Raw genomic sequence first — 144,179 nt, 5'->3', positions numbered from 1 at the left:
GTGGCGCAGCAGGTTGGTGTCGCAGTTACACAGCTTCAGGGACCTGGAGGTTGTGGGTTTGATTCCCACTCCGGGTGACTGTCTGTGAGGAGTGTGGTGTGTTCTCCCTGTGTCTGCGTGGGTTTCCTCCGGGTGCTTTTGTTTCCTTCCAAACACATGTTGGTAGATGGATTGGCGACTCAAAAGTGACCGTAGGTGTGAGTGCGTGAGTGAATGTGTATCTGTGTGTCTGTGTTGCCCTGTGAAGGACTGGCGCCCCCTCCTAGGTGCATTCCCGCCTTGCGCCCAAGGTAGGCTCTGGACCCACCGCGACCCTGGACTGGATAAGCGCTTACAGATAATGAATGAATGAATGAATGAATGAATAAATAAAAAATCAAAAGAGGCAACGGCAAAAAGCAGGATTTCTTTGGGGTAAAAAGATGTAAGAGAGATTAATAATTAAGTTTATTTGGAAATGGCATCATAGGTTTGCTTCTATTTTTTATTTTTACTTCACTCACCTTCTGTAACCACTCTGATCTTGGTCATGATGGGTCTGGGGGTATCACACACTCACACACACAGAGGGAACCTGTGAGCCCAGGAACGTAGAGGTATAAGGCAGTGATACATGTTAGGCCACTGCACACATTATTATTTACGTATGCTAATTTTATAATATTACTAGATAAAACGTAGAAATGAACATATAATTCCAATACAAAATCATCAAAATATGTCATCTGACCAAGGCTCTTCTTTCATTTGCCCTGGGCTGTGTGTGTATGGGAGTGACCCTCCCAGTCTTCCGGTCATTCTAATGGATTCAGGATCAGCTCCACAGTGCAGACTCTGCTGTGTGTGGCTGTCATTTTTCTCCGTAATGGAATGTAATGGATCTGACTGAGTATTTCTCTGTCTCAGCAGGGGGCTGGAGGATTGTGCTATTCTCTCCCAGCATGTCAGTGTGTGAGAGAGAGAGAGACTTGCTACCTCTCTTCCAGTAAAGAAAAGCTGGAGTCCTCATACTGAAAAAAGGCGAAAAAAAAGAGAAAAAAGAAAAAAAAAATCCAGAAACCTGCCATTTGCAATTTTATTAGCACTTTAATAGCTTTCCACCAAATCTCTGGACTTGAGCCTCCATTTTTTTTTCTTTTTTATAATGCTCTTGTATTAAAAGGTCTGACACGCAGCCGTTCCAGCTCGTCAGTATTCATGTATTCAAATGAGTCGTCAGAGAGGAGGTGAAACCATCATTTCCAACATGCTCTTTATTTACGTCCAGAAACGGATGTTGCGTGAATTCTGCAAGGCTGGTGTTTTCAAGCACCACCTGGATGCTTTTGGGGAGGAGAATAAACAAATAAACAAACAAACAAACAAACACATCCATAAATACTTATTAAAATATTGCAGAACTGCATCCACTTTAATTTTATGTGGGTTTTTTTTTTTAAAAATGGTAGACGTTGGTAGCAAACGTCTACCATTTTCAGCTCGAGGCACTTTATTAGTGTTTAACAGTTTTTAGGTTCATATACTTAAACACTACTGAAGTGAGAAAATGACTTTAATAAGATTAATTTCATACATGAGCTTTGAATGTAGCCTTGCAGTATGACGCTACCTCCCCCATGTTTCACAGGGACAGCCTTGGCCAGTTATACACCAGATAAACTAAAGACCTTTGGATCTAAACAGGGTGTCTGTTCAAAATAGTGCCCTACTCCCTAGATAGTGCACTTAACAGGTTATAAAACTAATACTACTACAGCACTACATTGTGTACTACATAGGGTTAAGGTTCTCAGAAATAAAGGTACAGTAGCGGTACAGTGTCGGTCAGTAAAGGTACAAACTGTGTAAATGTACCTTTAAAGGTACAACAGTGTTTAAAAGTCCAGTTTTGTTCCTTAAAGGTACATTACATTCTCTTCTTCAGAAGGAGAGATACATGTTTGTAATCTTTCATTACAGAACTGTGTCATATAAAAAAAACATAATAAAAGTCCTGGGGATGAAACGAGGCGTATGAAATCAACACAATTTAAAAATCTATAATTAGAATAAAATAAGGTACAGTTATATTCCCTAATTAAAGGTAAATATATATATATATATATATATATATATATATATATATATATATATATATACTACACTGGCGGATGCTGGTCATTCAAGAAGGGGAAGCTCAATATCAGCCTACAGGATAATATGTGTCGGTTTATTTATAAGTAAGTTCTACCCTCCGTTCCTTTTTAAGAAAATGATCTGTGACCCTGTCGTACCAACAAGGCGTCTTTTCCAGGGACTTGACCTGTGTCCTCTCAATGGCCAGCAGAGCTAGGCTGCTTAAACGGCCTTGACCCATGTGAAGTGTGTCCGCCTGTGCTCCCACGGAGCTTTACACCAAAGGATCGCTGATTCGCTCATTTTGCTGTCAATCAAAAAGGGTTTCAGCCTCAGACAGATCATCCAATCATCATGCAGAAGCTGAGCGTCCGGGCCAGCCGAGGCCAGCCCGCTGCCCCATAGACCCCCAGAGACGCTGAGCGTCCAATGGGCGGGACAAAGCCCAGCATTTATCCAATGACTCATCTCGTTTCGCTGCACTTCGCTGCTTCGCTATTGAACTCTGCGGATGCTCAGCGTCCTCACTGTTTAAAGCACTGTGAAGTTGCGGGAATGATTGAGAGGAAAGCCGCATCTTTACCAGTGATAAGAAGCTGATTCTGAACAAAAGTTGAGCGCGTTGTAGTGCATATTTATTTAATGTCATTTACACACAACAGTATATATTTGATCACTTATTTTTTTACATTTTAAGGGAAGCTGAGCTTTCCTTACAGTCTTAGAGCAATACAAAAAACAGTTGGTTATAAATGGCAATTATATTTAGTAAAACATAATTTTGGGAACAGTGTTTTAATACTCAGTATTTGCATATTCACTCTGAGACAGAACTGGGGATTTGATACAACACTAGCCAATGTTTGGCACTGGGCATGATGAGGAGACTTGATCTCAGGTGTTTCTATGGAGATGATACTAGTTGGCTGCAAAATTTAATGCTATGTTGACAGCAGCTTATAGAATGTGTTTAGGAATGCTTGACATGTATGACATTAATTACACTGCTCTCCCACCTCTTCCCTTACACCCCCCAAAAATCTCTGCTCTGAGCCATCGCTTTTGTATAAAATAAGTCTGATACAGAACTTCGTCAGTATTCATGAATTCAAACGAGTCGTCAGGGGCTGAATGCATGATTATGTGAATATGCTTTTTATTTACATTGCTAACGGACGCCACATGAATTATGCAATTATGCAAGTTCACTTCTAACAGTCAATTAAGCGCAGTGGGTGCTACAACACCTGGGTGTTTAAGGAAAAGTTGTTAATATTTCCATTTTTAAAAAAAAAATGTGCATCAAACATTAAGCATCCTCTGTAATCTCAGGCACGGAATTCTGGAATATGGCACATTTGGAAGTGAGAGAAAACCATGTGTTCATCAATCCCGAGGACCACCAGCTAGAGCTGGAGCTACCTGCTGGATCCCTAAACTAAATGAATGAACTATGAATGTGCAGGACACACACACTAAACATGCCAGTAATGCTAAAACTACAAACTTATATGAACGTGTACTTGGGGCATTAATTGGCATGCGCACACACACACACACACACATGCATATGGAGTGTTGCATACTGAGGATTAAATTCAGGGAAGAAGAAAAAACAAATACCCACACCATATGCTATAGCTCTCCTCTCTGTTTCCCTGCTGCAAAAAGCTCCAGTGTTTGTACAGAGCCCTAGCTCAGAAATTGGGAAAAAAAAAACTAAATGTGTGCCACAGAGCATCTGGTGGCATTTGGAGTAAGACGTCCAAACACTGAAAAGCCCAAAAATAGATGAGGATATTGTTCTATCCCTGCTCTACAGGTGGGTCATTTTGACATATTTTTGCTGTTACAGTTATGGTCACATTACTTAAGGTGGAACTGACTCCAAATTCACAGGCCACTAAACAATGTGATGGGAAACTAACTAACAACATTAACACTAACACAAAACTAAACAACCCGAGTTATAAATAAGTTTCTGTGGTCTTTCAAACAGTAAATAAAGACTTAAAGACTTCAACCACAAAGAAGCTACAGTCGGATTTAAACTCAAATATATATTTCTCCCACCCCATATTCCCTGGAATTCAATTTGTTAAATAAAAAATAAAAAACAGCTAGAAAATAGTTAAACATTAATCAAAACTATATATTAAAAATGTACACTCAAATATCTATTTTTTTATTTAGCCTCAAAGAGTCAGAAGATTGCATTGATGAACATTTCGGTCACATGATGTTTAGACAACAATGCTGGAGGATTCTGGGAGTTGGAGTTCTTGGTTGGAAACTGCTGTAGAGCGTCCCTGCTGAATACCATTATACTGCCACTAACACTCTCTCTCCTCCTCTGTTTTTACCAGTCTCTCTCTCGCTCTATTTCTCTCTCAGCACTCAGCAACTGGAGGGAGGAAGAAAAGCTGGGATTTAAGTGGAGCGAGCACAGAAAGAAGAAGAAAAGTCAAGTGGGGATCAAATGGATCTGATCATAGCTCTCAGTAAAGGTCTAGTGACAGCGCACAAGGAGAGAGGGATGAAACGAAACCAGTCACAAAATAACAAGCCGGGCCTGTGGTGACTAAGAAAAGGACAGCTTCGGATCCAACAACGAGGGGACAGACGCAAGGTGGGGAGAGATTATAGAGCAGTGAGGAAATGATGAGCTGAGACCAGGGGTGGGCGATATAGCCCTAAAATATTATCACGATATTCCAGGGTAGTTTGGCGATAACGATATTCTTGGCGATATGAAAAATAAATGTTATATACATATTAATTATGTTCAGTTTGTCAGGAACACGAAGTCGGACGGACGGAGGTGGACGCACACACTAATAACACAGATTTTATTTACAACAAAATAACAAAACAAACACAAACGGACTTGAGGGCAAACAGGAAGCGAGGAACAGATGAGGCAGGCTTGAACAGGAAATGTGACAGCTGAGAAACGCAACAATACGAGGAACTGGAGCGAGAAACATGATTAGAACAAGAACATGAAACAACATGACTAGAGGAAACAAAATGACAGGAAATGACACAAGGGAACTTAAAAACCTGAACAGACGAGACGCACCTGAAACAGATAATGAAGAGTACGGACAAGGAGGTGGAACAAAGGCGGGACCAGGGCGGAGACATGGACAATAACAGACAGAGCCATGTGCTGAGAGAGCACATGGCAGGGAAAACAGACATGACAGGATGAGGGTGTGACACAGTTAATATATTTAATATCTTTTTTAGTAACTTACTTTTTATTTTAGCACAAATCTAACAATTTCAAACATTCAGAAGCAACAAAATATAAATTTGTAAACATTTGCTTATTTTGTAAACAACCGTAACTTTCCAAGATTCTGACATTGTGTTAAAAATATTTAGAATATTTCTATTTTAGGGCGGCACTGTGGCGCAGCAGGTAGTGTCACAGTCACACAGCTCCAGGGGCCTGGAGGTTGTGGGTTCAATTCCCGTTCCAGGTGTTTTCTCGGTTTCCTCCGGGTGCTCCGATTTCCTCCCACAGTCCAAAAACACACGTTGGTAGGTAGATTGGTGACTCAAAAGTGTCCGTAGGTGTGACTAAATGTGTATCTGTGTGTGTGTGTCGCCCTGTGAAGGACTGGCGCCCCCTCCAGGGTGTATTCCTGCCTTGCGCCCAATGATTCCAGGTAGGCTCTGGACCCACTGCGACCCTCAAATGGATAAGCGCTTAAAGATAATGAAAAGAATGAATGACGGAATATTGCTATTTTATATTCAAACCACCTCTTTTTCAACGTGTAACTGCATGACGTCATTACGTAAACAAGTCAGAATATCACGCTAATCAAGATGATATTATTGCACATGATACGATATAGCACAGCCCTAGCTGAGACATTCTGGAGCAGCTGTGCAGGAGCGTGAGGTCTCCATGCTCAGTGCCAGACTCAGATCCAGTCGTCCAGCATCAGTACGTGTCCACACTAATGTTTCAATGCCTTTGATTCCAGGAGAAATGTTGGATAAACAAACACCCAATACAGTCCATGCAGTGGTGTCCAGCTGTTAATTACAGCTTCACCACTCACTGACGTAAACCCCCCCTCAGACACGTTTAGGCTTTCACAGCAACAGCCCATTGAACTAATTAGGGATGACAGCAAGCATCACCAAATTAATGAATCAGTAATTAACGATCAATACCTACGACATTAATCAGTGCGCCGAAGGCCCCCCGGCTGTGAGACAGACCCCGGGAGAGTTGGTATTACTCAGTTTTACTCAGCATTACACAGTACACTGCTGTCCCTCAATCACAACACCCTGAGAGAGAGAGAGAGAGAGAGAGAGAGAGAGAGAGAGAGAGAAAGCAAATAAAACCTTATTGACTTTCAATGGAAGTCTATGTAAAATGCTTTTATTTCAAGCCGTTTTTAAGTATTTTATCCTGAAATTTTCACACATTGTGAAGCACAGCTGCTGTGTTTTTCTTTGGACAGCGAGGATATGTTCCTGTGGCTGAAAGCAAACAAGTCTTCACAGCAATGTTCTGAAATCTTGAGTTAATTCAGCAGAAATGTTGAATGAGCAGGTCTTCTTTGGAACACATCATTACAAATATGGCTTCTTCTTATTACTTAATTGATTATAATAAATTCTTTATTAGGCCTGTGAAGGACTGGCGCCCCCTCCAGGGTGTGTTCCTGCCTTGCGCCCAGTGATTCCGGGTAGCCTCCGGACCCACCGCGACCCTGAACTGGTTAAGAGCTTACAGACAATGAATGAAAGAAAATGGTTTATAACAGTGCTTCACTAAATCACATTCTGTTCTGTTACTATGTTACTACACAATTATTTTATGTAACAACACTGTCAATGTATGTAATAGAAGAGGAGGTGCTAATAGCAGGATTTGGGGGAATTGGGGTGTGAGAGAGTCTGTGAGAGTGTGTCTCTCTCACACACACACACACCAGCACACAACGGTGGTGAATATGAACAGAGCACGAAGCTGCCAAAGGCCGCAGGTTCCCACCATGCACCAGGCTAAGCGCTCGCAAATAACAAAAAAACACTGAACCTAACAGACAAGTCAGTAAGATGAAACCCTGCTATCTCTCTCTCCCCTCTTTCTCATTCTCTTCCCTCTCTTTCTGAGACAGATGCTGCAGAGTCACTGTGGTTTCCTGGTGTTCCAGGTGCAAGACATGGAGAAGAAACTGAAGAGAAGGAAAGGGTTAATCTATCTTCCTGATGACCAGCGTAATGTGAAGCAGCCCAGGCTCTTTCCGTGGGCTCTAATCCACAGCTAAGAGCTGCGCGCAAAAACAAGAGCGCTATGTAAATAAGCCGAATTTTTAATGGATGAAGCAGAGGTCAGTGTTCTGTATTAATGGCTTTCGCCTCCGGCTCAGATCAGCTGACCTCATTGGAACATTTAAATCCTAAACGCCACGAGTTATGAAGGGTCATGGCAAAGGCACTGGCATCCGAACACACACACGCACACACACACACACACACACATACCAACCTTCCAAATGTGTTCGCTTTGGTCAGGCTTGCTATTGTTATGATCTAATTTGAATATCATATTTATATTCTCTCACCCTCTGTTTCTACTCGTGTAACATGAGCTCCTCTGAAATATATCAAGGCTTTACCCTTCAGTTTGCACCATTTCTGTGAGGATTTGATTGCATTCAGCCAGGAGAGCTTTTAGTGAGCACATATACTGATGTTGGATGCTTAGTCCCACTCCAGCTCATCCCAGAGGAGTTCGGATTGGTTACGATTTGTAGTTATTGCACGTTTCAAAAGCAAGCTCCACTCCAGTGGTGGCGCTGTTTCACTAAATGTACCTGAAGAAGAACTGCTGTTTCTAATCTTTCGAAACATAAGAGTTGCAGAGTGTAATTCACTTTTAAATCACTGCACTCCTCCTGCCATTTGCCATCCTCCGATGGTTACATAGTGCAGTTACTGTAGTGCTGAACCCAGAACAACAACAACAACAACAACAGAGGCTCTATTCTCTTTATTACAGCTTACCCAGTAAACAAGGAACGTCCCTGGACGTTCAAAATAGGTCTAAAAGTAGTCTGTCCGTCAAGGACATATTTTAAACATCAATGGACGTCCAAATCCATCTTAATAAGTTAGTTAAGTGGTGACCAATTGATAACGTCAGTGGACGTCCAAAATGCGTTTTATACAAGTAATTTATTTTGGGACCAATTAATAACGTCAATGAATGTCCAAAATACGTCTAATAGTCGTCTTTTCATCGTCTGTGTTTGGACGTCTTTTCAACTTTCATTTTCAACCTTAAGAGAACGTTGATTAGACGGCAGTCATTACGTTATTTCAACGTTGAATCAACGGCTAAATGTTTACTTGGTAGTGGTGAATCAGAGATTTTGGAGCTGTCATTTTAAGGTATAAATACTGCCTAATGTTGCTTTAAGGTTTACAGTTTAAGATAAGGGTTAGGATTAGAGGTAGGGATAAGGTGAGGTATAGAATGAGGTTTAGGGGATGTTTTACGGCTGATTTTAAATGTTGGGTTGCCAAACATTCACATCATGATCCACGGATATTGCACCAATGATATTTAGTTCCCACATATGCATTTAAAATATTGCAAAAACTCATTTATTAATGGGAGGGCATGCCCATATTGTACATTTGAAACACATTAAATCTCTGGGTTTTTCATTTATGACATATTTGGTCCAGAACTCCAACCAAAACACGGATAAGACCCTGTGATTTTAAAGGATAGAGATTGAGCTTTATACCATATTTATTCTGAAACATTTCTGTTCTCAGTGCTAAGGAGAGCTGGTGTTTTATGTTTTCATATTCTCTCTCTCTCTCAGTGGTCAGCAGGGAGAGGATGCAGTAGCCTCTTGGTGCAGTGTGGGGGATGCCAGTCGCTCTGAGGCCTGTGCCAGGCTCCACGTGGGCACCGGGGGCAGGATGGAAAAAGGCACACAAAGCTGCTGGACGAATGAGCAGAGGAAAAAAAGACAGAGCTGTTGGATGAGAAGGAGAGAGAGCAGAGCCAATAGATACAAGTGCCAATCTCTCACACACACACACACACCTCTACTCCATCCATAGTATTCATTATAACCCAGGTATCAGAATCGCAATTGGTCTATGTATTCAGTCTATGTATAAATAAACAAATACATTTAACCTTGATCATTTTCTTTTAATACGAATGCACTGGACTTTGAGGCAATGGAACTGTGTTCTCTGGTGTGATGGCGTGAGTGGATCAGACACAACAGTTGCCGCTGGAGTTTTAAAAGCCCTGAGTGTCACTGCCGACAATAGTCCACCAACTGAAAATATCAAGCCAACAGCATCCGCTGATGAAGGACCAACCCAAACTGTGCAGCGACAGATGAGCTACTGTATCTGACTGGAGGACTGATGAGGTGGGTGTGTCTAACAGAGTGGACAGTGAGTGGACACATTAGTCAAACATTCAAGCAGCACTGCTGTGTCTGATCCACTCATACTAATGCAACACACACTAGCCCGCCACCACCACGTTAGTCTCATTGAAGTGCACTGTGGTGCTGTGATGCAGAGCAACAGACAGACTAGTCTGTAATGGTAGAACTACAAAGCGCTCCTGCGTGGTCATCAGGACAATGAGTGTAGAAACAAGGTGTTGTCTTTGGGAAAGTGCCATTGACGGGCTGTGTGTGTGTGTGTGTGTGTGTTACAGTACAGACATCATTGCAGAGAGAGACTGAAGGAGCAAACATTGCTCTAATGAGGACAGTAAGGGTGCTTCACTCACACATACATTCTCAACCCGTATTAAACAGACTGTACTGAAGTTTGTGAGACTGTCTGTGAGAAGTGTGATGTGTTCTCCCTGTGTCTGCGTGGGTTACCTCCAGGTGACTGTCTGTGAGGAGTGTGGTGTGTTCTCCCTGTGTCTGCGTGGGTTTCCTCCGGGTGAATGTCTGTGAGGAGTGTGGTGTGTTCTCCCTGTGTCTGCGTGGGTTTTCTCTGGGTGACTGTCTGTGAGGAGTGTGGTGTGTTCTCCCTGTGTCTGTGTGGGTTTCCTCCGGGTGTCTGTCTGTGAGGAGTGTGGTGTGTTCTCCCTGTGTCTGCGTGGGTTTTCTCTGGGTGACTGTCTGTGAGGAGTTTGGTGTGTTCTCCCTGTGTCTGCATGGGTTTCCTCCGGGTGACTGTCTGTGAGGAGTGTGGTGTGTTCTCCCTGTGTCTGCATGGGTTTCCTCCAGGTGACTGTCTGTGAGGAGTTTGGTGTGTTCTCCCTGTGTCTGCGTGGGTTTCCTCCGGGTGCTCCGGTTTCCTCCCACAGTCCAAAAACACACGTTGGTAGGTGGATTGGCGCCTCAAAAGTGTCCGTAGGTGTGTGTGTGTGTGAGTGAATGTGTGAGTGTGTCTGTGTTGACCTGTGAAGGACTGGCGCCCCCTCCAGGGTGTATTCCTGCCTTGCGCCCAATGATTTCAGGTAGGCTCTGGACCCACCACGACCCTGAACTGGATAAGTGTTACAGATAATGAATGAAATATATAAGGGACAAGCTGATAGCTAATCAAGGCCCCGACTTTCTTACTTTAGCACAACAGACAGGGTTTCTGTGGTTAGCCTTAGCTTCAGCTGAGCAACTAACTCATAAATTGCACAATATTAGTTCCGGAAGCATCCAGAGTCTCTCAGGAAGAAACCATTTTTTAAACAGTTCAGTAAAATGACATTACTAAGTTTAAATAAAATATCACAAATTAGATGAGTGTATACCAAGACTTAAAGCTAATATAATAATAATAATAATAATAATAATAATAATAATAATAATAACAATACCCAGGTTGGCAGTGCCGCAAGCTTAGAGTCCCTTAATCACCCTATTCATACGTCTGTAGCCATATCTCTCTGAGGTTTGATTTTGCAATAATATTACCTTAAAAAATAATATTACCTTATATGGTCATTAAAGCAATGTCTTGTACTAGCTGCTCACTGCCCACAGCAGCAGTACATTTCTGGACTTACTCAGCCTATGGAAGCCACACACACTCAAATATATTCAGGCCTCTACATTTGCTGGCTCACTCAGGGGGCAGTAATAGTGTGTGTGATTAACATGTATCTCGCCTAGCAGGACCAGCACTAGCCACACACACACACACACACACACACACACACACACACACCACGCTGCCACCCAGCTGACTTAATGACTCTTAATGACTTCTTAATGACTTTTTAATGACTTCATTACGATGATCCTGCCTTCACGGCACCACACACAGACACACACACACACACACACATTAGTAGGGACACCCCAGAGATGAGGGATATCACCACTACCTGCTCTATCTTCCCTGCGCTTGTTCCAGAATAAATCCCACCGCAGAAGCCTGTAGGTGCACATTATGAGACGAAACTAATCTGCGGCTCATTAGGGAATTCAGCACAGCCGTAAAAATATAAAATCATAGCGCAGAGAAGAAGTGGAGGAGTTAAACAGGCTCTGGACTGAGGTCTCAGATATGAAACATGGACGAAGGGAATTAAGTTATGGCTGGTATGATTCGGGCGGTGGATCATTCTCAGAGCTGCTTTGATACTGACGTGGTGGTGGTGTGTTAGTGTGTGTTGCTCTGGTACGAGTGGATCAGACACAGCAGTGCTGCTAGAGTTTTTAAACACTGTGTCCACTCACTGTCCCCTCTGGTAGACACTCCTACCTGGTCAGTCCATGGTGTAGATGCGTCCATGGTGTAAAGTCGGGGATAGTGCTGGGCGATATGAGCGCAAATCAATATCACGATTAACATTTTACCACGATTAGGATTATTTTGTTTTTGTATTTTTGACACTTGTAGTTCAGTTATGAGGCTTGTACTATAAATATGCTCCTATATTTAAAATAGTACAAAATACACCATCCTAAATTTTCAACACACTCCAAGTTGGTACAGGATCGTGTTTAGCACTGGGTTGCATCACCTTCTCCTTTAAACTTTTGGGAACTGAGGAGACCAGTCGCTGTAGTTTTAAATGTTAACTGTTCTCCCATTTTGTCCCCTCCAGGGTGTATTCCCGCCTTGCGCCCGATGATTCCAGGTAGGCTCTGGACACCCCGCGACCCTAAATTGGATAAGCGGTTACAGATAATGGATGGATGGATGTTCTCCCATTTTTGCTTGTCATAAGATTTGGTTACAGTGTTTTTTCCATTTATAATCCACCAGTTGTTTTCACTGTGTGACAGGTCCTGACTAGTTTAGCAACTGGACACCTTTACTAAAGAGCCATGATGTTACAAGCATGCTGAATTACTGAAATAAACAAGGCTGAAAAAGACGTTGTCTGGATGGCAGCATATTGCACCAAAACCCAAATATATCATTCAGCATTAACAGATGTGCAAGTCACCCATGCCATGTGCGATAATGCCCCCTACCTTCACAGACACTGGCTTTTGGACTGTGTGGTCATAACAAGCTGGATGGTCCCTCTTCTCATTAGCCTGAAGGACATAACATCAATGATTTCCAAAACAAATTTCAGACCACACAACACTTTTCCACTTCACCTCAGTCCATCTTAAATGAGCTTGGGTCAAAAACGTGGCAGTGATGGATGCAGTGATGAACTATGCTCACAGACTGGTTTGGGAAGTGTTTCTGCGTCCATGCAGTTGTTTCCTCTACAGAAACCTATCTGTTTCAGTGCCGTCTGAGGCCTTGAAGACCACAGCCTTCTGGGAGTTGTCCCCCTCATATAGAGATTTCTCTGGATTCTCTGAAACTTTTAATGATATCGTATGTTGCACATGATGAAGTCTCCATGTTGTTTACTGTTTTAAGTTGAGAAACATTATTCCTGAATGATTTCCTTGTTTGCCCTTGTTGTCCTTCAGAGTAGTGAACCCTCCCCATTTTACATGAATTGATCGTCTTTTTTTTTCTCCGTAGCATTATACAACAAAATCAATACAAATCCCACCATCGTTATTTGAAATATTATTTTTGTTCTATTTTCATTCAATTCATTACATTGCATTTTGATTTGCTAAACACATTTTGGGCGGCACGGTGGTGCAGCAGGTAGTGTCGCAGTCACACAGCTCCAGGGGCCTGGAGGTTGTGGGTTCGATTCCCGCTCCAGGTGACTGTCTGTGAGGAGTGTGGTGTGTTCTCCCTGTGTCCGTGTGGGTTTCCTCTGGGTGCTCCGGTTTCCTCCCACAGTCCAAAAACACACGTTGGTAGGTGGATTGGCGACTCAAAAGTGTCTGTAGGTGTGAATGTGTGAGTGTGTCTGTGTTGCCCTGTGAAGGACTGGCGCCCCCTCCAGGGTGTATTCCCACCTTGTGCCCAATGATTCCAGGTAGGCTCTGGACCCACTGTGACCCTGAATTGGATAAGGGTTACAGATAATGAATGAATGAATAAACACATTTTTCTGAGCAGTTTATGTAGTATAATATAACAATAGCATCAATGACTTTGATATTTATAATACAAGTTATAATGCAGATCTTTTGTTTTTATTTACCTTGAGAAATGGATGAAGGTTACTTGTGCTGGTGCGAGTGTGTGTGTGTGGCCCTTCGTCTCCTCTGAGTAAACGCAGCCATTCAGGTGGAAGTGTCCGGAAGAAGGGGACGGCGGCACTCTTAGAGTGGCTTTCACGCCGCAGAATTTTCCGGGTCACGCGCCAAAGTCACAGAACAGCCAACAGAGCGGAGCAGGAAATTCATCGGCTGCAGAGCCCAAGCACACACACACACACTTGTACCTTAGAAACACAGCATTTTGACACCCAAGAAGGACACGTTAAAAAATATATAGGATTCAGTAGTAGTCCATCTACATTTACACCAATTTTCAGCCGCCTAGACTCAACCGTTCTCCAGAAAAAAACAAACCTAGCCCACCCTGCTCTGTACTGACTGTTTACACCTGGAGCACTCCGCCCTTTTAAAACATAACAGTCATGTCAAATCACATTTGATTCTGTCTTAAGACCACTTACGGTCTCAGGGAAAATGCTGCACCGGTGAAACACTCCTCAAACATCGGTAAAGCTCCGCATTCACACACTCACCGCATCACAGTAAGCATCCGTTTATTTCTTGCGTTCCGTAACCCACAGCATCCAGGCAATGGAAGTGTTTACGTTAAGTCCAATGTACGTGAATTCAAACCTTAGGGGTTGAAACCTTCTTATTCTTTGGACCAATGAGCGCTGCGGGCTGTGAGTGGCACTATGTGGGTCCTATTACAAGGGTAGGGGGGCGTGCTGGTGGGATTTGCTGGTGGAACTTCAATGATGGAAACAAAAGCCTGTATGTGAATAAATATTTTGCTCCAATTATTTAATTTAAGCCCTGAATGACTAAAGCCTAAGACATCTATTGTTAAACTGGAGTAGCCCAAACCGCTTGAAAATGTATACAAAAAAATTAATATTCTGAGAATAAAGTGAGAATTATTCTGAGAGTAATGTCAGAATGATTTTGAGATTAAAGTCGGAAAATTCAGAGAAAAAAGTATAATTCGGAGAATATAAGCTGTGTTCAGGTTGTGAGAATGCACTCTAAACATGCATCAAGTTAAAGTTAGTCTATGGTTGTGTACCAAATTGCATACTGCTGCACTGAATGGTATGTAAAAAAAATAGCATAGCACCTTTAGCAGTGCTTTCTGTAGTGTAGTATGTAAAGTTCCATAGTGTGTTGTTTGGGACACAGCCTTTTCCCAAGCTCAAACTATGTCAGTGTAAACATAAATTGTTTTGTAAATGGATTTCAGCATAATGTCACCAACAAAAGGAAAGCATCACAGCACCTTTTTTTAAAGTAGTGTTAATGTAAGCAGACAAGTTTTACCCACAACGACAAGATCACATCATAATTAGTCATTAACCTAGCCTAGTTTTACATTATTTTAAATATGATGTGATGTGTTATTAGGAGAATGCTGGTGCAGACAGAGGAGTGGCAGGTGAAAGAATGAGAGATACATTTGTAGCACTTTCTGTTTGCGTTTGCTTTCATGCAATTAGTGCTCTCCCGATTTTAGTTTCAGTTCTATGGAGCAGGAATAGAGCAATGTCCTAATCTCAGCTCACGCTTTTTAATGTTTGGCGATTATTCATTGTCTCATAAACCTCCAGATGTTGTTTCTAAAGAGAGAGAAAGCCTAGCAAACCAGACCAAAATGCGTTGATATTTTTTTTTACCCATTTACAGATTACGAATTTTGTAAACACATTAGACTGATTTCAATCACACAACCAGACTGGAGAGTAGGAAATGGTGTCTTGGCTGACACAGATGATTCACTGCCTGCCTTAAACTTGAATTCCCATTGTTGGAGAGTGTATAAGACACTGGTAGCAGCAGGTGAGCGATGTTTCAGGCACTTAAATCAATAAATAAATCAGAAATGATACACAGTTTATCCAGGAAAATAAAATCAGACCTCATCTGCTCAGAATGGGAATGCATTTTAATGACAAGTGTAAACAGAATCCAAATACAAAAGGCATGTTAATACCATGTGTTACTAGGCCCATAGGTTTGATTTGTGTTTTCTGACATTGTTGGATACACTGATATCTGCAAACATAGATCATTTCATATAATATATATTTCACATTAAAAGAAGTGAGCTAAATGAGGATACTTTTCCCTGTGTTTAAGAAATATAAGTCTTTGCGGGGTGTGGGTGGGGAGGGGTGTTAAGGTGAGGGTCTACATTAGATATTCACACTTTCAAATATAACACATATATTACTACAGTGTGTCATCTTTCAGCTAAAATCAGGCCTCACACAATCAGTCCCTATGGCAACAGCTATTGCAAGAAACACACACACACACACACACAGTGGAGTGCAAGTTGTAAGTCTGTCTTCTTCCTGCTCTTATGTTCAGAATTCCAATGGTGCCGAAATGGGTTCAGTAGAGGTGTAGAAATGTACCTTGATGCCTCTCTCTGAAGATGGTAATTCAACTGCATTCAAATTTAGACTTTGCCATTCCAAGTAATTTCCAGACTTTTGCGTCAGCACCCCCCGCCCACCCCTCTCAGTCTGAGACACAGTCAATCTCAGACAACTCATTAAAGATTAGTGTAACATCTCAAAATCCTCAAAGAACTAATATTCTTATGATGTACTTGTAAAAACGTACTCTCCCATTTGTTGGAACAGTCTGTAAAAGGCAATAAAAACAAGAATTTGTGATGGGTTCATTCTTTTGAAACTTAAACATGGATCCTGACAACAGCACGAACTTGCACTGTCTTTCAGACCTTCTAAGAACAGCAAGGACCCGGAGAACAGACTTAGTCTGTGGCTCCCTATTCACTATTCCCTATTCCCTATTCAGGAGGTCCTCAGACTATGTCAGTCCCGAGTTACGATGTTTCGTGGTTACGACACATCTCCCATTTACTGTATAAAGCCTTGTTTCGACTTAAGCGGTTTTGCGTCGTAAACGTCGTAACGTGAACTTCGTGTGTGGTGTGCGTGGCGTGGCGGAAGAATACACGGTTACGCGGCTCGGGACCGAGGAGGATAGGTGTTAGGAGAGGATAAGTGCTTACAGTATGTTATTTACGTACAGTATGTACGTATGTTCTGACTTACACCGAAAATCGGTTTACGACGCGACGTAGGAACGGATCAACGTCGTAAGTCGAAGACCCCTTATCAAGCAGTGCAGTGTATTATGGGTATCCACTATTCACTAATATTAGCAAGTGTACATGTGTTCTACACTACTTTTTTGTGGTGCATTGTGGGATTGTTTGAGCACACTGAAAATTGTCCACTATGTTTTCGGACACTACTAATGGCAGAACCCCAAAATAGTGAACTAGTGTATAGGGCAGAGTTTCAGACTTCTGATATTATTGTGTAGTAGTAGCATTATGTGGAGTAGTGTCATAGAAAACATAAGACATAGCTTTTAAGTGTTCTCCTCCGAGTGTGTTGATTCCAGAGATGCTGCAACGGCAGTGAGTAGAAAAGAAAAGGTGATTTGAAAAGACTAGTAGGAGTAATTAGCTTACATTAAATTGAGAAAATATTGAGGTGTTAAAGGTGACATTTATGATTTTAATATAAAATATAGGGCTGTTAAACCATTTAAAAATAAATCCGTGATTGATCTCAAAATGTATTATATTTAATTTTTTTTAAATCTGTGTAAATGTTATAGAAAATAAGGACTTTTAACTGACATCTTGCAATTAAAATAGCGAACATATTTTATGCTAAATGTATTAATGTTTAAAACTGCTGGGACACTGGGAGAAAACTGTAAAGGAGTTTGATTCACTCACAAATACTAGGCAATAATACTGAACCTACAACACAAAAATTTGGATCTGTAAAAGATTAGGGAGCTGTAGTCTCAAATATAAGATATGTAGTCACATACGCCTGTGTCTCAGTTCAGAAAGTGCTAACTGCATGAAAGTAAACACAGATGAAAAGCTACTGAACTACACCACACAAGTAACTACTCATTAAAACATACAAACAAGTTCCATTTCAGTTACGTACAAACAATGTTCCTCGTTTTTTTTTTTTTTTTTTTTTTTTTCCTCTCTGCCATACTGTTCCACTTTAAATGACACAAAGAACTGAACTGAACTAAACTGAACGTAAACAAACCAGACAGAACCATGTTTCCCCATAATGCCCCTAAGTGTCACACAGCTCCAGGGACCTGGAGGTTGTGGGTTTGAGTCCCGCTCCGGGTGAATGTCTGTGAGGAGTGTGGTGTGTTCTCCCTGTGTCTGCGTGGGTTTCCTCCAGGTGACTGTCTGTGAGGAGTGTTGTGTGTTCTCCCTGTGTCTGTGTGGGTTTCCTCCAGGTGACTGTCTGTGAGGAGTGTGGTGTGTTCTCCCTGTGTCTGCGTGGGTTTCCTCCAGGTGACTGTCTGTGAGGAGTGTTGTGTGTTCTCTCTGTGTCTGCGTGGGTTTCCTCCGGGTGAATGTCTGTGAGGAGTGTGGTGTGTTCTCCCTGTGTCTGCGTGGGTTTCCTCCGGGTGAATGTCTGTGAGGAGTGTGGTGTGTTCTCCCTGTGTCTGCATGGGTTTCCTCCGGGTGACTGTCTGTGAGGAGTGTGGTGTGTTCTCCCTGTGTCCGTGTGGGTTTCCTCCAGGTGACTGTCTGTGAGGAGCGTGGTGTGTTCTCCCTGTGTATGCGTGGGTTTCCTCCGGGTGACTGTCTGTGAGGAGTGTGGTGTGTTCTCCCTGTGTCTGCGTGGGTTTCCTCCGGATGACTGTCTGTGAGGAGCGTGATGTGTTCTCCCTGTGTCTGTGTGGGTTTCCTCTGGGTGACTGTCTGTGAGGAGTGTGGTGTGTTCTCCCTGTGTCTGCGTGGGTTTCCTCCGGGTGACTGTCTGTGAGGAGCGTGGTGTCTTCTCCCTGTGTCTGTGTAGGTTTCCTCCAGGTGACTGTCTGTGAGGAGTGTGGTGTGTTCTCCCTGTATCCGTGTGGGTTTCCTCCGGGTGACTGTCTGCGAGGAGTTTGGTGTGTTCTCCCAGTGTCCGCGTGGGTTTCCTCCCACGGTCCAAAAACACACTTTGATAAGTGAAGGACAGGTGCCCCCTCCGACATGTGTTCCTGCCTTGCATCCAGTGATTCCAGGTAGGCTCCAGACCCTCCGCGACCGTGAATTGGATAAGCAGCTACAGACAATGAATGAGTTCAGAGGTCTATACTCCTAGTGGTCACTTTTAAAACTGCCCATCTTTACCCACATACTGTATATGCCAACTAGGATATAACAGCTATTTATAATAACAGACCATATTGTACTTGTTCATCATAATCAATGTCCATCCTATTTATAATGTGAGCACAAATTCTGTTCACTGTACATCTGCTACAATTATCTGTGCTGTGATACTCTCTGGTGTATTTTTAGTATGTACTTTATCCTGACACCTGGTGACATTCAGTCTAGTCTTTTATTTCTTACATTGGACAATCAGGAACCACTATATAGAATCTGTCTTGATTATACTATGTACATAGTATCAATTCTGCAGGCTACTAGACCTTTCTAATTAACAGGAAGTGATGGACTGGTACAAAACACGTCATGCCAAGCTTTGACTCCAAAGACTGTTTTGACACAAATGAATTAAAAATGGCCAATAACTGTGACCCATCAATGGCCCATAAAGTGAACTCTGGTCCATGTCCTTTCAGACCCACAATGCCGAGTCATTTTCTCATAGAGGAAAAGTGTTATATCCAGGTGCACGGATATAAAAGCAGCCCTCGGGCCATTTTGGCCATAGTCTAAAGTTCAGAAAACACACGAATGAATGAATTCATTAATTAATCAATCATTAAATCTTGTTTTCATTAACAGAAACCCATCCTTCCTCTCGGTGCCCCTCTACGGCTATCAGCTGCGATGCCTGAGGACCTGGGGAGCAGGGATTTTAATCCTCCTTCCAATTCACAGAGGGATTTATCATTTTTTCCATTACCTCTTTATTTGTTTGTTTGCTTGTTTATTTATTTATTTGCCATGCGCCGGCAGAGGAAACAACAATCAAGGCTGAGGCACAGACGCTGTCGGAGGGAAGCGAGAGAGAGGATAAAGAGCCTCGTTCTTTTTAGAGGAACGCGACTCTGACAATCACAGCACGTATAATCCCAAGCTCAGATTGAATTATGCCACAGGTTAAAAGGTGGGCTTCGGATGTACAGGCTGAAGATGGGGGGAGAGGGAGATGGCGGGGGGGTGGGATTGAGGATGAGGAATAGCTGCAGGCTCGATGCGTGTGCTGTTGCACGCTCTGCTAAATCAAGAGGACAAGGGGCCGAGGAGCGGGGTGGTGTTGAGGGTGTAATAAAACCCAGAACAACATTCTATGCAGTTGTTCAAATCCTTTCACAGAGAGAGTGCTCCTGGATCCGTGTTGACAGGTATTCCTTCGGCTAATCCGCAGGTTCTCCAGGCAGAGCGGCCTGTTCTGTGTCTGGAGTGTGTACTCCACTCAATGGTAGATGATACTAAGACTGGTTTGGCTTTTTTCCCTCCATTTCCTTCTCTCTGCTTTATTTTCACATCTCTCTCTCTCTCTCTCTCTCTCTCTCTCTCTCTCTCTCTCTCTCTCTCTCTCTCTCTCTCATTCCTTGTAAAAGTTGGCTGAGAACATGTGGATGTGTGCCGAACCAGGGCCAGAATTATTTCACTAGTGTTAGGGTCCCTGAGCAGCCGCAGGTGTGAGTCATTGTCAATAGAATGAGCCGAAACAGGAACGTACCAGTCCCCATTGCCTCAGTCCAAGGGAAATTATGTTTTTTGGCATCACCAGCATACTAATAGTTAACTACTGTTATATATTTTATATCTCTTCTATCTGAGTGTGTATGTGTGTGTGTGGGGGTACTTATGCAGATGTGCCCTTGGGAGTAATGGGGCTCAAACAAACACACACACACAAACACCTCAGCCCATCCATTCACACACAGCTCAGAGTAAATGAACCGAGATTTTTCAATTTGGCCAGCGCCTGTCCAGCCTCACCACCAGTAACCAGCATCGCTATGGCGACCCAGAGTCAGCTATGGGCTGGAGAGGATTGGAATCCCTAATGAGAGCCATGAAAAAACAGATCAATCAGATTCATACCGCAGCATCAGATAAACAATTCATACTGGAAGAAGAAAAAAGGCCTCCTACAGAGCTATGGAGTATTTATACAGTGATCAGGCATTGATCAAAACATTAAAACCACACTGACTATATATGCTTTGTGCTGTATGCGTTGTACATATATGTGTTGTGCTGGTATGAGTGGATCAGACACAGCAGTACTGCCCGAGTTTTTAAAGGTCTCAGTGACCACCAAGTGCAAGGGGACCGACAAGGTACGTGTGTCTAAAAGAGTGGACAGTGAGTGGACACACTGTTAAAAAACTCGAGCAGCACTGCTGTCTCTGATCCATTCGTATACTGGTGCAACACAAACTAACACACCACCAGCACTATTTCAGCACTGAGAATGATTCATTCATCCAGTTCAGGGTCGCGGTGGGTCCAGAGGCTTCCTGGAATCATTGGGTACAAGGCGGGAATACACCCTGGAGGTCCTTCACAGGGCAACACACACACTCATACACTCACACTTAAGGACACATTTGAGTCACCAATCCACCTACCAATGTGTGTGTTTTGGACCGTGGGAGGAAACTGGAGCACCTGGAGGAAACCCACGCAGACACAGTGAGAACACATGAAACTCCTCACAGACAGTCACCCGGAGAAAACCCACGCAGACACAGGGAGAACACACCACACTCCTCACAGACAGCCACCCGGAGGAAACCCACGCAGACACAGGGAGAACACACCACTCTCCTCACAGACAGTCACCCGGAGGAAACCCATGCAGACACGGGGAGAACACACCATACTCCTCACAGACAGTCACCCGGAGGAAACCCACGCAGACACAGGGAGAACACATCACACTCCTCACAGACAGTCACCCGGAGGAAACCCACGCAGACACAGGGAGAACCCACCACACTTCTCACAGACAGTCACCCGGAGGAAACCCACGCAGACACAGGGAGAACACACCACACTCCTCACAGACAGTCACCCGGAGGAAACCCACGCAGACACAGGGAGAACACACCACACTCCTCACAGACAGTCACCCGGAGGAAACCCACGCAGACACAGGGAGAACACACCACACTTCTCACAGACAGTCACCCGGAGGAAACCCACGCAGACACAGGGAGAACACACCACACTCCTCACAGACAGTCACCCGGAGAAAACCCACGCAGACACAGGGAGAACACACCACACTCCTCACAGACAGTCACCCAGAGCAGGAATCGAACCCACAACCTCAAGGTCCCTGGAGCTGTGTGACTGTGACACTACCTGCTGCACCACCATGCCGCCCACTGAGAATGATTCACCACCAAAATCATACCTGTTTTGTGGTGGTCCTGGTGAGGGTCCTGAGGGCAATGCCTATGTACCTATGGATAGTACAGATGTTGAGTGTAAACCTAAAGATTTGACAGTATAAAGTGGAAAAAGCAGGTGTGTGTGTGTGTGTGTGTGTGTGTGTGCTTGTTGATCCAGCAGAAGGTGATGCAGAGTCAGAGTGTGTTTGTAAATGGAGTGTTTGGTGATCTGTGCGAAAGAGACGGACAATTTAACACAGCACTTCCGAGACAAGCACTCAGCGACCTCAGGAGGTTTTAAAGGCCATGTGGCTGTTGTTATCCTCCTGCGCACTGTTAGTGTGTGTGTGTGTGATAGAGAGAGAGAGAGAGAGAGAGAGAGAGAGAGAGAGAGAGAGAGAGAGAGAGAGAGAAAGACTGAGTGAGAGCGAGAGCGAGAGAGAGAGAGAGAGAGAGAGAAAGACTGAGTGAGAGCGAGAGCGAGAGAGAGAGAGAGAGAGAGAGAAAGAGAGAGGCTGGGGCTAAATGGGTACCTGCTGAATCCACCTCCTTCATAATACAGCGCTCACTGAGCCTTATAATCCTCCACGAGGAAGCTTTCCAGCACACACACACACACACACACACTAACAGAACAGCAGTGTATTTTGTATAAAAAATAACCAGCCAGTTCACTCTGAATGATGTAGTGTCACAAAAGCAGAGAGAGAGAGAGAGAGAGAGAGAGAGAGAGACAGAGAGAAAGAGACAGAGAGAGAAAGAAGGAGAGAAATAGGAAAGGGAAAAAAAGTGTGAGAAAAACAAAGGACATACAAAGGAAAAGAGGGATGCAGACATACAAAGAAGCAGAGGAGGAGAGAAAAAAGAAAGAGGCAGAAGACAGGAAGATATATGGAGAGTAAGGGACTGACAGACAGTCAGACACAGAGAGAGACAGAGCGAGAGAGAGAGAGAGAGAGAGAGAGAGAGAGAGAGAGAGAGAGAGAGAGAGAATTGTTTATGTCTTGTAATGAATCTTATGGCAGTGGAGGTTAGCTGGAATAAAACTAGACACATGACCCAATACATCCCACGCTACAGCACCGTCTGTCCCCCCTACACACCAGCAGCACATCAACACACACACACACACACACACACAAATTAAAACTTTCCCTTCCACACGCTCCCTTCCATGCTTTTCATCTTCTTGAAAACATCACAGCGTGCATTTTGTTCAGTTCGTCAAAACAAAGGCCTCTTAACGCAGCAGGCTCCAGCGTCCAAACAATACTTTCCTCCTCACCATTTAAATCAATGCAACATAATTAGAGATCAGCAGGCAGTGAAGACTAGTAAAATATGATATGACTCCGGCTAGTGTTCTTATTAACTATTGTCAGAGCCTGTGAACATAACACACTATACGTCCACAAACGTGTTTTTGATCACAGCTTGTATGAACCCCACAGCAATCCTTGCAATTATTTAGATACTGCACCCAATGCCAAGAGTCAGCTAGAGGGGTCTAAATCAGTGCAACTGTGTTCTCTGGATTGGATCAGACACAGCAGTGTGACTGGAGATTCTAAAAACTCTATGTCCACTCACTGTCCACTCTGTGAGACACCCCTATCTCGTGTGTCCACCTTGTAGACGTGAAGTCAGAGACAGTAGCTCATCTGTTGCTGCACAGAGTGTGCTAGTTGTATTTTATTATCCCATTAGTTGGTGGACTATACTCAGTCCAGCAGTGACACTGAAACCTTTAAAAACTCCAGCAGCCAGTGCTGTGTCTGATCCACTCAAATCAGCACGACACACTCTAACACACCAGCACAACATCAGTGGCACTGCAACACTGAGAATCCACCACCAAAATCATATACCCGCTCTGTGGTGGTCCTGTTTATTGAAGTACAGGGTGAATACGGGGCAATGAAGTATGCGGAGCAACAGATAGGCTACAGTGTGTAATTGTATAACAGTAAAGTGCTGCTGTATGGTCAGTGGAGCCGAGAGAACGGACAGAGTGTGTAGAAACAAGGAGTTTGATTGAAAGATGTGGCTGATCGGTCGGTGTGTGTTTTCTTATTCTGTCATGGCTTCTCTCTCTCATTAGTATTCATCGTAAGTTGTTCATGTAGTAAAACACTGCTAGGGTCAAAGGGGAGTGTGAGAACATGAAAGAGGGACACACACACACGCACACACACCAATGTCTTGACATAGCAGCTGCTATAAGAAAACTAGAGGTCACAGTCACACACACACACGTAAAATCAGAGTACCTCTCACACCATGAATCAGTGGGATAAGCCATGTTTGCTATAAAAACCATCCCCACATGGCTGCAATGCTATAGCTTGTGCTAAATCTCTCAGTGGCAGTTTAACTAAGTGAATCACATTCAGGACAGGTACAGCAAATGATAGTAGAGCTACAGAGATGTGGCCCAAACACACACACACACACACATATGTCCACCACACACTGGTGGTTGAGGAGGAAGTGATGGGGACATCAGTGTAAAAGAATAAAGAGGGGTTTACGGTGCTGTGCAGTTCTACAGTTCTCTGTTGCTGAATGAGTAGAACCTGCTTGTCACTCTAGCATTAGGTGCACACAAAATAGTATGTGGCGACTCAAAAGTGTCCGTAGGTGGGAGTGTGTGAGTGAATGTGTGAGTGTGTGTTGCCCTGTGAAGGGTTGGCGCCCCCTCCAGGGTGTATTCCTGCCTTGCGCCCAATGATTCCAGGTAGGCTCTGGACCCACCGCGACCCTGAACTGGATAAGCGCTTACAGATAATGAATGAATGAATTTACTATTTAATGAAGTTCTTTTGAACTTTACATGACCCCCAGTTTCATTCATATTCCTCCCGAGCTACAGTACAAGCATGGACATCGTAAAGGGTTCCTGCAGCTGCTCCTCACTTTTTACGTTGTGCTGCTTGAGTGATGAGAATCTTACGCTGGGGTTTTGTTTTAGGAGAGATCTTGTGAGTACACGATACTCTGTACTCTTTTGTGAGCCCCACATACTTTCAATCCAGCACCACATACTATTTTCATTCATTCTTTCATTCTTTATCTGTAACCCTTATCCAGTTCAGGGTCACGGTGGGTCCAGAGCCTACCTGGAATCATTGGGCACAAAGCGGGAATACACCCTGGAGGGGGCGCCAGTCCAGACACACACAAACATTCACACCTACGGACACTTTTGAGTCGCCAATCCACCTACCAACGTGTGTTTTTGGACTGTGGGAGGAAACCAGAGCACCCGGAGGAAACCCACGCAGACACAGGGAGAACACACCAAATCCTCACAGACAGTCACCCGGAGGAAACCCACGCAGACACAGGGAGAACACACCACACTCCTCACAGACAGTCACCCGGAGCGGGAAACGAAGCCACAACCTCCAGGTCCCTAGAGCTGTGTGACTGCGACACCTACCTGCTGTGCCACCGTGCCGGCCCTAAATAGTAAATTAAATATTATAAATAATAATAACAATAATAATAATGTATTCAAAATCATTATTAATTTGAAGTTTCTTGTCATAAGGGGGCTACATTAATAATAATTGTTATTATATGCAAAATACATATTGGGTAAATATTATTATAATTAAAAAATACAAAAACTTTAATTAACTTTATTTTAAAAAATGTATTAATAATTAAATTATATTATTTATTAAGGAGGCAAAATGACTATTTTTAGTCATAATATTTGAATTATATGAAAAATAATATGTAACAATACTAATGAGAAAAATAATTTTATTTTTTTAATAGTAAATTTTATTTCTTTACTTATTTATTATTTAAAGGGAGCTCAATTAAATAAAAATTTAACTAAATGTAAAATTATTTCAGTAATATTTATGAAAAAAAACAACCCAAAAATAATTATTTAATTAATTGTATTTAAAATGAAAACACATATATTTATTAATGGGACAAACATTAATATTCATAATAATTGTATAATATAAAATGAAATGTATTAATAATAATAATAACAATAATACCTAAATTAATATATATATTTATACACAATATTATACACAATATATGCATGTTGTGTGATGTGACCCTTATCACTGTCTCTCCCTCTTTAACATTCTCTGACTGATGTGTTAAAGATGACCAAATATGGTCCGGACTGTGAACAGTAGATGCTCGTTTCAATCAAAACAACATCATGTTTATTTACAAACACCACAACAATAAACACGTGCCAGAAAAACCCATCGCCACGGCAACATGTAAACAAACTTCTGTGACATCCACAAAATTCCGAAGATTTGGCCATTCGCTGCTGACCACTCACACTGACCAGCTGCAAAAATGTTTCTCTGCTGTTTTCAACCACAAATCGAGGACGACGAGTCCGACCAAGAGCTCCACCTTAAACAGAAGAGCTCTAAGAAGGAGAAGAGAAAGAATAAGAAGAGGGGGAAGTGGAGAAATGTGGAGGAGAGGAAGAAGAGCATGGAGAAGGTGGAAGTTAAGGAGGTGAAGGTGGAGGAGGAGCAGAAAGTGAGAGCTGAGGAGAAGGACACGATGGAGGAGGAGAAAGTGTTGGAGGTGATGGAGGTGAAGGTGGAGCTCATAGAGAAGGAGGCAAAAAAGATGACGAAAGAGATCAAGCTTCTTCCCGAGATGAATGACAGACAGAAGGAGGAGGAGAAAGTGATGGAGGAGAAGAAAGCGGAAGTGTTAGAGGAGGTGAAGATGGTTGAAGACAAAATGGAGGACGAACAGGAGGCCTTCAGAGAGGACGAGAAGGAGGAGGAGTTTAAGGTGGAGGAGGAGGATGTGGTGGAGGTTATAAGAGAAGAGAAGGAAGAGCAGATGGTGCTGAAGGTGGAGGAGGAGGAGGTGAGATTTCCTTCACTGTTTTGTTAGTGTAATATCTTTGCCCTCATTCCACAATAATTTACTGGAGAATTTGTTTTACAGTTTGGAGAGAAGGAGGAGGAAAAGATGATGGGGGAGAAAGTGGAGGAGGTGATGGAGGTGAAACAGAAAATGGAGGATGAAGTGAACGATGAGGAAGTGAAGATGGAGATGAAGGTTGAGGAGGAGGACACAAACAATATTAAAGTGATGGAGGTAAAGGTGGAGGAGAAGCAGGAGGTGAGATGTTATTCACTGTTACATTAGGGTCGTTCTTCAGTAATTCACGTGTAAACACAGCTGCTCTAAACTTAAAGTGTGCTTTGGTGGAACCTTTTTATCTACAGTGTAGAGAGAGGGAGGTGAAGGTGATGGAGGAGGTGAAGGAGGAGGAGAGGAATGTGACAGAGGAGTGCAGAGAGGAGGTGGAGATGGTGGAGGAAGAGAAAGTGATGGAGGAGGTGAAGGAGAAGGATGTAGTGGAGGAGGTCAGAGAGAAGGAGGAGAAGAAAGTGATGGAGGAGATGAAGGAGGAAGAGAAGGAGGTGATGGAGGAGGTCACACCCACAAAACAGAATGGTATGTTATTAACGCTATTTCATTACTCACAGTAGATGAAAAGCTCCTAGTTGTTGAACCCTCTGCTGTTGTTGTGTTGTAGCTCCATCTCAGCCTCCGGCCCACCCTCTGTCCTCACACCTCCAGAGTGACCAGCAGGTGACCGTCCACCATGCTGACCGCGGAGACACAAGTGGTGAGTCCTTCAGAGTCTTGAGACTCAGTTTTAACACAGCTTCTAAACCGAGGACGCAGAATTCACAAAGTGGACACAGTGGTGTCTGACATGAAGAGTGTGTTCATGTGGGGTTTTCTTCTCCTAGACCTTCTGGTGACCACAGTTATGGTCAGCGTTAAGAGGGAATGGAGTCGCGATAGAAAAAGAAGGTGGGCCAGGACACTCTACGACAGGAACGGTACGTCATGAACATGCAGGAATGTTTCTTCATTCGTATAAAAATGTCATGTGATCAAAGTGAACTGACCACTGCTTGTGTTTGTGGTCAGTGTGTCATTTTTACTCTACTGTTGTTTTGTTGTTTAGCTCTGGTCCAGGCTCTCAAACACACAGCCTCCTCCTCCATGACGACCACCACTTCCCAGTGAAGGAAAAAGTACAGAGCTGATGGACAGAGAGATGAACATTAACATCAGCTTTAAAAGAAAAAAAATCCCTTTATACTTTACTCCCTAATTTTTGAATCTGTAAATATTGATTTCATTGATAATATTGTAGCTATATTGTTTAGTGTATTGCTCATTCAAAAAAAAAAAAAAAAAAAAACACAGACTCTTTACACTTTGTTTTTGATTTTTTTCTTAATTTTTGAATCTGTAAATATTGATTTCATTAATAATATTGTAGCTATATTGTTTAGTGTATTGCTCATTCAAAAAAAAACACCCTTTACCCTTTGTTTGTGAATTTTTTTCTTAATTTTTGAATCTGTAAATATTGATTTCATTGATAATATTGTAGCTATATTGTTTAGTGTACTGCTCATTCAAAAAAAAAAAAAAAAACACTGACTTTTCACACACCTTTGTTTTAGAATTCTTTTTCTTAATTTTTTGAATTTGTAAATATAGATTTCATTGATGTTATTGATTGATGTGTATTGTTTCTAAATTTTTTAATCTGTACATATTAATTTTATTGATGCTCTTGGTGTTATAGTTGTTATTGATTAATGTGTAATTAATAAATGCTTTAATCTATTAAAACCTAATCGCGTTGATGTGGTCTTTGTAATAAAGTCATGCCCTGTGTTAGGAACGCGGGACGGACTGACGGAGGCGGACGCGCTTGCTAAAACACATAATACTTTTATTTCTACAAAAGAGACTAGGATAATGAGACAGGATACTGAAACAAAGACCAAGACAGAGAGACTTGAAAAGAAGGACAATACATGGAGAGCTTAACAGGAGTCTAGACAAAGAAGCTAAACAGAATAAACTTGAACACAGAAAGCTAAACAGACAAACATAAACAGAGGGAACTAAACAGACAGAGGAAGCTAAACAGACTAAAGACACAAACAGACCTGAGACAAGAGAGATACAAAGACTGACTTAAAGGGAATGAGTAACAGACAAGACAAGACAGACTGGAGAAAGCAAACTGACGGTAGAAAGCAAATTAAAGGTGGCATGTCCAACAAAGAACCACAGAGACAAGGGAACTTAAATGAACACCACAGACAAGGGACACCTGGACTGATAACGAGGGGGCAGGATTACAAATGACACTGACAAGGAGGAGGAAGAAAGGCAGGACATGGGCGGAGACAGGGACAATAGCAAACAGAGCCATGTGCCAAGTGAGCACATGGCAGGGACAACAAACACGACAGGACAAGGGCGTGACACTCAGAACCTTCTCTTTTCTTCTTTTTAAGTTTCTTGTTTCTCTTTAAAAAGAAAGCCACAGCTTCTGCTCCTCGCTCCTCACTCCTGGGCTCTCGTGTTGAAGTGATCGGTGGCTCGTTCTCATTTAAAGGAACAGGGGCTGAAATCTATCGTTCTCAGTAGAGCTGATAAGACAGCACTGTTTCTTACAAACCAATCAGTTGAGGCAACTTGCTCTTCCATTATTTGACGTCCTGTAGCCTTTTGGTTCTGCGGTGGTGATCTAGTCCCAGCAAGGGTCAAATTTCCTGGCTCAGATTTATGTTTAAAAAATGAATTAAAATCACTGACCAGTAAAAAACTAAGAGTTGCTTTGGCTGCACACACATATGTGTATTCACATATGTACAGGCACACACACAGAGGAATGTGCACTCATCAGCTACCATCAAACAGCTAGAGGTCACACACACACACACACACACACACACACACTGCTGACAGAGAGAAAATATGAGGAGTTTTAAAGCTGCATGTCTTTGTATGAAGAAACAGATAAGGGTCGTTTTACAGAACAGTACAATTATCTCTGCTGTCCTTGTCTTTTCTGAAACTGTCTGAGCCCGTGAGTCACACACATACATGCACACACACACACACACACACACACACACACACACACACACACAAATACAGACACTTGCTTTTTTTGATCTCAGACAAATACTCTCTCTCTCTCTCTCAATCTCTCTCTCTCTCTCTCTCTCTCTCTCTCTTTCTCTCTCCTCTCTTTCTCTCTCTCTCCCTCTCTCACTCCCTTTCTCTCTCTTTAGACAGTGTTGAAATGGTTTCCACTCACCTTGACAGGCACCATAATGAACTTTTTCATTTAGGAGCTAAGCTTCACCTACCCAACAGACATCTCTCTCTCTCTCTCTCTCATCCTCTCCTCTCTCTCTTCTCTCTCTCTCTCTCTCTCTCTCTCTCTCTCTCTCTCTCTCTCAGTGGAATATATTTTTAATTTAAATCCACTTCATATTTCCCTGCACTTCAGTTTTCTTTCTTGTCTTATGTCCATTGTGTTACTCTCACTCTTCAGGCTCCACACACCAAATATTTAATGACGCTACATAGCGCCTTACTGTGTCTTTTAAGGCTAGGGCCCTAAGGTCAGGACAAATGACCAACCCAGTCAATAACAAAAAAATAATGGCTCTAAAATACTGCTAATTTCGTCTAGCACCCCTATGGGATTCTAGTGTTATGTTAGCCATAAGCTAATGCCAAGATTGGCTGCCATCACTTCATTCATTCATTCATTCATTCATTATCTGTAACCCTTATCCAGTTCAGGGTCACGGTGGGGTCCAGAGCCTACCTGGAATCATTGGGCGCAAGGCGGGAATACACCCTGGAGGGGGGTGCCAGTCCTTCACAGGGCAACACACACACTCACACATTCACTCACACACTCAGGGACACTTTGGAGTCACCAATCCACCTACCAACGTGTGTTTTTGGACCGTGAGCACCCGGAGGATACCCATGCAGACACATGGAGAACACACCAACTCCTCGCAGACAGTCACCTGGAGCAGGAATTGAACCCACAACCTCCAGGTCCCTGGAGCTGTGTGACTGTGACACTACCTGCTGCGCCACCGTGCCGCCCACCCATCACATCATCCATTAAGAAATGTTCCAAAAGAATATAAAAATATAAAGGGTTTTGGGTGTGTGCAAAGGTGCTATACACCAGCCACCTAAAGTGTGTTTCTACATTGTTCCCCATTAGACCCCCCCACACACACACACACACACACACACACACCTTTTATTGGTGTGGTGGATTATTCTCAGCACTGCAGTGGCACTGATGTGGTGGTGGTGTGTTAGTGCGTGTTGGGCTGGTGGATCAGAGTGGATCAGACGCAGCAGTTGCTGCTGGAGTTTTTCAACCCCTCAGTGCTGGACTGAGAATAATTCACAAACCATCATCCAGCCAACAGCTTCCTGTATCCAATGATGAAACAACACAAACTGTGCAGCAGCCACAGATGAGCAGGGTGAAAGGGGGAGGGTCTAACAAAGTATGCAGAGCAACGGACAGTGCACTTATGGTTAGTGGAGTCCGATGAACAGGACATGGATTTATTTTCTTATGTATTTATTTTTCCTGTGTACACCCCCCCACACCCCCCACCTCTCATTATTGTGAGGTTTTGGTCAATTATAAAGAAGCCTCGTATGAAGGCTGGCTCCATGTGGAAGATCAATTGTGATAAAAGCACTTTCTCAGGAAGAGATAAGCAGCGTGATCACAGAGAACCAGCCGTCGCTGAACCTTGTTTTCCTAATGTGTGTGTGTATGTGTGTGTGTGTGTGTGTAAATGATTGTAAATTGTGAGGGAAGATAATGAACCCTACAGTGCTCCATTATTCAGCCCAGCTGTATCCACACACACTCAACCACTGCTTTGTGTTGCTACCTTGATTTCTTCATTCAGACAGATTCACAATGTGTGTGTGTGTGTTTGTGTGTGTGTGTGTGTGTGTGTGTGTGTGTGTGTGTGTTTATTACTGTTAGCCGGATCCTTTTCGTCAGATCAATTGACCCACCTCAGCTGATCAAAGATGGGACATATTATGAAAACAATCACGTGTTCAGTTCACATTAATTCCACCGTGGAACGAGACCACCCACTCAGTTGGACCACACGCCTCCTACTCTGCATCTGTCCAATCACAGTGCTGGACCCGTGTTTACGTGGGAGCACAAAGATGAGGTTAAACAGAGCAAAGTCAACACAAAAAGTGTGTAGAATCTGCAGAATACACGAACGGAGAAGCGAGAGAATCAAGTGAGTATGTCGAATAATCACAGCCTCTGCTTCTCACTCCTGGGATCTCGCGCTGAACTGAGCTGTGGCTCACTCTCATTTAAAGAATCAGGCGCTGAAATGCTGCTGTGGTGTTTGATCCTTGTGGTATGTTGACCAAAGCATGTCACAGATGTTTCATAAAGATGCCCAAAGTATTAATCAGCCACAAAGGTGTATTTGAAAGCAAGGTTGAAGTTGAAGTGAAAAGCGTGAAGAAGATATCCACAGGTTAAGACAAGCCTGAGCTGGCAATGTTGCAGTTATTGCCATTTATTTTGCTTTGTCATAGAGTAAAGCAGACTTTGTAACATGGGTATGATGCTGACATGAGAATGAGAGCACGACTTCAGAGGTCTATGTGAGTCGCCTCCCAATGTTCACCTGAAAGAGCTGGCTTAGAGAATGACATTTCACTATTGTGTGTGTGTGTGTGTGTATTTGTGTGTGTGTGTGTGTGTGTGCGCGCGCCAGGCTCTTCAAGTGGTTCACAATTACCCAGTGATCCTCTCCACGCTAGCATTAGCATATTAAAAGGAAACTGCCGGTGGAGGAGGCTGGTAATGATGGAGCTGAACAAACACACAGACACACAGAGAGAGAGAGAGAGAGAGAGAGAGAGAGAGAGAGAGAGAGAGAGAGAGAGAGAGTGAGAGAGAGCACAGCAGCCTATAAATACTACCAAACCTTTAGTGTGTAAATAATCACAATTAAAGAGAGAAATAAAGAGCACACAGGCTTTGTGCAGAGCAGCTAATTAAACCTGAGAGAGAGAGAGAGAGAGAGAGAGAGATAAAGAAAGAAGAGAGAGTGGGAGAGGAAGAGTGATGAAAGATAAAAGATGAGAAGGGATTCAGCAACAGTGAGGAAGAGAGAGAGAGAGAGAGAGAGAGAGAGAGAGAGAGAGAGAGAGAGAGAGAGAGAGAGGTCTCAGAGGGAGGCTCAGGATGAAATTAAAAATGACCTAAATAGAGGAGAACAGAAGGAAAGAAAGAAATTGCGTTCTTTTTTAATCAACTGCAATTAACTCTCAGATCCTCTCTCTCTCTCTCTCTCTCTCTCTCTCTCTCTCTCTCTCTCTCTCTCTCTCTCTCTCTCTCTCTCTCATTCTGTGATTGAACACTCTTCAAGCTGATTATGTCCTGCTGGAATGACCGCTGACCCCTGTCTGTACAGTACATGGCATAGGGTCATCTTTCAAAACAGGCAACAGATGCATAGAAAATAATACGTGGCCAATGACTTGTAACAGTACTCTCTGTGTCCAAAAGTTTACAGACATATATATTTTTATTTTAATGCTATTGACGCCCCTGATGCCGTTATAATCATTGAACAGCACCCAATCAGCGTGGTGTCATCACTGGAGAAATGCCCTGACAATGAGAACAAGATGCTTTGAAGCAGACGCACATGAGCCTAAGATCACCATGCTCCATGTCAAGTGTCAGCTGGATGGGCACAAAGCCCTCAAGAGGTTGGGCTGTGGAGCCGTACACATGCAGCGATGGAGGAAGAGATGGAGAGTGAGAGAGAGAGATGAGGGATGAGTGGTGAAAGCTGCAAGAAATAAACATTTTTATTGGTTATAAAACTGTTTTTAATATCATACACTTTCTGATGTTTCACAGTGTTGTTTATTGATTTGGCTTTATTTTATGTTTATAACAATATACAGGAGGTCCTCGGGTTACGTCAGTCCCGAGTTACGATGTTCCGTGGTTACGACACATCTCCCATTTACTGTATAAAGCCTTGTTTCGACTTAAGTGGTTTTGCGTTGTTAACGTCGTAACGTGAACTTCGTGTTTGGTGTGCGTGGCGCGGCGGAAGAATACACGGTTACGCGGCTCGGGACCGAGGAGGATAGGTGTTAGGAGAGGATAAGTGCTTACAGTATGTTATTTACATACAGTATGTACGTATGTTCCAACTTACACCGAAAATCGGTTTACGACGCGACGTAGGAACGGATCAACGTCGTTGGAGGTTGTGGGCTCGATTCCCGCTCCGGGTGACTGTCTGTGAGGAGTTTCCATGTTCTCTCTGTGTCCGCGTGGGTTTCCTCCGGGTGCTCCGGTTTCCTCCCACAGTCCAAAAACACACGTTGGTAGGTGGATTGGTGACTCAAAAAGTGTCTGTAGGTGTGAGTGTGTGAGTGAATGTGTGTGTGTCTGTGTTGCCCTGTGAAGGACTGGCGCCCCCTCCAGAGTGTATTCCCGCCTTGCGCCCAATGATTCCAGGTAGGCTCTGAACCCACCGCAACCCTGAATTGGATAAGCGGTTACAGATAATGAATGAATGAATGTTTTGGTTGTGTGTGTGTGTGTGGGGGGGGGGGGGGTTGGGTGTGTAGGTTGATATCAAAGACCTCAATGACATGTATTTTTTATTTTTATTTTTTTTTATTACTTTCATTTGATTTGACCTTTTCTTATAGAAGGTCAAAGGTCATTTATAGAGCACTGCAGAGTACATAGACATTCATTTTACCAATCTTGGTGTACTACTCCCTAACCGCCATTTTGAAAAGACATGTCTTTTTTGTGTAGTCTCTGACATCAAAGGTCAGGCCGGTCTCAAGTTGTGGTGATGTTTCCCGAATGGTTGGAGGTGAGCTTATTTGAATAAGTGGTTTTAGATATCTATAGTAGGTGTGATTCCCCAGTGAGACTTTATTTTCAACAAAGATATTTACAAAACAGACAAACAAACAAAAGCTATTTGTAATGGATTAACCTGTTTACAGTGGCTTTGACACAATAAGTGGTCTATCACTCCCACTGTGCACTCTTTGCTTCCTAAAAGCTAATGAGCATGCAAATCGACAGTACCTCATGCAAGGTCTATCTCCCCACCCCCTCCCCTCTCTTAACACCGGAATCACCCTTAAATAGCCCTTAGTTCCACCAGCAGCTAAACCAATATGGCCGCCAGGGGACCATTACTAATTAATCAATCACTGAATCATAACAGACCAATCACAACCTGATCACTCCCCCAGGCCCCGCCCCTGCTCCCACAGTTCACCATAGTCCAGTCATGGATGGGTTAAATGCAGAGGTCAGCTTTCAATGATCATATAGAGCATCATTAATTCTCTTATATCTTCTAATATCCCTTTGTTAAACACATTGTTCATTTACTGTGTGCTAGAGCCAGTAGTTTAAAGGAGCATTATGTAATTTAATTTTGTTTTCTGCTCCTGGTCTTCCCCCAAATGTTACATAGTGCAGTTTCTACAGTGTGCAGCCCAGAGTAGCAACAGCAGAGGCACTGTTCTCCTAGTTACAGGTCAGTGAAACATCACAATGATTTTGAATCAGTATTTTTAAGGTAAAAATACTATGTAGTGTTCCTTTAAGTCTCAGTGTACTGCACTAGGGAGAGATGTGGGTTAAAAGCTATATGCAGTAATTAAAACACAGCCAATAAAAGTGAGAATCTTACCGTATATAATGCCACTGGGAAGCTGCGCTGTGTTGACTAACAGGGCATAAGTCCAACACGGAAGCTGTCACTCAATCTGGGTTCCACACCTACACTAAAGTATAGTAGCAAGAAACAAAGAGAATTGAACATGTTGTTGTTGGAGGAAAAATATATATATAGTTTTCACAGATTTGAAGAAACAACAAGCTGATGGCTAGGACTCTCAAACATGTGTGTATGTGTGTGTGTGTGTGTGTGTGTGTGTGTGTGTGAGTGTGTCTCTCCATGACATGACGCCTGTGCGCTCCATAGCTAATTATAACTAGAATAATTATTTCTGTCAGCTCCCCTGTCATTAAGGCACTCCGCAATCCACTGACCCTCACTGTCATTTCTGTTACTCCGCTACGTGTTGATTAGCCTGTTAGCTGCCACTTGCTAAATTTATTACAACTCGTCATACTCCATTACTGAACACCTCAGCAAACAAGAACTACCACACAGAGCGCGGTTACTATGGCGATGCGGTTATAAATGGTACTCGGTACGTGTGCATTCAAGGATTCAAGGCTAGAGTCAACACATCAGATATTAACAGATAAGTGTGTGTGTGTGTGTGTGTGTGTGTGGTTGGGGGGGGGGGGAGTGGTTGTGTGTGAATTTATCACTTTGTGGCGTCTAAATCATCCAAAGTTGATGTTAAATTAATAAATAAATAATAAATAAAAGAACAAACAAGAATAAGGAGAATACCTCTAAAAACAATGGAACACCTGGGAGACCATGAACACTATCAACGTTAAATAAACTGCACTTAAGAATCCACCTGTAGCTCTGAATACTTGTTAACCTGTTAATTCCAGCCGCCATTTTGGAACATGGTGAAAGAGGACTAACAAAGTATGCACAGCAACAGGTTCACTACAGGCTGTAATTGTAGAACTGCGAAGTGTATCTGAATGGTCAGTGGAGCGGATGAAGTGGATAGTGACTGTCAAAGCAAGGAGGTAATTGGAGTGTATGGAGTGTACACATTTAAATAACTTTAAGGAAGTGTGTGTTCACTGTGTGTGTGTTCATATTCATATGTATCAAAGTGTGTAGGCCTGAGCTGCACATTCAGCCATTCTTACACACACACACACACACACACATACTTATACTCACATATACACGCACTAAAGAAACACCCACTGTTGCTTACCAAAGGCATTGTGGGTAGTGAGAGCAGCCTCAAATCCAAAACACAAAACCCAGCTCTTCCTCCGCTCTATCGCAGCAAACACACAGGAAGCATGTGGTATCCGACAACTCAGAACCTCATAACACCTACTTCGCTTACACAACATCTCAACACTTTCGGACTGCACTTAAAGCCAGAGGAGCACACTCATGTGTAACTACACATGGATCAGACACAGCAGTGCTGCTAGAGTTTTTAAACAACGTGTCCAGTCTGTTAGACACACCTATCTTGTTGGTCCACCTTGTAGACTTAAAGTCACAGACAATAGCTCATCTGTCGCTACCCAGTTTGTGTTGGGGTCCTCTGGTTCGTCATCAGTGGACGCAGGACCCTGTCTGCCGGATATTTTTAGCTGGTGGACTATTCTCAGTCCAGAGGTGACACTGAGAGGTTTACAGACTTGAGCAACACTGCTGTGTCTGATCCACTCATGCCAGCACCATATAGGTGTCACTACACTAACCAAATCATACCTGTGATGGTCCTGTGCAGGTCCTGACCGTTTAGTAACAGGGTGAGAGAGGGATAAGAAAGTATGCAGAGCAACAGATAGACTAAAGCTTGTATCGTAGAACTACAAAGTGCTCCTGTATGGTCAGTGGGCAATGAATGTAGAAATAACGCAGGTGATTTTAATGTTCTGGCTGGTAGGCGTTGGCATGTTTTGTGGAAAGTGGAAGTAATTTATACATTTCCACACTAATTACATTCAGTGACATTAAATATGCATAGGCCTGTGAATATTATTTTCTTTCCCTGAAGCACCCCCTGAAAGTCAGTTTAGGACCCCCAGAGGCAGCCCCTGGTTCATAGGCTTGTTCATATTTTATTCATTTTTCCACCATCACACAAAATACTGCACCTGCCTACACACACACACACACACACACACACACACACACATTTGTGATGTGTTCATTACTTTGAAATGTTCTGGGCTACGAAATTGCAGGTCATATCACTGCAGGGTCGCAGGGTCCTGGGTGCTGAGTCTGTGAGGAGTTTGCTGTGCTCTCCCTGTGTCTGTGTGGGTTTCCTCCAGGAGGTGTATCATTTTGAGCCATTGCGGTACAGGTTTAGACATCCAGGAAACTCACAAACCAATCGTATGCTTTGTACAGGTCACATGTGATGCTACTCAGCCAATCAGGTCTGTACGTTACGATGAGTGTCACGACTCGGGCGGCACGGTGGCTTAGTGGTGAGTACGTTCGCCTCTCAGCGCTGGGATCTTGGGTTCAAGTCCCATCGAGTGGAGTTTCCATGTTCTCCCTGTGTCTGCGTGGGTTTCCTCTCGGGGCTCCGGTTTCCTCCCACAGTCCAAAAACATGGAGGGTAGGTGAATTGGCTTCTGTAATAAAATGTCCTGGTGTGTGAGTGAATGAGTGTGTACGTGAATGAATGTCTGTATGTGTGTGCGCCCAGATATGGATTGGCGCTCTATTCTGGGTGAAATCCTAGTGCCCAGTCCTCCAGGTTGACAGTCGTTCCTGGTCGAGAGTACGCTGTGTGCGTTTGGCTGCTGCTTCTCGCCAGTGAGTGTGTGTACTGAGTGTTCTGAGCAGTGTGTATTGTAAAGCGTCCTTGGGTGTCTAGAAAGACGCTATATAAGTGTAAAGATAGATAGACTCAGTTGAATGACACCCACAGGGCAGGTCTCCAGACTCCACTGTCCTGGGGCCAGGGACATTATGGCACACAGGACGAGATCGATGCTCTTTTGGGACACTTCCGGGTCGAGTGTTGTGCACGGTAAAGCTATTAACATAAATGTTATAAATACGAAGACTGATCACAGGTTGAACTATGAATGGGAGTTCACATAAGGCAATATGGAGTCTGTTTACAGTTTAAGCCCCGCCCTCTGATAAAAAGGTGGTTACGCTGGGAGTGGAGGAAGGTGGATGATAATGTGAATCTAGTGGGGGAAAGCAGTAAACTACAAGACAAGTGATTCGGCTCTTTATTTTAATTTGCAATTTTTTTTAAAAGCATTATTCTACTTCAAAATTTTAGAGAAATGAGAAAACAACTTTTTTAATTATTTATGAGCGTTTGTTATATGCTGAAATATATTGAATTTTCACTGTAATTGTAATTGGATTACACACTCGGTTGTTATTGTCTACATTAACATACATGTTTTGTTCTCCCTGTGTCTGCATGGGTTTCCTCCGGGTGCTCCGGTTTCCTCCCACGCTCCAAAAACACATGTTGGTAGGTGGATTGGTGACTCAAAAGTGTCCGTAGGTGTGAGTGTGTGTGTGTGTGAGTGTGTGTGTTGCATGTGAAGGACTGGCGCCCCCTCCAGGGTGTGTTCCCACCTTGCGCCCAATGATTCCAGGTAGGCTCTGGACCCACCGTAACCCTGAACTGGATAAAGGTTACAGATAATGAATGAATGAATGAATGAACATGTTCATATATAAACTAAGCAACTGCAATATACAGGATAGTGAAGACTATAAGCATGTAATGATTGACATAAAAGGTATCTACGTTCTTTGGCTCGGTGAATATCTTTGCACGTAAACACGACTGGTGGTTTGAATGTGGCAATGACACGTTCCCACCAGAGGGGTCTCCAAATCCTTAAAATCTCCAAATCCCAAACCTTTAAACATTAGCCTACACAGTGCAACTCTAAGCTAGATAAACCTCACATCAATAAACAGTGGATTTGGCATTGATATGTCAATTATGACTGAGCTCAGTAATGATGGGGAAATGCGTGGGAACCGTTTCAGTGTTAGTCAGTCCCTCAGACTGCTCCGCGGTCGTTCACAACGCAGTCCAGTTCCCAGAAATGTGGCCTGGGACGCTTCACCCAGCTATCTGGTGTGTAAGCTTCGTTAATTTGAGTGACAGTGAATGTATGATGTGTGTATGCGAGAGACAGAGAGAGCGCAGAGGACGAGGACACACGTTCTGCCTGAGGTGTGCAGTGTAATTCCAACAGTTTTAATGCACTTGGCTGTTCTTCACGTAGCAGATTGGAGCTGTCACCTAGATATCTCCACACAGATGCTACCTCTCTCTCTCTCACTCGCGACAGCTTCTGTCCTGTTGTTCATCCACTCGTGCTCAATTAAGCTGTGTTCAGTTTGACAGCCGCCACGAGCAAAATAACAACCGTCACTGTCAGAGCTGGGAAATACTATGACCGCACACACACACTCACACACACTTGTGCTGTTTATGCTGATGAATTTTGGCTCCTGTGACAACGTAAAGCTGTTGGCTGTCTAAACTGAACGGCTGAATCCTCTCTGTCATGTTCAGCCGCGCTCGGCTTGTTTACAGAGGTTTCATAAACACGCAGCCGCAATATAGGCTTACAGTGATCGCTTGACAATCAAATCTATGCCGTTTTACCCATATCTCAAATGGCTAGCTGCGGAATCTGTTTGGAGCAGGTGGAATGGAAGCTTATACCAAAACGATCTCATACTACTGCAGTCAAACACATGCCCAAAGGAAGTCTTTGCCGAACGTAGTAAACAAACTCAGCCAAATATATATATATATATATATATATATATATATATATATATATATATATATATATATATATATATATATATATATGAGTGATTTTGTTTGGGGGCGGCATGGTGGCGCAGCAGGGACCTGGAGGTTGTGGGTTTGATTCCCGCTCTGGGTGACTGTCTGTGAGGAGTGTGGTGTGTTCTCCCTGTGTCTGTGTGGGTTTCCTCCGGGTGCTCCGGTTTCCTCCCACAGTCCAAAAACACACGTTGGTAGGTGGATTGGCGACTCAAAAGTGTCCATAGGTGTGAATGTGTGTGTGTGTCTGTGTTGTCCTGTGAAGGACAGGTGCCCCCTTCAGGGTGTATTCCCACCTTGTGCCCAATGATTCCAGGTAGGCTCTGGACCCACCGCGACCCTGAACTGGATAAGGGTTACAGATAATGAATGAATGATTTTGTTTGTTAATTAGGGGAACTTTTATGTCCCCAGGATATAAATTCCTTAAACTTTATTTAAAAAATACATACCTTCTGTTAATATATGATTTATTCCATCAAAAATTTAAAAGAATAATTACTTCCATTATTTTCATGTTGTAAACATTAATATGTTGCTAATCTGGCCTTGTCCCCAGCTCATATTTGAAAAGTTCTCTGCTATAAAAGAAATAAAAAGATATGAAGTGATAAACAAATCCAACAATAAAATCTATATATTTGCATTAATTTATACTAAAAAGGTATTATCACCATGTGTTATGTTTGTTTACATCTACACACCTTTTGCATATTATTGCCTCCATGTGATTTCTGTAAGGAAAGAGGTGTCTATGTTGTAACCATGGAAACAAAGACTGACAGGGAGCACATGTCAGTCCTGAGAGAAAAGTGACATGTTGATGTCTTGAAATACGAGTGATTTAATTATTCCTCTTGATCCTAGAGCAGGTTTATTCAGTGTCATGGAATGGTAACAGTTACTGAAGCATTTTACAAGAGTAAATTAAATATATATGCACTATTTCTATGTATTTAAAAGGCATCTTTCATTCGCTGTTGACCTGCATCAGCCATCAATGAACTAGCATCTGTGACTACCACAACATGTGAATACTAACCTATAACCTGTTGTGACAGTAAAGACTCTTGGTGTCCAAAGAAAAATCTCCATTTTTTTTTTCAGATGAATGGACCAATAGAAATGCTTCAAATTTATTTGGGATTTTTTTTTATTTTGTACATTGACTTCCATTGAACTTTAAGTTTTATTTCTTTTCCTATAAAGGTGCTATTTATTGAGATACATGTTCTTTTATTCTTAAGACAGTGTTGAATTATTGATGTTAGCTGGAGGAAACCAATGCAGACACTGTGAAAACACACCCAACTCCTTACAAACAGTGACCCAAAGCACGTATCAAAGCCAGTACCATAGACCCAGGAGTTTTACAGATATTTACAGTGCATTTTTAAAGATAAAATAAATAAATCCACAACATGATCTTAGTAGACTTTCTTAATGACATTAAATCTAAAGTAGGTCTTCATTTGTACACGAAAAAATTTAAAAATTAAAATAAAATAAATAAATTAAATAAATAAAATTTAATTTCAGTTTAAAAAAAATAATAAAATAAAACATATATATCTTTGTCCACACTGTAAAACAATGAAGATAAAAAACAGCAGAAATGAACCCGTCATAAGCACATGTGTGAAAACGAGTGTGTGTGAGAAGAGAGGAGAAGACGGGGTCTAGGAGCTGGAGAGTGGGGGCTCTTTGAACGTGTCGGAGCTGAATGAGGTGCTTTGATTAGGAGAGAGGCAGCGGTGTGACGGGACTGAGAACTCTGCAGAAACTAGTTATCAATTCACACACACACACACACACACACACACGCATGCACAATTTCAGATTGAAATACACACACAGTTAGCAGTTAGTCTCTCCTTCACACACACTTTCTCCACTTCTCTCATTCTGATGTAGTTTGTCTCTTTCTATAGCTCTCTCACTCTCTCTCTCTTTCTCACACAGACACACACACACACACACACAGACACACACACACACACACACACACAAATGTATCACTCTCCTACTGTACTCCCCTGTCTCAAATCCACACAGTGAGAATCATTAGACTCAGTACGCTCTGTGTGTGCCTGAAGACTGAAGGGTCTCATTAAAATGGCCCCTGCCAGTGTGTGTGTGTGTGTGTGTGTGTGTGTGTGTGTGTGTCTGTGTGTATTTGTCTTCATGTTTATGTTTATGTGTGTATGGATCAGTGGGCCCCACCGGGCACAAGGCAGCCCCTTTAATTAGCCTAGTAAGTCATCAATGAACACACACACATAAACACACTTAACACTTCTCCACTGTGACATTGTTGGATGTAAGAGAGAGAGGGGGGGGCGGGGCGGGAGTGGGGGGGGCTCTACTTACTTCACATCATCCATTTACTGAGAATATCTTTCTCTAAATACAACCCCAATTCCAATGAAGTTGGGATGTTGTGTAATTGTTATGGTTTGCAAATACTTTTCAACCTTTAGTCAATTGAATACACTACAAAGACAAGATATTTAATGTTCAAATGGATAAACTTTATTGTTTTTTGGCAAATATTCACTCATTGAGGCCTGAAACATGTTCCAAAAGAGATGGTACCGGGGCAGGTTTACCACTGTGTTACATCACCTTTCAACACTCAATAAGCCTTTGGGAACTGAGGACACTAATTGCTGAAGCATTGTAGGTGGAATTCTTTCCCATTCTTGGTTGATGTACAACTTCAGTTGCTCAACCGGGGTCTCCGTTGTCGTATTTTGTGCTTCATAATGCGCCACACATTTTCAATGGGAGACAGGTCTGGACTGCAGGCAAGCCAGTTTAGTACCTGCACTCTTTTACTACTGTCACGCCCTGGCCCTGCCCTGTGTCTGTTCCCACCATGTGCTCATGTAGCACATGGCTCTTTGTTGTTGTTGTTGTCTCCGCCCTAGTCCCGCCTTAGTTCCTCCTCCTCGTCAGTGTCTCCTTTGTAATCCTGCCTCCTCGTTATCTGTTCCAGGTGTTCCTTGACTGTGTTGTGTATTTAAGTTCCCTTGTATTAGTGCCTCTTTGTTGGACATTCCACCTTCGTTTCACTCTCTCTAGTATGTCTGTCTCGTCTGTTCGCTTCTCTTTCCTTTGTTTGTCAGTCTGGTATGTCTGTTCCTTCCTTGTGCTTCTCTCATTGTCTGTCAGTACCATTTAGTCTATTTAGCTGTGTTCTAGTTTAATCTGTGTAGCTCTCTCTGTTTAGGTCTATGTTTAGCTCTCTGTCCAAGTCTCTCTGTCTAGGTCTTTCTTTATCCAAGTTTCTTGTCAAGTTTCCCAAGTCTGTCTGTTTTGTTATCTTTTGTTATAAATAAGTCTTTTGGTGTTATTGCAAGTGCGTCCGCCTCCGTCAGTCCGCCCGGTCCTGACAACTACGAAGCCACACTGTTGTAACACGTGCAGAATGTGACTTGGCATTGTCTTGCTGAAATAAGCAGGGATGTCCCTGAAAAAGACGTTGTTTAGATGGCAGCATATGATGCTTCACAACCTGTATGTACATTTTTAGCATTAATGGTGCCTTCACAGATGTGCAAGTTACCCATGTCATGGGCACTAACACACACCCATACCATCGGAGATGCTGGCTTTTGAACTTTGTGCTGATAACAATCCAGACAGTCCTCTTCCTCTTTGGCCCGGAGGACACAACGTCCATGATTTCCAAAAACAATCTGAAATGTGGACTCGTCAGACAACAGGACACTTTTCCCACTTTGCGTCAGTCCACCTCCAGATTCCCTGAATCTTTTGATGATATTATGGACTGTTGATGACGAAATCCCTAAATTCCTTGCAATTGTACTTTGAGAAACGTTGTTCGATTCGACTGTTGAACGATTTGCTCACAAAGTGGTGAAACTAGCCCAATCTTTGATTGTGAACGACTGAGCCCTTCAGGGATTCTCCTTTTATACACAATCATAACACTCACCTCTTTCCAATTAACCTGTTCACCTGTGGAATGTTCCAAACAGGTGTTTTTTGAGTATTCCTTAACTTCCCCAGTCTTTTGTTGCCACTGTTCCAAATCTTTTGGAACATGTTGCAGGGCTCAAATTCAAAATGACTGAACATTTGCACCAAAAAAAACAATAAAGTTTATCTGTTAGAACATTACATATCTTGCCTTTGTAGTGCATTCAATTGAATATAGGTTGAAAATATTTGCAAATCATTGTATTCTGTTTTTATTTATGTTTTACACAATGTCCCAACTTCATTGGAACTGGAGTTGTACATACTGCTATAGCAATATCTACTGATATGAGAATAGCAATACAAACGGATCTATGTGTAATTCTATAGCACTCCATGCGGATCTGTGTACAGAACCCTCGTGCCCACATTTGGCATTGGACATGGTGACCTTAGACTCGTGTGCAGCTGCTTCGTCATTGATTTCATGATTTCCTTCTAAGATTATACAAACCATCCATGAACAAACATGGACAGCGGTCAAAACACAGCTCTTATTTAAATGGACGGTCATGTGGTACGGCTAAGGCCCTGGGCTGTGACCTGCTCTAACGCTTCCCTTTGCCTTGAGGTTGTTACTCATCAGTGCAGAGGTGGGTAAAATCGAGAAGCCGCCGGCCCCTGCTCGCTCCCCCGGCGAAGACAAGTCCATTTGTCATCTCTGGAAGAGGTGGACCCTTTAATTAAAGTGGAGTGCTGCCGTTGCTAAATGTCAGGCAATAAATAATAGCACATCAGAGACATGCAGACCTGGGCAGAGCTTGGGCACACCAGGACAAAGATGGCAATCGTTTAAAATCCACAGAGCACAAAATCACATGGGGGACAGGGGTATTCAAAAAGTCAAAGACCACCTTTTTAGTTAATGTAGACCTTGTAGACCACCAACGCTTTCAGCTTTAAAGCTGTCATCTTTGAGATTCTACCGTTTCTGTCTGTATTTCTACAGCAAAAAGACACCTCAAGAACATGGGCTTGAAAGAATTTGGAGCTGAATTTGGAAAACTAAACTTGCCGCTCCCAGAGCCCACACCTCAACATCATTGAATGCTTTTGGGATGGCAGAGATCATGAGAAGCGGAAAGTGCAACCGAGTTTTAAGGCCAAATTTTGCTGGACATTTGCATGTCTTTAATGGTCTGTCAAAACCAAATTGAGTCCTTGTGCTGTAAAAGTGAAAGAGTGAAAATTTGTACTGTTCTGGGGAGTGTTGGAACATTTCTGTGAGGATTTGATGACAGTCCTCCACCCTGAGAGCATGGCCGTGAGGTCAAGTACTGATGTTGTTGAACTGGTTTTGGACCACTAGCATAATTCCTAACTCATCTCAATGGGTTTGGTTAATAGACCTTAGGCCTATTCTACTGGGTATTGCTTTTCTATGGCAATGGTACTATATATACATGTCATGTGCGGCTGACTGGATTCACCTTAAAGCAGCGGAATCCATAAATGTTTGGACATAGAGCGGATGCGTACGCTAACACCCTCGACAGTGAGTCATAAATTTTTATCAGAGAGAATAAACAACCTAAATATTCCAAGCGAGATCATCTGACAAGATAATTGGTTCGAAACCAGACCAGAATCCTTCCTTCCACTCCTCCATGGAGATATCTAGCCGAATCTCAAAGAAACCATGTCTTGAGTATGCAGGGAGTGCGGAGGTGAAATTAGAAATGGAAATGGCAAGCGTCGATATGGACAACATCCCTGACCTCGGAGGAGTTATTTATTTATCTCCACCACCTCCCCCTGCTGTTTACGGCAAATGGTAATAATACATTATTCATGGCGCTATGATGAGAACATTTTCTTACCGAATTACATCTGGGCTCTGAAATTGTTCATTTAGAAGGTCACGGTTCGCATCTCGGAAAGAGCGCTCGCGCTTGTTTTCTGACACCACCGTCACCTTTCGCTTTCTCCTTGGAAACGCTGTGGGTGCCACTCGCTCTGTATTCCCACGCCTCGCTCTCGGGGAAAAAGAAAGCAGCTCATTTTAACTGCATTTATCTGAATGCTTAATCTTGACCTTTCAGAATCTAAAATTATCTCTCTCTCTCTTTCTCTCGCTCTCTCTTGCTCTCTCCCTGGCCCCCCATTTTCCAAAGCCTCTTGAATGTGTGTCGAGGATCCCACTGAAGTCCCCTCTAAGTGCTCTAAGTCCCCTCGTCCCCCTCTCTCTCTCTCTCTCTCTCTCACACACACACATTCTGCTTTCGTGTCAGTCACTCAAATGAAACGGCTTGTCTTTAGCTGTCTGATTATGCCAGCCCTCTTCCTCCCCTTCCTCCGCTTCCTTCTGCCTTGATCTCCTTAATCTCTTCCTTCTGTTTCTGGATCTGTGGGCTCGCCGGCGTGTTACTGATCTGAGAGCCTGCCATCTCGATGGCCGAGTCATTTCCTGGGATCTCTCTCATCTTATCAAATAAAAGAAGGAGTGGTGTGCCACAGGGCTCTGTGTCCGGCCCGCTCCACTTCTCCTCACTTCTGTCTTTAAAGTGAGATTCTGGTGTTCTAAACAGGCACATGAAAGCACAATACTTCACCCAAAGCCTTTTGCAACCAAATCTGTGAATGTGTAGCTAGCCATATTAGCATTTTAGCAAGCTTTGAAAATTAAACAACTTGTACTTTCTATTCTTGGTCTAATACATTTTTTTGGTGATGAAACTGCTGAGCACTCAGCAGGAGCACAGGTAGGACCCTGCTTTGATGTCAAAAGTTTGGGCACAGAGCAGGTACATATGGGCCCTTCAGATATATGTATATGTATGCGTCCTTCAAAGAGCACCTTTATTTTTAAGAGGACTAGTAGAGAGTTGCTGCTTCAAAGCTTTCCAAACCTCTAGCCAGCAAATGACACTGGGTATTTTATTTTTTTGGGTGTTTTAAATGGGTATACTGCTATCTATTCTCTTTCCTCATATTCTCTTGCCCCTTTTAGATAGGGTTCCAGGTGATTCGGTCACTAATCTCACATTAGCATGGTCAATCATCTCTGTGTTCTCTTGTGTGGACGTCTCAGAGAATTAGAACCCTGACTAAGTGTAATTAGGATGTATTGCTTTCCCTTAAACTACTGTTAGGTGTTAGGGAAATCATAATTCACCCCCTGGCAGCCTGTTCTATGTTACCACCCGTCTTTCCTTCAGTGGTCAGATGATGTATGGACCATTCTTTCTGTAATTATATTCTAAGGTTGCTTTGGCTTTAAGAATAACTTAATCCCCTGGTCGAACAGAGCTAATGTTTATGCCTCATTAATACCCTCAACTCACTTAACCCCTGCATTAAGTGATTCATTCATTCGCTCATTAAGTGCATCTCCACCATTTATTTCACTTAATATTCTGAGATAAGAATTGATGGAGGATGTTCGTGATTTTTCTTTTTTTTTTTTTTTTTTTTTCTCTTTTTTTAGGGCCGGATTTGGATTACGGACCCCCAAAAAGTAGCTGATTACATGCACTGTGAGCTTTCATGGAACCAACAGCCCGTTCTGGTGTTGTAACACCAAGTAATTACAGCTCAGTTCAGGTGCAACATGGTGATAACCACAACAACAACAACACCAAGAAAAAAAGTGAGCTTCTAAAGCACTAAGCAGCAAGCCGGAGCACTGAGGCATGGCCGGAGCTTCTCTTTTTCCGAGCCGGCTGTCCACTCATCCTCCTCATCCCCCTCGTCCTTCTCCCGCTCCATATGTGGCAGCCCAGACTAATTAGCCCACAGCAAACTGGCGGAGCGTCCAGTGCCCAGAGAAGCAGGAGCATAGGGAGCATTAAACTAACTCCAGGACCTCAGGCTTGGCTTGCCTTGCAGCCGGGCTAGGGCTAGCTCTAGCAGCAGCGCTAACGAAGCATGCATTCACACAGATCTGCCTTCATTACCGATCAAAGGGGAAGGTGCAATTAGCGGCAGCACCCCCTACCGCTCTGTAATTATCTTAAGACATCCACTTAACCACAGTCCAGCGTAAACCACGCTCTGCCAACAGATGTGGGCTACAGTTCTGGAACAGGGGAAGCTTTCAAAAGCTGCCAAGTGCGCTATGGGCAGCTCTAATGAATCCACACACAGTTCTGCTGGAGGGTTTTGACCTTCCCACTTGGGCTTTGTTCAGGGATTAAAGAAGACTATGACAAAATATGTAAAAACAGCTTTTCATAAACAATGAGCAAAACACAATTAGAAAAACCACCTTACTTCTTGATTTAAACCTTAAAAACCAAAATACGAGCCTTTATTCCTAACAATAAACAGTTACTAATTGCTACATCACACCGTTTGAATGCACCACACTCCTCACAGACAGTCACCCGGAGGAAACCCACGCAGACACAGGGAGAACACACCACACTCCTCACAGACAGTCACCCGGAGGAAACCCATGCAGACACAGGGAGAACACACCACACTCCTCACAGACAGTCACGCGGAGGAAACCCACGCAGACACAGGGAGAACACACCACACTCCTCACAGACAGTCACCCGGAGGAAACCCACGCAGACACAGGGAGAACACACCACACTCCTCACAGACAGTCACCCGGAGGAAACCCACGCAGACACAGGGAGAACACACCACACTCCTCACAGACAGTCACCCGGAGGAAACCCACGCAGACACAGGGAGAACACACCACACTCCTCACAGACAGTCACCCGGAGCAGGAATCGAACCCACAACCTCCAGGCCCCTGGAGTGTGACTGCGACACTACCTGCTGCCCCACCGTGCCGCCCACATATGTATTATTGTTTTTAGTATTAAATGAAGTGATTGATCCAATTTTCAATAGCTTCCAATGGTCAGAAAACTGAACTGATGAACATTACCCATGTATTCAAACTGCTCTGGAAAAAAATAAATAAATAAATAATGTGTACCCAAACTTTTGACAGAACGTGTAAACCCACTTTTTACATATTTTTTTTCTCCTTTCAAATTTAGTCTCATTTAGACCCTCATTTGCATCTCTGAGCTTATGCTGCCATCAGCCATCTTCTATCCCCAACAGTAGGTCTGCACGGACACCCACAACTTCCCTGTTACTCAAGCGCTTTCGGCATCTGAGAGACAAACAAACAAATATCAGCGTACTGGCAAAAAAAACCCAGCAACAACAACAACAACAACAAATCCCTCATAAACAAGTGGCCTTCCCATTGCTTGACTGCCTCACTTTTTCTTAATTCCCAGCCAACTGAGAATATCCTTCCGCAGCTGAAAAGTTGGCAGCCGCTGTTTTGCCTCTGCTTTTGTCTCCCTGCCTCTGCATTTTTTGACGGCGCTTTTATGAAAGCCGTGGCTGAATTTACCTTCTTTTTTAACCCTGCCGCGGCGCAGAGGAGGTCAAATATTATGTGAGCACCCATTAAATTTGAACACGGCTCATGGCCCAGTGAATTTTCCATTCTTTCTTTATTTATTTATCTATTCTTAAGGAAAGCGTGATGTTCGTTTAGAGTGCGGTGGAAAGGGAATTACGGCGGGGAATATAAAAGCTCGACCTTCGCGCACCTGAAGAAGCTCTGTCTGAAAAGACCCGTCGCTGAATGCCAAGAGTCCTATTAAAGACCCCCGGACAAAAGCCTGGCTGCGGTGGAGACAGTTTACCGCACCTTTACACTGTGGACATGCGTTTTATTCCCTGCAAAGCAGCCGAACAGCGCGAGAAAGAGTCGTGGGGTGGGGGGCTGGGTGGGGGTGGGAGTGAGGGACCATATCTGACACCGTGTCCTTGGCGAGTTCACAGCCAAGAGCTCTGTGGATGTAACGGCACATTTCTGACTGGAAAGAAACCTTGAGAATCTGCACACACACACACACACACACACACACACACACACAGCACAATGCCATACAACTGCAAGCCTTGACCTTAACCTCGGCATCCCAAAAATATACACTGAATATAGCCCAGACCCACAGTTCCATATACATTTATGAGTGTGTAGTAATACAGTTATTTTTTTTCATTTTATTCGCCCTAAACTGTAATCATTTGTATCAATATAAATTTGTCAAATGTAGATGTATCCTGAAGCTGATGCCACACATTCCAAGAAAAGTTAGACCATGTTAAGTGACAGTTGTTTTCTGAAGTAGTCCAAAGCTCATGTGGCTATATTCTTCTTGGTTTCTCATGCAATGCAGTCTGAGGGCTAAAAGGTCAAGCACATAAGTAGGGCATAAGGTGAAAGACCTTCATTCTTTGGAGTCATGAATTGAGAAATATTTCCTTTGAGTTGGAGTAGGAGTCAACAGCTCTATCAGTGAATTAAACACCAGCATGCAGTTTTGATGTGCAGAAGTGTTGCAGAATAATCTGACATGGAGCAAGCACATAGTGGAATGTGTTTTGTGGTTGTCCTTTATACGTTTTATTATGTATATTATGCCATGACATTTAAGAAGAGTGAATCCCTATGTGGAACCATTTCAAAACATAAAATAAAAATAAATAAATAAAATATAATAAATAAATAAAAAATAAAACCTAGTTTGTAAAAGGCATATCTTTCTGTGTGCATTTACATGAATAAATAAATAGGGGCGGCACGGTGGTGCTCTGGTAGTGTCGCAGTCACACAGCTCCAGGGACCTGGAGGTTGTGGGTTCGATTCCTGCTCCAGGTGACTGTCTGTGAGGAGTGTGGTGTGTTCTCCCTGTGTCTGCGTGGGTTTCCTCCAGGTGACTGTCTGTGAGCAGTGTGGTGTGTTCTCCCTGTGTCTGTGTGGGTTTCCGTGTGTATTCCCGCCTTGCACCCAATGATTCCAGGTAGGCTCTGGACCCACCGCGACCCTGAACTGGATAAGGGTTACAGATAATGAATGAATTGGTGAATGAATAAATAAAAATAAACAAAGAAAGGAAAGAAAAAAAGGAAGTTGTATTTGAATAATATTCTATGTTATTTTTTTCATTTTATTTTGTATGTAAAGGACACAAATGCTGTCTCTCTCTCTCTCTCTCTCTCTCTCTCTCTCTCTCTCTCACACACACACACACACACACACTAAAACATATTCAAACACACACACACACACACATGACTTGTAAACAGTCCTTCATTCTGAAATACAGCTATTGATCTCCAACAGGATTTTGTCCAGTATGCTAAAATAAACACACACACACACACACACACACAGGATTTCTAAAATTCACTCATTCAGGTAAATCACAGCTGAGCTCAGCAAGCCGGTCACTGACTGAGTGTTCAGTTTCAAAACCAGAGTGTGACTCTAATGTGGTTCTCTGGCTGTATGTTAATGATCGACTCCTCTTCTTGACCTTGTATTGGTCATTTATTGAGTCCAGATGTTTCCATCTGCTGGAAATGTAATATTTTAATGTAACTGGCAGGATGAATGTCTGAGGGAGCGAGAAGGATGTGTCTTCTTACTTTCAGTAACTCATGCGTGCAGTCCTGAGACATTAACCTCAGCAGTTTTCGGAACAGCCCTTTAGAGGAGTTCTTATAGCACACTGAAATACTAATGAACAAAACCTAGCTGTCGACTTCTACATACAGTTACAATAAAAATGCAAGCACAGATGAACCCTTGATATAGGGGTTGAATGATATAACAGGGCTCATTGTTGCGTTTATGTAGTCATAACCATCCAGAGACTTTAAAATATTGCAACATGATCAAAAAAGAGCACATTTTGGATGCTGTCAGCTGCCATTTAATCTAGTTAAACAGGCTAACATCTGAGGAAAGACGTAGAACTCATTTTTCCACTGCTTTACTTTTTACAAAGTATTTTTTTATGTTGTTTATGCACTGCTACAAGTCTTTACTCTTGTCACTTGTCTTTTCTGCCATTAACCCTTTAGTGTGTTAATGCATTATTAACATGGTACATTAACTTTGACACCCATGCATGTATATGTATTTCAATAAATGAATAAATATTCAGTTGAGAAAGAACTAGATACACATACAGATAGACATAGATATAACGGGGAAGAGACAAAGACAGAGGTTTGATTAATGGACTGGACAGTCTCAGGCTTCACTGGCCGAACACAAGCACATCATTCATCTCCCCACCATCCTCTGGGTTACATTCAATACTCTCAGAAAAATCATTTGATTCTCTCTCTCTCTCTCTCTCTCTCTCTCTCTCTCTCTCTCTCTCTCTCTCTCTCTCTCTATCTATCTATCTATCTATCTGTCTATCTATCTCTATATCTCTCTATCTCTATCTATCTGTCTACAGTACCAGTCAAAAGTTTGGACACATCTCCTCATTAGTCATTGGTGGAATAAGGCTAGTCACTGTATAGAAGTGTGGACCAGCCCTATACCTCTGCACAACCCAAGTTATGTTCTCAAACACATTAAGACGACAAGTAGTTCTACAAATAAACTCTTGACGAGGCCACGGCTGTTCACTGAAAACCATTCCAGGCAACGACCTCATGCAGCTTAAAAGATTGAGAGAATGCAGAGAGTGTGCAAAGCTCTCATCAAAGTAAAAAGTGACTGCTTTGAAGAATCTAAAGTATAAAACATGTTCTGGTTTGTTTAACACTTTTTTGTATCCTACATAATTCCATACATGTTCCTTCATAGTTTTAATGTCTTCCATACGTACAATGTCAAAAATAATAAAGAAACAACAAGAAATGTCCAAACGTCTGAGGAGAATTTAGGTGTATTTGGTTGATGGGATAGAGCAGGGCACAGATAAATCAATGCAGAGCAAATAAGAGCACGTTTTAGGGATTGGAGCAGTGGGCACTGAAGAGCACCCAAAGATGAGCTCATTGTTAGAATAATAGAGGAATAGATGGATTCATTTGTAAATGGCCACCGTTTTTTGACGTATTTGGTATGTATGTTTACATTAATAATAATAATAATAATAATAATAATAATAATAATAATAATAATAATAATGGGCAGCACAGTGGTGCAACTGGTGGTGTCCCTATCACACAGCTTCAGTGTCATATAATTGTGGGTTCAAGCTCATCTCATGTCACTGTCTGTGTTTCATCCAACAGAGGCAAAGTATGAAAGACTGAGAAATAGAGCTGAATAAAGGAGAAAAGAGAACAGGAAAGAGAGAGAGAGAGAGAGAGAGAGAGAGAGAGAGAGAGAGAGATAAGAGCTCTTGAGGTCATATGAGTGGATGAAGGGGTTTTCCAGGGCAACAGTGACTAATTAGTAGCAATTAGCAATTGGTGATGGCACACAGGGCAAGATTGTGGGGAGAGGGATTGGTTGAAAGACATAGACTGAGAGAGAGAGAGAGAGAGAGAGAGAGAGAGAGAGAGAGATGAAAAAGAGCAGACCTGAATCTTTCTAAACCAGTGCTCTGTATTATTCCCAGATTTCTAATCCAATTAATTCCAATTACAGACTTGTGTCTATGTAATTACACATTTATAGGCATTAATACATAGTTATAATTGATTAATTACATAGTCATATGCTAATGATTTGCATTTGTATTTGACTTATATTCTATGTTAACAAGTTGAAATGTATAGTGATTGTTGTTGTTGTAGTTCAAGTGACAAGTTCAGTTCTGACTCTTCACAGTAGAGCTACCCACCTCTGTATTGTGATTAGAATTGTAAGTCGCTGTCTAAATATATTTATGTAAATATGTACTATACTCATTTTTAAATAAAGCAGCCTATATTCTTTTTTTCTGGTTTAGGGTTTTATGGAGTAGAATAGGTGCTAACTGGCTAGCAGTGTAGTGATGTAGGTTTTTACTTCTTCCTGTCTGATCACCATGGATACCAGAGAACCACAGGGAAAATCAATGGAACCGGAGATAAAAGACATTCTCTTATGTCTCTCTCAATCTAAGATCTACAGTGTGGTTAGAGATCCTCTTTGGGTTTTTTTTTTTTCACAGCCCATGCTTTCACTGTGAAAAGACACCTGGGGTCCACACCGCATGTCCATTGTAAATCTGTGGATGATCCATATGTAGATCTTTGCCAGTAGAAAGGGATGCTTTGGAGCAGGTGCACATGAGCCCATGGTTACCATTCCCAGTGCCAAGTGTAGGTTAATGGAGTGACACAGCTCTGTCAGATAAAACTTGGATGAGCTGATGCGGTGTTTGTGACTTCACCAAAGCCCATGTGTCTTAATGCAATCAAATCCCCACACAATATTCCAACATCTCGTTGCTCTGCATGTGTAGAACATATTTGCTGTAAACTGTATGTAATCACGAGCGGCACGGTGGTGGCTCCAGGGACCTGGAGGTTTTGGGTTCAAGTGTGTTCTCCCTGTGTCCACATGGGTTTCCTCCAGGTGCTCTGGTTTCCTCCCACTGTCCAAAAACACACGTTGGTAGGTGGATTGGTGACTCAAAAGTGTCTATAGGTGTGAATGTGTGAGTGTTGCCCTGTGAAGGACTGGCCCAATGATTCCAGGTAGGCTCTGGACCCACCGTGACCCTGACCTGGATAAGCACTTACAGATAATGAATGAATGAAAAATGTATGTAATCACAGTAGAGTAAACAAGCATTAATTTAGCTATTTTTTTAAACAAAAACTATGACAAATGATGTTTCATCATTCCAAAAAGTGTTTCCAAATAGTGAACTGAATAAAAATAATCATTTAAAGACAAGAATGAAAATATTTATGTTTTTTATCAACACATAAAAACTAAACAACAGTATGAAAGACTAAAAAATGGACCTATTATTGGATTTCTAATTTGTAAATAGAAAATCACAAGGAAATACAAACAGGAAAATGCTCAGTTTATTTGCTGGTTTCAGGAAAAGTTCACTCTTCCCGCTGCTGTCTCTGGTCACGCAGAGCTGCTACTCAATTATTTTACACAATGAAAAAATAGGACACCTCATAATCTGCTGTTGTGTCACATGATTATGGGGAAGACAGTCGATTTTACTTTAGGAGTGTGATGAAAACCTGTTTTGATTGGTAAACCAGTACCAATTTACACATAGATAGAAAGGGCTACAGTGTTACCTGGTGTTTGCCAAATGAAGAACCCACATCCATGTACACTTAAACCTCAAATCTTACAAGAAGCTGCCCTTATTTTGTCGTTTCCATCAGTCGACATTAACCCTGTAGGCTTCAGCACATATTTATCGATCAATTTAAGCATTCAATGAGTTAAACACCAATAGAGTGTCTTTTTACACATCAGTGATAATGTGCTGTGTACATTAACGTGTGAAAAGACTAGCTTCACATTCTCAGGTCTGTAAATTAAATAAAATAAACGTATACACATTTTAGCAAAACGAAGGCAAAAGCAGCTGCCAAATGTAACGCTGGAGTAAACCTAGCCCACCTTCTATGCTACTTCCTTTCATCACAACCCAAAATCTGAGTTTCCTTTCAGTGCACAAGGCCCAGAAGCCCCTCTAAGCCCGCCCATGGCTATGAGTCACACAGCCTTTACTTTAGGCACTGGTTTTTAACCGTATAAATGAAAAGATTGGCTGGGATTCTGTTCTTACTCTCTGGCTTGATCTTCCATAACCATTGTAGTGTTTAGATCACCTTCAGCTGCTCAAAGCCAAGCTCTCAATACCATCCCACTGTGACCTTTCTGCAACAAAGCATTTAGGAGACCAACAACCTTGGTGTGTGTGTGTGTGTGTGTGTGTGTGTGTGTGTGTGTGTGTGTGTGTGTGTGTGTGTGTGTGTGTTTTCTGTTGCCTGGTCTCAATTTCCTCCATTCTGACAGGTCGTTTCAGTCCAAACTCTAGATAAAGAAAAGCTATAGCCTCACGCTCTCACAACTCTCACTACTGTCAAATCAATCCCTGACCAAACACACACACATACCAGCATGACACCATCACACCATGACACCATCACAGCTGTCATCGCTCTCCTAAATCGATCCCTGGCCAGATATACACACACACACACAAACATACAAATACACACACTTGTTGTAGAATCAGTGGCAAGAGACAAAGCAAGAGGCACACTATGATTTTGCAAATACACACACACACACACCACGATTCTAGGGGAGTGAATCTTTTAGTTGACAGTGAATTGATTCAATTTATGATTCACTTGTTTTCAATTCAATTCCAAATTAGGAGCAGATTAAAACATATATATATATATATATATATATATATATATATATATATATATATATATATATATATACTAATCACACCACCAATGTGTGTGTGTGTGTGTGTGTGAGAGAGAGAGAGCAAGAGAGGCAGACATGTTAATTCCAGGTACACCTCACACACACTGACAACATCACACACACTTTCAGCTCAGCAGTGAAGAATTCATGCGCAGATGAATTTGAGGGAAATAAATATGAGCAATAACAGCATTACGCCCTCAGCGATGTTGAGCCTAGCATCGCGCTAAGCCTCGCCCTCACTCCAGCTGAGCCATGAATAGGGATATTTGTTTCTCTGTGTTGTTTCATTGATTGATTGAATTAAACGTGAATGCATGAGGTTTCTACAACATCGCCCTCTTTCGTCTCGCTCAGATACACCTCGTTTGATTCCGGAGGCCCTAACCCAGGCCTGTTTCACACCCGCTAACTCTTCATAACATGAGCAAAGTGGCAGCATGACCGCCACAGCCCGCACACGTCCATTCATATAAACAGTGCTCGGTTTACCCAAGAACTTCTCACTGCCTCTAACCATGTTCAGCAGACATGCTTTTCACAGAGACTCGAAATACAGCTGCTGAATTCAAAGCTTTGGAATCACTGTGGGGAAGTATGGGCCGTGGAGGAGTGGAATTACGGTGTGTGGAGGTTGTTACCGGAGTAAAGTTAACACTAGAAAGGCTGACATTTTGAAGACCCCTCCCTCTTGAGTGAGAGAACGAGAGATTAATTAATCTATGTCTATTACTTTTTGGCTATGGTTTATTATTTTATTATTATTTAAAAATAAATAAACAGGTAAAACGTTTGCCTTTATCTTGGACTTGGTACAATATATCAATATTTATGAGGTAAACAATGTTGCATTTGTGCATGTTTTATTAGTGTTTGGGGTTTTAGCTTCTGATGAGAGCTGGAAATGTAGTATTTAGCATATTTAGCTTAGCTTGAAGCCGCAATGAATCAATAAATAAATAAAACAAATATGAAGAGAATGGGGTGGCACAGTGGCGCAGCAGGTAGTGTCGCAGTCACACAGCTCCAGGGACTTGGAAGTTGTGGGTTCGATTCTCGGGGTGACTGTCTGTGAGGAGTGTGGTGTGTTCTCCCTGTGTCTGCATGGGTTTCCTCCAGGTGACTGTCTGTGAGGCGTGTGGTGTGTTCTCTCTGTGTCTGCGTGGGTTTCCTCCGGGTGACTGTCTGTGAGGAGTGTGGTGTGTTCTCCCTGTGTCTGCGTGGGTTTCCTCCGGGTGACTGTCTGTGAGGAGTGTGGTGTGTTCTCCCTGTGTCTGCATGGGTTTCCTCCGGGTGACTGTCTGTGAGGAGTTTGGTGTGTTCTCCCTGTGTCTGCGTGGGTTTCCTCCGGGTGACTGTCTGTGAGGAGTGTGGTGTGTTCTCTCTGTGTTTGCGTGGGTTTGCTCCAGGTGCTCCGGTTTCCTCCCACGGTCCAAAAAAACACGTTGGTAGGTGGATTGGCAACTCAAAAATGTCCGTAGGTGTGAGTGAATGTGTGTGTCTGTGTTGCCCTGTGAAGGACTGGCACACCCTCCAGGTTGTATTCCCGCCTTGCGCCCAATGATTCCAGGTAGGCTTTGGACCCACCACGATTGAACTGGATAAGCGCTTACAGATAGTGAATGAATGAATGAATGAATGAATGAATGAAGAAAATGTGTCAGCAATAATGTGAAAAAAAACATAATCTAACGAATGACAGAATAACAACTTTGTGTAAGTGTTTAGAAAGTCTATTTACATCACATGTTATGGTCACACACCCCCAGTTGACAAAGCAAAACCACCACCAGCTCGCACCCTGGTCACCAAAAAATGTTGCCTACGATTAGCATTTCACACACTGCACCAACATTTTTGGAAGTGAGGTTTGTAAGAATCGATTAGTTTTCTCAACCCTAAAACACACACACACAGACACACCCTGCTGTGTGTGTATCCTTCATGGACTCAGCATGGACTGTGTGTATGTGTGGTCCTGATATATATCACGTTGTGGGGGACTGTTGTCTGTTTACCTGCTCACATTGTGGGGACTTGTCTTCCTAATGGGGAGAAAAATGTGTCCCTATGGCAGAAATCATTACATTAAAGTGAGTTTAAGTTTAGGATAAGGATTAGGGTTAGGTTTTCAAAATTCTCAACTGACTCACCGCAAACAGATGGATTGGGGGGGGGTAGTTTCTCATGCTTGGAGTGTTTATATGGGCAGTAGAGATGTCTACACAACGTCCCCTGAAACCATGAATACAAGACAGTGTGTGTGTGTGTGTGTGTGTGTGTGTGTGTGTGTGTGTTTGGAAAGGCTTGCTAGAAGTTCCGATGCTATCGACTAGCAGCAGGGCAGCAGGTTCCTGAGAGAGCACAAAGAGCGGATTATACGGAGGAGATAAGACTATCAACCTCTATTAAACTCTCTCTCTTTCTCTCTCTCTCTCTCTCTCTCTCTCTCTCTCTCTCTCTCTCTCTCTCTCTCCCATAAATCACCCCCACTCTTCACTGACGCACGCACACACACACACACACACCCCAGACACACGCTGTGTGAACAATTACTAAACGATAAATCCTAAGACACTCTGCTCCAAACACTAATAGGACGACAGAATTACACGCTGCTAATCTATTAAATCGAATGAATCCAGAAAGGCGAGCCATTAAACGTAATTCATCACCTTTTTAACCTTCTCTAATCACCGCAGTATAATGCTATTAGCGCTGTTGTCCCGGCTGTTTTTTTTTTTTTTGTTTTGTTTTTTACAGCTTTGCACTATGTTCTCTTTCAATTCTCATCTGCTTGTAATTGGCAATGGAAATATAGAGCTCTAGGGCAGGCTGGGGCTTTACTGGGGAAAATTAGCCACCACCTGGGAGACTAGGGAACACAGGCCTGGTGTGATGTTTATTGAAGTGACAGGTCACCTTGTCATTTCTAGCTCTAAGACGTGTGCACACACACCCATACACACACACACATATACATATAATGGCTTTTTAAATCTTTGGACATATGAGCCATGATCTGAAGCATGGGCGGTTCCTTCATTAGGCTGATGGGGATGTTTTTCTTATTCTAGCACGGTATTAACTCACGGCGCTGTATTAAAAGGGACGTCTGTGTTTGTGGGCAAACTCTGTTTTCTGGTATGTTTCCATTCAGAAGCTCCACATCTTTTCAGTTGGAACATTATGTTAGAGGGGAAAAAACTGCTGTTTATAGCAGAAATTTAACTTGTCTGTAAGTTTTTATTCACTGTTTATTTTACCACAGAAAGTTGTGTAACTCGTGTAAGTCGTGTAAGCTTATTTTTGGAACACTTTCCATCTAAGTTTACTTTCACACAGGTTGTATCCAGAGTTTAATTTTAGAGCTAAATTAAGTCAATATTAGCCTTATATACCAGTTATATAACAATAGCTGCATCTCGGTTCATGCTTTTAAACTTTTGGAGGTCTCTTCGTTGTCTAAAACCCTTCAAAATACAGTTTTCCTGCAGCGAGCATAGAGAGTAAGCCTAGCATACGAGACTGAGACACTTTTTGTTTTTTTACATGTTAGTATGGGTGTAAACATATTAGACTAGTATAAAGCAGCAAATGGTGAGGAAACATCGTAACAATTTTTTGATATGTGTTTTTTTTTATTGTGAACGTCACTTTTAGCCAAGTTCTGACAGATGTTTTGTCCAGCCTCTGAATATCACAAACCAATCAGCGTTAGGTTTTGTTCCGTAGAGTCCCACCTCTGTGTGATTTCACAGACTCTCATAGACTCCCACATTAAGGCTGCAGAGCCTTCAGTTCCTTCTCTTTTGTCATATATACAACGCAATGGATGTTCCCAATGGCCCCCAGCTCTAGTGTAGTAGTGAATAGGGCACTGATTAATTTTGAGCACAACCACTGTATGAATAAGTGGAGTAGCCAGGGTCATGTAGAAAGAACAGCTCGTGATTTGGTCAGTACAGTTATCACATACTTCACAATACTCTTCATTGTGGAGCTCCTGCACCTAAAATACAATATTACCTGAAGACTAAAAGGTGAAAAATGCATAGAATTGTAAACGAGTCATGAAAAAGCTGGTCTCTCTTCAAAATATATGTGAGGGCAACTAAAAAACAACTTATTTATTTTTGACCACAGCTGTAGAGGCAAACTAATTTTTATTAAAGGAAACCTTTAACAAATATATATCCAGCAATACTGTATAGTTTGTAGATAAAGAGAAAGCTTTGTTTTAAGCTTTATAAATCTAGTGGTTACTGCTGGTAGTTGTACATGAGGTGACCACAAAAATAAAATTCTACAATGATTGTAATGTGCCATTTATCTAGATGGCTAGCTCTAAATTTACGCAATGAACAAGCTGTCATCGCAACCTGAGTCTCCCCTGAGAGATTTGGCAGACGCTGCCACTAATCTGAAGACCGCTTTGTAAAAAACGAATAGATCTAGTCTAGGTCTGCTAGCAGAAATGGCACTTGGCTTGTCCAAGCAGTGATTAGTCTGGTGTGTTTGGCTGGTATTATATTGAAACATGCAAAACATGTAAAGACTTCTAAATAGCAGCACATTTTGAAGAATAATACATGTTTACCCCTCTGTTTCATCACCTTCCTTTTTAACAACGCTCAATAAAGAGTTTGGAGATGACTCTCAGTTGTTAGTCAAACAACTAGCATTGCCTTTTTGCACTTCAATAGCTGCCAAAGATGTTCCAGTGCTAGAGTTCAAAGTGCCTCTGTTGCTTATTGTTTATCCAAGAGAACATGAAAGTAACACTGAAATGGCTGAAAAAAATGCATTCTTTATTTTAGTGGGTTATTGACTAAAGCAATTGTGTAGAGCTTGTACTCTTTGTTCAGTCATTCATTTGTTCATTTGTTGGATCATCCATTTTCTGGAGCTGCTTCACCCTGATCAGGGTCACAGTGTCTGTAGAACTTACATGGAATCATTGGGGCAAGGCAAGAACATAACATCTGCAAGACGCCAGTTTAATTATCTACTAAAACAGTAGCAATCACCTGGAACACCACAGCAACCACTTATTACAATCCCTTGCAACCACCAGAAATACCATAACAACAATATTTGCTAAGAACTTGGTTTTGCTGTAAAATAATTTATAGTGTCAGGTAGCTTAGACGTGACATGACGTATTATAACTACTCGACTACTTTTCTTTAGGACTACACAACTGGTGATGACCTCTGTGTGAGATTAAGCAAGTGAAACACACACACAAACACACACACACACACACACACACACACATGCTCATTTTGGTATTGATTCCCTTATCTAACTCTAAGCAGATGTAGGTAGGCCTCTGAGGTCATCCAGATGAGACTGATGTGGATTAGAGTCATCCACAGTGGCATAAACACACACACACACACACACACACAAACATATACACACACACAAATGTGCTTTCCACTGTGCGAACTCTGGAATGCACTCACAACAGCTAACGTCCTTCAAAGTAGTGATAGAAAATTCGATTCGGTTTAATGAACTAATTCTTTGGAGCTGTCTGACTCAATGAATCAAATAACTGATTCAATGATTCACAGATTCACTAATCAAGTCGGCTTTATGCTCATGTCCTATCTACAGTCACTTGATTCAATGATTCAATGATGTGGTTACTTCTACTCACCAATGGAGTAAGTTACATAAAGTTACACAGTGTAGTTTCTGCAGTGCTGAGCCTAAAGTAGCCATGATAGACTCCCTATTCTCCCTATTACAGGTCAGTGAAGCATCACAATTATTCTGAAACTGTATGTTTATAGTAAAAATATTACCTAATGTTACATCAATTCTTAACCACTACAACCCATCACTGGGGGGCTGTAGACCCCTCTTGCTCACCCTCGACATTGGGCAGTGTGACCTTAGACTTGTTTATTTGCTGCTTTCAGCAATGCCTCCTTTTAAGGGGGTTATTAGTGGATGTGGTTAAGCTGTATTTAAATACGGCTATATCTCAGTCTCCATTCTCTCATTTGTCACACTATTTACATGTTAATTTTATGGCAAAACTATGTTTCTTTGTTATTTTTTATGAAAATACTTTGGGATTTTTTTACGGTGTATATCTGTTTTTTAACAGAAAAGTACTGTAAACAGTGCTTAAATGTAAAATTTACGATTGCCAGTAATAAAATGTTATATACATATTTACAGCAACCACAGTTGGCGGTTTTTACCGTAGATTTTACAGATTTTTATTTACAGTGTATTCTACGAAATCATCATTTGAGGCAGTAGTGGGTGCTTTAGGTGCCTAATAATGAGGCGTTCTAGACAGGTGTTTCCAGCTCTAAAAAGTTTTCTTCATAACTTTCTTCTATTTCTTTCCATCTCTCAGTTTAAAAAGGAGATCTTTTCAGTTTTGACGCATTTTATGCCACAGCTATTGATTTATGATGTATTTCAGAAGAAATTACAGGCTACAGAATCAAATCAGTGAACCTTCATATCTGCTGCCAAGTTGGTCTCGAGGAAGCAGGCGTGATTTTTTTTTTTTTTTTTTTTTTTTTCCCGAGGACTTCTCAAAAGAAACTTCACTGCTATTGCCTTTCAGAATTGTTTTAATGTGCTGCAGCCAAATGAGTTTTTTTTTCTCTCCAAATGAGATGGAGCTTGGTGGCTCTGTGAGGATGAAGCAGTTAAAGGGAAAAAAAAGAGCTAGGTTTAATAAGCCTTCTGACAAATACAAAAGGAAGCGTCTCACAGATAATTGGAGAAAATATATTTTTCAGTTTCAACCAGTAAAACACAGATGAAAATAAACACTATCTGTCTGGCTTCATGGTCTGCGATGGTGCACTGGCTTCACGGTTTAGTTTTAATGATGTATAAGGGGAATTTAACCTGAGCTTGGCTCAAAACCACAAGCTGACACATCAGCTATAACCCAGTGATCTACCACATGTCTTAAAGCCCCTCAGGGCAGACAGTATTACACTGGAGTCTAGGAGTTTGCCAATAGCTGAACAAATACACATTTGGAACCGCAAGTTGCATGAGTTTGACCCTGTGCTAGACACAATGTGGAGGCAGTAACAGCTGCTGCTCTTCTATTTGGGCATTTTTTAACATTGCTGTGAGAATTTGAGGACATTCGACCTGGAGAATACTGACCTGTATTTTGTACTTTGTTTACCTCTTTTTACTTATAATTTTTCATTATCCTTTCATTCATTCATTCATTATCTGTAACCCTTATCCAGTTCAGGGTCGCGGTGGGTCCAGAGCCTACCTGGAATCATTGGGTGCAAGGCGGGAATACACACTGGAGGGGGCGCCAGTCCTTCACAGGGCAACACACACTCACACATTCACTCACACACTAACACCTACGGACACTTTTGAGTTGCCAATCCACCTGCAATGTGTGTTTTTGGGCTGTGGGAGGAAACAGGAGCACCCGGAGGAAACCCACACAGACACAGGGAGAACGCACCACACTCCTCACAGACAGTCCCCCTGAGCAGGAATCAAACCCACAACCTCCATGCCCCTGGAGCTCTGTGACTTCATTATCCTTGTTAATGTTTAATATATTTGCCAATATTCATTCTTAAAGGGGAAGCTAAATAATTTGGTCACTGGATGTGCACATTTTATTAGGGTTTTGGAGCCTACTAACCCACCAAATTGGCTGCCTAAATATGAACACATGGGTAAAAATACACTTTTTCTGATTTTATGATGCAACTTAAAGTGCAAAGACTTTAGAACTATGCCGACTCCTTCTCGTCTGAGTCTCTCCAATCACAGCGCTGGAACCCCTGTTTATGTGAGAGTGCAAGACTGATTTCAGTACTGACTGAATAAGGAAAAAAAAAACAGAACAAATAAAGATAACAGAGTTAAAATGACTAAAAACCAGCGTTTCTGCTCCTTGTTTCTCACTCCTGAGCTCTCACGCTGAACCGAGCTGTGGCTCATTCTCATTTAAAGGCGCTGAAACCGCTTGTTCTTAACAGGGCTGTTTAGACAAGGGGAGAACGCTGTTGTATTGTTTGAGGAGGTATTGTCCTAGTAAACAATTAGCCGTTGATTCAACGTTGAAATAACGTAATGACTGCCGTCTAATCAACGTTCTCTTAAGGTTGAAAATGAAAGTTGAAAAGACGTCCAAACACAGACATTGAAAAGACGACTATTAGACGTATTTTGGACGTCCGTTGACGTTATTAATTGGTCCCGAAATAAATTACTTGTATAAAACGCGTTTTGGACGTCCACTGACGTTATCAATTGGTCACCACTTAACTAACTTATTAAGATGGATTTTGAACATCCACTGACGTTTAAAATATGTCCTTGACGGACAGACCTATTTTGAACGTCCAGGGACGTTCCTTGTTTACTGGGGTGTAAAATATGTGACTTTTAAAGGGTTAAACACATAAAGCCCAGCTAATGGTTTGCCTCTCACAGTTAAAAACATAAGCCTATTGCTGTGGGCCTCTTTCAGTTGATAACTCTAGTTTATACAGATCTGTAATTTTGAGATCTGGCCAAAATGTGAACCAATTTAACCCAACCAAGGCTCTCTGTGATCCAGGCCACAAAATGCCCAGCGTGGGGAATAATGAGGGGTGACACCATTTAAGGTCAAAACGATGTCATCACACCTGCAGGGAGAATTAGCGGCTCTTTAATCAACCTCTTCTGTGCTTGTCAGTGACCATCAGTGGCTCTTATAATGTCCTTCTGCAGGTGCCAGTCTCTCTCGGAGGATAAATGCGATGGGACGTCGTAAAATCTTTAACTATTATTACCATCCGTTAATAGACTCGTCTCAATTCAGCCCCAATTAAGGAAGCTTTTATTGGACCTCTTTCATCTGCTGTGACCCGCAAGACATCATTTCAGAGATTAGACACTAGATCAGACCTTTAGGACATGCAGACACGGCTTTTAAATATATCTGGAATGTTTTTCTATGGGTGGTGAACCAGAAGCACAGAGAGAGTGGGGGTGTGTGGGGGAGGGGGGGGGTGAATATATACCATCTGACTGAAGTGTCGGAACAAAATAGTTTGCAACACTTCATCCATTCATCTTCTGTACCTTTTTTTAGGATCGTGGTAGGCCTACAGTTAGTTTCACACACACATACACTCACACCTGGGGACAATTTCACACAGTCACTCATACACACACACACACACACCTGGCAAACATTGGCCAAAAATTTGGCTCAGGTCATAAAACACATCTTCTGGCAATGTTTGTGTGGAATGTGGCCCAAAAGTGGCCCAAAAGCCTACCTCTGTTCGCATGCCTGGCCTAATTCGGTGTTTACGTTGTGCTTATGTGGCAAGCAGCAGTCCTCTGGGGTGCTGTCATTCGATGTGGCAACTGAGTTTTGAAAAGGAGATGTGGCCCAGACCAGAGCCAGAAGAGTGTTGCTATCTGGGAAGTCACTCTGCATACGAGCGTCTGCCAAATGCCATAAACGTAAAAAGTAAATGTAGGTTCTGCCAGTGAAAACATGGACATTCTGCCAGTGACAACTCGACAGCCCTATCAATGCTTGAGATACGGATTGGTTTAAGGGTGAATTTTATTTGAATAAAAAAAAAACATTCCCAGGGAGGTACACTGTGTGCTAAATATAAATGTAAGTCATAAAATGTTTGCTAATTATGTTTGTGGATATTCAGGTGAATGTCTGGCAACCCCGGTAGCATGGTGGTGCAGCAGGTTAGTGTCGCAGTCACACAGCTCCAGGGACCTCGAGGTTGTGAGTTTGATTCCCGCTCCGGGTGACTGTCTGTGAGGAGTGTGGTGTGTTCTGCCTGTGTCTGCGTAGGTTTCCTCCAGGTGACTGTCTGTGAGGAGTGTGGTGTGTTCTCCCTGTGTCTGCGTGGGTTTCCTCCAGGTGACTGTCTGTGAGGAGTGTGGTGTGTTCTCCCTGTGTCTGCGTGGGTTTCCTCCGGGTGACTGTCTGTGAGGAGTGTGGTGTGTTCTCCCTGTGTCTGCGTGGGTTTCCTCCAGGTGACTGTCTGTGAGGAGTGTGGTGTGTTCTCCCTGTGTCTGCATGTCTGCACAGAAAGCATGGCTGGACACGAGAGCCACTGAGCCATGTAGTGGGTTGCCAGATTGACCAACCCTGCTTTAGAGTGAGGTTAAGAACGACCACTTAATTATAGATAAGTGGAAATATAGGAAAATTAAAAAAAAGTGCATAAATAATAAATGTAGAAAAATAATAGCACATAAATAAATAAAAGTAGAAAGTATAAAAAAATATAGAAATGTAAAAATACAAAAAAAAGTTGTAAAATTACGGAAAATACAGAAATCAGTTCAAGACATTTAATAAATTATTCACTTTTTCATTACAAATATGAATACATCTGTCATTTGTTTATATATTATATTAGTTATTTGTCCATTTATTCATGCCCTGTTGTTTTTTTGTCCTCCACATGGAGGTGGAATATGAATTTTGAAGAATCAAAACATACAAATGTTAGGAAATATCTGGAGTGCTGTTTTTTGCATTATTTTTGTAAATGTTGTTGTGACATCGCAATTAAATCCACGTTATAGCAAACGGCTCCATGGTCTGCTTCAAATGCTGCATTACCTGTGAGGACAGGGTTATTTGTAACGGCTATGCACTGTAATAATTCCCCAAAGCCTAAAATTACCTCCTTTCAAATTACGCACCATAACCTCAGGCCCCTGCCACTGGACCTATGACCCCTAATGCAGCGGTGAGGGTTTCTAACAGGAAGACTATTTCTTACCGGTCACTCATGGGATTTCTGCAGGGCTAGTGAGTGTGCTGGATTATCCTTAGTCCTCTGTGTCCACTGCCGGGCGAGCAAGAGAGAGAGAAAGAAGGTGGGGGCAGTGCCGGAGCCTTGGCTGACCTCCCCGCCGTGGCGTCTGGGTGTAATTATCCGGCGCACAGTGAGAATGACAGGGTGTAAATACACACGGGGAAAGCCCTCGATCCCTTTGGTCACTGTCCAACAAGAGCCAGCTGGGGACTCTTTGGCTCATCAGGGAGATAGCCGTGAAATGCCCTGACCACATACAGTGACCAGAGACTGTCCCTCGTTTGCTGAAGTATTTGTCCAAGTATCTTTTACACTTGCTTTCGGTGTGGGTTTTAGAAGCTGGTTTCATGTTCGTCCACTCTAGGGTCTGGACTCTGGGATGGTCAGTCCAGTCTGTTTCCTTCTCTCCAAATTGGCTTCTTTACATGCTTCGCCCATGCCTTCAGACCCATGGAGTTTGAGCCGTCCATGAGCCATATTTGAGAAATGAAACCTGGAGGACGAGGAGACGTGGAGGTTCTGGCTGCTGGAAACAGAGGTGCTTTTCTGGGATGTGATTACACAGTGAAAACCCTCTGACCCAGGGTGAGCAGAAGCACATGCCGGAGACCCAGCAGATGGCAGACGGAATGAGAACCTGTAACACACGCTGCTGATGGGCTCGGCATGTGGTGATCTGTCGGTACGCGCTGTGCTGAGCATTTGTTCTTTTTTTTATTTATTTCCTATCCATTTCATCATTTAGGGAATAAGCTGATCTCTAAACACACCACTGAGAGATGGAAATGAAGATGGAGAGAGAGAGAGAGAGAGAGAGAGAGAGAGAGAGAGAGAGAGAGAGAGAGAGAGAAAATGACAAGAAAGTAACCTAGAAAGGGAAAAACAAGGGAATAATAGAAAATTGACAGAAATAATAGAAAAAGACAGAAAAACAACAATAGCAAGTATAAGAGTGTGAGAGAGGATAAGACAGAAAGAGAGAGTGAGATTGTGAGAGTGAGAGAGAGAGAGAGAGAGAGAAAAAACGAGAGAATGAGAGAGAAAGAGAGAGAGAATGAGAAATAGAGAGAGAGAGAGGGAGAGAGAGAGAGGAGAGAAAGAGAGAGAACAAGAGCGAGAGAGAATGAGAGACAGAGAGAAAGAGAGACAAAGAGAGAAAGAGAGACAGAGAGAGAGAAAGAGAGACAGAGACAGAGAGAGCAAGAGCGAGAGAGAATTAGAGAATGAGAGACAGAGAGAGAGAAAGAGAGAGAGAGAGAGAGAGAGAGAGAGAGAGAGAGAGGGGTAGAAAATGCCTTTAAAAAATGAGTGTGAGAGGAAGAGAGAGGCCAAAAAAGAGAGAAATAGAGAGAAGGCTGTATCAGAAAAAGTGAAACTGAAAAGGAAAGTGAGAGAGAGAGAGAGAGAGAGAGAGAGAGAGAGAGAGAGCAGAAAAAGAGATGATGGTGAGACAGACTGAAGGGTCATAAAGAGATGCGGGATGCTATCATTGTTCGCGGTTTCCATGGAGACAGGCTCTCGGGGCGCCGCGCTTGGCAAGGAAGGAGAGTGGCATTTTGGGCTGAATAGGAGTTCCCACAGGGCAGGTAATAACGCACCTCAACAATACAGGCCAGAACAACACCATCAGCCGCTCAAAAGGACGACTTCACCTCCACAGAGAGAGACAATTCCCCACTTACCGAGCTTTATCATGCAAAAGAAAAAAAAAGAGGCGGAGAGGTGGAAGCAGGCCAGAGCTGCCACAAAGGACACGCTGCCAAATGTCGAACACCTGTTTGAAACCCTCACAATGAGCACGTGTAGGGGATGATGGAAAGCAGGCCCAGGACAGGCCCAAGCAAACATGCAAATGAGAAACAAAGCAGCACTTTTTGTAGGATCTAAATAGTTCAATGATGTTCTGGGGCCAAGGCCTTGGTATTCCTGTATAGTCAAACTGTTCTCAGCTTACATGTCCTACATGTTCTCATGCTTAGTACTGGACGTCGTCTCTATAGGAAAGTCAGCCAGGTGTTTTCATTTATTCATTATCTGTAACAGTCACCCGGAGGAAACCCACGCGGACACAGGGAGAACACACCACACTCCTCACAGACAGTCATCCGGAGGAAACCCACGCAGACACAGGGAGAACACACCTCACTCCTCACAGACAGTCACCCGAAGGAAACCCACGCAGACACAGGGAGAACACACCACACTCCTCACAGACAATCACCCGGAGGAAACCCACGCGGACACAGGGAGAACACACCAACTTTTAATACATTTTTACTTTTTAAATACTTTTATAAATATTTTAAATATTACTTAACTTTGTGCACATTACGTACTTAAAAATGAATTAAAATCAATGACCTGCAAAGATTCGTAAATGTTACCCAATTACACTGTGAGACCTGATGAGCTCATGGGGGAGATTCCAGCGTTGCTCTGCGGACCCCGTTTGGTTAGTTTGTTATTTAGAGGCTTTTGTGTTAGAGTTATGACGCAGGCATCCGCATTTATCACAACGGAGCACTTAGTATTTGGATTACCCAATGTTTTAAAAGTACTTTTGCAGTTAGTAGCAGGTGTAAAATTAACACACTTATTCGGTGGCCATTATAAAATACATTCTAAATTTAACTTGTTTAAAACTGGTTAAATTCTACTCAAACAAAGTGTTTTTTGAGTAAATTCTACACATAACAGCTGACCACATCACTTTTAAATGCCCTTCCTAATCAAGCACGAGTTAGAAAGTATGGCCACCACAGTGTGAACAACCAGTCTTCAAGGTGCAGGCAGGGCTCCAGATTAACCCTTTACAGAACAGTCCCAAAATTGTCCAGACATTATCCCAAACTGAACATTCCCACATTTCTTCTTTTAGTTTTTTAAGAATTGCTGTTGGAGTTATTTGTTTATTTTTACATTACCATAATATCACGAGCTGTTTGGATTGCGGTGGCACGGTGGTGCAGCAGGTTAGTGTCGCAGTCACACAGCTCCAGGGGCCTGGAGGTTGTGGGTTCGATTCCTGCTCCGGGTGACTGTCTGTGAGGAGTGTGGTGTGTTCTCCCTGTGTCTGCATGGGTTTCCTCCGGGTGACTGTCTGTGAGGAGTGTGGTGTGTTCTTCCCGTGTCCATGTGGGTTTCCTTCGGGTGACTGTCTGTGAGGAGTGTGGTGTGTTCTCCCTGTGTCTGCGTGGGTTTCCTTCGGGTGACTGTCTGTGAGGAGTGTGGTGTGTTCTCCCAGTGTCTGCGTGGGTTTCCTCCGGGTGACTGTCTGTGAGGAGTGTGATGTGTTCTCCCTGTACCTGCGTGGGTTTCCTCCGGGTGCTCCGGTTTCCTCCCACAGTCCAAAAACACACGTTGGTAGGTGGATTGGCCACTCAAAAGTGTCCTGTAGGTGTGAGTGTGTGAGTGAATGTGTGTGTGTCTGTGTTGCCCTGTGAAGGACTGGCGCCCCCTCCAGGGTGTATTCCCACCTTGCGCCCAATGATTCCAGGTAGGCTCTGGACCCACCGCGACCCTGAACTGGATAAGGGTTACAGATAATGAATGAATGAATGAATGTTTGGATTGCCTTGACTAGAGCATCACAGCTACACAGTTATACTGTATTGTTTATATTGTTAATTATAAAATGTATGTTCACCCATTGAGTTTAAAGTCATTAGAGCCTGTTAATTTTTTATTTATTTATTTATTTTTTGTGAGAAATACATCCTGGAAAGACTAAACATACACTCTCTGCTGTAATTGGAATAGAGGAACCTTTGATATATTATAATTTCTGAAAATATACTGCACAACTCCAAGATGATAAAAATAATTAGAATATTTAATACAAGAATACGGTTGTAATATTTCAAAATATGAAAGTAGTAATTATTTCAAGGTTAAGCAATATTTGGACCAAGTACCATGTTTTACTGCAAACACCATCTTTCTAAATGTCTAGTCTGTCCTAACACACAGATGGTGGACTGAACTTTCAATGTTTGTCCAAACTACCCAAGTCCCTCTGGGTCTTTAAACGTCAGCCGAACACCTACACCTTTGGGGACCATTTAAATGAACATTAATCCCTTCAGCCAGAAGCGCAGGCCAAATCGCAGCTCACATTTGCTGATAACAATAGTCACACTGCTGCCACAATTGCAGGTCTAATACTAGGATTGTCAGAACAAATATGGCAGAACAAAGCAGTAACTTAGTGTCAGAGCAGTTAGCTAATGGTAGTGTAGTTTCTCAACTTTGCATTGCACTTTGGATACACTAAGGTGTACTCATTATTGACAAAGGTGTCCAATTGCATACACAACTGGTGTAAGCATTGGCAATGGAATGGGATGTTCTGGAGTGAGCAAATGCTTTGGACTGTGGGGCAGGGTGTAGTATTGTAGTAGTAGTATAGTACAATATAACCATTGTTTTATAACAATGCTATTACAGCCATAATATAACAATGTTATAGTAACCATATACAATGTTAATGCAGGAGAACATATTTCTACTGCAGAAGTATTCACAGAAAAGAGGACAATTCAGCAAAGACAATAAAATAACATAAGTGAAGTGGGAAAGCGTCCTTTGTTACTTAGAAATAATAGACATTTTTCACAACAGTAAAAATGCCATGGGTTTCTGTTATTTAAAGTTTTCAAGTATTTGCAATCCAGAGCTAATCATCTAACACTCAAACCTGAGATGGGATTTCATCAAATCCTCACAGATGTGTTCAGATAGCTGTGGGCTACATAGAGTAGGATAAGCAAATAAATCAATTCAACCTAAGGCCAGGAAAGCAACCCTTACAGACTGGGGACAGTTCAATTCAGCGGTCACGACGAAACAGTAACTGGACAACAGCACCATGGACAGCGATAGTTTGGCAACAGGCCATCAGAGCTCTTCAGGACCCTGGACAGCAGCCTAACCTCAGAAGTCCATCCATCCATCCATCCATTATCTGTAACCGCTTATCCAATTTAGGGTCGCGGGGGGTCCAGAGCCTACCTGGAATCATCGGGCGCAAGGCAGGAATACACCCTGGAGGGGACGCCAGTCCTTCACAGGGCAACACAGACACACACACATTCACTCACACACTCACACCTACGGACACTTTCGAGTCGCCAATCCACCTGCAACGTGTGTTTTTGGACTGTGGGAGGAAACCGGAGCACCCGGAGGAAACCCACGCGGACACGGGGAGAACACACCAACTCCTCACAGACAGTCACGCGGAGCTGGAATCGAACCCACAACCTCCAGGCCCCTGGAGCTGTGTGACTGCGACACTACCTGCTGCGCCGTGCCGCCCACCTCAGAAGTCAACACAGATTACTGTCAAACCTATGCTATAGACCTTACGGAAAAACACCTTGTTTTGTGTGTCGAGCGTTGACCAGCTTGTACATAGTTTGTACATAGCGAATGGCCAAATGTTTGTGGACACTCCTATTACTTAGTGATTTCAGCTATTTTATAAATATATCCATATAAGAACATCGCAAACTAGAATAGAACGTGTGAAGCCACTATGCCCAATACCAAATGTCGGTGAGTGTAAAGCCCCAGCACTGTGCCATAAAGTACTGTAACTGTGCTCCTTTGTGTGATGGAGCACAAGTCAGTGGCCGTGAGTGTAACACTGAATCAGTGATGATATTACTAATACTCACATGGCAGTATGCCATCAAATTCTCATGATATAAGCTGTTCTGGCAAAGCTTTTTGGCATTGGAAGAAAACTTAGAACTGCAGATGGCGACTTGTATGATTAAACACTGACTAATTACATTTTATTACATTGTAATAACACTACAGAACAACAATTATACATGTTTAAGAGCTCAAATGGTCTTCACAGCAATTCATATTCTTTTAGATTACAAATTCCCAATCTGTTTCCTTTCCTTCTTTTCTTTTCTTTTTTCCTTTTCTGTTCTCTCTTATTCTTTTCTTTCTCCCAGAAGAACCTGGTGATCTCTTCCTTGAAACTCCTGCCAATTTAGCTTCGTCCATAGGGAAGCCCTAATCCATACACACACACACACACACACATACACACCTTCACAGCTAATCAATCCCTGATTAGTCCCAGTACCTGAGGGAAGAAGAGTGAGCAACAGCGAGAATGAGAGAAGAGAACGAGAAATAGAGCGATATAAAGCTGAATCATCTGCTCCCTCTCAGCTTCTTTTATTCTTCTTTTTTCGCCTCATTGTTTTCCTTACCCTTCCCTTCACTTTCCATTTCTCTCTGTCATCTCTCACTTTTCCTCTCTCATTCCCTTTGTCCGTCACTCTCTTTATTTTCCCTTCTCATTTCTTTCTCGTTTTCTCTTCTCCCCGCTATCTCTCTCTCTCTCTCTCTCTCTCTCCCTCCCTCCCTCATTCTCTCTCTCTCTCTCTCTCTCTCTCTCTCTCTCTCTCTCTCTCTCTCTCTCTCTCCCTAGAGGAAAGAGAGGGTAAAAAGAGAGAGAAAAACAGAGAGGATATGATTGGTGTATGGTTGGGTGTTTTGTTTGTTTGTTTGTTTGTTTTTCCGTGTCCTCTTCCCTCCATTAAGGCATTGTTTTACCTCAGGGTGTTGACCCCACCTCACCTCAGCGTTTTCCTCTCATTCTGTTTTCTGTCTGTTTATTTCTTTTTATTTATTTTTGGTGCTGATGCTGTTCTGAATGTCCTCTGGGGGCTGAGAGAGGATGTATTAAACATTAAGGAGGTAGAGAGAGAGAGAGAGAGAGAGAGAGGGAGAGGTGGGGGTGGGGGTGTATGTATAAGGTCAAATAGGTCAAACGCAGAGAGTGTGTGAGTGTGCATAAAGAAGTGAGAAGGGAGAAGGAGAGTAGGGGCACAAAGAAAACAATAAGAGGGGACAGGAGCGAAGAGAAGAAAGAGAGAGAGGGAAGAGAGAAAGAGTGAAGGTGAAAAAGCTGTGTGTGTATATATATGTGTGTGTGTGTGTGTGTGTGTGTCTGAGAGAGAGAGAGAGAGAGAGAGAGAGAGAGAGAGACTACTCTGTGTTGGAATCTCCTCTGAAGGGGAGAATAATTGGGTGTGTGTTGGGGTCAGGCCCCTGGGGTGAATCTGACCTCCACCATCTGCCCTGTCCTACACTTGCCTTTCACACATACCTGTCTCTCTCTCACACTCTCTCTTTGTCTCTCTCTGTCTCTTTCTCTGTCTCTCCTTCTCTCTCTTTACTCCTCAGTAAGGTCCAGAATCACCTGTCGTTCTGTCGTCCAGTCTCTGACCTTTCAATGATCTGCAGGGAAGATAAGTTAACTTCAGCGTACAGGACAAGTATAACCTATTTTTTGTCTCATGCCTAGCCGATATCGAACGGTAACGGTATCGAAGCTGGAATATGAACAGGTTTTATTGTTTGAGCTGTGAGCTACACGCAGTGATTTCCTCAATAAAAGCTTGTGTTTGAGCTTCACTGAGTTTGACGCTAACCCTCTCCCTAAAATATTTACTCAGCAAATTAAGAGTTTAAGAGCAAATATCAGAAAAACTACCCACAAATGTAATAATAAAGTCAACATAAAGGTTTCCTCTAACCTGTTTTTCATGCTTAGCACTTCACACGATTGTTTGCTTTATCTAGTGTGTTTCAGCTTTAGTTTGTGTTACTTCTATTGTGTGTTTCAGCTTTAGTTTGTGTTACTTCTATTGTGTGTTTCAGCTTTAGTTTGTGTTACTTCTATTGTGTGTTTCAGCTTTAGTTTGTGTTACTTCCATTGTGTGTTTCAGCTTTAGTTTGTGTTACTTCTATTGTGTGTTTCAGCTTTAGTTTGTGTTACTTCTATTGTGTGTTTCAGCTTTAGTTTGTGTTACTTCTATTGTGTGTTACAGCTTTAGTTTGTGTTACTTCCATTGTGTGTTTCAGCTCGTTTGTGTTACTTCTATTGTGTGTTTCAGCTCTAGTTTGTGTTACTTCTATTCTGTGTTTCAGCTTTAGTTTGTGTTACTTCTATTGTGTGTTTCAGCTCTAGTTTGTGTTACTTCTATTGTGTGTTTCAGCTTTAGTTTGTGTTACTTCTATTGTGTGTTTCAGCTTTAGTTTGTGTTACTTCCATTGTGTGTTTCAGCTTTAGTTTGTGTTACTTCTATTGTGTGTTTCAGCTTTAGTTTGTGTTACTTCCATTGTGTGTTTCAGCTTTAGTTTGTGTTACTTCTATTGTGTGTTTCAGCTTTAGTTTGTGTTACTTCTATTGTGTGTTTCAGCTTTAGTTTGTGTTACTTCTATTGTGTGTTACAGCTTTAGTTTGTGTTACTTCCATTGTGTGTTTCAGCTTTAGTTTGTGTTTCTTCTATTGTGTGTTTCAGCTTTAGTTTGTGTTACTTCCATTGTGTGTTTCAGCTTTAGTTTGTGTTACTTCTATTGTGTGTTTCAGCTTTAGTTTGTGTTACTTCTATTGTGTGTTTCAGCTTTAGTTTGTGTTACTTCTATTGTGTGTTACAGCTTTAGTTTGTGTTACTTCCATTGTGTGTTTCAGCTCGTTTGTGTTACTTCTATTGTGTGTTTCAGCTCTAGTTTGTGTTACTTCTATTGTGTGTTTCAGCTTTAGTTTGTGTTATTTCTATTGTGTGTTTCAGCTCTAGTTTGTGTTACTTCTATTGTGTGTTTCAGCTTTAGTTTGTGTTATTTCTATTGTGTGTTTCAGCTCTAGTTTGTGTTACTTCTATTGTGTGTTTCAGCTTTAGTTTGTGTTATTTCTATTGTGTGTTTCAGCTCTAGTTTGTGTTACTTCTATTGTGTGTTTCAGCTCTAGTTTGTGTTTCTTCTATTGTGTGTTTCAGCTTTAGTTTGTGTTACTTCTGTTGTGTGTTTAAGCTTTAGTTTGTGTTACTTCTGTTGTGTGTTTCAGCTCTAGTTTGTGTTACTTCTATTGTGTGTTTCAGCTCTAGTTTGTGTTACTTCTGTTGTGTGTTTCAGCTCTAGTTTGTGTTACTTCTGTTGTGTGTTTCAGCTCTAGTTTGTGTTACTTCTGTTGTGTGTTTCAGCTCTAGTTTGTGTTACTTCTATTGTGTGTTTCAGCACTAGTTTGTGTTACTTCTGTTGCGTGTTTCAGCTTTAGTTTGTGTTACTTCTGCTGTGTGTTTCAACTTTAGTTTGTGTTACTTCTGTTGTGTGTTTCAGCTCTAGTTTGTGTTACTTCTGTTGTGTGTTTCAGCTCTAGTTTGTGTTACTTCTATTGTGTATTTCAGCCTTAGTTTGTGTTACTTCTGTTGCGTGTTTCAGCACTAGTTTGTGTTACTTCTGTTGCGTGTTTCAGCTTTAGTTTGTGTTACTTCTGCTGTGTGTTTCAGCTCTAGTTTGTGTTACTTCTGTTGTGTGTTTCAGCTCTAGTTTGTGTTACTTCTATTGTGTGTTTCAGCCTTAGTTTGTGTTACTTCTGTTGTGTGTTTCAGCACTAGTTTGTGTTACTTCTGTTGTGTGTTTCAGCTCTAGTTTGTGTTACTTCTATTGTGTGTTTCAGCCTTAGTTTGTGTTACTTCTGCTGTGTGTTTCAGCTCTAGTTTGTGTTATTTCTGTTGCGTGTTTCAACTTTAGTTTGTGTTACTTCTGTTGCGTGTTTCAGCTTTAGTTTGTGTTACTTCTGTTGCGTGTTTCAGCTTTAGTTTGTGTTACTTCTGCTGTGTGTTTCAGCTTTAGTTTGTGTTATTTCTGTTGTGTGTTTCAGCACTAGTTTGTGTTACTTCTGTTGCGTGTTTCAGCTTTAGTTTGTGTAACTTCTGTTGCGTGTTTCAACTTTAGTTTGTGTTACTTCTGTTGCGTGTTTCAGCTTTAGTTTGTGTTACTTCTGTTGTGTGTTTCAGCTTTAGTTTGTGTTACTTCTGTTGCGTGTTTCAGCTTTAGTTTGTGTTACTTCTGTTGTGTGTTTCAGATTTAGTTTGTGTTATTTCTGTTGTGTGTTTCAGCACTAGTTTGTGTTACATCTGCTGTGTGTTTCAGCACTAGTTTGTGTTACATCTGCTGTGTGTTTCAGCACTAGTTTGTGTTATTTCTATTGTGTGTTTCAGCTTTAGTTTGTGTTATTTCTATTGTGTGTTTCAGCACTAGTTTGTGTTACTTCTATTGTGTGTTTCAGCTCTAGTTTGTGTTTCTTCTATTGTGTGTTTCAGCTTTAGTTTGTGTTATTTCTATTGTGTTTTTCAGCTCTAGTTTGTGTTACTTCTATTGTGTGTTTCAGCTTTAGTTTGTGTTACTTCTGTTGTGTGTTTCAGCTTTAGTTTGTGTTACTTCTGTTGTGTGTTTCAGCTCTAGTTTGTGTTACTTCTGTTGTGTGTTTCAGCTCTAGTTTGTGTTACTTCTATTGTGTGTTTCAGCCTTAGTTTGTGTTACTTCTGCTGTGTGTTTCAGCACTAGTTTGTGTTACTTCTGTTGCGTGTTTCAGCACTAGTTTGTGTTACTTCTGTTGCGTGATTCAGCACTAGTTTGTGTTACTTCTGTTGCGTGTTTCAGCTTTAGTTTGTGTTACTTCTGTTGCGTGTTTCAGCTTTAGTTTGTGTTACTTCCATTGTGTGTTTCAACTTTAGTTTGTGTTACTTCTGTTGCGTGTTTCAGCTTTAGTTTGTGTTACTTCTGTTGTGTGTTTCAGCTTTAGTTTGTGTTACTTCTGTTGCGTGTTTCAGCTTTAGTTTGTGTTACTTCTGTTGTGTGTTTCAGATTTAGTTTGTGTTATTTCTGTTGTGTGTTTCAGCACTAGTTTGTGTTACATCTGCTGTGTGTTTCAGCACTAGTTTGTGTTACATCTGCTGTGTGTTTCAGCACTAGTTTGTGTTATTTCTATTGTGTGTTTCAGCTTTAGTTTGTGTTATTTCTATTGTGTGTTTCAGCACTAGTTTGTGTTACTTCTATTGTGTGTTTCAGCTCTAGTTTGTGTTTCTTCTATTGTGTGTTTCAGCTTTAGTTTGTGTTATTTCTATTGTGTTTTTCAGCTCTAGTTTGTGTTACTTCTATTGTGTGTTTCAGCTTTAGTTTGTGTTACTTCTGTTGTGTGTTTCAGCTTTAGTTTGTGTTACTTCTGTTGTGTGTTTCAGCTCTAGTTTGTGTTACTTCTGTTGTGTGTTTCAGCTCTAGTTTGTGTTACTTCTATTGTGTGTTTCAGCCTTAGTTTGTGTTACTTCTGCTGTGTGTTTCAGCACTAGTTTGTGTTACTTCTGTTGCGTGTTTCAGCACTAGTTTGTGTTACTTCTGTTGCGTGATTCAGCACTAGTTTGTGTTACTTCTGTTGCGTGTTTCAGCTTTAGTTTGTGTTACTTCTGTTGCGTGTTTCAGCTTTAGTTTGTGTTACTTCCATTGTGTGTTTCAGCACTAGTTTGTGTTACTTCTGTTGCGTGTTTCAGCTTTAGTTTGTGTTACTTCTGTTGCGTGTTTCAGCTTTAGTTTGTGTTACTTCTATTGTGTGTTTCAGCTCTAGTTTGTGTTTCTTCTATTGTGTGTTTCAGCTTTAGTTTGTGTTATTTCTATTGTGTTTTTCAGCTCTATTTTGTGTTACTTTTATTGTGTGTTTCAGCTTTAGTTTGTGTTACTTCTGTTGTGTGTTTCAGCACTAGTTTCTGTTACTTCTGTTGTGTGTTTCAGCTCTAGTTTGTGTTACTTCTATTGTGTGTTTCAGCCTTAGTTTGTGTTACTTCTGCTGTGTGTTTCAGCTCTAGTTTGTGTTATTTCTGTTGCGTGTTTCAACTTTAGTTTGTGTTACTTCTGTTGCGTGTTTCAGCTTTAGTTTGTGTTACTTCTGTTGCGTGTTTCAGCTTTAGTTTGTGTTACTTCTGCTGTGTGTTTCAGCTTTAGTTTGTGTTATTTCTGTTGTGTGTTTCAGCACTAGTTTGTGTTACTTCTGTTGCGTGTTTCAGCTTTAGTTTGTGTAACTTCTGTTGCGTGTTTCAACTTTAGTTTGTGTTACTTCTGTTGCGTGTTTCAGCTTTAGTTTGTGTTACTTCTGTTGTGTGTTTCAGCTTTAGTTTGTGTTACTTCTGTTGCGTGTTTCAGCTTTAGTTTGTGTTACTTCTGTTGTGTGTTTCAGATTTAGTTTGTGTTATTTCTGTTGTGTGTTTCAGCACTAGTTTGTGTTACATCTGCTGTGTGTTTCAGCACTAGTTTGTGTTACATCTGCTGTGTGTTTCAGCACTAGTTTGTGTTATTTCTATTGTGTGTTTCAGCTTTAGTTTGTGTTATTTCTATTGTGTGTTTCAGCACTAGTTTGTGTTACTTCTATTGTGTGTTTCAGCTCTAGTTTGTGTTTCTTCTATTGTGTGTTTCAGCTTTAGTTTGTGTTATTTCTATTGTGTTTTTCAGCTCTAGTTTGTGTTACTTCTATTGTGTGTTTCAGCTTTAGTTTGTGTTACTTCTGTTGTGTGTTTCAGCTTTAGTTTGTGTTACTTCTGTTGTGTGTTTCAGCTCTAGTTTGTGTTACTTCTGTTGTGTGTTTCAGCTCTAGTTTGTGTTACTTCTATTGTGTGTTTCAGCCTTAGTTTGTGTTACTTCTGCTGTGTGTTTCAGCACTAGTTTGTGTTACTTCTGTTGCGTGTTTCAGCACTAGTTTGTGTTACTTCTGTTGCGTGATTCAGCACTAGTTTGTGTTACTTCTGTTGCGTGTTTCAGCTTTAGTTTGTGTTACTTCTGTTGTGTGTTTCAGCTTTAGTTTGTGTTACTTCCATTGTGTGTTTCAGCACTAGTTTGTGTTACTTCTGTTGCGTGTTTCAGCTTTAGTTTGTGTTACTTCTGTTGCGTGTTTCAGCTTTAGTTTGTGTTACTTCTATTGTGTGTTTCAGCTCTAGTTTGTGTTTCTTCTATTGTGTGTTTCAGCTTTAGTTTGTGTTATTTCTATTGTGTTTTTCAGCTCTATTTTGTGTTACTTTTATTGTGTGTTTCAGCTTTAGTTTGTGTTACTTCTGTTGTGTGTTTCAGCTTTAGTTTGTGTTACTTCTGTTGTGTATTTCAGCTCTAGTTTGTGTTACTTCTATTGTGTTTTTCAGCCTTAGTTTGTGTTACTTCTGCTGTGTGTTTCAGCACTAGTTTGTGTTACTTCTGTTGCGTGTTTCAGCTTTAGTTTGTGTTACTTCTGTTGCGTGTTTCAGCTTTAGTTTGTGTTACTTCTGTTGCGTGTTTCAGCTTTAGTTTGTGTTACTTCTGCTGTGTGTTTCAGCACTAGTTTGTGTTACTTCTGTCGCGTGTTTCAGCTTTAGTTTGTGTTACTTCTGTTGCGTGTTTCAGCATTAGTTTGTGTTACTTCTGTTGTGTGTTTCAGCATTAGTTTGTGTTACTTCCATTGTGTGTTTCAGCTCGTTTGTGTTACTTCTATTGTGTGTTTCAGCTCTAGTTTGTGTTTCTTCTATTGTGTGTTTCAGCCTTAGTTTGTGTTACTTCTGCTGTGTGTTTCAGCACTAGTTTGTGTTACTTCTGTTGCGTGTTTCAGCACTAGTTTGTGTTACTTCTGTTGCGTGTTTCAGCTTTAGTTTGTGTTACTTCTGCTGTGTGTTTCAACTTTAGTTTGTGTTACTTCTGTTGCGTGTTTCAGCTTTAGTTTGTGTTAGTTCTGTTGTGTGTTTCAGCTTTAGTTTGTGTTATTTCTGTTGCGTGTTTCAACTTTAGTTTGTGTTACTTCTGTTGCGTGTTTCAGCTTTAGTTTGTGTAACTTCTGTTGCGTGTTTCAACTTTAGTTTGTGCTACTTCTGTTACTTGTTTCAGCTTTAGTTTGTGTTACTTCTGTTGTGTGTTTCAGCTTTAGTTTGTCTTATTTCTGTTGTGTGTTTCAGCACTAGTTTGTGTTACTTCTGTTGCGTGTTTCAACTTTAGTTTGTGTTACTTCTGTTGCGTGTTTCAGCTTTAGTTTGTGTTACTTCTGTTGTGTGTTTCAGATTTAGTTTGTGTTACTTCTATTGTGTGTTTCAGCCTTAGTTTGTGTTACTTCTGCTGTGTGTTTCAGCACTAGTTTGTGTTACTTCTGTTGCGTGTTTCGGCACTAGTTTGTGTTACTTCTGTTGCGTGTTTCACCTTTAGTTTGTGTTACTTCTGCTGTGTGTTTCAGCACTAGTTTGTGTTACTTCTGTTGCGTGTTTCAACTTTAGTTTCTGTTACTTCTGTTTTGTGTTTCAGCTTTAGTTTGTGTTACTTCTGTTGTGTGTTTCAGCTTTAGTTTGTGTTATTTCTGTTGTGTGTTTCAGCACTAGTTTGTGTTACTTCTGTTGCGTGTTTCAACATTAGTTTGTGTTACTTCTGTTGCGTGTTTCAGCTTTAGTTTGTGTTACTTCTGTTGCGTGTTTCAGCTTTAGTTTGTGTTACTTCTGCTGTGTGTTTCAGCACTAGTTTGTGTTACTTCTGTTGCGTGTTTCAACTTTAGTTTGTGTTACTTCTGTTGCGTGTTTCAGCTTTAGTTTGTGTTACTTCTGTTGTGTGTTTCAGCACTAGTTTGTGTTTTTTTGTTGTGTGTTTCAGCTTTAGTTTGTGTTATTTCTATTGTGTTTTTAAGCTCTAGTTTGTGTTACTTCTATTGTGTGTTTCAGCTTTAGTTTGTGTTACTTCTGTTGTGTGTTTCAGCTTTAGTTTGTGTTACTTCTGTTGTGTGTTTCAGCTCTAGTTTGTGTTACTTCTGTTGTGTGTTTCAGCTCTAGTTTGTGTTACTTCTATTGTGTGTTTCAGCCTTAGTTTGTGTTACTTCTGCTGTGTGTTTCAGCACTAGTTTGTGTTACTTCTGTTGCGTGTTTCAGCACTAGTTTGTGTTACTTCTGTTGCGTGTTTCAGCTTTAGTTTGTGTTACTTCTGTTGCGTGTTTCAGCTTTAGTTTGTGTTACTTCTGCTGTGTGTTTCAGCACTAGTTTGTGTTACTTCTGTTTCGTGTTTCAGCTTTAGTTTGTGTTACTTCTGTTGCGTGTTTCAGCACTAGTTTGTGTTACTTCTGCTGTGTGTTTCAGCACTAGTTTGTGTTACTTCTGTTGCGTGTTTCAGCTCTAGTTTGTGTTACTTCTGTTGCGTGTTTCAGCTTTAGTTTGTGTTACTTCTGCTGTGTGTTTCAACTCTAGTTTGTGTTACTTCTGTTGCGTGTTTCAGCTTTAGTTTGTGTTACTTCTGCTGTGTGTTTCAACTCTAGTTTGTGTTACTTCTGTTGCGTGTTTCAGCTTTAGTTTGTGTTACTTCTGATGTGTGTTTCAGCACTAGTTTGTGTTACTTCTGTTGTGTGTTTCAGCTTTAGTTTGTGTTACTTCTGCTGTGTGTTTCAGCTCTAGTTTGTGTTACTTCTGCGGTGTGTTTCAGCACTAGTTTGTGTTACTTTTGTTGCGTGTTTCAGCTTTAGTTTGTGTTACTTCTGTTGCGTGTTTCAGCACTAGTTCGTGTTACTTCTGCTGTGTGTTTCAGCACTAGTTTGTGTTACTTCTGCTGTGTGTTTCAGCACTAGTTTGTGTTACTTCTGTTGCGTGTTTCAGCTTTAGTTTGTTTTACTTCTGCTGTGTGTTTCAGCACTAGTTTGTGTTACTTCTGTTGCGTGTTTCAGCTCTAGTTTGTGTTACTTCTGTTGCGTGTTTAAGCTTTAGTTTGTGTTACTTCTGCTGTGTGTTTCAACTCTAGTTTGTGTTACTTCTGTTGCGTGTTTCAGCTTTAGTTTGTGTTACTTCTGCTGTGTGTTTCAGCACTAGTTTGTGTTACTTCTGTTGTGTGTTTCAGCTTTAGTTTGTGTTACTTCTGCTGTGTGTTTCAGCTCTAGTTTGTGTTACTTCTGCGGGGTGTTTCAGCTTTAGTTTGTGTTACTTCTGCTGTATGTTTCAGCTCTAGTTTGTGTTACTTCTGTTGTGTGTTTCAGCTCCAGTTTGTGTTACTTCTATTGTGTGTTTCAGCCTTAGTTTGTGTTACTTCTGTTGTGTGTTTCAGCTTTAGTTTGTGTTATTTCTGTTGTGTGTTTCAGCTCTAGTTTGTGTTACTTCTGTTGCGTGTTTCAGCTTTAGTTTGTGTTACTTCTGTTGCGTGTTTCAGCACTTGTTTGTGTTATTTCTGTTGCGTGTTTCAGCTTTAGTTTATGTTACTTCTGCTGTGTGTTTCAGCACTAGTTTGTGTTACTTCTGCTGTGTGTTTCAGCTTTAGTTTGTGTTACTTCTGCTGTGTGTTTCAGCACTAGTTTGTGTTACTTCTGTTGTGTGTTTCAGCTTTAGTTTGTGTTACTTCTGCTGTGTGTTTCAGCTCTAGTTTGTGTTACTTCTGTTGCGTGTTTCAGCACTAGTTTGTGTTACTTCTGTTGCGTGTTTCAGCTCTAGTTTGTGTTACTTCTGTTGCGTGTTTCAGCTTTAGTTTGTGTTACTTCAGCTGTTTGTTTCAACTCTAGTTTGTGTTACTTCTGTTGTGTGTTTCAGCTTTAGTTTGTGTTACTTCTGCTGTGTGTTTCAACTCTAGTTTGTGTTACTTCTGTTGCGTGTTTCAGCTTTAGTTTGTGTTACTTCTGCTGTGTGTTTCAGCACTAGTTTGTGTTACTTCTGTTGCGTGTTTCAGCACTAGTTTGTGTTACTTCTGTTGCGTGTTTCAGCTTTAGTTTGTGTTACTTCTGTTGCGTGTTTCAGCACTTGTTTGTGTTACTTCTATTGTGTGTTTCAGCCTTAGTTTGTGTTACTTCTATTGCGTGTTTCAGCTTTAGTTTGTGTTATTTCTGTTGTGTGTTTCAGCACTAGTTTGTGTTACTTCTGTGTGTGTTTCAGCACTAGTTTGTGTTACTTCTATTGTGTGTTTCAGCACTAGTTTGTGTTACTTTTGTTGCGTGTTTCAGCTTTAGTTTGTGTTACTTCTGTTGCGTGTTTCAGCACTAGTTCGTGTTACTTCTGCTGTGTGTTTCAGCACTAGTTTGTGTTACTTCTGCTGTGTGTTTCAGCACTAGTTTGTGTTACTTCTGTTGCGTGTTTCAGCTTTAGTTTGTTTTACTTCTGCTGTGTGTTTCAGCACTAGTTTGTGTTACTTCTGTTGTGTGTTTCAGCTCTAGTTTGTGTTACTTCTGTTGCGTGTTTAAGCTTTAGTTTGTGTTACTTCTGCTGTGTGTTTCAACTCTAGTTTGTGTTACTTCTGTTGCGTGTTTCAGCTTTAGTTTGTGTTACTTCTGCTGTGTGTTTCAGCACTAGTTTGTGTTACTTCTGTTGTGTGTTTCAGCTTTAGTTTGTGTTACTTCTGTTGTGTGTTTCAGCTTTAGTTTGTGTTATTTCTGTTGTGTGTTTCAGCTCTAGTTTGTGTTACTTCTGTTGCGTGTTTCAGCTTTAGTTTGTGTTACTTCTGTTGCGTGTTTCACCTTTAGTTTGTGTTACTTCTGTTGTGTGTTTCAGCTTTAGTTTGTGTTATTTCTGTTGTGTGTTTCAGCACTAGTTTGTGTTACTTCTGCTGTGTGTTTCAGCTCTAGTTTGTGTTACTTCTGTTGCGTGTTTCAGCACTAGTTTGTGTTACTTCTGTTGCGTGTTTCAGCTTTAGTTTGTGTTACTTCTGTTGCGTGTTTCAGCACTTGTTTGTGTTATTTCTGTTGCGTGTTTCAGCTTTAGTTTGTGTTACTTCTGCTGTGTGTTTCAGCACTAGTTTGTGTTACTTCTGCTGTGTGTTTCAGCTTTAGTTTGTGTTACTTCTGCTGTGTGTTTCAGCACTAGTTTGTGTTACTTCTGTTGTGTGTTTCAGCTTTAGTTTGTGTTACTTCTGCTGTGTGTTTCAGCTCTAGTTTGTGTTACTTCTGTTGCGTGTTTCAGCTTTAGTTTGTGTTACTTCTGCTGTGTGTTTCAGCACTAGTTTGTGTTACTTCTGTTGTGTGTTTCAGCTTTAGTTTGTGTTACTTCTGTTGCGTGTTTCAGCACTTGTTTGTGTTATTTCTGTTGCGTGTTTCAGCTTTAGTTTGTGTTACTTCTGCTGTGTGTTTCAACTCTAGTTTGTGTTACTTCTGTTGCGTGTTTCAGCTTTAGTTTGTGTTACTTCTGCTGTGTGTTTCAGCACTAGTTTGTGTTACTTCTGTTGCGTGTTTCAGCACTAGTTTGTGTTACTTCTGTTGCGTGTTTCAGCTTTAGTTTGTGTTACTTCTGTTGCGTGTTTCAGCTTTAGTTTGTGTTACTTCTGCTGTGTGTTTCAGCACTAGTTTGTGTTACTTCTGTTGCGTGTTTCAGCTTTAGTTTGTGTTACTTCTGCTGTGTGTTTCAGCACTAGTTTGTGTTACTTCTGCTGTGTGTTTCAGCTCTAGTTTGTGTTACTTCTGCTGTGTGTTTCAGCTTTAGTTTGTGTTACTTCTGCTGTGTGTTTCAGCACTAGTTTGTGTTACTTCTGCTGTGTGTTTCAGCTCTAGTTTGTGTTACTTCTGCTGTGTGTTTCAGCTTTAGTTTGTGTTACTTCTGCTGTGTGTTTCAGCACTAGTTTGTGTTAGTTCTGTTGCGTGTTTCAGCTTTAGTTTGTGTTATTTCTATTCAATGGCTCTACTTTTGTCAGTTACTTCTATTGTGTGTTTCAGCTTTAGTTTGTGTTACTTCTGCTGTGTGTTTCAGCTTGTGCTGTGTTTTTTCTTCACATGCCACTGTCTCTGCAGTCGACCTGCTGAAATCCAGTGATACTGATACTTATTTGAGCAGCTCCACTGGCTAATAACCAGTGTCCAGTGCCAGAGGCTTGTGGGTAAATGCGTCACCCACTGCTAGATCCATATTTTATAAATGCAGAGTGCACGATTCATCCTTTTTCCCCCCTATATTGTCTTGGACGCATGTCATGATCGATAGGCTTTTCTGTTGAGCCATTTGAGCTATTGTGTGTGTGTGTGTGTGTGTGTGTGTGTGTGTGTGTGTGTGTGTGTGTGTGAGTGCGTGTCATATCTTGGAGAAAAATGGAAGAAAAAGACAATTACCTCAGCACCTGCTATAAAGGGATATTGGTTTAAATGAGCTAGTCAACCTTCATTTGACAGCCACATGCCCTGTGAGTGGCTAACACTCTTCTACATCACATCCCCTCCATCCCTCGCTCTTTCTCCACCCCTGTCCTACATAGCCCCTCTCTCCATTTCATTCCAACCACTCCATCCGTCTTCCTGGCTGACATAGTCAAGAGTGTGTATGAGGCGCATGATTCTTATCACTTTTGAGAGTTGACACTATGGTTTAGCAATGCTTTTTAACCATAGCTGCGTAACAACATAGAAAATAGTATATGTAATTACATAGTTATTTATAACTACATATAGATATTTGATACATTCTGTCTATTCTTCAAGATTCTGTACTTGCAACAATAAACAACAAGTACTTTTAAAAAGTCCATATATAAATCAAACAATTGTAATATATATATTCATTTATAATTTAAAAAGATATTATATATGAATTTTTTATGCATTGTTTCCAAAGGTGAAAATAAAAAGATGCCATATTTGTGGACATTAGTTTGTTGAATTTAGCATATTATATTCTCTCTCTCTCTCTCTCTCTCTCTCTCTCTCTCTCTCTCTCTCTCTCTCTCTCTCTCTCTCTGTCTGTGCCTTCAGGTTCACTCTTTTCTGTGTTGTAACAAGCCTGATGCTCGTCTACTAATTACTGATCACACAGCCCTTCGTCAGGTTAATGGGGTGTGTTAAAGGCAAAGTAAACATTCAAGTCACACACACACACACACACACAAAATCACTCACTCTCTCTCTCAAACACAAACACAAATGCACATGGATAGACATTTTCACACTTAGGTTTAATACGTTCTGAAGGACAAGAACTTCTTGCAATGTTCATTAAATCTAGAGGAACGAGTGTTACTCAATCTACCATACACTCACCCACACACACACACACACACACACACACACACTATCATTAACACACACTCAGCTGTCAAATAAAAACTTCTTGACTATTTCCACTCTACTCTCAGATAATAGAGGGCATCAGCAGTGAACGAGTGAGGAGAGAGAGAGAGAGAGAGAGAGAGAGAGAGCGAGAGAGAGAGAGAGAGAGAGAGAGAGTTGGAGAGAATTGGAGAGGGAGTGGAGGAGAGAGAAAAAGAGAAATGTGTGTGTGTGTGTGTGTGTGTGTGTGTGTGTGTGTGTGTGTGTGAAAGAGAGAGAGAGAGAGAGCTAAAACAGCTGTTGTTCAATCACACTTCTTTTGTAACATCTATCTATCTATCTATCTATCTATCTATCATGCTCATTGAAGACTTGCTATTCTCTCTCTCTCTCTCTCTCTCTCTCTCTCTCTCTCTGTCTCTTTCTCTCTCTTTCTCTCTCTCTCACTGTCCCTTTGCCCTGTCAAAGCTTACTTTATCATATTTCTGATGTCTATCATGGCATATCAGAGTTATGAAGAGGCAGAACTGATCTGTCTAGGCTCCGCCCATAAACATGGCCATTCACAATGGCTCTGGGGTCTGACCGATACTTCAGAGGTGTGTTATATGACCTGTTGTGACCTGCGCTTTGGGACAGAGAAGGGGATTATGGGTTAGAAAAACCTGGACTGGACCCCAAAATCAGCCTGAAATCCATTGCAACAGCTTCACGATCAGGATTCTGATACAGCCACAAGTTTACAGAACTGTTCGGAGAGACAAGGCTGACACAGAATGGCATGCTGTTGAGTAGTTATTCACCTTATTTCACTTCGCCCTCTTTTGACATTTGAATTTCTGGTTACTTGGTAACCTTTAGACACATATGTGTGGATTAAATAGGAAAATTGAGAATAAGAAGCAAACATCTGCCTCCTAAAATGACACTTAAGGTGAAAAGGAAAATATGGATAGGGAAAATAACATCAGCCTCAACTACTGACACGTTTAACACTAGAAGCGCTAAGAGCGGGTTTATTTGACCGCTGTGACTGTCTAGCATTATTTTGAGTGCTGTGTGGGTTTGGCGTCCAGGCCTCAGTGGGTCAAAATCCAGATATAAAGCCGGTAAACAAGTTAACCTTAGCGGTTCCTCCAGAGATAAAAACTGTGGCAGCCGGTTCACTTTTTGCTTCGCCATCTCCTCCATCTTCTTTTGTGTTTTCTCTCAATAAAGCAGAGCCAGTTCCACCTCACACTGTGTCAGCTATAATTTTCACTGAATTTAGAGTCCAGAGAAAGTGGGAAAGAGGAGTGTGGTGTGTTCTCCCTGTGTCTGCGTGGGTTTCCTCCGGGTGACTGTCTGTGAGGAGTGTGGTGTGTTCTCCCTGTGTCCGCGTGGGTTACCTCCGTGTGTCCAAAAACACACATTGGTAAGTGGATTGGTGACTCAAAAGTGTCCATAGGTTTGAGTGTGTGAGTGAATGTGTGAATGTGTGAGTGAATGTGTGAGTGTGTGTCGCCCTGTGAAGGACTGGTGCCCCCTTCAGTGTGTGTTTCCGGGTTGGGTCCTGATCCACCGTGGCCCTGAACTGGATAAGCTCTTACAGACAATGAATGAATGAATGAAAGTAGTCAACAGTACCTGAGCTCTCTGACATTGGCCGAATGCCACCAAACCTTCACAGCAATGTTCCAATGTCTAGTGTAAGGCTTTTAGACATGTAGAGCTCATTTTCATAGTCTGTCTAGCCCTCAGCCTTCCTGACACTTTAGCAAACACTCTAATAAAAGTATAAAGGGTAAAGAGGGTAATCAATTTATCACCAAGTGTTGGCCAAGTTTACAAGGCCTGTCAGAGTCTGTGTGTGTGTGTGTGTGTGTGTGTGTGTGTGTGTGTGTGTGTTTAGGTTGTGTAATATAAGGGGAGGGATTCAGGGACCTTGGCCTCGACTGGTTCGGTCTGTACCCTGCTCTCAGGCTCATAATGAGAATCTCCCATTCAAGGTCCAGCTCAGATTGACTTTAATGCCTAAGTAATCAGCTGCTCTGACTGACCCTGTCCCCAGACAGGATTTACACCAACCAATTACTGCCCACTGCGACCGCGTGGGTGTGTGTATGTGTGTCTGAACACCAGGACCTGGACTGATGGTCATCGCCTCACACTTCTCTCTCAGTGTGCCGCAACATCTCGGAATATTGCAATAAAGAGGACTTGAATAACTGAAGACTATTCCCAATCCATATCAAGAAGCATATAAAACACACATGTGCCAAGGATGACAACTTGTACTGAGCTTAGGGTTAAGGATTTTTTTTTAAACTTATTTTAAATAATGATATATATTTCCATCCTGGCCATCACCATTTTATATTCATTTAGAAGTGGTCATTGTGGATAAAGTGGCTCTGAGTTTGAGATTAAATAAAACACAGCATAGATTTTTAGAGATCTAAATGTTTTAGCGTGTCATTTACAACTTCTACTTTAAGAAATTATGGTAGAAATCAAGAGTCATGAAGAATAGCTTAAACAGAAGAGGCAGATCAATGGAAGAAGGAAAGCAGTGAAAGTTCTGAGCACTGCTTCATTACAAATAAAACATGGAAACCATGAGGTTTTACTGGATGAAAGCATTTATTAATTGAGAAAGAGTCAGGAATTTGTACTTAATTAATGAATTTTTTAAATAAGCTACACATTTAGCAGTAACTACAATGAAATCAATATTTACAGATTCAGAATTAAGAATAATTTCAAAAACGGAAGGAAAAGAGGGCGTTTTTTTTTTTTTTTTTTTTTTTTAATGACCTACACATCAAGCATTAACTACAACAAAATCAATTAAATCAATATTTACAGATTCAAAAATTAAGGGATATATGTGAAAGGGTCAGGGAATTTTGGGTTTTTTTTTCCTTGAAGCTGATGTTTATGTCCATCACTCTGTCCATCAGCTCTGTACTTTTTCCTTCACTGGGAAGTGGTGGTCGTCATGGAGGAGGAGGCTGTGCATTTGAGAGCCTGGACCAGAGCTAAACAACAAAACAACAGCAGAGTAAAAATGACACAAGCAGTGGTCAGTTCACTTTGATCACATGACATTTTTATACGAATGAAGAAACATTCCTGCATGTTCATGACGTACCGTTCCTGTCGTAGAGTGTCCTGGCCCACCTTCTTTTTCTATCGCGACTCCATTCCCTCTTAACGCTGACCATAACTGTGGTCACCAGAAGGTCTAGGAGAAGAAAGCCCCACATGAACACACTCTTCATGTCAGACACCACTGTGTCCACTTTGTGAATTCTGCGTCCTCGGTTTAGAAGCTGTGTTAAAGCTTCGGTCTCAAGACTCTGAAGGACTCACCACTTGTGTCTCCGCGGTCAGCATGGTGGACGGTCACCTGCTGGTCACTCTGGAGGTGTGAGTAATGAAATAGGGTTAATAACATACCATTCTGTTTTGTGGGTGTGACCTCCTCCATCACCTTCTTCTCTACCTCCTTCAGCTCCTCCATCACTTTCTTCTCCTCCTTCTCTCTGACCTCCTCCACTACATCCTCCTCCTTCACCTTCTCCATCACTTTCTCTTCCTCCACCATCTCCACCTCCTCTCTGCACTCCTCTGTCACATTCCTCTCCTCCTCCTTCACCTTCTCCATCACCTCCACCTCCCTCTCTCTACACTGTAAATAAAAAGGTTCCACCCAAGCACACTTTAAGTTTAGAGCAGTTGTGTTTACACATGAATTACTGAAGAATGACCCTAATGTAACAGTGAATAATAGCTCACCTCCTGCTCCTCCTCCACCTTCACCTCTTTCACCTCCTCCACTTTGTCCTCCACCATATTTTCCTCCTCCTTCTCTCCAAACTGTAAAGCAAATTTTCCAGTAAATTGTTGTGGAATGAGGGCAAAGATATTACAGTAAAGCAGCAATAAAGGAAACCCCACCTCCTCCTCCTCCGCCTTCACCTCCATCACCTCCTCTTTCCCCTTTTCACTGAGGTCGTCCATCACCTCCTCCTCCACCACCTTAACTTCCTCCTCTTTCTCTTCCTCTCTGAAGGCTTCCTGTTCCTCCTGAAGCTTTAACTCCATCTTGACCTCCTCTTTCTTCACCTCCTCCTCCACCACCTTGTCCTCCACCTTCTCTCCACACTGTAAAACAAAGTTTGCAGTGGATTGTCATGGAATGTGGGCAATGATATTAATGCATTATGATTAATTTAAGCTAATGTAATAATAAAGAAAATCTCACCTCCTCCTCCTCTACCTTCAGCACCATCTACTCTTCCTTCTCTCCTCCACCACATCCTCCTCCACCACCTTAAACTCCTCCTCCTTCTGTTCCAATCTGAAGGCCTCCTGTTCCTCCTCCATATTGTCTTCCACCACCTTCACTTCCTCTAACACTTCCTCTTTCTTCTCCTCCATCACTTTCTCCGCCTCCTTCTCTCTGTCCTTCATCTCTGGAAGAAGCTTGATCTCTTTCATCATCTTTTTTACCTCCTTCTCTATGAGCTCCACCTTAACCTCCTCCTCCTCCAACACTTACTCTTCGTGTCCTTCTCCTCAGCTCTCACTTCCTGCTCCTCCTCCACCTTTACCTCCTTCACTTCCACCATCTCCATGCTCTTCTCCCTCTCCTCCACATTCCTCCACTTCCTCCTCTTCTTATTCTTTCTCTTCTCCTTCTTAGAGCTCTTCTGTTTAAGGTGGAGCTTGTGGTTGGACTTTTCATCCTTGATTTCTGGTCGAAAACAGCAGAGCAACATTTTTGCAGCTGGTCAGTGTGAGTGGTCAGCAGCGAGTGGCCAAATCTTCACAATTTTGTCAATGTCCCAGCATTTTGTTTACATGTTACCATGACGATGGGCTTTTCTGGCACGTTTTTACTGTTGTGGTGTTTGTAAATAAACATGTTGTTATTTTGATTGAAACGTGCATCAACTGTCCAACAGACCTAACCATATATGGTCAAAATTTCAGTCTGCTATAATTTGATCAGTTTTTAAGATACGGCCATGAGCTCGAGCACACCGAGACCCATCACATCGAAAATCTGACCTCTCGTACTCATCCATCCCATTTAATCCCTCCTTAAATATTCCTCCATTCACTTGAATGGGGGATGGCTAGAGTGCGTGATGTCATCACACTATAGCTCCTCTACCCGGAAAGCCTTTTTTTACTTTTCAGCAGAACATTTCCCTATAACTTCCTTATACTTTTACCTAGAGACTTAATTTAAATTGTCAATGGTAGAGAAAGTTCCTCTTTCTAGCACCTGTACATATGAGACCCTTTGAAAATACAGTTTTTGAGTTATGAATTTTGTTCTACACTAGGGAGGGTTTCAGCTCCCATAGAGTTCAGTGTATTTCCAGAGCGGCTCAGCGTGAAGATTTTCAAAAATTTGTTCTGTGATTAACTCGTCATGACGCGATGAATTCTTGCTCAAACTGCAAAATTTTTACACCAGATCGATCCCCCGAGTGCCCTTGTGGCTACGGTATGTTTGGTTAAAAAATGAAAGGAAATTTTTTTGAGCTATAATCCTTTGTTTGGAGGGTGCCCCCCCTGTAGGAATTCATTGAATTGTGAATCTCTCTCAGTCCTTCAGCTGTGTGTGTGCGTGTGTGAGAGAGAGAAAGGGAGGGGGGAAGAGTGTGAGGAACACAGAAATATACAGGCGGTCCCTACCTTATAAAGGTCCTCTTTAAGGTGGAAATCCAAAAAATGTTGTTGTTTTTAAGGTGGACATCTTAATAAAATTGTGGGTTTCTTAATGTGGAATTTTTAAAAGGTGGCAATCAAAATGTATTGGCGGTCTTTTTAAAGTTTTAAAGGTTATTTGAAGTGGTCATTTACTTGAGGTGAGGTGTTGGACAGATTGTCTTATAAATTTAACACCATAGCCATTAAGCAGCATATAAGCTAATGTGGCAATGATGCTAGCAATACGTGACAAGCCAAATTCATGAAAGTTCATGAACTTTCACCCTCTAGCTATTATTATTATTATTATTATTATTATTATTACTACTACTTAATGTATTTCATATTTTATAAAATTATTTTAAACTAATTTTAGCCCCCTCAACCCTATACGCTTTGAGTACCGGTCATTTGACCACAGCAACAATTTCAACAAATAATTCTTTGTAATAGAGGGTCAAGATGAAATTGCATTTATTAAGAACCATGAGAAAAGCAGCTGATGCAGATTATAATAAATATATAGATAAATAAAATAAATAAATAAATAAATAAATAAATAATATATTATTTATTTGATCATTTTTTAAAATTATATTAACTTATATACGTCATATAGATAAATTATTATTATTATTATTATTATTATTATTATTAACCCGCTACTGATGTTGTATGTGAAATGATGAAATTATACATAATTTACTAAAAGCGAATCCACAGAAATTGTAAATTTTGTACAAATCATACATAAACATCACCCAGTGTGAACATCCAGCCGGAATGTAATTCTAAACTTAACCCTAAACCTTCACCTAACTCTACATTTTACCCTAAACCCATCCCTAAACCTAAACCCAACACTAAGTTTAAGCTTAAATCCCAAATGTAATCTTAATTGCACAGCTATACCTCGCCCTAATGCAGCCCATGACTCAACATATGTTTCATCTGAATGACACTTTGTCCAGCTGCCGTTTCTATAATGAAACTGGAAGTCCTTTCATTTTCAAGCTCTTGTCATGTCTGTGTTGTCTGTCATTTTGAAGAGGACAGAGCTTTAAGTTTGGACATGGTTTAAATGAAAGGAACTGGGGCTTCTTTACCGCAGTGTTTTGCAGTCTTCTCTCAGTGAGGTCTCAGACAAGCGAGACCATGCCTGTTACATTACCCGACAAATTCAAAGTGAAAAAGGATGGGAATTCTGGCAAGAAGGAGTCGCACTTCAAAAACAGGCCTCTTTTTTAACCTCTCATTATTGTCAGATATAGTTGATCAAAGCAAATATGAAAAGAAGCGTTTCAGAAGAATTCGGAGCAGTTGTAGTTGAGGATGGGTGAGTGTTTTCATCACTTGCTTTGACAGTCTGTTGTCTCTGATAATACAGTTGAGTTGGGAATTTGTACAGCATTTTTGTAGCACTGGGCCACCTTTAGAAGACTACTTTAAGACATAAAATGCAGCAGTGTTTGTTTATTGTTACTGTCAAAGCCATTTATGAGTGGATCAGACACAACTGTTGATGCTGGAGTTTTTAAACCCTACAGTGTCACTGCTGGATTGAGAATAGTCCACCAACCAAAAATAACCAGTCGACAGCGCCCTGTGGGCAGTGTCTACTGACCACTGATGAAGGACTTGAGGATGACCAACACTAACGGTGCAGCCAATTTACACCTACAAGGTGGACCAATGAGGACGGTGTGTCTAGAGTGGACAGTCGGTGGACAAAGGCCCAATGGAATGTTGGACCATTGTGGTGAAGACTTTATAGCATTAAGCCATATGCAAATTAGTTAGGTACTGCCCCTCCACCTCATCATAGAACACAGTTCCACTGCTCCACTAATCCACAGCCCAGGGGTTTTTTGGGGGGGGGGGGTAGTTTTCCATGCTTCATGCCTACATTTGGCTTTGAGCACAGTGACATTAGGCTGATGTGCTCCACAGTGACCCATTTCGTGACTCAACTGCGACAAGAGAGGAGTTGAGGTTAGAATTAATGACTGTGGGTTTCTCCGCATTGGTTTCATTGTTGCCTTCCTATTAAAAACCTCCCCGAGGTTCTGAGCCGCTCCCCGTCTAATCCTCCTCTCTCTCAGGGTCACGCAGAGTTGAGGCACTCCCTCCAAACTCAGACTCAGACAGAGACGAGCTGCGGAGGAGGAAGCCTCTTTAAAGCTGCGCACAAACACACTCCTCTTTCTCGGCGTGAGCTCAGAGCGTGGCACAGAAACAGTGCATATGTTCCCCCAGCTACGTGTCTGAATTCCTCTTCCTCATCCTCCTCCTCAGACAGAGAGAGAGAGACATACCAAAAAAATGAGTAGAGAGGGAAAAAGAAGTAAACAAAGACACAGAGAGAGAGAGAGAGAGGAGCAGAGAGAGAGAGAGAGAGAGAGAGAGGAGCAGAGAGAGAGAGAGAGAGAGAGAGAGAGAGAGAGAGAGAGAGAGAGAGCGAGAAGCAGGACCAATAAGAGAAGGAATAATACAGAAATATAGAAAGAGAATTAGAATACAAGATAAACACACTGAGAAAATGAGACACACACACATACACAGTGAGAGAGAGAGCTAGAGAGAGAGAGGAGCAGAGAGAGAGAAGCAGGACCAATAAGAGAAGGAATAATACAGAAATATAGAAAGAGAATTAGAAAACAAGATAAACAAACTGAGAAAATGAGACACACACACATGCACAGTGAGAGAGAGAGAGAGAGAGAGAGAGAGAGAGAGAGAGAGAAATGCTCTCACAAAAGGCTTAATAACCCAGTTCCTCTGCAGCATACTTTATCAAAACAGCAATGTCATCAGATAACACAGTACTGTCACTGTGGTGCCATTTAATGTCTCATATATACTGACACTACAGCTGAGAGAGAGAGAGAGAGAGAGAGAGAGAGAGAGAGAGAGAGAGAGAGAGAGAGAGAGAGAGAGAGGGGTTTAAATAATAGATGAAGGCTGGTTTAAAGTTAGTGCCAATGAGCACATATGCAGTCTGTAAAGTGGGCAGCTGAGTGTGAGACATGCTAAGGATCTGAGAAAACACAACTGTAAAAACCCTACTGCAAAAGTGGAGATGTAAATTGAACTGGATAACCCAAGACTTGACTCAGCACGGCTTGTTTGCTTTTCCACTGGCCAAATCTGGTCCCTGGAAGCGGGTAGGTTTTCAGTCCCAGCTCACTCTTTGTTCCATCCGTGCTGAGTAGGTACTAAATGGTGACGTGTAAACCCTGGAGAGCGCTGATTGGCCAGAGCCATGTTAATCACTACGAAATGCAGAGCTCATTCAAGTCCAGCACAAACCGCTGCGTGTAAAAGCTTTCACATTTATTTTTATCGGACTCACAACACCGGCTCCATTTCACAAGCGTCAAGCTTTAAGTGAGCCGAGTCGAGTTGATTCTTGTAGAGCCAGACCAATGTGATGGAAAAGCACCATTAGTTCAGTATCGCCAAAGCCACCACAGCTATATCTTTACCAGACATGGGCCAGATGTGTTTTGAAATATAATTCTTATGAGCATTTTTAATAGGTGGGCCATTTTACTTGACATGCTGTTTACTGGAACTGACATTGGGCCAGCAGTGCCTAAGCTTCACCAGAAGTGGCGCACATCTGTACACTACCTGGACTGCTGCAGCTGTCATGTCCTAAGCTTTTGTTCACCACAGAAAGGTTGTTCTGTTTTGACTCTCTGGGCTTCTGTAAAAATAGACTCCCCTTTTGTGGTTTCTGACACTGCGTGACATTGTTTTGCTTCACAGACATGGATTTCTGTTCATTACTTGGAGGACTACACTGTCTGACTGCATACGTCTCGACGAGAAAAAGAACAACAAGCCGAGACGGGACTCGGGGCCAGGAGCGTTTCAATTTAGCCAGATCACTTTAGTAATAAGAAATGTCGCTGAAAACATTTTCCAGCTAATTAAACCCATTTTCACGTGTAATTAGATTCCTGTGAATAGAGTTTGTCTCCGGAATCGCCTGGAATTAACCTGAACCCTGCTGGAGGGATGCAGCGGGAGAGAAACAAGGAGAGAATACAAAGAAAAACTCCGTGAATAACACTCCTTGGAAGTGACAGACATGTACAAACACATACATATGCACACACCCACACACAGAGCCTGCATAACCATAATCCAGATGTATTTAAAGGGAATGTCTTTCTATAAGCAGCTCTGTTGATATTGGGTGCGGCCCACACTGGTAGACCCCTGGCTCATTCGACACGAGTGGGCTCTCAGTGTGACGGGAGGGTGAGCATCACTGAGCATCTATTAGCTAGCCTGACAGATCAGTGTAGTTAGTGCTCTCCTCCAAGCGTGTAGAGCTGTTCACAAAGGACAAGAGGCTTGTTTCACATCTTGGATGAAAGGTGTTGTTATTTATTTGAAGAAACTGAGAGAAACAGAGAGAAGTAGAAGAGAAACAAAGAGATAAAGGGCGATAGGGAGTGCTATAGTGCTATAGTATATGGGGTTACTGAGAGGTTATATGGTGGTCTTGTGGGCTGATTAGAGCTCTGTCCTGTCCTGCCGTATCTCAGCTGTTTATATAAATGAAGCAGCCATGTGATCTGACCTGCATTAGATCAGCTCAGTGAGGAGGAGCAGAGATAGTGTCTGCTATTGATCCACAGCAGCAGCCCCATTCATCCACGCACACCCACCCTGACCCCTGCTGACCACACCACACACAGCCTTCAGCCACATATACAAAGATACTGGTATACAGGTATAAAGAGATGCAGTTATGCAATGAAACAACAAAAAAATTAGAACTTTCTGAACAACAAGAGATATTGAAAATCTGATTGCAGCAATTTCTGAGACTATTCTGGTCTTCTGGTATGTTACATGACCACCGTCCCATTGGAAACGCTTGCCCTTGATCCAATATGGCGGCTTTCAAGATTTCAAAAAAGATTTCATAAAAATAAAGTAAAGAACACCCTGAGATCTGAGAATGTGAATTCAGTAATTGCATATGTTAAGGTGCACCACATTATCATTAATGTCTGGAAAGGCAATCTGTTGGTAGATTATTGAGTAAACCTGGTGGAAACCTATTAAAACTATTAACAAATCTATACTGAAGCTGACAGGGTCAATGTTGGCTGATGGATAAGACAAATTAAGCTCAGTATCTTGCAAGATCGGAGGTTTATTTAACAGTGTAGACGGGTGTGGGTTCACTATTTGGCTAATTTATTAACAACTATTAATAAATTGATTTTTTCTACTACACACATTATACAGATACACACTTATACAATTATACGTATATAGAATGACAAATAAAGTGAGAGGCAAAGGACAAGTTGAGAGCAGTCATTTTTAGTGTTTCTGTGCTCGTAACCCAACAAAGTTAGCCTCAGCCCAGCAACTAACTCGTAAAATGCACCATGTTCGTTCCAGGAGTAGCCACAGTCCCTGAGGAAGAGAGAACAGACATCTCTTCATTTCCTGATGCGGAGAAATATATGAAACAAGGTCAAAGTAGGTGGTGTTTCAGCTCTCAAGAAATCATTTGTTGCACAGTTCAGTAAAATTTCAGTAAATATATTTAAATAAAATATAATGTCATTTAGATGGTCACAGTGTAATAGCAGGATTAATAGCTCATATTAATTGGTGAATTTATGCTCCCCACCACAACAACACACACACCTCCCTACACTGCTGTTGACTTTGCTGCAAACTTAGCTCTGCCCCCACCACCGGCCCATTCCAAAATCTCTAGTGATGTTTCTGTATAGACTTACTCGTCTCCGTCTTTAACACTCACACATATCGCTCAACATCCACGGTGATGAGACACCACAATATAATACACTGAGAGGTATAATCTAGAAAGAGAGAAAGAGAAATAGAGAGAGAGAAGTGTGGGGAGGGGAGAGAGTGAGAGAGTTGATAGCTGGTGTAGTCTCTCCAAGCAGATGAGTTTGGAGGAGTGTGTTTTGCAGATATAATTGTTTGTTTATGCAGCTGCTTAACACAAGCACATTGCTCTTCCATCACTGATGAGATTCAGACTCTCGTCGCCATGCCGACTCTTCCTTTACACGAGAAGGGAGCGAGATGAAGAGCGTGAGGTTGAATTTATTTGTCAAAAGATTTTAAGTAGCTACAGATATGTCAAAACTAATCTGGCCCTGGCCCCACGTGCCCAAGTTTTGCTCCCAATTTGCCGCATGGAAAGATGGCATTTGAGTGGACTGCTCCTGCTTGCCACAATACCATATGAACACCATATGGATGAACAACAAGTTAAGGTCATATGCAGCCAGAGATCACTCTTTAGGCCACTTTTGCTCACATTCCGTTTGCCACAGCCGGCCCCTGCCCCTGAATTGGACTGCCAACCTGTCCGGGATGTGCTGATCCACTTGGCCTTGTTGGTTTGGTTAAACAGAAACATAAAGAAAAACTGACAGTAGAAACAACCAATCATGGTGGCTGTAATTTATTAAGAAAATAAATACACTCTGAAAGTCCTAGATATGCGGTGCTTGAATTTTTGCACCAATTTGGCAAGCACCTTTGGTATGGGGTCTTCAGGAGCTGAACTGAAGGCCTAACGTGTCACAAACAGCCAGTGGAATCAATCAATATCTCCTTGATTTTAATAGGGTTGGGACCAATACTGAGACAAAGGTGAGAAAAATGTCATGCTAGGTCTTCTGAAATGCCTTGAAATATATTGAGGGTTGAGTATGAACTAGAACTGAAGTGATAGCACTTGGCGAAGGACATGAGTAGACTGTACTCATAAACCTCACCCTTTAGGGAAAATGGACATTGGGTCTTGAAGTGTTGCATGTCATTACTCGCTGCACTAAAATTCAAATCTGAGAGTATACATGCATAGTAAAACCAGCAGTGTTAAATTAACTCCTATATCACGGCAGCCCACTCCAGCTGTAGTGGGACTTCATTTAACACTGCTGCTTTTACAGGGGGGGCTGTCCTTGCCTGACCCTGCCACTGGGTTTCTTTTCTGTCTGCTGCACCATCACTAAAAATATTGGTGTTCACAGCATTACAATACAATACAAGTGTTTTGATAAGTGTAAAATATTGTATTTTCACAGTTTTTCTATCTAAAACTACCATCACTGGAAACCCCTTCTTTGTATCTCCAGTAATCTAGCACCTTATCAGTGGTCAGTTTATGATGCTAGGATATATGATTTTTGACAGAGCCTCTGTTGTCCCTACGTCAGTGAAGTATCAAAATTATTTTCAAGCTGTAATTATTTTTCAGTTCAGTGTAAAAAATAATGTAAAAAAAATATATATATACATATGTAAAATATGTAGTGTTTTTTTTAATGTTTCCATTATATTTATATTAGGAATTTTCCAATTCAGGGCAGCAGGTAGGTGTCGCAGTCACACAGCTCCAGGGGCCTGGAGGTTGTGGGTTTGATTCCCGCTCCGGGTGATTGTCTGTGAGGAGTGTGGTGTGTTCTCCCTGTACCTGCGTGGGTTTCCTCCGGTGCTCCGGTTTCCTCCCACAGTTTAAAAACACACGTTGGAAGGTGGATTGGCGACTCAAAAGTGTCCGCAGGTGTGAGTGTGTGAGTGAATGTGTGTGTGTGTGTCTGTGTTGCCCTGTGAAGGACTGGCGCCCCCTCCAGGGTGTATTCCCGCCTTGCGCCCAATGATTCCAGGTAGGCTCTGGACCCACCGCGACCCTGAACTGGAAAAGGGTTACAGATAATGAATGAATTAATTAATTTTCCAATTCAGTTCCTCTATCATATACAACTAAGCAACGTGGAAATAGAGAGTCGTAAGGCAGCTCAGCACACTTAGAGGAGAACACTAGCTGCCCAATTCAGATACTGAACTGAAGGCCTATATCTGATTAATCACTAACAAAAGCAAGGCAGGGGTATTACGGCAGAAGTAACCAACTCTTTTGGCTCTCAGATTGCTGGACCAATGCTGGTCTAGGTCTTCTAAAAGTTCAAAAAAACGGGTTCTTTGCTGAAGGACTCGCTGTAAAACTGCTGCAAGGTAAAACATATAATGTTATAATAATAATAAAAAAGGAATGATGTTTTTGGGATGAAAAAGGTAGGTTCACTAGTGTACAAATAATGTTTTGTGTAACCTATAAATGTAATTCACAATTCAGGTAACTGTTGCAAAGTATGAAAAACAATTGTCGTTTTAAAAAGATAAATAAATAAAATATAATTATTAATATGCTGCATTCATAGTCGTTTACATCAAAATCACCATCTTTAAAATCGTTTAAACCCAAACTCACATGTACTTTTGGATAAAATATTATCCCCATGAACAACATATCAATGCACATGCTTTTCTGCTTTTTCCTCTAAGGAACTTTCCAACTACTTTGAATGAGGCTAAGTTTGTATTTTGAATTACAATTATATTGTACATTTTGAAGCTTATTTGATCACCTAATAGCATAGGGATGCTTGCAGGATTTGACATCACCGCAGGCATATACTTCCTCCCATCAGCTCTGAGTTTTGACATTTGTGGCCCAGACTGAAGACCTACCCTTTCTCAAATAAGAGCTTTTGATATGACACAAACAATGTTTTTCTCGGAGCGTATTACGCTGTTCCAGATTCAGCACAGGAGTTAGGATTTTCTATTTGCCCAAAACCTTCCATACGGTATTTAGATTTACTGTTTACTATTACAGCACAAAGGCCTTTTGAATAGTCCCCCACCATATGTCAAAATGTCATGACGATTGTGTGTGTGTGTGTGTGTGTATGTGTGTGTGTGTGCTTTCAGCAAATTGTTTCCCAACTCTGCTTTCTTTGTGCAGTCAAGGCCCTCGGCTCTACAGCAGCGTGCGGCGGGGCTAAATACCAACAGCACCATGGTGCAATGTGGGGATCGCCATGGCAACAGAGATCAGGAAGCAAGGGTCAGGGTGAGGGAGGATGGTTAGAGAGAGAGAGTGAGCGAGGGAGAGATAGAGAGAGAGAGAGAAGGAGGGATGGATGAATGGATTGGATAGATGGAAAGACAAATAGAAAGACAGATGGAAAGATAGATGGAAGCATCACGACTGTAATATGCTATGGTTATTGTTATGAAAGATCAGTCAGATTTATTGGTTATAGGTCAGTGGGCTGGATGGATGGGTTGGTGGATGGACAGATAAATGGATGGATAGATGGTGGGAGGGAGGGTGAGCTTTTGGCTCATATTAACTCTCTCAGATTAAAATCTTGCTTGAGGATTATTTGATTCTATTTTATTTTATTTTATTTATTTATTTTTCTTTTTTTTGGGGGGGTGGGGCAAAAATCAAGCAGTTTCAATAGTACATTATCCACAGGAAAACACAGCTAAAAGAACTGAGGCTTAAGTTCAGTTTACTCAAAGCCAAAGGCCAACAATGTGGGAGAAATAAAGTAGAAAGTAGAGGCTGGGGGAGGGAGGGTGTTTGTCCTGGACTTTAATTTATTTTAGATAAATTACCTGAAAAACCTCTTAAGTGTTAACTTTTTTGCCTGGATTCCAAAGAAAAAAAAAAGGCAATAATGAAATAAATATATCACTGAGGACTAAGGGGAAGGGGGGTGGGGGGTAAGTTGGTGGGGAAAAGAAGTGTCTGGGGGAAAATGAGATGATGGTGTGGCAGTGTTTTGTGAAATTGTGCTGTCAGACGTTTGAGCGCGCTCATTTCCTGCAGCAGTGATGATGAGCGAGCCCCTGACAGCTGAACCAGATTAAAAACTCTCTCTCTTTTCCTCTGAGCCTGATTCCGACTGACATTTATGAATTTAATAATGGGACAATTATTTGGTGTCAAATGACAATTGACAGATGCTGCGACCCAGTGTCAGAGCAACGGGCAGAGGACATCTATTAGCATGTCAGAGGGTAGAGAGAGAGAGAGAGAGAGAGAGAGAGAGAGAGAGAGAGAGAGAGAGAGTAACACCATAGAGCAAATCGTTAACACTGGCCTTGTTGGGAGGATGTCCCAGACATTGGGCCACTGTTCAATCCACAGAATGTCCCCTTTTCAAGAAGTGAACACTATTCTGGTGTCTGTGACACACTTTGGTCAAAACACCACAAGGATCAAACACCACAGCAGAGCCCAGGAGTTAGGAGGTTTTCCGTTATTTTCACTTCAGATCTGATGTTTGTTTTGCTCCGTTTAACCTCGTCTCTGCACTTTCACACTTTCACAGAAACACATGTCCTTTGCTGTGATTGGAGAGACTCCAACAGGGAGGTAGGACAACCCGGAAGTCTCTGCGCTCCACGTAAGCAGCTCAAAATCAGAACGTTTCGTTTTTACACCAATATCGACCGACTTAAGCAGGCCACAGCAGACTGAGCGGTTGGTCTTATTTTACAGTCTGTGGGTTGGCAGGAGCTTCAGATCCACAAATCAATGTATAAATGCATTCACTCACACACTCACACTTATGGACACTTTTGAGTCACCAATCCACCTACCAACGTGTGTTTTTGGACTGTGGGAGGAAACCGGAGCACCCGGAGTAAACCCACGCAGACACAGGGAGAACACACCACACTCTTCACAAACAGTCACCCGGAGGAAACCCATGCAGACACAGGGAGAACACACCACACTCTTCACAAACAGTCACCCGGAGGAAACCCATGCAGACACAGGGAGAACACACCACACTCTTCACAAACAGTCACCCGGAGGAAACCCATGCAGACACAGGGAGAACACACTACACTCCTTACAGACAGTCACCCGGAGGAAACCCACGCAGACACAGGGAGAACACACCACACTCCTCACAGACAGTTACCCGGAGGAAACCAAAACGGACACAGGGAGAACACACCACACTCCTCACAGACAGTCATCCGGAGGAAACCCACACGGACACAGGGAGAACACACCACAATCCTCACAGACAGTCACCCGGAGCAGGGGAGTTGATTAGTGATATTATAATTAATTATGAATACCAAAGTTTTAAGCTTATATATAATATAAAGGCTATTTCGTACATGTGATTTGAGTGTATGGGTTGTATATTATATATGCAGAGGTCTCTTTTGCTCTCTCTCTCTCTCTCTCTCTCTCTCTCTCCCTACTCATTCAGGCATATTTATGTGTTTTACCTAAAGGCACTTATTAACACCATAAATAATACATGCTGCTTTCCATGACCCCTATTCGATGGTTGTTTGTGTGTGTGTGTGTGTGTGTGTGTGTGTGTGTGTGTGATATACAGGTTTAAAAGGCAGCGCTACATTAACTGTCTATAATATCAGGTCTGCCAAAGATCACACTGAACATTATAAAACAGCAATGGCATGCATTTAAAATTGCTATACACTGCACAACTATTATATATTCCTTCATTCAGTCACTCACACCTGTGGAGAATTTCACATGGCCAATCCACTTACCGTCTCGTGTTTCCGGGTTGTGGGAGGAAAGAGGAGCACTCAGAGGAAACCCACTCAAACACAGGGAGTACATCTCCATATTATGATGATAATGGGGGGGGGGGCGCTAATGAGATAATGGGCAGAATACGCAGTGACTAAATTAAAGAGAAAATTTGATAACAAAAGTACTTTAATACTTCAATGTGGTAATGCAAAAGTTAGAGTGACCCTGGGGCCAGAAACTGACCATCAGTGGACAGTTCGCACACGTCTGACACGTCATCAGATTCAGGTCTGTACAGGTTTCTGATGAAGTGACCAAGCAGTTTATCTTCACCCAGTCCAGGTTTTCTATTTTGTGACCGAGTGAGATGTTGCAGACGTTTATTCAGTGAATTACTTCTTGAGTGCTGTTCAGTGGTGTGTGTGTATGTGTGTGTGTGTGTGAGAGAGAGAGAGAGTGTTAGGGTGTAATCGCTCTGGTGACCGGGTGAAGCATGTCTTGCTCTTAAAGGCTGTGAAGGAACACTTATCCAGCCCCATCAACCCATTCCAGTCTCCACTGATGGAACACTTTAATAAACCTCTCTTAGAGGACAAATTTAATTTGACCTTGCCCCTCCCTTAAAGTATCACAGCAGAGAAATACAACCCGAGAGAGAGTGGGTGAGAGAGAGAGAGAGAGAGAGAGAGAGAGAGAGAGAGAGAGAGAGAGAGAGACAAACAGAGAGAGTGAAACATATAATGCAACAGTGACAAAGATGGAAGAAGAGAGAGGGGTGGGGGCTGGGGGGGCAGAGACAGAGAGAGAGAGAGCAAGAATAAGAGCATGATACAGAGAGACTGAAATGGAGAGAGCGAGAGAGAGTGAGAGAGAGAGAGTGAGAGAGAGCAAGTGAAAGAGATCTCTTTGGCCTTGTGTGCTAAGCGGAGCCTTCACTGGCTTGTGTTCATTTCCCCTCTGATGTAAATGAAGCTCTGACGTGTTTTGGTGGGAAATGTGAATGAAAACTGGATGAAGATCCATTGAATATGAAACAGCTCTCTTTTAAATTCAAAGGTGGCTATTTATGAGAGCGTAAATAGTTAAAGCTCATTAATAAATCAGTACGGATTGCTTCTTTGAGTGAAGTGAAGTGGAGACTCTGGGCTTATATGAAGGCGTTTGATGATGTAGTTTATTATTTATAAATAAACCGGGGAGATGCTGCTGCTGTGGGCTGTGAGGGACTGGGTTCAAAGCATGTCTTGGGTCACCGTCTGTATGGAACTTGGTGTGTTGTACCCACATCCATACTGGGGTTGCGCTGGTGAGTTCCAGCTGCTGTTTCCAAGCCCAGGTGAAATGGCAGGATGGTGTCAGGAAGGGCATCCGAGGCCCAACATGTTTCAACAGTGAAATACATGAAGAACATAAAACATTGCCTTAAAACACTGATGAGAGAGTAATGCAGGGCAAAGAACAGGCAAAAACAAGGGGTCACAAGTACACAGGAGGCAGAGCAAGGCAGATCTGGGAACTGTTGGAACCGGGAGGACTCCCATGTTCAGCACAGGACAAAGATTCCAATTATTTGTGCCATTTTTGGGGCTGTGAGTATATTTGTGAGGAGTGTGGTGTGTTCTCCCTGTGTCTGCGTGGGTTTCCTCCAGGTGACTGTCTGTGAGGAGTGTGGTGTGTTCTCTCTGTGTCTGCGTGGGTTTCCTCCGGGTGACTGTCTGTGAGGAGTGTGGTGTGTTCTCCCTGTGTCTGCGTGGGTTTCCTCCGGGTGACTGTCTGTGAGGAGTGTGGTGTGTTCTCCCTGTGTCCGCGTGGGTTTCCTCCGGGTGATTGTCTGTGAGGAGTGTGGTGTGTTCTCCCTGTGTCTGCGTGGGTTTCCTCCGGGTGACTGTCTGTGAGGAGTGTGGTGTGTCCTCCCTGTGTCTGTGTGGGTTTCCTCCGGGTGACTGTCTGTGAGGAGTGTGGCGTGTTCTCCCTGTGTCTGCGTGGGTTTCCTCCGGGTGACTGTCTGTGAGGAGTGTGGTGTGTCCTCCCTGTGTCTGCGTGGGTTTCCTCCGGGTGCTCCGGTTTCCTCCCACAGCCCAAAAAAACACACGTTGGTAGGTGGATTGGCGACTCAAAAGTTTCCGGGAATGGGGCCCCCTCCAGTGTGTGTTTCTGTCTTGCACCCAGTGATTCCGGGTAGGCTCCGGACCCACCGCGACCCTGAACTGGTTAAGCGCTTACAGACAATGAATGAATGTTAACTGGGTGACCATCCTAGCTATACTCTGAAGCAGGATTGTTCAGCTTGGAAGATCAGCAAGCACCTTTAACACACTTCCCCAGTTGATATCTAGAACCTAGTTAGCATTCCAACGTAATTCATTCATTCGTTATCTGTAAACGCTTTTCAAATTCATGGTTGCGGTGGGTCCGGAGCCTACCCGGAGTCACTGGGCGCAAGGCGGGAACACACCCTGGAGGGTGCGCCAGTACTTTATTCCAATGTAATTGTATTCTCAGAACTTACCCACATAGTTAAGCACCTCATGCTGCTCTGCTAAAGCTCATAAAGAGACTGGAAAAGAACACATTACCCAAATGTATTTGTAAATTTATGACTAATAAGAGATGAGAGTGACTGAGTGAGTGTGTGATTCCAGGTACGCTCCAGATGCACCACAACCCAGATCAGTATGAAGCAGTTACAGAAGGGGAACTAGTTGATTAACTGTTTAATAAAAGTAATCTCAGCAGATTTGTGATTTTTGGGTTGAAAGGTAGCGGAGGGACACGTAGGGAGAGAATGAGAGAAAGAGGAGAGGAGGGATAGAGAAAGACAGGAGAACTGATGGAGGGCTAATGGCTGCAGAGAGTTGCAGTGGAAGTTGTTGTACAAAATGAATGAATATTGCATGAAAAGCTGGAGGCGAGAGCAGGAGGGAGGCGGTAAAGGGGGATTAATTGGGAAAGCTTCAATTGGTTTTGGGTGAAGGGTTGCTCTCTCTCTCTCTCTCTCTCTCTCTCTCTCTCTCTCTCTCTCTCTCCATAACACACAGACACACACTACCTAAATTAGAGCAGCAGACAGGTCGTCCTTCTCACGTATTCAGTTTTAATAGAGGGTTTACTCAGTGTTAGAGAGAAGTGGACTTCTCCCTCTTTCTCTCCTTCTTTCACATTCACTGTCTTTCCCATTCTCACTCTATTTTCATCTTATTTTGCTCATCTTCTTTTGTACTTTTTACTTTCTTTCTATTTTTACAGACACCATCTCATTATGGTGTTTTAGGGTGTGCCAATGCTGTGCTGATGGAGAAGCAGATAAGTTGGCTATAACTGACCTGTAACTTTTCTGGCACTGCTGCTGGTGATGGCTGGAGACTGTGGCTAGCGACCGGTGGACTCTGCTGCTCTGCAGATAGTCGTCCATTTCCAGCTACTATTTACAATGACTGTCGATCTTGGGACCCACTGTAGCTCTGTAGCTCGGTGCTGCTTTCTGGCCTCTACTTGTTTCATTTATTGATATTCATTTATTTTTGTGTGTGATCTCTTTTGTCTTTTTGTGTTGCTTCGTCTCTGTTTGTTATTTGATGTTTATTTGGTCTGTGTCCTAATATTTTCGGCGCTCCTGTTGAACACTGAATTTTCTCAGTGTTTTAAGTCATTTTAAATATACTTGCCGCTAAATGAAAGACAGTTGAAACAGACTACCACTGCTATCCATCTGTTGCTAATTAGTGTGCAATGTTAATGATGTTTAAAGCTTCTCAATGTTTATATTTCTGTTTATGTTCCCTCTGACAATATCATTATTGCGTACTGCACTGAATTTCACTTGAATTACTCCCACTGTGAAATGTGACTGTGCAGTGAAAAAAAATACTTAAAGTACTTAACTGGCAGAAGTTTTGCCAGTATTGTTTTTTGTTTTTAACACGGCTCAGTCACAATTAACAAATAATGTAATTACAGCACATTGCTGTATTCCAAAAATGTCATTTAGTTATTTAAGATTTTTTGTTTTATTTTGTTTTGTTTTATATATACAATAGTTAACTGTTAATTGATTTATCGGCAAAATATTGCTTATATACAGTATTTTTACAAAACACAACTCAATACTGTAATAATACAATAATATGGTAGGTAACTGTTGACAAAATAGCAGTTCAATCAAATAAACCCAGACTAAAAAGAAATATGCATAGTCTTTATAATAATAATAACAATAATAATAATAATAATAATAATAACAATACACTGTAAAAAAAATTTTGTAAATTTTACAGTAAAATACTGACAGCAGAGTTCCCAGGCATTTACCGTATTTTTACAGGAACACTACTGTATTTCAAATTTACAGCATATTACTGTAATTGAATAATACAATAATTTACTGTTATTACTGTGATTTACAGTAAAATACTGTATCAGACTTGCTGTAAATTTACAGCAATTTTATAAAGTTTAATAATTATAATAATCATCATCATCATCATTTTTTATTTGAAAAAGCACCTTTCAAGAGACCCAAGGACACTGTACAATAGATAATAAAATAAAAAAATAAAAAAGGAAATACACATACATACATTCAGTACATACATAGACACAAACATAACCATAAACACATACACATAATATCATCCATATGCTAGTTTAAAAAGATGAGTTTTAAGTCTGGTTTTAACAACATCTACAGATGAACAAGCTCGCAGTTCATCAGGAAGACTATTCCACAACTTTGGACCCACCACACAAAATGCTCTATTACCAATGGTGCTTAGCATAAAATGTGGGGCAAATGGAGGCTTGAGGACCGAAGAGTACGCACTGGAGAGTATGATTGAAGTAAACTACTTAGATAAGAAGGGTCAAGGTCATGCAAGGATTTAAACACCAACACAAGCAATTTGTACTGTATATGGTACTTCACTGGAAGCCAATGAAGATGATTTAGGACTGGAGTAATATGCCCCCATGATCTTGTATGGATCAGCACACTAGCAGCAGAATTCTGCACATACTGCAGCCTGCTCAAAGCCCGAGCAGTGATTGCAGTAGTCGAGTCTGGAAGTTACAAATGCATTGTCTATGGTCTTTAATAGAAAAATGTGTTGTATTCTACAGAAAATTCTCAAGCAATCTTCACAAAGCAAAAAGCAAAGCTTCTTATCCTGTCGAGTGAACAAAGGCCAATGCTGTTCACCTATTTCTCAATCAAATGCCTTAATTGGCCATAAATGGTGTTGTTTTTCACCTCCACAAGTCTGCATTGTCCAAGCCATGTTGTTAATACATTAATAATCCTTTAACAATACACTCTTAACATAAACAAAGCAACTGCATTAAAAGGCTGCAAAGTCTGGGGTCAACTGACCAGCCATGAATTCAAGAGTGCTGTCAGGGTCAAAAGTTGCTCCCCAAAACGCCCTCTATACCTGCAAATTGATAAACAAACCATTAAATTCATGAGCCGTCTAATACACAGTGACCCCAACTCCTACTCTTTCAAAGCCTTGCACACTGAAACAAGTCCTCTCTTTCAGCTCCACCTGAAGCTCCACACACTCTCACAAGCTCACCGCATCGACACGGCAGACAGACAGTGAGAGTCAGGACAGCCAGACACTTTCTCTGAGAATACGGCCCCCGCTAATCAACACACAGAAAGGCAATTCCCTGAATCACTGGACTGAAACAACCAAAAGCCCGAGTAAGCTCCAGTGCTCTCTGTTCCCCCACTGAGAAGACAGAGAACGGCAGAATACCTGACCACACTGACCAGTACCAAACAGAGACGAACCCTGAGAAGATATAGACTGAGTGACCACAGCGCTTCGAGACACGTTCTGCCCCAAGACTTCAGACCATTCATGAAGAGTTTACAACACTGGAGAACAACCACACTTCAGACAGTGCTCTGGGAGAACAGTGTCTGCACATGTCGGGAAATATTAAGATGCCTCACACAGACATAGGGAAGGGTCAAGTCAGGAGGGAGGTGCACCCTCCCACCCCCGAAATACACACAGACAGTTTACCATAAATGCTATTACATGTTAATATGCAACAAAACATCCTTAAATCTAGCGCCAGACCCAACTGAAAACCAGATTAGACTGAAAAAACAGATCCATTTACTCTGCTGTGGTCAGATCATGTCACAGGAGGATGACACAATCAAACAACAGCTCTTAATTCAAGCAGGACATCAGCTCGTATTTCAGCCTTAATGCTGTCACTGAAACTAAATATGAAAATTTGTGGCGTGGTCTGTCTGCCATAAAAACGCAAACACAAAGTAAAAAACTAAAGTCTGAAATCAACACTGTAAAACACACCCTGTAACATTTACTGTAACTTACTGCCAGCTCAGATACCGCTTAAATACAGCAGAAAAACATTATTGTAGTTTGACGTTTTTCACTGTAATTCTACAACAGTAAAATCAGGTATGATATAATTCTGACAAAAACCCAGTTCCCCTGTCCCAACTTCACTCTACAAACACTGTAGCTATAGCTCCACCCATAACACAGTCTAATGATTCACTGGCTCCGCCTCTTATTTAAAAACCATCAGAGACATTTTAAGTGTGTGATGTCCTGTGATGGACTGGCATCCCGTCCAGGGGGTGTCCCTCATAACCTCCAGACCTCCCCTGATCTTTAAGAAGCAGTTCCAGAAGAATGAATGAATGATCCCAACACATAATTGCACAGGATCATACCCAGTGAGGCAAGGGATGTCTAAAAAAGGTTTAATTAAAACTGGTGTGTCCTGGAAGAGGCAAAAGCAGAGCAGAGTACCCCTCTTCCACCACCGTATAATGAAGGGAGTTGGACATTAACACGCTAAGCTTTCTTGAAAAGTCACTAAATGCCGCTAGATTATGAAATACCCGAAATTGGATATTTGTGACATCACGTCATATGATAAACCGTTTTTTAACCGTTTTTTTTTTTACAGGTTTGAAGGACTCGATTCTGTAACAACGAGTCGACTCACTTCTGTAAGTTTCTCATCATTTCAATCTCTAATTGTCATAGATTCATAAGACAACAGTTTGTTGACTGTTTGAATAAAGCAGAATGTCTTAAGGAATTCTCTGATCTCAGTTCAGAAAGAGGGATTAACTAAACGTAAAAAAAGTAGCAAAAGTTGGTCCTTGGCGGAGCTGATTCTGATCTCTGGGAGCTGCCTGGTCGGAGTGACTGTGCTGCTCTGTGTCTTTGAGCCGCAGTTAGCGAGTCTTTCCTCTCCCGGGGTTCTGAGGAATTGTGTAATGGGTGATTCTCTTCTATGAGACGTAGCTAAGGTTTGTACAGGAAGTTGCTAGCTTTGTCGCTAGTCGCTCTCTAGTGAAAAAAAGAGTCAATGTTTTGCATTTTTTTTACATTATTATTAATGAAATTCTTAAATGTCCATTAACAGCATTAACATTGAAAACAAAGGTGTAATAAAATAATCATAACAATGAAATTATTATCTTAAAAACACAATGAAGTGGTGATCAACTCTCAAGGTACAAGAATGTTGATATATTCTTGTTATTTCCAAGACAGTGTCATTAAAAAATTGATTGAATTTTCATGTGATGTCTTATTGCGGTATATAAAACCACTAAGAAGATTAACATGACTGGTGATACCAGGCCTGTAAATGGTAGCACACACACACACACTGCAGAGTTCCCAGCAATCCCATTCTCTGTCCTCTTCACTTCACCAAATTCAATTAAAAAGAGAAATTGGCAATTAGAGGAGTGTTATGATCCTGTAACAATGATCTAATCTGTGATTCATGGGCTGGAGCTACCGTGGGGGTCCCCACACACACTTATACACACCAGCATATACACATGCACGCACATGCACACACACACACACAAATTAATACACACTCCTTGGAATTCACCTCCTTGTCAGCTGTGCACTCTGGCCTGTGGCAAGAACACAGTGCACTGGAACACACACACACACTTTCTCATGCATGGGTGACTGCTAGTGAATATCAGTTAAAAGTCCCCTTATAAAACAGCCAGTCTCATACACACACACTCACACACACACACACACACACACACACAAACACCCTCATACCGCAGGGACAGCCAGGGGCCCAACCCCCACCCCTTCGTAATTAAATGAACAGAAATCCATCTCATTAAAGAAAGCAGGCTGGAGTGGGATCATATTTCAGCCTCAGGCAACAACTCACATTGATGAGGGACAGGGAGGTTAACCTGAGGGTTGGGAATAAAAATCAACACCAAAACACTCCAGGAGTCTTTCACACACACAAACACATACAGTCACACTCTAGCTGTGATGAGAGGAATAACAATAAAGCTGGACCTCCCGCACAAAACACTCATGCTGCGTACTTGCAGTTTAGGCCCTAATTTATGAGTTGTCAACAGATTTTTAGGGACCACATTGGCAACATCTCGGTGTGAATTCCTGGATTGACTGCAGGGAATCCAACTGTAATCAGTGATGATATTTTTTCCCAAACTGTAATCTCCCAGAGTTTCACGTATTCCATTGTTGCATGTTTTGAAGCATACTTGAAATTCCAGGTTAAAAGCACAACCACTGCCATGAGGCATTAACTAACTGAGCAGTTAGTATCCTCCAAGTGTGCTGAGCAGTAGTATATATCCTACACCTTCTGTCAAACACCTCTGTGAATGATTTATGACCCCTTGATTTATGACCCCTGATTTATGACCCGGGTGACAGGTCAGTACAGGATGTCCTTATATGGGCTTCCCCTCACACCTACACCCCACCCCCTGACACCCTCACACCCCCCAACATGTTGGGGTGGGTTGTGCTTGCATGTGGTATTTAAACTGACACTGGTGGATTTCTATGGCTAAACGCTTTTTAAAATGTCTACAGTGTGTGTAAATCAGTCTCTTTTTAGAGATTCTACAGTTACACCAACTATTAGTTCTGAAACCAACGTTGCTTTTGCGCCAAGGAAGAAACGGCATGGTAAAGCATTTGGTAGCAGTCCTCGCGAATATTTTAGGGGTGTTAAAATTAACCTGTTTGATTCTCGGGCTTATGACGTTTGTGGGATGGTCAAAAGTGGATCAACGCCTTCCAGTGATGTCTGTTAAAAGAAACATAAGCCGACACTGAAACCACACGAAGTCAAGACACGAACAACACGCAAGCCATCATGTTTGAGGATATACTTCCAGCAGACCATCCCGACACCCGCGGACCTATGTGGTGTGGAAATTATCGACTGTCGGACATTGAATATACGCCGATTGACACGGGTCGTGGGTTTGTAAACTACAGCTATGGTGAATCGACGGCGGTTGCCAAAGCGGTATCAGACAACAGTTTGTTGGGTCAATATGGTGATGATCTCAGTTGTGTGGACATTGCGAACCCGCATGTTTTTCGACAAGACCCGGTGGATGATTTGGCAACGTTGATGGCTAGACAACTGACAATCGCTGAAGCTCCTGAAGACAACGCTATATCTGCTCCGATTGATGTGGTGGACGGGCAAGTAAGCTCTACGGCGCTAAAACTGATAAAGTCCACTGTCGTTGTAATCCTACAACACATCATAAACAACAAGCTGAAGGAAACATGTCTTGGTTGTGAAGTGGATCACCCTAGTCAACTTCGACATTCGTGTCTGTTTGAACCTGATATCTTCTTTTTTGAAAAATACTATAAAGATATAACAAGGACATTGTTCACGCCCGCCTTAAAACATGCCATAGCTGGGCTTCTAAAGTGTTTTGGAATAGAACTACCCCTTCTAAAAATTCAAGGATGTGTTGAAACAGTCGTCTGTGAATTACAATGCGAGCCGTACATTGTGGAAAAGCTGCAGGAACTAAGAGAAAGTCTGATTGATCAAACCTCTGAACAGTTTGTCAGCGATGCCGTTGACTGTTGGGAAGGTGATTCAAAGACTTGCAGAGCTGTTTAAGTGAAAATGGGGATAGTTTGCGGACACCAAAGTCTGTCAAAGCGTGTGCTGAAACACCGTGTGAACTGCGAATTGACACGTTTGTTGTATAAATGTATTGACGATAGTGTGGATGATTTTACACTCATTAATAGTGTGTATGATGTCAATGTTAAACGTTTACAAAATTTCAAGAACCAAATGAATATTGTTAAATCAACATTGCATGATTGGTGTCATTTGACACAGTTATGTATAGATTCTGACGAAACAACCCTTGTGACTATTAGTAAATTACTGTCTCTCATGCCTAAGAGTGAAAATGTGGTAAAAATTGGTTATGTGCTTTGTCTATGTACATATATAATAGACATTTGTGTGATAAAACTTTCAACAAAGAAACCAATTGATGTTTGTAAAGTGATTGAAACATTTGTTGAATATCTAGTTGAGAAAAATGTAGATGTGTGTGCAAACTTTTTAGATTTCATCGATGCATTGTGAATAAAACAGTCAAACAAATCTGGGGTCATTATTTTCAACAATGTCATCTATCGACACATCAAATCTTATGAGAACGGTATATTACACGCCGTCTAATTCTGGTTCATTAGGCGGTAAAAATCGTTTGAAACGGGGTGTTTTAGAGAATACAGGATTGTGTCTGTCTGATCAACAGGTTTCAGACTGGTTATCTGGAGAGGATGCATACACACTCCACAAACCTATACGACATAATTACAAAAGAAACCGGGTTATAGTATATGGCATAGACGCTCAATTCCAAGCTGATCTTGTTGATATGAGTGCGTATTCTAGGGAAAATGACGGATATAAATATATGTTGACATGTATTGACGTGTTCAGCAAATATGCGTGGGCTCGACTGTTAAAAAATAAGTCTGGTATAGAAGTCTCAAAGGCATTTGCGAACATATTAGAAGAAGGCAGAGTTCCTCAAAAGTTACAGACTGACAGGGGTAAAGAGTTTTTCAACAAACATTTTCAAAATTTAGTATCAAAAAACAAAATCACACATTTTGCTACAGGTAGTGAGCTAAAAGCCAGTGTCATAGAGCGGTTTAATAGAACGCTAAAAAGTCGTATGTGGCGTTATCTAACAGCTGTAAACTCCAAAAGGTACATTGATGTTTTACAAGATATTATGAGCGGTTACAATAATAGTTACCACCGTAGTATCAAAACCAAGCCAGCTGATGTGACGAAAGAAAACGAATCTAGCGTGTTTAAAACGCTGTATGGTGTGAGAAACAAATTAGACAAGAAAACCATATTTAAGTACAAGACTGGTGACGTTGTGCGTATTTCTAAAGTCAGGGGTCCGTTTACAAAGGGGTATGAGGAGAACTATACACAGGAGTTTTTCACTATATCAGAATGTATCCGACGACAACCACCCGTTTATTTATTTATTTATTAAAATTTAACAGCTGGGTTCCTGAAAATGATGTTGTGGACATACAAAGGCCTTAAAAGGTGTTGTACTTTGTGAACTAGTTCATTTACATCAAAGGACAAATATGGGGGACAATGGTTTTTGCGTCACACTGCCGAGCAATTCGTCTATGTCGGTATACCCCGATAATCAAATTTCTAATTATAGAACAAAACTAGCAAAACCAATCGATCTAAAAGGTGACTGGGAAGTAGGGGTGATAGAGTTTCAATACCCACGAACGTGGACAACCTTTTGTGAGCTAGATGCCACATTTAGCGTAATTGATAAAAAATCTGGCAAAACAACACAAATAACACTACCTACAGGGTATTATAACCATATACCGGCATTAGTTGCTGAGATTAATATCCATCTAGCAGACCATTCAATAGGTCTTGTTTATGACCAAATAAGTCACAGGTTATTTATTAAGACGTTATCTGATATCGGTTTGATATTTAATGGTAAACTAGCCATCATCTTGGGTTTTAAACCGGGTGTGATACTAGAGTGTGTAGTTAAAACAAATGACCCGGATGTCGTACAAAAAGAGTACGCGCCACACCCTGTCGACATCTATGGTGGTTTCTACTCAATGTTTGTTTACACAGACATTGTTGATTACCAATTAATTGGTGACAGTTTTGTACCTCTGTTAAGATGTGTACATATATCAGGGAACAACCATGATATTGTCACAGTTAGATACAGTAAGCCACACTACGTGTCGACAACAAAATCACAGATAAACGATATCGCTATAGAAGTGAAAACCGATCAGAACCAGCACGTAAATTTTTCTTATGGAAAAGTGGTTGTAAAGCTACACTTTAGACCTGTAAAACAAGGAATTAGGTTTTGAAAATGGAATCTTTCAACAGACTGGCCATGGATCCTGAACGTTACGTTTCTTACTATCAAAGTCAGGCCGGAGGCCACATGCCCGGCTATACAGGTAGCCCAACAATGTATGGTGCGGGATTTGGTGGGATTTTTAGAAATTTATTCAGAATGGCTATACCGTTGTTCAAGAAGGGTTTTAATATAGCCAAACCACATCTAAAAACAGCTGCTAAAAACATTGTAAGCGATGTTGTCAGTAACGGTCTGACGCGTATGATGGCACACAATCAAGATGGGTCGGGTATGTTGGTGATGGCTCGAAAATCTGTGAAACGACCCCCTGGTAAGAGGCGTGGCCGTCCTGCTAAGAAAACCAAGCTTGAGATGAAAAAACACATAGTGTCAAAAAGAAAGAGTAAGGGGAAGCAGACAACAACCTCGACCTGTAGGAAACCTGTTAAAACCATTTTCTGATCATGGCTCTACTTCATCGCATGTCTGAGGAGTGTATTAAATCAGAACTGGACTTGTTTACAGTACCTTTAACACAAACCGCTATTGAGAAAAACACTTATGTCGAAATTCCGCCGCTGTCAGCAATATCCGACACTGCCCCACTGGAGTTTTTCATAGCCGGCCATGGTGAAGATTATATGGATCTAAATAACACACTATTATACCTTCGTCTTAAAATCACAAAACCTGACGGAAGCGACATTGATGACGGAGCCGCTGTGGGGTTGATAAACTATCCTGGAGCTACAATATTTTCACAGGTCGACGTGTCCCTAGGAGACAGGCTGGTATCACAGAGTTCAAGTACCTACCCATACCGTAGCATGATAGAATGTCTCGCCAACTATGGTCGGGACACCCTGGAAACTGTCTTCTCTGCAGGCCTCTTTTATCTGGACACTGCAGGGCATATGGATGAAACAAACCCCGCAAGGAACAATCGCGGTTTGGCAAAGAGGGCCGCATTTACAAACGCTAGTAATGTGGTAGAACTGCTGACCCCGATTCATAGCGACATATTTTTTCAGGAGAAATTGATGCTTAACGGTGTTGATATAAAAATTCGCATGACTCGTAATAAGGATGATTTCTGTCTAATGCGGCATGACGCGTTAGCATACAAAGTGAATATTCTCTCTGCATCGTTATTTGTCAAAAAAGTATCTGTGTCACCAGCTGTAAGGTTGGGTCATGCCCAGACATTGTTGTCAACAACGGCTAAATACCCCATTGACAGAGTGTGTCTAAAAAATTTTTCCATACCTGCTGGAACACGTGTTTCTAACCAAGAAAATTTGTTCTTGGGGACTCTACCTAAGTCTATGATAATAGCCATGGTTGATAATGATGCATTCACAGGCGCCTATAATAAAAACCCCTTCGCGTTTAAACATTACAACTTGGAGTTTCTTGCGGTCTATTTAGACGGCCAACAATTTCCAGCCAAACCACACCAACCCGATTTCCACACTGGTTCCGCCGTGCGCGAATTCTTCCAGTTAGCGCTTGCATCTGGAAGACATCTGAAAAACCAGGCATTGCCAATTGATAGGCAGGATTTCCTACAGGGTTACACTCTGTATGCTTTTAACCTCACACCTGATGAAGAATGCGGTCAACACGTGTCTTTGGTCAAATCAGGTAATATTAGACTGGAGGTTCGTTTCAGACAGCCGCTCCCGCATACTGTAAATTTGGTTGTGTATGCTGTTTTTGACAGCATCATTGAAATCTCTAACCGAAGACAAGTTTTAGTGGATTATTACTAATGAATACGTTGGAGCTGTCTGCTGTAATGGACAAAGTGGCTGTTAACACACATTTTCTCGGTGTGTTAGCATGTGACCAATTACCAACAAATGGTATATGGAAATTACCTGTGACGGCTATTGTCAATACACACTCATCTGATCTTCCTGGCGAACATTGGCTTGCTATCTACATAAGTGAAGACCGTGTCGGGTGTTTTTTTGACAGTTTTGGAAATGCACCTACCTATGACAAGTTCCCTAAAATTATTAGTGATTTCCTTAAAACAACATGCACGACTTTGAGGTATTCTACCAGACAAGTTCAAGATTTTACATCAACTACATGCGGTCAACATTGTGTGTTTTTTCTATACCACATGGTTAGACTGTGTAATTATGAAGAAGTGATGTCAAAATATGGTTTTAATTTAACTAAAAATGACAATATGGTTTCAGCCTTTGTGAAACATTTGTATCCGTGTGTTTGTAAGAACAGGTCGTTTATTTGTATACAACATGTTCAAAAAGGAGAGATGTTTATTGTATAACCCTGTGTAGTGTAAAGCTGACGAATAAAAACACTGATTTTCAAAAAAGATTTTCAACTCTGGTTCGTTTATTTACAAATATACATGTAACAATAATAAAACAACAAATGACAGTTTTCAAACAATGTGAAAAATATTCAAAACAATCAATTAAACAACACAATCACACACACATCAAATAAAATAAAAATAAAATATATAACAATTAGAAGTTTAACCAAACACTTCTGTCTAAAACGGGGGAGTGAAATCTGGGGTGTTCAACACTCTTAACAGGCGATTGCAAAGTGTCTTTCACTGGTGTAGCATAATCAGCAGACTTTTTATTTTTTAACAAATTAATTTTTTGTCTGACAAACTTATTTGGTATGGTAGAAAGAGGGATGTTTAAAACAGCAAAAGCCTCTAGAAACTCGCTCCACCCCTGAGGTCTACGATCATCGCTAACACGGTGTGCGGCGGTGATGCTTTTCACCAAGTCCAGAATATGTGACCCTGGGATCGTACGTCCATTTAAGACAAATTCTCCTAATTCATTCCAGGAAGACACATCTTTTGATTTAGACATTGTATCTAAAACATACTGAACATTCTGTCTGCTTCGCGAAGATACATTTCTAAGAACATCATCGGTTATGGAATGTTTGTTACCAGTCTGATCGACAACATTTATTTCCTTATTAACAGTATCCGCAGGCGGCAATGACAATGTTAAAGTATTGGTCTCCATATCACCATGTTTAGCGATGGTTAAATATCTCTGTAACACGGATGTATAAAGTTTGGCCTTCTCGTGGGGGTCGAGATCCCTCCTGGCCAAAATATCTCTGATCGACACGTCCAAATCATTTTCTACAATTTGTCGGACAGCGCCCCGACTGTTATCACTCTTTAACTTATCCAACTGGTGCTGAGGTACCAAAAATAATTTTTCAGCATACTCCATGTCTTCAGTTTATCTCCCCGCTATCAAGCTTGCTATAAATGGTAAAGCAACGCTTAACAATGGTAAAAGAAAGCCGCCTTTCTGATTAATTATTTTCTTTTTCCGTGAAACACCAACCTTTTTATCAGCGATAAATTTAATTTCAGACTTCTTCTTCTTTAACTCACGATATTGTGTTGATGTGAGAGGTACAGTGCCATTAAGAACATTAAGGGCAACCTCACACAGAGTTAAGATAAGTTCATTAGACGCCGTTTGTAAAATAACACGTCTCTGTGCTGGTGTGGCTTTAAATAAAAGTTTAAGAAGCGGCAGGTTTCTATATAGTCTGTCCGACATGCTGATCTATCTGCGTATTTTCGGAATGTAAACAACAGGCGTGTTTGAAAGCAGATCTGTTCTGAGACGAAAGTTTTCAGGAGTCTTAGCTTTATAATCAATTAAAAGGTGACCGAACGGCTTGCTAACAGCATTTTGAAAACATTCCATGAAAAATTTGGTGTTGCCGGGGTACATCTGTCTACCTAATACACAAACCTGATTGTTGTCTCTTGGATTTTTAAATAATATGAGATAGTTTGTATTCAAACTAATTGTCCTACTAGACTTTCCTTGAAAAAACAAATTTTGCATTAAGTAAATGGCGCTTAAATTTCTGTGATGTACATACTGTGTAAACACCTTTTCCACTTCGGCATTATTGCTGGCATCTTTCATAACATCATCAATTATTAACAAATTATTTCTGTTAAGCGGTAAAAGTGTGTCGTCACATAGCGACGTTGGTATCCCTTGAACAAAAATAATATTTCTTATCTTTAACATTTCATCATAAAGGGGTTGCCAGCAGTCATAAATGTATACTATATTTTCTATTTTATTTGAAATCAACTCATCAGAACGCTCAATCAACTGTTTTACAAAAAAAGTTTTTCCGGAATTTGATGGTCCGCTTATTACACACGAAAATGGGTGTTGTAATCTAAAATCAAACCCGTCAACATCTATCACACCTCGACCGTCTTTAGTACCCATAAGGAAGTGTTGAAAAATCAGGCAACAGGACACGTTTGTTGTACACAACTTTAAACCGCTTCACTACTGATTTGTTTTTCAGCGTGAGGTTCTTTTTATTTCTCACAATGCCGTCAGCGCGAGCAAGTATGTGTCGGCTAGTATCGCGATTCGTCACATAATTATCAACAAGGTCAATAAGTGTGTCGAGTCTAATAACTTTTGAGTTTTCAGAATTTAGTGTAATGCCCTTTGCTTTCATGCATGTTTTACCGCCAGCTGTAAGATAACCGTACGTCTTAGGACCTCCCGAGCAGAACTCTGTAATGTAATCACCACCACCAATCTCGTCTGTCAAATCGCCTAAATAAGGCCCCAGAGGGGGTTCCCAATCACCTTCACGAGAAACAAAAATAACACTGTCAGTGTCGCTATACAACAATCTGTCTCCCAATTTATCCATTAGATTATACAATTCTAAACGAGCGTGCGCTGTTGTAAATGCGCCGAGGAATACATTAATATCACGTGTTGGACAGCTGTCTCCAGCCGAATAGCACCACTGAATCAATGCTGCGGTGTCGGACACAAATGAAAAGTGTTTAAACTCATAGCCGTCACCAAAGATGTGTTGTGAAAACTGTTCAGGGTCCGTTAACACTTCAGACATGGGCAGGTTTTCCCTCATTGAAAAACGGCCCCACAAGCTGTTTAACAACAATTTGTTAATAGAGCGACGCGCCTGGTTAAGGCATATCTTGTCAGGATTCAGTTGGATATTTTCCTTTTCAAAATAATCCCTGATATATTCGGCCCTCTCTTCCTCTGTGACAGCATGTGCTGGATAACCACTGGCCTCCTGCTTGTACTGTAAAAACGTCTTTACATACTCGCAGAACAACGTCTCTGAACTGTCTGGGAAATGCCAAACTTCATGGATTTTTGCAACTACATACCCTTTCTCAACAGCCTTCACTAGTTCAATACTGACCCATGACCCCGTTATAGATCTCTCTTCATCACTATGCATACACGAACGCAACTGGTTTTCGTGCTCGGCACATGTGCGGCACAGCGGGAACATTAACTTTCCATTACAACGGTATGGTAAAACAGGGTGGAGGAGTTTTCTTGGCGGATATACTGTTGCCTTGACTAGACCATAGTAATCCTCAAGAGGTTGAAAGTCTTTGAAAAATATTTGGGGGTGCCCTACTGGGTATTTCTTCCGGGCCTGGCAGAATGGGTACAAGCTTGTGAAGTCCAAATATCTAATCTTCTCACCCTCCTTTGCTTTGTAATACAAATTATACGCATTTGTTCGACCACCAAAAAGTGCGTCTCTTGGTTTGAGCCTTTCAGGAGCTGTGTAATTAGAAATGAACGTGGCAACATCCAAATCATCCCTCTTAGCAGATGCCCACTGACATTCCCACATCACTTCAACTTCTAGACCATATGCACGAACAAGCGTCTCCACCTTGGTATCAAACCGCATTCGCAAATCTCCATACAAGACCTTTGACATAGGATGGCACTGGTTCGGGTTGTAACGACATTCATGACCATGATGCATGCAACCATTAAATTCTAAAGCTTTTCGCACACCATCTTTTTCATAATAACCATCCACATAATATGCGCCAAACTTCATTTCCCCGTGAGTTAAAGCGTGGTGCACATCAACATCTCTTACATGCTTAACATACTCAAGCCATTCAATAGAGACGTTAGAGAATGTCTTGTGCTGGTTAATGTATGCATTGTTGTGTGTCAGCGCCAGCGTGTCTTTTGGTAGAAAATGTGTTTTGTATACTGCCATACAACATGATGCTAATGTCGTATAATTAAACGGGTCTAGCTTTGTGCACTGAATGAATTCTTCGCGATACTTGATACATGCTTCGCGCAGTAAAACAACGTCGTTCCTGCCGTAAACATACAACTCCTTTTGGAAGTCAAAAACACCGTTTGAGACTGTGTCGTACCATTCGTCAAACTCTTTTTTGCCTTTGTCGTTCATAGTGTCATAACCATAAAAACCCTTTTCAGGGTATGGCCCCACATAGTTCTCATTTTGTTTTAAATTGAATTTGTGTGGGAAATGTCCTTTCTCGGAGCATGTTAGATTTAAGGCTGATGTTGTTTTAGCCAAACGCATTGGAATGAATGAATATGAGTCTATGTAACGTTGTTTGTATGTTTCATCATACATGGAGATCAGTCTACACCCCATCATGGTGATTTTGACAGCGACACCCACACTAGAAAAATATTCCAATAATAGAAAATTGTCAAAACCGGCCGCATTGTGTGCTAACCATGTGTACCCTTGATATTTGAGCTGTCTAAACTTTCTCATAAGCCTTTCTATGCAGTCAGACCCTTCTGCAGTGAATTCTGTACCATCATATGTAATAGCGCAGACAAAATTAGCTTCATGCTTTCCATTTTCAAAGCGTGTCTCAAAGTCGAAAAAGATGTAGGAATTACTGGGTTCTTTTATTTTGATCGGCTGTATGTAACATTCATGTGTGGTGTCCGATATTAAATCTTCACCACAATGAACACAACGACCCGACACACACTTGTGGGGTTTTGGTTTTATTAAACTTACGTGATAACGATGGCCACATTTTTTGCAATACTTAGTTAGATTGCATGAGGATGCTATCACCCCTGTAATAGACTGTTGTTTTTGTTTCTTATGCTGTTCATAGCAATAGACAGACTTGCAGTATCGCGAACAGTCATCACAATATTTCACACACCTGGGGTGTTTGTGACACATCGCATCTTGACACACATCGCAACTATATTTACAGCTATGATCTCTGGCGTTAGTGTAGCCCGTATAACAAAACGTGCAAACATGCGGCACCCCCATGAATGCTTTCAAATTTTTTACCAAATAATAATGACCGTCATGGAGGTACAGAAACGCAGTCTTAGTATGTGGTTTGTCTTTGGTTTGGTACTTTTCTAATTTACCCGAACGACTCTTGTGGAACACAACTATTTTAATACCATACTTATATTCAAAACGACCAATATCATTAAAACCTACTCTATGGTCACGTGTGTAGCCAATGTTTATCTGTATCTGTTCGGCTATAGGTTCTAATGTGTTATGTGGTACATGCGGATTCAGAAAAAGAGCAATGCAGATTGCAAAACACAGATTGTTTGAGATGTTTGTTGGGCAGAAAAGATTCAGTCTGTTCCTTTTGATCACCTGATCGTGTGCTAGGTCACGCACCTTACGACGAACACCACCATTTTTACCCACGACTATCGAGACAGTCAGAGCCAAACTCTCATCCGTTTTAATACTGTTATTGCTCTGCATAACCCTTTCAATAGCGTCTGAAAATCTGTCCACACTGTAACCGTCCCTTGAAGACAACACCGTGTTTACATCAGATGTTAAACTACTACCTCTTAGGGTGATGTCGATAACACCGCCATCACCAGCCAAGACCCTGGAGAATGACACAATTTCTGACTGGGGGGTGTGAGGGTGTCAGGGGGTGGGGTGTAGGTGTGAGGGGAAGCCCATATAAGGACATCCTGTACTGACCTGTCACCCGGGTCATAAATCAGGGGTCATAAATCAAGGGGTCATAAATCATTCACAGAGGTGTTTGACAGAAGGTGTAGGATATATACTACTCTGAGCTGACCAGGAGTGATGCATTGTGTTTTGGAAATATTTGCTAGCCTCATCCTCCCAGCACTGTTGCATTTTGTGACTTGGAGAGGTCGTGCTAGAGGGTAGAACAGGTAAGAAGTAAAATATAATTCAAACAAAGACGTAGAGTGTCACTGATGTCAGGTACAATGTCCAGACGGAATGTGTGAGTAATGTATTTGAAAATTCCTGTTAAGGTTTATTCTTATATTCTTGTAAAATCTCTTGAATTTTATATAACTGACAAAAACACAAAGATTTCCAATATTTTGACCGACCAATCTAATTGTATTTATCATATATGAACATATGTAGAATTTAATGCCTAAAACGCTGGACCAGAGTCATGTTTTGTACTGTGTCATATCACCTTTACTTTTAATTAAACTTTTAAATCATTTGGGAACTGAGGATATCAATTGTATTGCAGTTTTTTCAAGTGGATGTTTTGCCCATTTCCACTTGATGCAAAACTTGAGCTGCTCAACAGTTTTGGTCACCCCTGTCTGGTTTTCTTTATGATAGACACTAAACTGGAATAAAAGCATGCCAGTCAAGCACACACTTGTGACTTTATTGATGAAGCCATGGTGATAATGCATGTAGAGAATGAGGCTTCCCAGTAAACATTTAGCCATTGATTCAACATTGAAATAAAGTAATGACTGCCGTCTAATCAACGTTCTCTTAAGGTTGAAAATGAAAGTTGAAAAGACGTCCAAACACAGACATTGAAAGGACGACTATTAGACGTATTTTGGACGTCCATTGACGTTATTAATTGGTCCCGAAATAAATTAATTGTATAAAACGCATTTTGGACGTCCACTGACGTTATCGATTGGTCACCACTTAACGAACGTATTAAGATGGATTTTATTTTATGGATTTGGACATTCGTTGACGTTTAAAATATGTCCTTGATGGACAGACTACTTTTAGACCTATTTTGAACGGGATGTTCCTTGTTTACTGGGTTAGCACTAATTTGCTGAAATAACCATGGACTTCCCATGAAGGTCTCACATTACTGGAACCATATGTCCCTCTAAAATCCCCAAATATTACCAAATGTCATTGGTACCGATAAGAAAGTCACCCATTAGGTGGGCACTGATGCACCCCAAACCATGAGAGCTATTGGGTTCTGCACATTTTGCTAAAATTCACTGCATACCTGACAATGATTACAGAAAATTAGTGAATGGATTAACTGATAAATGAGTGGTCAATTTTGTCTTTGGCAAAATGTTAACATTTTCCTAAAAGAAAATTTTAAACGTGGGCCCAAATATCTCTGCAGTGATTCTTCATAAAGCTGATGTATGATTTCTCCTTGCGTAATAGAGAATCTCTTGATGCAGCATTAGACTGTTCAGTGACAACAATTTCCCAAAGTACTCCCAAGCAAGAATGGCTGAATTGATCCTTTTCATGCAGTGCCGTCTGAGGGCTCAAAGATCAAAATCATTCAACAGTGGTTTCTGGTTTTGCCTTCCATGGATTGGGATTTCTTTAAATTCCTAAATTTATCTTTACATTAATAATATTGTATACATTTGTGGTTAAAATATCTAAACTCTTTGACTCTTTGTCTTTCACTGTGAAATGTTAAGCACTATCACAATTTTAAGCACAAAGTGGGAAGCCATCTTTGCTAAAAAGAAGTAAACTGAACATTCTATAAACGGCCCCATCTTGTTTTTTGGATTTGTCCATTTGTTTTTACTTATAAAATACAGTCAAGTTGGTCAGTTAAAACATTAAAAACCATTTCTTCTTTTCAAAAAATCTTCAAACCCATTTAATTACTCACAAGCATGAAAATAGAAAGAGAAGAGAGAACTCTAATCTCACCTAAACTGACCAGACTGGATTTTTGTCCAGAAACGTATTTTGTTATTGAGTTCTTTAGGTGAAGGATCATGTCGTTTGAACTCCTCTGTGTCAGCAAACAACAGCAAGAGATAAATGTTGTGTTAGGTCCACAAGGCATTAAGTGTCCGATGACCTCTATACTACTGCTTGTACTCTGGTGGCTGCAGAGTCTGATGAAGGATGCACTCTGTTTGCCAAGAACAGTGTTCCTAAAGGCCTGACATGTTCTATCAGATAAAACCCTAGATTTAAGTCTCCAGTGCATCTTCACCCGGTCCTTTTAGTCCCTTTTTAGCCTCACTCTATCATGACCTGCACCAGCTGGTTTTGTCAGAGCTCCAGAGCTGTTGAACTTCCAGGGAGTCAAGGTCTGGTACATATCTCCTGAGAGAGATCTTCTGTTAGTCTTCAGCCACTGCAGCAACCTAGTCTCAACACTGATGTTGCAACATATTTTTTGGATAATCACTTGGCACATAGACTGCTGAATGTATATATTCTCTTTCAAATGTAAATAATCATAATCTAATCTAATCTGATCTAATCTTCTGTAACCACTTCAAACCTGGAATCACTGGGCACAAGGCACAAACACACCCTGCACAGAGCATGCGTCCTTTTCCACTGCAGAACAGCTCGATTCAACTCAACTCGACTCGACTCAGCTCAGCTTGCTTTGAGCTTGTCCCTTTTCCACTAGCACAGCTCCCCAATGGAATGGGGGACCCGTCTCTAATGGGAACAACAGCCTTTGAAAACAACAACAACGCTGGTGGTAAAGTTTAGCACTGTTTCTTCATTGTGTATTCGCATGTTGTTTTTGTTTTTTTGGACTGAACCTGGCTTCATGTCCCAGTTCTCACAGATTGGTTTTTCTTGTTGTTTTCAGCAGCCATCAGCAAAAGTAAAGTTTAAACCTCTTCAAACCTCCTCGTAGTAGTGTTTTGAGCTGCAGTTGTGAGTCGGATAAAAACAATTGTGAAAGCTGCCTTAACTTTAGAGACTTTACAAGCGTCGAGTTCATGCTGGAGCTCTGCATTATGTGGTGATTGGCACTCTGCAGAGTTTACAAGTCACAATTTACTCAGCTTGGTTGGAACCATAACCAGGCAGGGACTGAAAAAGTACCTGGTTCCAGGGACCAGTTACCAGATTTGGCCAATGGAACAGCAAAAAAGCCCAGCCGAGCTGTGTTGAGGAACGTCGTTTAGGTTCCATGCAGAGTGGCCAGTGACTGAGCACAGGGTTCAAAACCCTCGCTGAGAACACTTCATCACTCTGATCATCCCTGCTCTGTGGTGGTCTTGACCATTGAAGAACATGGTGAACAGGGGCAAACTAATGAGGTAGAGAAACAGACTGAAGAGAGACTGTAATTCTAGAACTTCAAAGTGCATGTCTATGGTCAGTGGAGATTCTGAAATGGACAATGAGTGTACATACAAAACAAAAGTGATATAATGGTGATTTTAATTTGTTGGATGTTCAATTTTAGGTGTCTACTTTGTTTAATACTATTAGCATATATTTATGTAAATAACTCATGTAAGATAAAGGTCTGGATATTATACCCTACTGAATCAAAACATTACAACCACTTACACAATGCTGGATATATGGGCAAACCTGAAGACCCCAGTAAACCAATCACAAGTGGTCAGATAATGAGCTGACCACTGATCATCAAAAGGCTGTTGACGTGTAAAGTGTGTAAGCTTTCATTAAAAATATCAATAAAAGAACACAACCTATAAGTGTACAATGAACACAAACTATGTTCCCTAATGTAACACTACAGTGACAATTTTTTTCTGAGAGTGGAGAGACACACACTCACACTGCTTCTTTCTGCACTTTAGTAAATTATTCTGATCTTCCGAAAGCATGATTTTAGCAAGTGTACAGAAGTGTCGCACTAATATTAGTCAAAGAAAACACTGCTAGACACTGGTTGCTAAGCAGTTGCTTAGTTACTGGCCTCTTTGGCAACTGCTTCAATCAGCTAATCAGCTGAGTGTCAGACTGGTCAGATGTTAACTCGGTCATTTATCAACACAAAGACTGGAGTATTTATTATTGCGCACACTCACACACACACACACACACATACACACATGACACAGGTGCCTCATTACACTCTCTCTCTCTAAACTCTTAATAAAGACAAACTTGTGGATGACTCTGAATGTCTGTCACTGACCTTTACAGCTGAACTCACTAAAGAAAAACTGAGCAAACTCTTAAACAAATAATGAGAGGAACAGACAAAGAAAAAGAAAGCGGTGGGAAAGACAGACAGAGAGAGAGAGAGAGAGAGAGAGAGAGAGACATAGAGAGATATATGTGTATGATGATGACTCACATTTGGAACAATGTTCTGAGTGATCCTCCCTTGTTATATATAGATGGTAGAGGAAGCATGCACCTGTGTCGTGGTGTGTGTGTGTGTGTGTGTGTGTGTGAGAGAGAGAGAGAGAGAGAGAGAGAGAGAGAGAGAGAGAGATTTTAAGTAAATTATTTGCATTGGTAAACACTGAGTAACTCTTTATATTGTCCTGCATTGTCTTGCCCTGTTCTCAGTCCGATTTCACTCATTCACTTTGTGTTGAGTGTTCCAGTTTCCTCCCACACTTCTAAAACACATGGTTGGTGGATTGAGTGTGTGAAATTGTACAGAGGTGTGAGCATGTGTGTGTGAAATTCTACCCAGGTGTGTGTGAGACTGGGTCAATGCGTGATGAACAGACGGCCAGTGATTATGGGTTGGCTTTGGACCCACTGCAACCCTTGATTAGGATGAAGCAGTTACAGAAGGTGAATAAATTAATGAACCGTGACAAATACAGCCAAAGGAAATGAAGCAGTTCCACTGAGTGAGATTCTGTTGGAATGGTTCAGGGATGGGTCCAAGGATGCAATGCAGGAGACACCCAGGACACATCAGAGGGCACCACATACTCACACCTAACATATTTGCAAAGCCAATTGACCTACCACGACTGTGGGAGGAAGCAGAAGCACCTACAGGAAACCCGTGCAGACATGGGGAAGACCACAAAGCCACCCAAGGCAGGTCCCGGGAGCTGTGTGACTGCGACACTTCCTGCTGTGCCACCGCGGTCCAAAACATACGTTGGTAGGTGGTTTGGTGACTCGAAAGTGTCCAAAGGTGTGAGTGAGTGTGTGTTGCCCTGTGAAGGACTGGCGCCCCCTCCAGTGTGTGCTCCCATCTTGCGCCCAGTGATTCTGGGTAGGCTCCGGACCCACAACGACCCTGAACTGGATAAGCGCTTACAGATAATGAATGAATAACTAGATGACTACTATCAAATTGGAATGAATCTGTATAAACCTGTTGTACTCATTTTATTCCATCTGTCGTGGATTAAATGTAGCCTGATCTGATGTGATGTGAGTTTTGCAGGCTGAACACAAACATGGCTCAGTTTGTGGCACATGGGATGTAATTATGAAGGAAAGCTGAACAAGGCCAAGAGCAAGACACCACAGTGTCACACACACACACTACATCACACTCACAACTAAAGCAAATTCACCCTCCAGTTGTTTGTGTCTACACTTTTGGGAAGGCTTAACATTGCTGTACGGATTTGTTTGCATTCAGCCACTTACGCCTTAATATAGTCAGGTACTGATTAGATCATGATTAGTTCTGGATCACAAACACTTGAAATGGAGCTTCATCACCCAAGAGAACAGTCCCGTTGTTCCACAGCGGAGTTCCAGTGTTCGGCGTTGGGTTTGTTGACCTTAGGTCTAAAGTGTGGCGGCTCCGGAGTGTGCCATTTTATTGGCAATAAATTTACAAACTGTGTCAGACAATCTGTTCTGATCAACACAAACCAAGAGGAGAGCAGACACCTGTTTATAAGTCGAGGAGTTTCTAAAGATGAGATGACTGTTGCTATGACAATGTCCTCTTCTTTAATTCTGACATAATCTGGCATTTCTCATGGGTATTTATTTATTTTTTAATATGAGAGTCTATTCATATTTTATGACCGGTCGTGACAGAGGCAGTGGCAAACATGGCTTTTTGTAACAGGAAGGATAAGTGACTAAAATGATCTTTCAAAGTTAAAAAAAAAAAGCAGGAAATGTGCCCAAGAAAACTCAGCATCTCTCTGAATGACTGAGCTCTCAACTGTACTTTCAGACCAGCACTGAATGGAACTTAATAACACAGGATTTCTCTCTCTCTCTATCTGTCACACTCTCAGAGCTGGAATGGTGCCCTATGGCATGTTTGTGATTTTGGAAGTAATGTCATTAATATACTGTGAGGAGTTGGTGTGTTCTCCCTGTGTCTGCGTGGGTTTCCTCTGGGTGCTCCGGTTTCCTCCCACAGTCCAAAAACACACGATGGTAGATGGATTGGCGACTCAAAAGTGTCCGTAGGTGTGAGTGTGTGAGTGAATGTGTGTGTCTGAGTTGCCCTGTGAAGGACTGGCGCCCCCTCCAGGGTGTATTCCCGCCTTGTGCCCAATGATTCCAGCTAGGCTCTGGACCCACCGCGACCCTGAATTGGATAAGGGTTACAGAAAATGAATGAATGAATGAATGAATGTCATTAATATATATATATATATATATATATATATATATATATATATATATATATATATATATATATATATATATATATAGCATTTCTTTCAGAGACATTTCTGAGACATCAGAGCAGGCAAACTTCAGAGATCTACCTGAAGTCTCGACCCGATGTGTGTTAACCAATGAGGTTGATCCCTGCCTGTTGATTGGTAACCAATTACATTGTTTCTGCCTCAAAGGCAGCGTAGTCTTCAGGACCATTTTGAGTAGTAATTTTGATCACAACCATCTTAGCTACAAGCACAACTGGGCCCCTATCTCTAACTAGAACTTTAGGCCTGAAAGAGAAAGAGGATTGGAAGTCCCTACAATGTGTGCAAATATGTTTTGGTCCCGAACACATTAAATATTCCTGGTTCTCTCTGTCTCTCTCTTTTCACACACACACACACACACACAGAGTAAAATCACTAGTGTGAAATGAACTCAGACGGAGGCAGCAAATCTGGAAAAGACCAAGTTTTATGCTGTAGGTGTTACTTTAACATTGCTGATTTTACCATGCATTCTCTCTCTCTCTCTTTCCCTCACACGCACACACACACACACACACACACACACACACACACACACACACACAAACATACACACACTCGCACACTAACACACACACACCCTGTAACAAAGTATTTACTTGACATTTAAAACCTGAAATTTTTTTTATTGAAGGTCCTTCACAATAGTTTCAAGTGAGTCCAAGTCGAGTCTTGAGTCACTGGGAATCACTGTGAGTCAACTCTCTGAGGAGTTATTATGGGCAACTGAAATATAAGGCCATATCTGAAATTTGAGTTGACTCATAATGCATGAGATCTGAGATGAGTCAATTTGTGAGTTAAATTATCTGAATTCTGAGTCGACTCATGAGTCATATCATATGAAAAGGCAAAAGATCTCAAGTCTGCATCGACTCACGAGTCATTAGCTCTAAAGTCTATATTATGAGGTGTATGTCGAAAGAACTGAGGTCTGAGTTGAGTTGAGTTGATCTGATCTTGTGAGTCATAAGAAATGACTTATGAGTCAATTCATTAGTCATAATGTCTGAAGTCAAAAGTCATATATGTGAGTCATAGGATCTGAAGTCCAAGTTGACTCACTAGTCATAACTTGTAACTTGTGAGTTGGTTCAAAATATAATATCTCAGCCTTATCTCAGTCCTATCTCTGGCGGTGTTTGTATTTGTTTGTGTGTGTGTGTGTGTGTGTGTGTGTGTGTGTGTGTGTGTGTGTGTTTGATGTAAACATAACATTAAGTGCTTGGAATTTTTTTTTTAATGTTGTCTTATATTAGAAAATAAAAGACGTGATATTTTGGTGTCTGAGGTAAAGGTGAGGTAAAGGTTAGTGCTGGGTTAGATTCTTCTGATGTGAAGTGTAAAGAGAGTGAGTGATTTGTACTGAATGTTTCTTGGGTTCAGGTTGTTTTGGTCACTGCAGTGATGGAGGACAAACAGGGACCCACACTTTTCTCTGTCCTTCACAAGGGTCAGTGGAGTTCAACAGAGAGATCAACGGCAGAACTTTTACTGCACACTCAGTGACTTTGTACAACCTATGAAAGATATTAATGACAGTATTACTGTTAACACAAACACACATTCAGTGTAACTAATCAACATAAAACACACACACACTAGTGTATTATATATACATATATATATATATATATATATATATATATATATATATATATATATATATATATATATATATATAGTTTGTAGAGGAGTGTGTGTTGACTGGAGATCTGTCTTTAGATTTGTCACACAGTATGGGTCTGTCGCAAAACCTAGTGAGCTGTGTAGGTAGGCACTGACTATGTAAACAGCTGTTTAAATAGACAGCAATCTAATGGTTGTCTGTCCCCATGAGGCAGATTATTTAGATGCTCTAGTTAGAGAGCGATTACGTCATGACTTGTTCCCGCCCACTGCACTCAAGGTTTATTTACCTCAGCTGGCCGCAGTTTCAGTGTGGTGGATTCTAATCTTCCTGCTTTTATCGTGATTTTTATTATTTGTGCACTATATATTTATATATATAGTGTGTTTGTTTGTGTGTGTGTGTGTGTGTGTGTGTGTGACAGATCTGGAATCCAGTCAACACACACTCCTCTACAAACCACACTGTTGTAAAACATACCCAATGAGGCCCAGAATTTTCTTGCTGAAATAACCATGGACTCCCCAGGAACAGATGGAGCCTTGATGGCAGCATAAATGTCTTTAAAATCCCAATATATGCTGCCACATCAATGCCACATTCTCACATTTTCAAAGTGCCCATGTCGTAGGCACTGATACACCTTCAAACCATGACTGATGCTGGTGCTTGTACTTTTTGCTGTGAACGCTCTGGATGGTCTCCCTTTCATCTGAAGTACTAGAAGGTCAAGCACATTTTGTCAATTCATCTGCTTGTGGTGAAATGTTTCAAAAAGGTGTAAACTGAGCAGACTTTAATGTTTCCTATAACTTTTTTCAATCTTTCTGAAGCACTTTCATCAGAAGATAAAAATTCAAGAGAAATAACGAATCACAGATTCCTGATTTGATTGCATTTTACGTAGTATTTCCAAAGATATGTTGATACCGTTGATAATTAAGATGTTCACTCGTTTTCCTAAAGTTAGAAAGTTATTTTAAACACACACACACAAACGTATAATCTGGTATCTGTGAATTGTGGGGACATTCATTCATTTCTTGGAAACTTATGGAATGGGTTATGGTCCCCAAGTGTGATATATTTCTGGTATGAACACACACACAGAGAGAGAGAGAGAGAGAGAGAGAGAGCGAGAGAGAGAGAGAGAGAGAAAGAGCGCAAAATGTCAATATGAAAAGCAGTACTTTCCAAGCCTCACTGAGAGCGACTTTTACACAAGGTCAAGTTCAATTTAAACAAGCTTCAGAAAACTTCAGCGAGAGGAGACAGAAACACACATAGTTTTTGCTTGTCTCTTAGAGACTAGTCTGAGTTATACACCGCCTTTGTGACTCCATAAATGATGGTGTCAGCTGGTTCAACTATGAGAGCATGCATAAATGCATGTGTAGCCTGTGTACATGAGTGTATGTCTGCTGAGTGTATGTGTGTAGCTGAAGGTCAGGGAAAGGAACAGGGTTAACAAGGTGTGAAGGGAAGAGTCTCCCTCAGCTTCTGAGGCAGCAGAAAGACTTCACAGCACACACAGACCAGGTCTGTTTTTAGACAGTGTTAGACTGGTCTCAGTGTGAATGTGGACTTATTTAACTAAAAGACCTTTCCCAGGACTCATACACTGTGTATTAAATGTAACTGCCACATTTTGTTTTAAACATCTTTTATCATAAAATAATAAAAGAGTGGAAGAATGTTTGAAAATGTAATTGCAATTTTGAATTCCACAAAAACACATTAAAAACTTATTTGAATGCTTAATATAAATCTGGACAATTCAATAGGCATACCCTTCTGTATATTTGTATACACTGTTTACCAGGCACATGCACAGACATTTTTGGGGGCAGCTGCTCAAGCCAAAAAAAAGGGGACCAATCACCAAAATTATTCATAAAATAAAAACAACAACAGTGGGATATTTAACTTATATATTTTTTTGTTGACACAAGCAATGTCAAGCAACTGGCGCCCCCTCCAGGGTGTATTCCTGCTTAATAAACTTCTTGAATTTGAACTTGAACTTGAACTGTCTTGCGCCCAATGATTCCAGGTAGGCTCTGGACCCACCGCGACCCTGAACTGGATAAGGCTTACAGATAATGAATGAATGAATGAATGAAATTTCATAAATAAATGAAAAACAGGCAAATACAAGGCCACATTGTGCACGCTTTTTAATGACCAAACAATGCATTAAATAATCAACAAAAAATCTAACTCCAAACTCTGCTCTGAATAAATGAAATAAAAATAAAGCATTTATATACTCTATACATCTGTAAACAGCTGGACACAGCTTTGAAATCACACATTTTATACTCATGACTACTAAACGTGTAGCCTATGCTTTATGCATTGATGCTATTTATATGAAAATGCAAGCGTTTTCAGTGGCTGTGGCACCTAAATTATTATTATTGTGTATTTTATATAAACACTTTTTTTGGGGAAATGTTGACAGAGAGGATAATTTTGATTTTTAATTATTGATGAATGAAGAGGGAAATTGGGCTCCAGCAGAAAGAGCACTTTTCTCATTCAAGGCAAAAGGGCGGGTACTTATCTGTGCACGTGCCTCCTGTTTACATTAGTTACCTGCACTACCTCCATCACACTGAGATTTTTCTGTTTCTATTTCTATTTTTTATATATTTTATATTCAATTTTATGAAATATATACTTTTACTTGTAATTTTATATTCTATATTCAGTTTCTATCATTTTAATTATTTATTTATTTATTTATTTATTTATTTAATATCTTACTCTTTTATGTGGAACTGCTACTGCCTTTAATTTCCCTCTGGGTTCAATAAAATATCTATCTATCTATCTATCTATCTATCATCCAACATGTGTGTCTGACCTCACTAATGTTCTAATGGCCAAATTTTGAATTACACAGAAAGTCACATTGTCCACAAAAAGCCTGGACAGGAAGCAGAGGTGATGTCAGTGTTTGGATGTGATGGAATGGAAAGCTAGAATAACGCACACCAGACCCTGTTAGCCAGAGTTAACAGTACTGTGAGACAACATACCCCATGGAATATATCCACCCCACCCCCCCCCCCCACCCCACCCATCACCCCCTGTACATGTGTGTCATCAGCGTTCTTTCTCAAACAGTTTCTCTTATAACTTAAAGAGCAAGAAAAGCAGAGAAGAAGAGATAGAGTGAGATAAAAGATTTGCAAAAATGTGAAGAAAGGACGGAGGGCTGAAAAGTATAAGAGAAGATAGACAGGGCACGTGAGAGAGGGAAGGAGAGAAAGAGAGGTTTACAGACTATGCTCCGCTGCCGGAGCTGATAAGTTTTCAGTGATAAGCTCGGGACTGTGAGGTAAAGCACGGTGCTCTGTAATGGTGCTGTAATGGAGGCCAGATCTGGAGCAGGAGGTGATAATACAACAGCAGCTTCAAGCGGAGTGATAGGAAACGAGGATAAAACCCTTTTCACAGCTTGTCTCTCAAAACTGCCTGGGGGTCTCAGGCTCTGATGCCATGTGGTGGTCTGTAATTGGTGTGAAAGGTTAATTTGTGAATCCTCTCCAAAGAAGATTCCCTTTTAGATTAAGAGTCTGCAAAATCTGCTACTGTACAGCATTAATATTCAGTCTCCACAATGTAAAAAAATGACAAAATTACTCAAGTGGCACACACTGAGCTGTGGGCTGGGGAGTTAGCTGTTGGTCTCTGTCTTATTTTAAGCATTTGTTACACCACTAGTTGAGATTTTGTAGTGGAGAACTTTCTAGATGAACTCTTAGAGCTCTTCCCTATAATTTTTCACGGTTACTAACATGCATTTGTCAAAACTCAAATTGTCAAAATTTTCACTGCTTTCCACAAATCATCCAAAAAAAACCTGAACTCTTTTTTCAACAGTTCTCAAAATTTTTAATAACACATTCAAAACAGAATGGTGCATTTCTACAGAAACCTTATTGAAACATATATATACATATGTCTTAATCAGAAATGTTCTTAATATTCTATAATATTAGTTTTTTTCTTTTTACTTTTGAAATTTTGTTACTTAATTAACTATTTGCAAAAAATATAAAGTGTAAAGTTATTGAGGCAAAATGCTGAGTTTTCGATACATTCTTTTTTACATATGCTTCAGTATGTTCAATAAAGTGAAAAGGTTTAAGTTTGATTGCACACTGGGCAAAGGTCCAGTGTTTGTATACAGCCCTGACGTGGTAAATGGGAAACAAACAATGTGTCTCCATCCAAACTGGCTCAGTAGCTCGGACTCTGCGTTACCTGCACTGGCACGTCCAAGAAACAGTATCTGGATGCATTTGAACAGTGGAGAGATCTGGAATGTTGAAAAGCATGGAAATAAATGAGGATGTTGCTCTATTCCTGCTACAAAGGTGGGTAATATTGACTTATTTTTGCTGTTACAGATTGCTGAGGTACTTCAAACAGTGAATAAAAACTTGCAGACAAGTCAAACCACGTACAAACAACAGTCGGCTTCTTACTCAAACTTAACATTCCACCTTAAAAGATGCGGGGCTTCTGAATGAACACAAATGGCGAGGGGAGATTGAGTAGATTTCCAGAGTTGTTTTATGTTGCCTTTAAGTGAACAATCACTGAATTTTCAAAATAAAAGTTCACAATTTATACAATTCTTTCTATAGGTGGTGTTTGTTAGGTCATTGTACTAAGAGTGAGAGTGTATGTGCTCTGTGATTAATAACTGAAGCCAGAATTATGGTGCAATGAGTTTATTGTGAGACATGTATGAAGTGTTTTGGTGGTTTGAGTGAGAAACATTATTAAATAACTAATAAAATGGAAATATGAAAATTAATTTAAAATATACACATTAAATTTGCAGTCAAATTCGAACTTACTCTTGTTTTTAATTATATTATGTTTCAAAATATTTAAAAATATTTGCCGTTTCTGTAAAAATGGTAAAAAAGTCATAAATATAACACATTACTGACCCATAAAAATGAACGTTTTACAGGGCAAAACCAAACTGCACAAAATCATTTCAGAAATCATGCAAAGACACAATCCTCGAGCCTCACTCTCCAGAAAACCAGCTGTCATGAGTTCTACAAAAAGAATGAATTTGGAACAATTTCCTGCAGAACTGAAGGGAGCAAATATTGTTTGGAGAAGATGAAAGGAGAAGACTCATCACATCGCTGCTGTTATTGGATTCGCTGGAAGAACACGACTCAATTCAATCTAATTTGTATGGCGCTTCATCCTAGGCTGACTTTGTCCCACAGCAACTTTCCTGAAATGGATGTGGAGGATCTATGATTGCACGCGACAGATGAGGTGTTTTTCCACTGCACAAGTACAGCATTTTTGAGACTCAGAAAACTGAATACTTTTTTCCATTGGAAGTTTGTTCTATGCACTGAAAAGTACAACTTTACAGCTTTGCCTACAGATTCACGGGGTCACGGTGGGTCCGGAGCCTAACTGGAATCACTGGGTGCAAGGCGGGAACACACCCTGGGGTATCGCAGGGCGACACACACTCACACATTCATTCACGCTCAGCAGCCAATCCACCTGCCAAAGTGTGTTTGTTTGTTTGTTTGATTTGGACGGACACAAAACTGGTCAGTGAAAGCTGAAGTGGCTGCCCTCTACTGCTTTTAGTCACACAGACACAGGGTGAACACATTAATCTACTCAAAGACTGTCACCCGAGCTGGGGATCAAACCCACAACCCCGTTTTCCATCCATCCATCCATTACCTCTAACCGCTTATCCAATTCAGGGTCACGGTGGGTCCAGAGCCTACCAGGAATCATTGGACACAAGGCCGGAATACACCCTGGAGGGGGCGCCAGTCCTTCACAGGGCACAACCCCATTTTGTTTTTTTAATTTTTAATCTTACTGAATTCGGAGGAAGCAGGAATCACCGATAACCATGAGGTCTTTATCCCACCATAAAGTAACTCTGTGTGGGGCAACAGACAAAGTGCCCTGAGGTGTCAGATTCGATGATGATGATTTGCTAAATGTGTCACTACATGCGTATTATCTGTCAGCAACAGTTTTTGATTGGCTGTGCTCCTGTATTTGGCCCTCTGGATGGAAACATTGTCCAGTAGCAACAGAAATTAATAGAAGCTCCCTTTTCTCAATATATTTTATATATTTTGTATTATTTTACATCTGTAAAACTCATAAGTCAAATAAGTAGTTACATATTTACAGCAGAGAGGGTGGCACCCTAGTGCCATCTATTGACCATCAAACCCTGAAAATAAACTTAAAGTTTGTGGACACTTCTTAATATTACTGTATTCGGGTACTTTCAGAAGCACCCATTAGTGTTCAGTTGCATGTTCAGGTAATATAATATAATATAATATAATAAGTCAATTAACACCCATTGGCTAGTGGAGATGTATGCCTTCCCAGCTGTCATACAGTGGACCTGTGTTCTGTGGACTGATGGCGCACCATCCATTATTTGACTTTTACCAATACAAGGTTCCAACATCGACTGTGAAGCCTTTATGCAAAGTCCCTAAATATACCCCTGAGTTCAGAAAAACCCACCACTGATGAAGACCTATACGAAGGTAGGAGTCCAAATACTAGGAGTCCAAATATTTAGGAATCCACCAAACTGTGCCTCAACAGATGGGCCTCCTCCTCTAATTGTACATCAGCAAGGTGGAGCAACATGGGAGGGGTTTCTAATTAAAGTGGACGGGTAGCATGTGGCTACGCTACCGAAAAGCTGATTAAAAGTTCAACTGCAGACTCGGCGCAGGATATCGCCCGTAATGCTGGCGCGAATGGGATCGACGCCAATCTCAGTTTTTCAGACCCACTCCCAGTCTCCTGACTCTTCAGGCTGTCCCTGACCCTTAGCAAGGTTCAGGCAAGCAAATGCTCCATCTGTGTGGCAACAATATGAATTTCCATAACCATTGTAGCGTGGAGGCCATTTTGGAGAGTGGAGTGATTGACAGATTGAGAGTGTAGGCACATTCCGAGTGATTAGAGCCAGGTAAGGCGATGAATATTCAGGAGCACCTGTCGGAAGCCGGTTCTTCTTCTGCGAAAAGGGGGCCTGGGAGATGCAGGGTTTATGTAGAGATCGCGGTTTAGTCTCCCACAAGAGCGTCGGAAACACATTCTGTCTGATAGCGGCCCTCAGATACTCAGTGTTCAGCTGCTCTTCGCCAATTACCTCCCGGCTAATTACTTTTGCACCGTTGCGCTGCTGTGGACGACAGGGTTGTTTGTTTTTGTTCTTGCCTCGTCCTCAGTCGGCGAAATGTATGCGATGTTGGAAGACGCTGCTCCAAACATCGAGGAGCGCCAAGCACTCGTTTTGCTCTGGAATGTAGCCAGTCAGCCAGGGTGTGCTTGGTGTTTGACGTTCGCCAATGGTCAAAAGTCTGTACACATGTTTTGGACCACTGCTGTGTGGATTTGATTGTATCCAGACACAAGAACATAGCGAGGTCAAGTACTGAGGTTGGATGATTAATTATGGATCACAAAAGTAAACACAAACTCCTCCCACACTTCAGCAACACAAGCCCTTGGAGGGGCAGGGATGGCACATCTGAAGACACTTGAGAAATCAGCAGTGTGATGTGGCTGTGTAGCATTACCAGCAGCCAGTAAAATAAAAGTATAAAAGTATAAAAGTAAAACTTTACAGGAGAAACTTTACAAGAAAAGGAAAAATACGAAGATGATTTTTTTTTAATTCCAAGTAAATTTGGAGCATTTATATTGATCCATGCACAATGTGACCTTTATAAGTTCACAGACACACTCACCGTTTGGATTTGTCATTTTTGGTGGTGTGTTAGTGTGTGTTCCCAGTAAACAAGGACCGTCCCTGGACGTTCAAAGTAGGTCTAAAAGTAGTCTGTCCGTCAAGGACATATTTTAAACGTCAATGGACGTCCAAATTCCATCTTAATAAGTTAGTTAAGTGGTGACCAATTAATAACGTCAATGGACGTCCAAAATACGTCTAATAGTCGTCTTTTCAATGTCTGTGTTTGGACGTCTTTTCAACTTTCATTTTCAACCTTAAAAGAACGTTGATTAGACGGCAGTCATTACGTTATTTCAACGTTGAATCAACGGCTAAATGTTTACTGGGTTGTGCCAGTACAAGTGGATCAGACACAGCAGTGCTGCTTGAGTTTTTAAACCCATCAGTGTCACAGCTGAAATCAGAGTAGGCCACCAACCAAATAATATCCAGCCAATAGCATCCCATGGGCAGTGCCCAGTGACTGCTGGCAAAGGACTAGAGGACGTTTAACACAAACTACTCAACAATAGATGAGTCTCTTACTTTACATCTATGAGGCGTACTGACAATTTATGTGGGTATATCAGAGTGGACAATGGTTGGACATTGTGTTTACAAACTCAAGAAGCACTGCTGTGTCTGATCCACTTGTGCAAACACACCAGTGTCACTGCTGTGCTGAGAATGATCCACTGCTCATGTCATACCTGCTCTATGGTGGTACTGTTAAAGATGTAAGTATAGTTTACTTAAATTAAGTCCATTATATACAATATACTTAATGATTTGTCTCATTTGTTGACATTTCTTTATGCCAAATGTGCTGCTATGCTAATGAGAACGATATAAATATGCATAATTGCTTCTGCACCGTAGCCATGGCAACAACAACAGGATGCTGGTGCTTTTAGCATCTTTAATTTTTTTTATTGATCATCTCTGATGTCACAGAGGTCACAGCGAGGTTATTTTGAAAGTTGTTAAACTGTGTCAGGTCACAGAACCCTCACTTAATGCAGATGTCTCCACCAACGTGAAGATATTGTTCTCTCTGTTTCTGAGAAATTGGATATGAGAGAATTAGATAGTTATAGATTTTGATATTTTATTTATTTGCACGATGTAGTGTACACAGGTCAGGATTTGAAAAAATATTATTACAGGGATTTTTCTGATTGTTTTGGTACATGCTAAACTATGAATTTTTAATTTCAGAAGCAGTCAATATCCATCCCTTTCAATAAATATTGGCGGTATTCATTTACATAAGTTATGCTACTGGAATCCAGCTGTAAGCCAATGACTATAGCACATGTCATTACATTGTTGTTCACATGTTATTAGATAGTTATTGGACACATTTTAAATGAAGAGGGATCTGTTTGTTCATTACAAAGCAAAGAAAAGTGAAGGTAAAAGAAGCTACGTCGATGCAACAGGGCAGAAGGCAAGAGGAATTTAGAAGGGTTTTGGCTGCGGTGTGACAGCTCCTCCCCAGTTCCGAGCTGATGTTTATGTGGAAAGTGAAGCGATGTAATGATCATATTCTCCGCGGCTCTCCAGCGTCAGACAAACACCCCTTAATTTCACTCCTTATTCAATCCCCCTCTCATCAACACAGACAACAACCCTAAGGCAATTCATTCTCTCTCTCTCTCTCTCTCTGCTTCTTTGCTCTTTTCTCTCTTTTCTACCTTAATTTCCTTCTTTGTCCATATTTCATCCCACTTTTTACCTGTCATTTCTTCTCCTCTCTCTCTCTCTCTCTCTCTCTCTCTCTCTCTGTATCATTTTTCCCTTTGTATCCTCTCACTCTCACACTCTTTTCTTTCTCTCTTTCATCCATTTCTCTTTACTCAGATCCCATCTATCATTTTATCTCTCCTCCATCTCTTTTTCTCTTCAATCTCTGACATCAACTTTCAGTCTCTATTCTGAGTTCTCTCTCTCTCTCTCTCTCTCTCTCTCTCGCTCACTTGCTCGCTCAAGTGTTCATTCTCTGTCTTTCCTTTCTCCCCTCTCTCTCTCTTTCTGTCTTTGTTGGTCCCCCATCTCTCCCTTGTTTCACCCTTCTCTATTTACATACATTCCTTATATTACATTCCTTTTCTTTTTCTCTTTTTTCAACTATTTCCCTCTCACTTTATCTCCACCACTCCATTTCTCACTCAGTCCCCTTCTCTTTCTCGTTATCTCCACTCTACCATCTCTTGCTTTATCTTGAATCTAGATGTTGGAGCACTGCTGTGAGGATTCAATTGCATACAGCCAACACAGTACTAGTAAGGTCAGGTACTGCTAGTAAATGGTTAGTTCTAGAACACAGACACCACTCTATCTCAAAAAAGCTCCTGAACATTGCTCCTTATTGTGTATAATATACTTAGGCTTGTGTTTAGCAGCTCGAGCTTTTTCTGTGGAGATTCTACAAGATGTGCATGCACTGCTGAATGAGTGCGGCTTAATTATCAGTGATGTCCACACACTTCTGGACACCTCTACCCACAGCTGATGTTTTGTGTGTTCTCTGACATCCAATTAAAAGCCAGGACGCTGGCAGATCTCTCTCAGGTGCTAACCCCAGGACTGAAATTAACTCACCCATTTAAAATATGACTCATTCAGAGACGGAGTTGGAGTAAGTTTACATCCAGAAACACACCCACACACTCCGAGCCCATGACTGAGCTGCTAATGAGGCACACACACTCTCTCTCTTACACACACACACACACACACACAGGTTAATCTCACCCAGAGCTAGGTGGTGCAAGCTGTAATGATTGTCACTTGCCGCGGGCCTTTGTCTTTGACCCAGATCATGCAGGTCTACCCCTGAGAGAGAGAGAGAGAGAGAGAGAGAGAGAGAGAGAGAGAGAGAGAGAGAAAGAAAGAGAGAGAGAGAGAGAGAGAGAGAGAGAAGAATGGACAGAGTTAGAGAAAAGAAATCACGATGCTCCCTGGTTAAACTGCCTGCTCGACAGTTTCCATAACAACTACTAAACCCGCTCCGGCGTCCATCATTAAAACAGCACTTTAGCTTATTTAGAGAGCACTGAGGAGTGCGTGCGAGCCAGGAGGTAGAGAAGGAGGAGAGAGAGAATTCTTTTCTGTTCTCCTACTGAACACACTCAGTCCCTCTCACCCACCAGTCTCCTACCACATCTGTGAAAATGGATGTTGTGTCACTGAAAACAGCTGCAGCAAACCTGACCGAAGTTCAGAACACCGTTCGTTCAAAAACTGGAACAAAAAAAAATTGTCTGCTCCACCTTAAATAGTGCAACATATATTCAAACCGGTTTATCCACGTTTTCTATTTCACCTAAGCTTTTTAATAACATTTTTCTGTGCCACCTTAAATAGTGCAGCTGTTATATTCTGGCACCCAATATATTTTATTCATATTTTCAGTGCCACCTTAAATAGTGCACAGTTGCATCGTGGATTGCAAGTTTTCAAATATTCAAATGTATAACTCAACTTTAATTAGTGCAGGAGTTACATTCTGGAGCCAAAATCTTGGCTCCACATTAAATGGACCAGTAGTTCTATTCTAGCACCCAAGCATCTTATTGAAATTTTTCATTTCACCTTAAATATGGCACCCGTTATGGAACCCAAGC

This window comes from Hoplias malabaricus, chromosome 6 (genome assembly GCF_029633855.1).
Source record: "Hoplias malabaricus isolate fHopMal1 chromosome 6, fHopMal1.hap1, whole genome shotgun sequence".
Classification (NCBI taxonomy): Eukaryota; Metazoa; Chordata; class Actinopteri; order Characiformes; family Erythrinidae; genus Hoplias; species Hoplias malabaricus.
Note: the sequence above shows the minus strand (reverse complement) of the source record.